General features: G+C 40.7%; 3 protein-coding genes and 1 long non-coding RNA gene across 11 annotated transcripts; 1 reads left to right on the top strand and 3 right to left on the bottom strand.

Annotated features, from left to right (window-relative positions):
- Nucleotides 1-26,722: 26,722 nt before the first annotated feature.
- Nucleotides 26,723-83,138, bottom strand: PARP15 (poly(ADP-ribose) polymerase family member 15). Of its 3 annotated transcripts, none has more exons than XM_078066662.1 (13): nucleotides 82,937-83,138; nucleotides 65,475-65,591; nucleotides 58,516-58,752; nucleotides 57,334-57,555; nucleotides 56,046-56,124; nucleotides 53,311-53,460; nucleotides 50,644-50,706; nucleotides 48,215-48,382; nucleotides 38,329-38,535; nucleotides 38,095-38,241; nucleotides 33,261-33,394; nucleotides 29,243-29,417; nucleotides 26,723-28,931 (listed from the first exon to the last, which is right to left on the bottom strand). In XM_078066662.1, exons 1-13 carry the CDS (start codon nucleotides 82,937-82,939, stop codon nucleotides 28,642-28,644), a joined length of 1,992 nt encoding a protein of 663 aa, XP_077922788.1. In that variant the 5' UTR covers nucleotides 82,940-83,138; the 3' UTR covers nucleotides 26,723-28,641. The 3 variants fall into 3 exon arrangements, with proteins under 3 accessions (XP_077922788.1, XP_077922795.1, XP_077922799.1); XM_078066669.1 differs by lacking the exon at nucleotides 82,937-83,138 and adding an exon at nucleotides 81,643-81,990; XM_078066673.1 differs by lacking the exons at nucleotides 57,334-57,555; nucleotides 58,516-58,752; nucleotides 65,475-65,591; nucleotides 82,937-83,138 and having other exon boundaries at nucleotides 56,046-56,214.
- On the bottom strand, nucleotides 65,602-78,585 carry LOC118536697 (uncharacterized). 2 transcript variants are annotated; one of them, XR_013445536.1, is made up of 4 exons: nucleotides 75,462-78,585; nucleotides 74,358-74,593; nucleotides 68,619-68,726; nucleotides 65,602-67,755 (listed from the first exon to the last, which is right to left on the bottom strand). It is a non-coding gene; the product is annotated as an uncharacterized LOC118536697 (long non-coding RNA). The 2 variants fall into 2 exon arrangements; XR_004917792.2 differs by lacking the exon at nucleotides 68,619-68,726 and having other exon boundaries at nucleotides 75,462-78,580.
- Nucleotides 83,139-89,456: 6,318 nt separating the features above from the next.
- On the bottom strand, nucleotides 89,457-98,673 carry DTX3L (deltex E3 ubiquitin ligase 3L). The gene is made up of 5 exons (XM_036093727.2): nucleotides 98,490-98,673; nucleotides 97,000-97,211; nucleotides 93,559-95,109; nucleotides 92,866-93,083; nucleotides 89,457-89,811 (listed from the first exon to the last, which is right to left on the bottom strand). Exons 1-5 carry the CDS (start codon nucleotides 98,671-98,673, stop codon nucleotides 89,742-89,744), a joined length of 2,235 nt encoding a protein of 744 aa, XP_035949620.1. The 3' UTR covers nucleotides 89,457-89,741.
- On the top strand, nucleotides 98,672-127,550 carry PARP9 (poly(ADP-ribose) polymerase family member 9). Of its 5 annotated transcripts, none has more exons than XM_036093716.2 (12): nucleotides 98,672-98,830; nucleotides 101,602-101,732; nucleotides 101,831-101,939; nucleotides 102,731-102,767; nucleotides 104,609-105,456; nucleotides 108,102-108,326; nucleotides 109,697-109,915; nucleotides 112,647-112,707; nucleotides 116,640-117,020; nucleotides 121,275-121,411; nucleotides 122,059-122,233; nucleotides 126,751-127,550. In XM_036093716.2, the coding sequence occupies exons 1-12, from the start codon at nucleotides 98,672-98,674 to the stop codon at nucleotides 127,116-127,118; spliced, it is 2,850 nt and encodes a 949-aa protein (XP_035949609.1). In that variant the 3' UTR covers nucleotides 127,119-127,550. The 5 variants fall into 5 exon arrangements, with proteins under 5 accessions (XP_035949609.1, XP_035949608.1, XP_035949617.1 ...); XM_036093715.2 differs by having other exon boundaries at nucleotides 101,828-101,939; XM_036093724.2 differs by having other exon boundaries at nucleotides 98,788-98,830; nucleotides 101,516-101,732; nucleotides 101,828-101,939.
- Nucleotides 127,551-135,320: the final 7,770 nt, after the last annotated feature.

Below are 135,320 nucleotides of genomic sequence, written 5' to 3'. Positions count from 1 at the left end.
GCAAAAGATCAACAAGGAAATAAAGACTTTAAATGACACACTGGACCAAATGGACTTCACAGACATATTCAGAACATTCCATCCCAAAGCAACGGAATACACATTCTTCTCTAGTGCCCATGGAACATTCTCCAGAATAGATCACATCCTAGGTCATAAATCAGGTCTCAACCGGTACCAAAAGATTGGGATCATTCCCTGCCTATTTTCAGACCACAATGCTTTGAAACTAGAACTCAATCACAAGAGGAAAGTCGGAAAGAACTCAAATACATGGAGGCTAAAGAGCATCCTACTGAAGAATGAATGGGTCAACCAGGAAATTAAAGAAGAATTAAAAAAAGTCATGGAAACTAATGAAAATGAAAACACAACTATTCAAAATCTTTGGGATACAGCAAAGGCAGTCCTAAGAGGAAAGTATATAGCAATACAAGCCTTTCTCAAGAAACAAGAAAGGTCTCAAGTACACAACCTAACCCTACACCTAAAGGAGCTGGAGAAAGAGCAGCAAATAAAGCCTAAACCCAGCAGGAGAAGAGAAATAATAAAGATCAGAGCAGAGATCAATGAAATAGAAACCAAAAGAACAGTAGAACAGATCAACGAAACTAGGAGCTGGTTCTTTGAAAGAATTAACAAAATTGATAAGCCCCTGGCCAGACTTATCAAAAAGAAAAGAGAAATGATCCAAATCAACAAAATCATGAATGAAAGAGGAGAAATCACAACCAACACCAAAGAAATACAAACAATTATAAGAACATATTATGAGCAACTCTATGCCAGCAAATTAGATAACCTGGAAGAAATGGATGCATTCCTAGAGATGTATCAACTACCAAAACTGAACCAGGAAGAAATAGAAAACCTGAACAGACCTATAACCACTAAGGAAATAGAAGCAGTCATCAAAAATCTCCCAAAACACAAAAGCCCAGGGCCAGATGGCTTCCCAGGGGAATTCTACCAAACATTTCAAGAAGAATTAATACCTATCCTTCTGAAACTGTTCCAAAAAATAGAAATGGAAGGAAAACTTCCAAACTCATTTTATGAGGCCAGCATTACCTTGATCCCAAAACCAGACAAAGACCCCATCAAAAAGGAGAATTACAGACCAATATCCCTGATGAACATGGATGCAAAAATTCTCACCAAAATACTAGCCAATAGGATCCAACAGTACATTAAAAGGATTATTCACCACGACCAAGTTGGATTTATCCCTGGGCTGCAAGGTTGGTTCAACATCCGCAAATCAATCAACGTGATACGATACATTAACAAAAGAAAGAACAAGAATCATACGATCCTCTCAATAGATGCAGAAAAAGCATTTGACAAAGTACAGCATCCTTTCTTGATCAAAACTCTTCAGAGTATAGGGATAGAGGGTACATACCTCAATATCATAAAAGCCATCTATGAAAAACCTACAGCAAATATCATTCTCAATGGGGAAAAACTGAGAGCTTTCCCCCTAAGGTCAGGAACACGGCAGGGATGTCCACTATCACCACTGCTATTCAACGTAGTATTGGAAGTCCTAGCCACAGCAATCAGACAACAAAAAGAAATCAAAGGCATCCAAATTGGCAAAGAAGTCGTCAAACTCTCACTCTTTGCAGATGATATGATACTTTATGTGGAAAATCCCAAAGACTCCACCCCAAAACTGCTAGAACTCATACAGGAATTCAGTAAAGTGGCAGGATATAAAATCAATGCACAGAAGTCAGTGGCATTCCTATACACCAGCAACAAGTCAGAAGAAAGAGAAATTAAGGAGTCGATCCCATTTACAATGGCACCCAAAACCATAAGATACCTAGGAATAAATCTAACCAAAGAGGCAAAGGATCTGTACTCAGAAAACTATAAAATACTCATGAAAGAAATTGAGGAAGACACAAAGAAATGGAAAAACGTTCCATGCTCATGGATTGGAAGAACAAATATTGTGAAGATGTCAATGCTACCTAGAGCAATCTACACATTCAATGCAATCCCCATCAAAATACCATCCACTTTTTTCAAAGAAATGGAACAAATAATCCTAAAATTTGTATGGAACCAGAAAAGACCCCGCATAGCCAGAGGAATGTTGAAAAAGAAAAGCAAAGCTGGCGGCATCACAATTCCAGACTTCCAGCTCTACTACAAAGCTGTCATCATCAAGACGGTATGGTACTGGCACAAAAACAGACACATAGATCAATGGAACAGAATAGAGAGCCCAGAAATGGACCCTCAACTATATGGTCAACTAATCTTTGACAAAGCAGGAAAGAATGTCCAATGGAAAAAAGACAGTCTCTTCAACAAATGGTGTTGGGAAAATTGGACAGCCACATGCAGAAGAATGAAACTGGACCATTTCCTTACACCACACACAAAAATAGACTCCAAATGCTTGAAAGACCTCAATGTGAGACAGGAGTCCATCAAAATCCTAAAGGAGAACACAGGCAGCAACCTCTTCGACCTCAGCCGCAGCAACTTCTTCCTAGAAACATCGCCAAAGGCAAGGGAAGCAAGGGCAAAAATGAACTATTGGGACTTCATCAAGATAAAAAGCTTTTGCAAAGCAAAGGAAACAGTCAACAAAACCAAAAGACAACCGACAGAATGGGAGAAGATATTTGCAAATGACATATCAGATAAAGGGCTAGTATCCAAAATCTATAAAGAACTCATCAAACTCAACACCAAAAGAACAAAGAATCCAATCAAGAAATGGGCAGAAGACATGAACAGACATTTTTCCAAAGAAGACATCCAAATGGCCAACAGACACATGAAAAAGTGTTCAATATCGCTCGGCATCAGGGAAATCCAAATCAAAACCTCAATGAGATACCACCTCACACCAGTCAGAATGGCTAAAATTTACAAGTCAGGAAAGGACAGATGTTGGCGGGGATGCGGAGAAAGGGGAACCCTCCTACACTGTTGGTGGGAATGCAAGCTGGTGCAGCCACTCTGGAAAACAGTATGGAGGTTCCTCAGAAAGTTGAAAATAGAGCTACCATACGATCCAGCAATTGCACTACTGGGTATTTACCCCAAAGATACAAAAGTAGGGACCCGAAAGGGTACGTGCACCCCGATGTTTATAGCAGCCATGTCCACAATAGCCAAACTGTGGAAAGAGCCAAGATGTCCATCGACAGATGAATGGATAAAGAAGATGTGGTATATATATACAATGAAATATTATGCAGCCATCAAAAGGAATGAGATCTTGCCATTTGCAATGACGTGGATGGAACTGGAGGGTATTATGCTGAGCGAAATAAGTCAAACAGAGAAAGACATGTATCATATGACCTCACTGATATGAGGAATTCTTAATCTCAGGAAACAAACTGAGGGTTGCTGGAGTGGGGGGTGGGGTGGGAGGGATGGGGTGACTGGGTGATGGACACTGGGGAGGGTATGTGCTCTGGTAAGCGCTGTGAATTGTGCAAGACTGTTGAATCTCAGATCTGTACCTCTGAAACAAATAATGCAATATATGTTAAGAAAGAAAAAAAGAAGAAGAATGTAGCAGGAGGGGAAGAATGAAGGGGGGGAAATCGGAGGGGGAGAAGAACCATGAGAGACGATGGACTCTGAAAAACAAACTGAGGGTTCTGGCGGGGGGGTGGGAGGATGGGTTAGCCTGGTGATGGGTATTGAGGAGGGCACATTCTGCATGGAGCACTGGGTGTTATGCACAAACAATGAATCATGGAACACTATATCTAAAACTAATGATGTAATGTATGGGGATTAACATAACAATAAAAAAAAAAACCAAAAAACAAAAAACCCCAGAGCTTCGTTCCCTAGGGAGACAATATTTGGGTTGCTACCCAAATCTGTGTACCTGGAATTTGAAATTCTAAGACCCCAAATAACTGCTTTTGTTTTCATTCTGTCCTGCCTCTTTTCTTGGTCAACACCCCCACACAACCACAGCTGATCTTGATGTAACAGCGCACAACCTCATTTTTGGACTGAACTTCCCTTTCTCTACTTCATCTAAATGTCTCCCTTCGGCTTCTCTACAAACTTCTATAACCCAGTATCAGGCTCCTTTCAACTTCTCTACAAACCAGCATTTCTCCCATTTGAAGTGTTTTTTTGGGAAAAGGGTAGCTTTCCCATCTGTCCTGAATCAGTGAGTTGTGAGGACCTCGTGCCCACCTCTCCACCACACTTTGCTCCGGAAGCTCCTGGCCCAGTCCCCTAAAATAGGATGTGACTTCAGAAGTGAGGCAAGCCACCCTCAGTGGTAACACTCTGCTACCACCCCAAGTTCAGTCCTCAGGGGGAGTCACCTGATGGACACACCCAGTTTCTGGCCTTCCTCCCTGTGTTCAGGTCCCTTTCAGGAGCTGCATGTTCTTCAAGCTTCCAAGGGGTAAGTCTCTAATACCTTCACTCCTCTGCCAGCATAGTAATCCTTCATGGCCCATTTTCCCAAACAGGAGTCATTTAGGCTCACTAATACTATCATTGGGTAGGAAGTGAAGGGAGGATTCTGCAGGGGTCCAGAGTAGTCTAGATCTTTCCAAGTTCGGGTGAGGTGAAGAGTAAAACAAAGCAACAATCCTTCCTGGCCTCTGAATCAGACACACATGCATATGTCTCAAGATAGGCATTAACTCTCAGAGAGAGTACAATCTAGATCATATTTACAAAGAAAAGCGTACAATATTTTACTCCCATATCATACCACACATGATCTCCACCAGTGATGTGCTGTTAAATATTGAGCAATCAGCTCTCTGGAGAAAAGAATTTGCATATATGTTTTTGTTTATTATACATTTTCAGGATACAGAGGTTGTATAGCACATAATTTGCAAATAATAAAATATACAATACTCCTTATTGTAAATTTCAAATAACCAATCGATCCTCACAGAATATTTCAATGATTTTTGTCCAACTCTTATATGTGTAGCCAAACTATGGTTGCAATCATCAATGAGCATAATTCTTACATAAATGTTGGTTGATACTTCAGTTTACATTAAGTAGGATGAAAATGAAACAATGAAGACATATGTCAGAACTCCTCTGATTGTCACTGACATGAGCTCCTTCTTTGCTGAATTGGAGAATAGTTTTCAAATGCTGGAAGAATATTTCTTCATTTGTGTTCTTTAAAATGTAATGGCTGCAGACATGACACACATTTAAATTTAATCTACCTTATTAACATATTCTCCACTGGTTTCTGAAGTCTAGACAATTAACAAAGCAATAAATCAAGTCCTGATTTGTAGTGTTTGCCAATTCCATGGTGTAAATATCCCCACTATGGCTGACTTGAGTTCCCGATGTGATATCTCTGAATGCGGAGTTGAGCAGAGATGAACAGTAGCACACCATTATATAATATTTTACCATAGGGATACAGTAGACAGAAAGAACTCGAGTATAGACAATAATAAAATGTAGTAAAATAATTAGGAAGTGATGACTTTTCAGTATTTATTATTTTAAAAAATATGATCTATTTTTAAAGTTGACTCTTGAACAACGCGGGTTTGAACTGTGTGGGTCTACTTATACACGGATGTTTTTGATACAATACAGTATTGTAAATGTACTTTCTCTTATGATTTTCTTAATAACATTTACTCCTCTCTAGCTTACTTTATTGTAAGAATATAGCATATAATACAGCTAATATACAAAATGTATGTTAATCAACAGTTTATGTTATCTGTAAGTGGGCTATTAGTTAAGTTCTTGGGAGTCATAAGTTATATGTGGATTTTTGACTAAAGATCCAAGAGTGGTTGCCGCCCCTAACCCCTGCATTGTTCAAGGGTCAACTGTAATTCTAAATAATGGTGGTTAATAACTGCTCACAAACTTCTGAAAATTTAGCCATCAATTCCGGCGAGCCAGTGTGAGCTGCTTCCAGCACAAGACTATACTCTCCTCCCAACAGAGGTAGTATTATAGAATAGAGCAGTCAGGATACTCTTCCACCTTCAGTACCCCCAACCCAGTCCCAAACACACACCTTAGTACAATTGTTATGCTGATAGTCCCCAAGTCAGATAGATTTTAAAGCTGATTGCTTCCCTTCATTCCTACAGCCAATTAGTCACCAACACAAAAATTCATTAATCTACTCACTACTTTTGAGAAATCGCCTCTGGAAGAAATAAAAGCAATAACTGAAATCACAAAACAATGACAAATGTAGTAAAAAAATAAAGTGTAATAATTAATACAACAAACTTTAAGAAAATTAATATCCACTCCATTTTACTATGAGGAAACCAAGGCATAGAAAGGTTAAATATTTGCCCCAAGTTCACAGCTAGGAAATGGTGGAGCTGGGCTACAAAGCCAGGCTAACGACATGATGCTATACCTGCATGGGGACGTTCTGCTGAGATCCCTTCTTCAGGGTCATAAACCCATTCTCCAGCTGCTGGCAGCCCACGGTGCTATCCCTCACTGGCCTTGCCTTCCTCATCTCTCCCACCTATAGCTTCCTCTTGGCAGAGAATATTTCTGTCTCCTACATCTGAGTCCCGTTCTACCCCCAGGCCGAGCTAAACATAGCATATTTTTGTGATCTCAGTAACAAAGCTGAGGTAGTGAGGGTCTCTCATATGTGGTGGATGATTTGTTCATTTCTCCTTGAATTTTGCCACTTTTTGCTTATCTTCTTTACTTTTGCTTAATTTAAGGCTGTTTAGGTTCAAGATTTTCACATCATCCAAGTGAATTGTTCCTTTTCTTCATTGTGTGCTTCTCTTTCTCCTTTATTGATTCTCATTGTCTTAAAGTCCATTTTGTCTTATATTGATATTCCTATGACTATGTTAATTTGGTTAGTCCTTGCTGAGTGTGACAGACACTTTGAGTGGGTTAGTTAGTTACTCAAAGGCAGTCACTCTTTCCTTGTTAGGAGAACTTCAGTTTTGTTCAGATACTCAGCAGCAAAGTGCTTAGGTAAAGTAGATACTCTTTCAGACCCATACTTGACTCATGGTTGGGGTAAGCCAGTTTTAGTCATCTCATTACCTTCTAGTGGGGTTGGTTTAAAGATGGCGATGTGACCCACTTCGGCAAAGAGATGTAAAGGGGAAGTATGCTGTCTGTCCAGGAAAGTGCTTCTTCCATAAAGAGACACTTAGGGGGAAATCCTTTTTCCCTCTTTTTTGGGATGTTATCAGGTGAGATGTGATCATGGGAGATGCTGCAGCCATTTTGTAACCATGAAGGCCAATATCTCAGAAACATTGAGAATGGCATATTGGAGAGATAGAACGAGCCTAAGCCCTTGATGGCATTATTTATCTACAGAACCAGCCTTAGAACTACCTACCTCCAGGTTTCTTACTGAGTCAGTAAACGTTCTTGTTGCTTAAGCCTCTTGTAGTTAGGTATTCAGTTGCCTACAGCTGAGAGTATTCTGATATCCCTGAATAACTTTTTCATTCCTTTTCTGTGAAAGGTTTACTTATATCTCTTGTTAGCAGAATATAGCTGCATTGTTTTTAATCCAATTTCTTCTAATTAGTAAATATAAATGTATAGGCATTATAAATGACTAATATAGTGGGTCTTATTCCTACCATTTTATTTTACGAGTTTTTAATTACCTTTGTTTTATTCCTTGCTTACTTTTCTTCTTTTCTTGTTTCATATTAGATTGATAGTTTTTCTTTATTCCTTCTTCCACTCTCCATTTGGTTTGAATTCACAAATTTTATACCTATTCTTTTGCAGGTCTTAGACTTAACAGTCTAAAGTTAATCAATACATCTTCTCAAACCTTAGAAAAACTTAACCCTATCTTGCTATCCTTTTGTTATTGTTAACTGTTTTTTTTTTAAAGTTTATTTATTTTTTAAAAGATTTTATTTATTTATTTGTCAGAGAGAGAGAGAGCACAAGCAGGGGGAGCAGCAGGCAGAGGGAGAAGCAGACTTCCCGCTGAGCAAGAAGCCCAATTCAGGACGCTATCCTAGTAGCCTGGGATCATGACCTGAGCTGAAGGCAGATGCTTAACTGACTGAGCCATCCAAGCATTCCTAAAAGCTTAAATTAATCTTTTTAAAAGATTTAAATATTTATTTAGATTTAAGAACATGTTTAATGATTTCATTTTCTTTGAAACCCTCTCCTTTCTTTTTCATTCAATTTTCTTCTTCCTAAAGTAGACACTTAGCCTTTGCAATACTCTTTTCAAGAGCTTATGGATGGTGAACTTACTCATTCTGTTTGCCTGAAAATGTCTTTCATCTTAAAGATGTTTTTTATTTTGAAATAATTTTTCCCTTACCGAAAAGTTGTTAGAGTAGTAAAAGGACATTTTTTTCTGAACAATTTGAAAGTAAGTACACATGATTATTTCCCATAATGTATAATGGTATTAATGTGCACAATGGTTATTTAATTTTATTTAGAGAAGCTAACCACGGAGCACCTGGGTGACTCAGTCAGTTAAGCGTCTGACTCTTGATTTTGGGTCAGGTCATGATGTCAGGGTCATGAGATCCAGCCCTGGGTAGGGCTCCTCACTCAGCACAGAGTCTGCTTGGGATGCTCTCTCTCCCTCTCCCTCTGCCCCTCCTCCTACAAACGCCCTCTATAAATAAATAAATAAATAAATAAATAAATAAATAAATAAATAAATAAAATAAAATCTTAAAAGAAAAGCTAATCACAATATGAGATTTAATTTAGTTCCCTGGAAGCAAACTCAGACAGAGGGTTGAGTACAAAGGTTTATTAAGGAGCATCCCAGGGAGATACATCTGCAAAGATTTGGGGAAGGCAGATCTGGGCACAGGGAGAAACTGACTTGCAATATAGTTGCAACTGAAGCCTCAACCAATCCTATGAAGAACGCTGGAACTAAGAGAGGTTTTGTAGTTTTCCCGGATTGGGGAAAGAAGTCATTCCTTTGAAGCTCTGCATCATCCAGTCGTGGGAGAGGCAATTCTCTACAGGCTCAGATCAATTTCCAGTGAGGGATGCAGCTGTGACCTGTCAACAGCAGATATTCCTAGCAGCTGGGAGCAAAGTTAGCTGCTCCTAAAATGGGGATCAGGATGGACACCTCTGTATCCTCTTCAGAGTATTAGGAGTTAGGATAATATGATGGTGAAGGTCTAGGTCAGACAACTTGGGTTCAAGACTAATTCTGGATTTTATCAGCTATGTGACCTTGGGCAAATTAACCAAAATCTATAAATCTTTGTTTTCTCATCTTTAAAAATATGTATAACATTACTTACCAAGATACGTTGTTTTCAGGATTATATAAGATAAAAAGATAAGTATATAAACAGCATTATATAGTGCCTGACTCATAAGTTTGAATTATACTGTTATTTATTTTTTTTAAAGATTTTATTTACTTATTTGAGAGAGAGAGAGAGTGCACGAGAGGGGGTAGGGTCAGAGGGAGAAGCAGACTCCCCACTGAGCGGGGAGCTGATGCGGACTCGATCCTGGGACTCTGGGATCATGACCTGAGCCGAAGGCAGTCACTTAACCAACTGAGCCACCCAGGTGCCCTACTGTTATTTTTTGTTAAGATTGTATTTATTTATTTATTTGAGAGACAGAGACAGAGTATGAGCAGGGGGGAGAAGGCAGAGGGAGAGGGAGAAGCAGACTCCCTGTTGAGCAGAGAGCCGGATGTGGGGCTCGATCCCAGGACCCCGAGATTATGACCCAAGTCGGGGGCAGATGCTTAACTGACTGAGCCACCCAGGCACCCTATGCTGTTATATTTAATTAGTCTGCTGAGAAGTCTGTTAGAAGTGTATCGATTTATTAATATTTTTTAAAAATTGCCTTCCAGATTTATTGATTTTTTTTCTCTACTCGTTTTCTGGTTTTGATTGCATTGATTTATGCTTTTCTCTTTATTATTTCCTTTCTTTGACTTGTTTTGAGTTTAATTTGCTCTTCTTTTTCTAGTTTCTTAAGACAGAAGTTTTTTTTTGTTTTTTTTTTTTGTTTTTTTTTAAAGATTTTATTTATTTATTTGAGAGAGAATGAGAGAGAGTGAGCACATGAGAGGGGGGAGGGTCAGAGGGAGAAGCAGACTCCCTGCCGAGCAGGGAGCCCGATGCGGGACTCGATCCAGGGACTCCAGGATCATGACCTGAGCCGAAGGCAGTCGCTTAACCAACTGAGCCACCCAGGCGCCCAAGACAGAAGTTTATACCACTGACTTGAAGTCTCTCTCTTTAGAAAAAAATATAAGCATCTAATGTTATAATGTTACATTGCTTGAGCTGCATCCCAACCTTTGTTTGGGGTGGAGGGCGGGGAAGGGTGATGAGGAGTGGTGAGGTGAAGGCTTCTTTCTGGGGCTCCTTAGAAAATATACTGGAATTCTTGGTTAGAGATTCTTGGTCCCAGTTTGTATCAGTTCTATGGAAATGGCTAATAGTAGATATAGTTATTTCCATAGTTAGCCCTTAAAATCTATCCTTTGTCTTCTGTATTAACCACAGAACCTTCATTCACCTAATTTTGTGAGTAAATATGTATATTTCTGGCTTTCATTAAGGAAAATGTATAATTGAGAACTATGATTTACATGTGTAAACTGTCAGACAGAAATATGATTTAAGTACATGTACGATAACATTGTGTTGGAGGTCCCCAAGACCACCCCATTGGTGCAGTAATTCTCTGGGAGGACTCACCAGATTCAGCATGCAGTCATACTCACAGCTGTGATTTATTACAGAGAAAGGATATGAAGCAGAATTGGCAGAGGGGAACGGTGTATGGGAAGAAGTTAGAGGAAATCAGCCTAGAGCTTCCAAGAGTCTTCTCCCAGGGGGGTCACACAGGATATGCTTAATTCCTCAGGCATTGAATTGTGAAAATGCCTATGAAATGTTGTCTACTAAGGAAGCTCATTGGAGACTCGGTGCCCAAGGTTTTTTGGGGAGGCTGGTCATGTAGTCAGCCTCTGCCAAGCCCGCACCACAATTCCAAATACCCTGAAGGAGAGCAGATGTGCAACACAAGCCATCCTGTTTGTACAAACAGTTTCGGCACTCTGTGAGCCAATTCTCTTATCAGTGAGGAATTGGGGGGAACACTCCCCAAATCTAAGTTCAGAGACCAGCCAGGGGCCACCCTTGCAATCAGGTCTTTCTACAGATAGCAGGATAGCTCTTTTCTACACGAGCATGTTCCTGTCAAGTCAATTGGACTAAACCATATTCTTCAGAGTAGTAACTTGAAATATAACGTGATCACCTGGGATTACAAGTTTTCTATAATTAAATCACAAGATACAGGAAAAGTGGCTTTTGACAATACAACATCCAAATCTTTTTTTTAAATTAAATCCTGTGTCCTTAATAATTTTACTTAAAAATTTTTTTCAAGTCCAGTGAGCAGTAAGAGATGTCAAATCCAAACTCAGCCAAATAAAAAGTCATAGATATGCAGTTCACAGTCAGACCCCAAAATACACTCATAGCCTTGAGTTGATACAAACTTTGCCCAGAATTTGGCCACATAGCCAAAAACTTTAGAATAATTCAGAGGTTCATAAAATCCTCCCTAAAACTCCATGAAAGACTTTGTCATCTTCTTGAGTCTCCTTTTCTCAAAGATCAGTCAGTTCCACTTGAACTCATTGCCCTGGTTGGAACCCTGGTGTTTGTAGTCCAAAGTCATACTTAGAACACAAAATGGATGATCCACACTAAGACTAAGTTTTCATCTGTTTTGAAGCACTAAGCAATTTGTGGTGGTCACAGTGATGCACCACAGAGAGGGCTCTATAAGGGAGGACTTGTAGACTCAGCTGCTGGAAGTGCCATGGGCCAGCAGCCTTCAGCTCTTAGCCATTAGGAACTGTATCGGCTGCAGAGCGACATTGCCCAAGGTCATGCCCTTCCTCAGGCAGTCCCCATCCAATGACTGAGTCCAGTAGGAGTACAGAGGCTCAGCCCTTCCAGCCCAACATGGGACAACTCTGATGGGCCCTTTTAGTGCTCAAGCACCCCTGAGAGTTGACTGAGGCTGATGTCAAGCCCACATGGCAGCTTGACCTCTTTTCCCAAACTTGCTTCCTCTTCTCCCTTCTACAGGTGCCGAGCCCAAGGGTACTCCTTAATAAACATCCTGCACATTACATTTCACGTCAGAGTCTGATCTCTAGAGAAGCCAGCCTGTAACATAATTGGGTATGAAATTTTAAAGCAGCTTTTCATTCTCTCGAATGAAGGCAGATCAGCAACTGGGAACAAGGGCCATCTGCTCTAGCCATGTGTCTTTCACAGCCCAACCAGAGAACCTTCTGAAGAATTCACCAGGGTCCTTCCTCCTTGTAGTCTCAAATTCAAGGAATCTGGATGTTATATCTATCATCAGTCTGAAAGTACCATCTTGTGAGTTATTCTACATACAATAAGGTGGATATCTCAAAGCCCTTACATTCTAGAAGTCATTGCTCTGTGAAAGAGGTTTGGTAAATTTTTTCTGTTTCCATAAGTTAGTCATATGCCTGAATTAAAATAAATGAAACCTCCATCTGACATATCAACTTCTTCCCTAAATTCCATCATCTGTCAGTGAAATAAAGACTTGAACATAAGGAAATCTCAATATAGGGGTGCCTGGGTGGCTCAGTTGGTTAAGTGTCTGACTCTTGATTTTGGCTCAGGTCCTAATCTCACAGTTGTGAGATCGATCCCTGCATCAGACTCCACCCTGAGTGGGGAGCCTGCTTAAGATTCTCTCCCTCTCCCTCTCCATCTGTCCCCCTCCATCACTTGTGCATGCACTCTCCCTCTTTTGAAAGAAAGAAAGAAAGAAAGAAGGAAAGAAAGAAGAAAGAAAGAAAGAAAGAAAGAAAGAAAGAAGAAAGAAAAAGAATAATAAAGGAAGGAAGAATAAGAAAGGAAGGAAGGAAGAAATAAATAAATCTGGGGGCGCCTGAGTGGCTCAGCCGGTTAAGCGCCTGCCTTTGGCTTAGGTCATGACCCCAGGGTCCTGGGGTGGAGCCTCCCATCGGGCTCCCTCTGAACAGAGAGCCTGCTTCTCCCTCTCCCTCTGCCTCTCACTCTCTCTCAAATAAATAAATAAAGTCTTAAAAAAAATTAAAAATTAAAAAAAGAAAGAAATCTCAATATAATATAAATTACTCTCCTTTTATATGAGGCAATCAACCTCACTTTTAAAAATTCTTGGTACAGCAGGAGATGAGTACATTATTCCAGTTATCTTTTGCTGCTTAACAACCCTCCCCAAAATTTAGCGGTATAAAACAACAACAACCACTTATTACTATTATCTCTCAACATTCTGGGCTCGGCCTGGCAGTCTCCCTCAAAGTCTCTCATGTGTTGGCAGTCAGACTGTGACTGAGGCTGGCGTCATCTCAAAGACTATTTTCCTCACACCTGTCTGGTTGCTAGATTGGGACAACTCAAAACAACCGGGGCTGGACCACGCTGGAGCTCCTCTGGCATCTTTCTCAGTATGTGGGCTCACCTCATGGACCCTCCAGCATGGCGGCTCCAGGGAAGCTCAGCAACTAAGGCATGTCGAGACAGGGTGGGGGCAGGCAAAGAGAGAGAAACAGAGAGAAACCAAAGCCGTATCATTCTTTATGACTTAGCCCTCAGAAGTGTCACTTCTCCAGCATTCTATTCCTTAGGAGCAAGTCACTAGTCCAGACCATCCTCAAGGAGAGGAGAATTAGACTCCACCTCTTCATGCAAGGCGTATTTCAGACCTTGCAGGCGTGTTTTGAAACTATCACATCACCCACACCTTTTCCTTTTGAGCTGAAAAGCAGCTGAGCTTCCTTTGTTTCTTTCTTTCTCGGCAGGTATTCCATCAGGGCCAAGTGGTATGTTTCCCTATGTATTCCAGAAAACGATAGCTAGTTACAAGAGCAACTTTACTGAGGGCTTACTATGTGCTAGTCATTACTCTCAGTTCTCAAGTTCTCTATTCTGTTTGAATTATTCTTCACTTATAACCAAATAAAATACCCCAAGTCCCCATCCAATGCACTGCAGGAAGGTCCAGAACCCTGTCCAATGTATTGCTTTCCAAAGGGCTACATTTTTCTAGAGAAAGTCCACCTTGAAATCTGCTTTTTGGTTCCTATATCCATACTGTAGAAACCATTCTTAGCTTGCAGGCAGCGGGCTGGATCTGGTTTGCAGGACAGAGCTTACCAACCCCTATGACAGGGGTAGGACTCCATATAAGGTGCTTTCCTACAAACAATGAATCATGGATTTTACCACTGCCTTGGAAGCCAGGAGCCAGCGGCAGTCAGTTTTTTGTTTTAGTTAGTATTTCTACCAGACCATACAAATTTAGTCCCTGTCTTGGTTTCTTAAGGCTGCTGTAACAAAGCACCACAAACTAAGCTTAAAACAACAGAAATTTATTCTCGCACAGTCCTAAAAGCCAGAAGTCTGAAATCAAGTTGTCGGCAGGGTTGGTTCCTACTGGAATCAACTCCCCAAGGAGGGAGAACCTTCCCATGCCTCTCTTCTAGCTTCTGGTGTTTGCCCCCAGGCCTTGGCATTCCTTGGCTTGCAGCTGCATCATTCCCATCTCTGCCTCCATGGTCAGTCATATCATGTTTGCCCGGTGTCTGCCTGTGTCCACAGTCTTTTCTTCTTTTTTTTAAGATTTATTTATTTGAGAGAGAGAGCAAGAGAGAGAAAGAGAGAGAGCTTGCACAGGAGGGGGGAGAGGTAGAGGGAGAGAATCTCAAGCGGACTCCCTGCTGAGTGCAGAGCCCGATACGGGCCTGGATGTAGGGCTCAATCCCACGACCCATGAGATCATGACCTGAGCCAAAACCAAGAGTCAGATGCTTAACACCCTGAGCCAACCCCCCGCCGCCCGCCATCTTCTAATTAAGACTCCAGTCATCAGGTTAGGGCTTACCGTAATCCAATATGAATTCATTTTAGCTTGATTACATCTGCAAAGACCCTGTGTCCAAATGACACATTCCCAGATATGCTGGTTAGGACTTCAACATATCTTTTTGGGGGACACAGTTCCATCCACTGCAGTTCCACTTCTGAGATTACCTTCTGGCAGTGGCTAGGACTTAGCAGTTCCTCCCTAACTAGAAACCGTTCTTTTTTGCTAACACTCTCAGTTGCAGCTGAAGGGTAGCAGAATATGCCACCCCAAAATATGACTGTAGGAATTCAGGACACGCCACTCCCAAGACATGCTGCTTTGGTATATTGATTATTTTGAACCTTTGTAAAACAGTAAATGCAGGGAGGCGCTTTCTCTGAACTCCCCTTATCTACCTAAAGGCAGATCCTCCAAGAGGGACTCAGTTGTCATAAATCCCTTTCCCAGGACTTTCATCAACCAGGGAAGATTGACTTCACAGGAGAGGAGACTAGAAATCAACACCATACCCAGGAAAACTTTGCCACAAACTGTCATACCTCCCATGGATTCTTCTAAGGGCCCATTCATCGTTCCTAAATAAGTCATTTACCCTCTCCTAAGAGACCTACATTCCCCCAACCCCTTTCCCTATTAATGATATTTAAATTTGAATTCTGAGCCACCTGGGGTACTTATTCATTCTTCCTCGGTATCTCCCACGTATACATGATGTATACATGTTAATAAAGTTCTGCTTGCTTTTCTCTTGCTAATCTTATATTACAGGGGTCTCAGCTGAGAACTCAGAAGGGTAGAGGGAAAATTATTTTTCCTCCACTATAGAACATTCCCCTGGAGTGGGGTGACCCACTCTGACCATCGTTTACCTCTGACCGTTTATCTGTGGAAACATAGCTTCAATAAGTTTCACGTAACTAAGTGGAACACCATCATCCTTCCATCTGTGTAGTTAAGCAGGCAGCAAATACCTGTATTTCTATAAGCCAGTGAAATGTCCTGCAAAGAAAATCTTTCTCTCATTATAACAATTGAAATTTTTAAAAAATCTAGTTTTAACGACCCTACAGAATAATTCACTATTAAGTCTTTTGATCTTAACTCAACTAGAAACATTCCCTATTCTTTTGCCTCCTTTACCTATACATATTCATGGTCATACGATAGTTATGATGGGTATGTGCACACAATTTGGTATTCATCCTTTCACGTAACATGATTTAACCAAATATTCTCTACTTCCTGTATCATCTTCATATTTTTAGTATGTTCCTAGCGTATATCATCTTGATATACCACAATTAACCTCTATATTTCTGTATTGTTGGGGCCTTCACTTTCTTCCAGTATTTTATTATCATAAAATAAACATTGTATATGTGTACTTTTGGTTTTTATTAAACATTATTTCCTCAGGATAAATTCTATCACTTGGTGAGGGGTTAGGCATATTTATGACTCTTTCAATAAAGTAGCATTTTGCCCCTCAGAAAAACTGGATCCATTTGCATTGCTATCATTAATGCAGGAGCATATCTGCTTTTCCTGAAGCCTTGCAGGCTTGGGGGTCTGTCACTTCTCAAAAGTGTTTCTTATTCTTTTTCAGGTACAAAATGCAACTTCACAGTAGGTTTAATTTGCAGTTATTTTACCAACAAGGTTGACTGAATATTTCAAAAATCATGGTTAAATTCATGTTTCTTCTTGTATGAACTGTCTTTTAATCATTTGTATAATGGGCAGCTGGTATTTTTACCCATTTATATGAACTCTTCATACTTTTTAGTTATTAAACTTCTGTGTTTATGTGCAAACATTGTCTCTGTTCTTCTGAATTTTTAAATCTCAGCTTTAATTGGTCTTCCTGCCATCAAAGCTAAAACTATCTAAGTAATGAACCTGTCCATCTTTTTTTCATTTCTATTCCATCAATAGTCAAAAAGTGATTTCCCCTAGTGCTAGTCTGTTCACATACGTGGTTTAGTGTATTTATTTTTACTTTTAAGTATTTAACTTTCAATCCACTTGGAATTTTTTGGAGAGTAAACATTTTTTGGAGAGAAAGTGTGGGTCTTTTTTTCCTTTTTTAAAGATTGATTGATAGAGAGAGAGCATGGGGCAGAGGGGCAGAGGGGCAGAGGGAGAGGGAGAGAGAGAGGGAGAGAGGGAGAGAGGGAGAGAGGGAGAGAGGGAGAGAATCCCGAGCCAACTCCCCGCTGAGCACAGAGCCCGACACGGGCAGATCTCATGACCCCAACATCACGACCTGAGCTGAAATCAAGAGTTAGATGCTCAGCCCACTGGGCCATGCAGGCACCCCAGTGTGGGTCTTCTGAATATTCTCATTATTGATATTCTTGTGTACTAAGGGTCTCAAATTGGTTACAAGTACATTTTAATGTCTGCTAGCACAAATTCTCTTAATGGTCCCTTTTGAATCTGGCATACTGTTTGACATTCTGGCCTATTTATTTTCCCATATAAAATAAAACTTTACATTAATTTTATGAAGCATCTTATTTCTAAATAGTGGCTGGTCATCTGAATCCAATAATGTACCGTGCTAATTTGAGGCTGAGTTGCAGCCCTGGTAAGTCTCCAGTTTACCTCAATTTTACTCCTGTCTCTTCAGGATATTCAGCAGAAATCCCTCCCCGCCACCCCCCCACCCCCCCCCACTCCCCCACCGGTAAATCCTGAATTCTAATCTTTGTTTCTCAAGATTTCTGAAGACTCTCTTCTGCATTCAGAGGATTTCTGCTTTTATTTTTAAATTTAACACCCCCAGAATTTAGCAGATGTTCTGAAAGGAACTCCCAAATCTCCACCAATAGCTCCACTGGTCTGTCTCTGGCAGTGGTCTTCTATGGGCCCATGCCCTGACTGAGTCAGCAATGACCTCTGCGTAAAGTGGTTGTGGGAGTCAGCTTCTCCCTCATCAAGTTCCTCCCTCTTTGGAGTCTGAGGTTTTCCTCTTTACAGTGACTCAGCAGCAATCCTCTGCCTTAAAATAAATGATTTCTCTATTCTGTTTGGACTTTCTGGTTGTTTGAGGTGTGAGCACTCGTCTGTCACTAGTTAATCCATCCTACTTAGAAACAGAGGCTCATTTCACCTGAAACACTCTCTTTTTATCTTCTTATATTTTATTTAAAAAATTTTTTAAAAATATTTTATTTTTTAATTTTTTTTTAAAGATTTTATTTATTCATTTGAGGGAGCGAGAGAGAGAAAAACAGAGAGAGTACAAGGATGGGGAGAGGCAGAGGGGGAAGCAGGCTTCCCGCTGAGCAGGGAGCCCAACTCTGGGTTTGATCCCAGGACTCTGGGATCACTACCTGAGCCAAAGGCAGATGCTTAACCATCTGAGCCACCCAGGTGCTCCTATTTTTTAATTTTTTATTTAAATTCAATTTAATTAACATATACTGTATTATTAGTTTCAGAGGTAGAATTCAGTGATTCATCAGTTGCATATAACACCCAGTGCTCATTACATCAAGTGTCCTCTTTAATGCCCATCACCCAGGTACCCCATCCCCCACCACCTCCCCTCCAGCAACCCTAAGTTTGTTTCCTGTAGTTATGAGTCTCTTATGGTTACCTCCCTCTCTATTTTCCTCTTATTTTATTTTTCCTTCCCTTCCCCTATGCTCATCTGTTTTTATTTTTAAGTAACCTCTATACCCAACATGGGACTCGAAGTTACAAACCCAAGATCAAGAGTTGAATTTTCTACTGACCGAACCATCCAGGTGCCTCCCCTTCTTGTATTTTAAAACCAAATCCTCTTTTTTTTATTATTATTGAGATGTAGTTGACATATAACATTATGTACATTTAAGGTGTATAAGGGGTTGATTTGATACATTTATATATGGCAGTGTGATTACTAAGGTAGTGTTAGTAACACCTTTAAAATTTTATTTCTCTTTGATATATTCCTGTAGGGGAGGAAAAGTCTCCTCCTCTATTCATCTTAGGTTTTCCACCTATGGCCCTGTTTACTGGACTGTAGAACAAACAAGTTTATTAGTCTGTGCATCATGAATGTCACATATGGATGTACCCAGAGATGAGTAACTCAAAGGTTTGGCTAGAACTTGAGTTTATACAGCATCTTAACAAAGGAACGATAAATTTTTAAGAAGTAATAAGATGAAGGAAAAGGACCTTGAGTCTCTATAAATAGCAAATCATGGGACAGCAAATATATGGGAAACTAATGGTAGATAAAGATTATTTAGTATAATTTGATGTTTTAGATTCCTCTAGTGCTACCTCCAGGCTGAGAAGGGTCTAACGTTGTCTCCAGTGACATGGTAGACCTAGTATTCCTGGTAGAGAGGGGAGGGGCACCTTTGTTAATTTATATCCTGTTTTTTGGCAAATAGGGAAAAAAGTAGAGAGTTTCTTGTACTTGCTGCTTCTCAATTGCCTTCAGCTCAAGATAATTCTCACGTCAAAGGGCATATTTTTGGGTGACGTTCTGGTTTCCTTCATTCCTCAGGAAAGCCTCCCCTGACTTCTCAGACTCAGTAAAATCTTCAGTTAAGTACATCTTATAGCACTCTTTATTTCTCCTTTAATACTTATTGCAATTTTGACTAATTAATTCTGTAGTTATTTCTTTAATGTCTCTCTCAACTGCTAGACTATGTGCTCCTTGGAGGCAGGAACTTTATCTACCTTGTTTATTGTTCGATCCCCAGTGCCTAATATAATGTCAGAGATACAGTCAATAATTGTTAAATGAATCAATGAATATCATTTGTTGAATGAATGAATGATATTCGGATAATTTAAAAATAGTTTTATTTCTTTCAATTTCTTCACACATTTTGGATTGTTTCTTCTATTTTATTGCCTTATGCTTTTGCTTGTTTTTTATAAATTTAAACTTTTTATTATCTCCTTTGCCATATATATTTAGTAATCATTAAAGATCTAGTTTACTGCTTTTTGACTTAAAAATATATTTGTATTTGATAGCTATATTTGATCAACTTTTAAATTTTGGCCTCTCTTCTCCCTCTCTCTTATTTATGTAAACCCTAAGCAGCAAATAAATTGGTTTTGTGTGTGACATGGCAGTCTTCCCCTCAACCAGTCAGAAATGGCAAATTCAGGGACTAGCTTTGATTGGTTATTGTGATGATTAATTTTATGTGTCAACTTGGCTGGGCCATGGTGCCCAGGTATTTGGTAAAACATTATTCAGATTATTCTGTGAGTTTGTTTTTTTTTTTTTTGGATGAGATTAACATTTATTTATTTATTTAGAGCACAAGTCGGGGGGAGGGGCAGAGGGAGAGAGAGAATCTTAAGCAGGCTCCATGCCCAGCACAGACCCCAATACAGGGCTTGATCTCACACCCTAAGATCATGACCTGAGCCAAAATCAGGAGTCAGACACTTAACTGACTGAGGGGTGAAATTAACATTTAAACACACGGACTTTAAGTAAAGCAGATTGCGCTCCATCATATGGGTGGGCCTCATCTAATCAGTTGAAGGCCATAATAGACCGAAGACTGACCTTCCCAAAGCAAGAAGAAAGTCTGCCATCAGACTGCTTTTGGACTCAAACAGCAATGTTTCCCTAAGTCTCCAGCCTTCCAGCCAACCCCATAAGATTTTGGACTCACCAAGCTTTCACAAGTGTGTGTCAATTCTTTAAAATAAATCTCTATATGTATACACATCCTGTTGGTTCTGTTTCTCCAGAGAACCCTGACTAATACAGTAAGTACCTTCCAGGCTTTTTAATAGTAAAGGGCTTTTCTAACCTTTGTAACTGAAAGGTAGAAATGACCTGGAAGCTCTTTTAGCAAAATATGGTCTAAAAGTTATGACAGATATGAGACTTATATATATGGAAAAATTAACTCATGCTTAGATTTAAATTTTTTTCTTTTTCTTTTCTTTTTGAAAAATACTTCAGGGTGATAGATAGATGAATGGGAAGGAGGGAAGGAAGGAAGGAAGGAAGGGTGGAAGGGTTTGGTGTTTTAAATAGATAATACTTTGTGAGATTCAAAATTTGTAAAGTATGGAGGTATGCAGTGAACAGTCTCCTCCTTATCCCATCTAGTTACCTTGCTTGCAGGAAGTCAATGCAAAAATGATATGATGCTACATTAAGTAACCTTGTACATATATCATTCTTTGCTTTTACCTGTATGACAAATTCCAAGCAGTCGGATGCTGGGTCAAGGATAATGCACTTGTGATTTTGATAGTCATTGCTTCTTGTGTAGGATATCCTTCCAGAGATATTCCATGCATATCCAAACACGTGTGGAAATTTGGAAGAATTTCTCTTATTTGCACAGGTTTATATTTTCCCTTGCATTGTCATCTACAATGACCAAAAGGCTCTTGCCCATATTGACCGCTAGAAATCTCTCTATTAGAATTTTGAAAGCATTTGCTTCACTATCTTTAAGGTTCCAGTGTTGGTGTTGAGAAATCTGAAACCATTCTGGTTCTTGATCCTTTCAATGTTTTATTTTCTTCCCGCCAGAAGTTTGTCTTTAGTGTTCCTGAAAATTTCCAACAGTATATCTTGGGATTGGTCCATTTTTTTCTATTGTACTGAGCACTAAGTACAGACTTTCAATCTGGAAACTCATGTCCCTTAGTTTGGGGATTTTTTTGAATAATTTCTTTCATTGATGATTTCTCCTTTGCTTTCTGATCTCTCTTCCTGGAATTACTATTAATCCAATGTTGGGCCCTTTGGAGTGGTCTCCTAATTGTATCCTTGTTTTCTTTCTTCTGTTTTGTATGCTTTTACTTTCTGAAAAATTTCAGAAATTATCAACTTCATCTTCTATATTTTTCATTTCTGCTATTACACTTTTTAATTTTAAGACCTCTTGTTTGTTTGTTTCTTTTTTTTTTTTAAGATTTTATTTATTTATTTGAGAGAGAGAGCACATGAGATGGGGGAGGGTCAGAGGGAGAAGCAGACTCCCTGCTGAGCAGGGAGCCTGATGCGGGACTCGATCCAGGGACTCCAGGATCATGACCTGAGCTGAAGGCAGTCGCTTAACCAACTGAGCCACCCAGGCGCCCCCTCTTGTTTGTTTCTTAAATGTTCCTAGGGGAGCCTGGGTGGCTCAGTCAGTTAAGCATCTACCTTCAGCTCAGGTCATGATTCCAGCGGGAAACCTGCTTCTCCCTCTGCCTGCTGCTTGTGCTCGTGCTCTCTGTCAAATAAATGAATAAAAATCTTTAAAATAAAAAAAAAAGTTCCTTGTGGGACGCCTGGGTGTCTCAGTTGGTTCAGTGTCCAACTCTTGATTTTGACTCAGGTCATGCTCTCAGGGTCATGAGACTGAGCCCCGCATCAGGCTCTACATTCAGTGAGGAGTCTGCTTGAGATTCTTTCCCTCTGCCTTCTTCCCACGCATGCTCATGCATATGCTCTCTCTTTCTCAAATAATAAATAAATAAATCTTTGTAAAAAATGTCCCTTGTAACAGAATTTTCTTTCCAATAATAGTTTTTTTTCTTTAAGTTTTATATTCTGAGTTAGAGGCTTTCCTTAAATGTCTGATAAACCTTGGTTGTCTATTCTCAGAAGTCTAAATAGCTATTGGAAGCTATGAGCTAGTGAATGGGGCTTATCAACTTTGGGTTTCACTGTATGTGTTTTGGTGGTCTGTACTGGGGAATCTCTGCTATCAGTATCTTTAGGGTAAAATTTCCTCTTGACATGGACAGGTGTAAAGTAGAAATGTCCAGTCTCTTGTCTGAAGAGTAAAAGTCTGGCCGCTGCTGTCTGGGGAGTCAAGTGGGGAAAGGTGGCTTTGGGAGAGATGTCCTCTTGGATTTAGTATTTGGTTTGCATCTGGCCACTGACTCCTCTCTTTTTTGCTATGGTACCTAAGACCTCATCTGTGCCTGGTGTCCTGCTTAAAGATTCTCTATTTTACCATCTGCAGAAAAGAGCCTCCAGATTTCCATTGGGGTAGATAAGAGGTATTCACCCTGGGCAAGGAGGGTGGGAAGAGTTATCTAGGGATTTAAGTGTTTCCTAAATGGCTTTCATCCTGTCCTTATGTTAGCACCTGCTCTTCTCAGCTTCACTCAGCTCCAGAGGCTCAGATGTTGTCAGTTCCTGAGACTTTCAAGGGTAAAGCAGATGGTTCTCAGCTTTCCTCCCACTTTCTAGCTTAAGGTTGAGCTGTCTATAGTCATTAGCACAGATCTATCTGCTTTCTAGCTTCTAAAATGCTTTTTGCTATCATCTTCTCTTCTATTCTCCCTATCGTTAAGGGCTTATGTGTCCTTTAAATCCCTTCATTGAGGCTTTCCTAGGGTTTGGGAAGGAAGCAAAATTAGGTGCATATATTCAGTCTTAACCTTAAACCCCAATTTTTATGTATTTATTTCTTAAAGGTTTTATTTTTGTTTAAAGTAATCTCTACACCCAATGTGGGGCTTGAACTCACAACCCTGAGATCAAGAGTCACACGCTCCTCTGACTGAGCCAGCCAGGAGCCCCAAACTCAAACCTCAACTTTTTAAATGTTAATGTAATCAAATATATTTACTTTGCCTCTATAGTTTGTACTATTTGTGTCTTGCCTTCCAATTTTTAGTTTAAAACTACAATATATATTTTTTTCAACATAATTTTGGTATTGTCTTATTTAACCCTGGAGAGTAGCAAGGCAGGCATTATTATCTTAATGTGTTCTAGATTCTAAAATTCCTTCTGGAAGGGGGTCTTTTTTCATTATACAGAAAATTTTTATTTTTTTTGTTGACCCCAGATTTGTTCAATTTATGTTGTTGATTTTGTGTTGGTGAGCACTTTCCTTATTTCAGTACTTTGATTGGTGTTTTAGCAGAGTTAATATGAAAGAAACACCATCTTGCACTATGAACTACAAAAGCCTACAGAGAAGCATTTTCATTCTTTTTTAAAATTTTTGCAGAAAGTTTATTCTGGTATTATGCAAATCCTTTCTAGTGTATTCTATCTGACTATGTGGGGTGTGAACAAGGTGTTGTGAGGTGAAGAGGATGCTGGGTTTGGGTGTGGAGAAACGGGAGCACGTTGGGCACATAAAAGGGAAGGTTTGAATTGAAGATGTGGGGGTGGATTTTGTGGAAGTCAAAATTACTTATTCAACAGGTCTTCGTTATAGAATTATAATTGTAGGTAACAAGGGGCTTTGGAGACATAAATTACTATGTTGAAAATATCCTTTTTAATAAGATAAGGAAAAGAAAGTTAGAGGTTATTTATATCCTGGTGACCACAAAGGTAAGATAAAGAGGGAGATGGAGCAAAAGATTTTTAAAATTAAGTTAGTCACTAAAAGGTCCAGCATAGGGAACATAGTCAATGATGTTGTAATAGTGTTGTATGGTGACAGATGGGAGCTACACTCGTGGTGAGCTTAGCATAACGTATAGATACGTACATACACGCCTAACGTAACATTCTGTGTCAACTATACTTCAATTAAAAAAATGTTATTCACTCTGTGAGTTTAGTTATAAGATTCCCTTCATATGTTTACTAAGAGTGACAGAAAAGTCCAAAGCTTGTGTGAGATAATAAAAAATATACATTGGTTTCTGCCCCTGGTTCCTGGCTCAGAGCTCCTAAAAGCCTCGTAATTTCCAAGTTGATGAGAGCAATAGAAGCAAGCATCTTTTGTTCTAAAATTTGGTCTTTGACCCTACTTCCTGACACAGAGTCCCTAAATGCCTTGGAATTTCTTGGGTGTGGCAGTATCTTTTGTTCTAATGAAGTGACTTTTGCGGGTCTCCTGGATGGGAACCAATCACCAAAAAGACCAAGCCACGATTAGAAGGTTGGAGCTTTGAGCTCCAGCCCCCATTCTCCAGCAAGGGGAGAGCAGCTAGAAATTGAGTTAATGATCATTCATTGCCTATGTGTTGAAGTCTCCACAAAAATCCCCAAGGTATGAGCTACAGGAGCTTCCAAGTTGAAAACAGGTGAAAGTGCTGGGAGAGTGACATGCTCTGAGAGAACGTGGAAGATCTGTGACCCTTCCTATGTGCCTTGCCCTGTGTAACTCTTCATCTGCATCCTTTATCATATCCTTTCAGAATAAACAAGTGAATGTAAATAAGTGTTTCCCTGAGTTTTGTGAGCCATTCTAGCAAATGGTCAAACCCAAGGAGGGGGTTGTGGGAACAAGGACTTATAGCCAGTCAGGCAGAAGTACAGGGAACAACCTGGGATCTGCTGTTGGCATCTGTAATACAGGAGGAGGTGAGACAGTCTGTGGGGCTGAGCCCTTACCCTGTGGGATCTGACGCTATTTCCAGGTAGATCGTGTCAGACTTGAGTGAAATTGTGGCACCCCCAGCTAATGTTGCAGAGGATTGCTGAGAGTGGGGGAAAAACACACACATCTGGTGTCAGAAGTGTTGTGAGTGTGGAAGTAGTGTGAGTAAAGGAGAGTTTTTCCTACACAGCTTGGAAATAGAATAATTTAATCAGTTAAGCTCAAAAAGCATGTTTACTATAAGAAACTGTATTTGTTCGCATAAACTATTGAGAAATCAAATTGATTCGTATTAGCTGTAAATGATCTTACCAGCATTGTGATAATTAACCCATTACCTGTAAATGAATTCACAAACCCTGTGTTCAATTAACACATCAGCATATATACTACATGGGTTTTCTTTCTCTACCATAGATGAAGAAAAGAAAAAAATTAAAATGTTTCCTCTGATTCAGAGTGTGTCCTCATTCTTCCACAAATGAGGGGAAGATTGGAGGGGAAAGAAAGGAATGAGGAGAAAAATGCTAAGTAAAGAGAGAAGAGGAGAGAAGATCTATGGGACAGTAAGCTGTCGGACTGCCGGTCAGAACTGTACCTCAGGGTCTCTGGTCTCGGATCAGTCAGGTACCATCAGCCAGAACTCTGGAAATCCATAGAAAAGAAACCTGTTTTGTCAGTGATTAGCAAAGTTAAAGACTTCTAATTTGGGTTAACCTGAAACAGTGGGCTATTAGGAAAGAAGTAGAGACCATTTTAATCATATGGATGGAGAATGCCAAGTCAACTGGAAAGGAGATGGACATAAAGGGTGGAAAGGCATTTAGCTTCAGACTGATGGAAGGTGGAGTTTATAATAACTATATAATTATCAACTAGCTGGGGCACCTGGGTGGCTCAGTCGGTTAAGTGTCTGCCTTCAGCTCAGGTCATGATCCCAGGGTCCTGGGATTGAACCCCACATTGGGCTCCCTGCTCAGAGAGTTCTCTCTCTCTTTGTCAAATAAATAAATAAATAAATAAATAAATAAATAAATAAATAAAATAATTCTCGATTGGCTTATATTTTGTTCCTCAAGAAACCATCACAGCTTTAATAACATGGATGTATTATACTCGAGACTTCTTTGTCTTCTAGTGAAGTAGGAGTACAGCAAAATAAATTGGGGGGGTGGTCTTTGAGTAACAGCATTGGAGGAGACAGAAGACAGCAGTTCACATTGCAAGTAAAAGCCTACCTAACCTAAGTAAAAACGGTCCTTCTATGTTCCAACCTGGCTCACTAGAATTCTACACTGGGGTTGGGAGCCAAGGCCCATGCACTAATAGAGCATTATTTAACCTTGCTTTGCTCTCTAGGACTCTGTTTCCCTCAAGAAGTTCAGGACGTGCTGTCTCACTGAAGGTAGATTATGCTCTTTGCATCTCATAATCCAACCATATATTTATTTAGAAATATAGGGCACCCTACTTTGACATGACATTTATGTGGAGACATACAACGAAATACTATGCAACCATCAAAATGATAGGTAAAATATTTAATGACATGGGGGAAATGATACAGATATATTGCAAAATGAAATTAGATTATTAAACTATAAGAAAAGATGATGACATTTTAAAAACTTTATAGTTAGTTATATATACATAAAAGGAAAATATATAGTGGAATAACTTGGCCATTATGATGATGTTTACAGAAAAAATTAATAACATGAGGGTAACACTTATAATGTTAAATGAAAAAAGGTAGATACAATATTGCATAATTAAGTAATAGAATAAAGTGTGACTTTGCCTTTGTTGAAGGTGGATGTAGAAGAAAGGAGAAGGGAGGACATAAAAATGTTGGCAGTGGTTTCCTGTGAATGTTGCAGTTATGAGTGATACACAGTTTGGTGAAGGGAGTTATTTTCTTTAAGCTTCCCTGTACTCCTTTTAATGTGCATGTGCTTATTTATGATTATGTAAACACTTCTTAAATGACTTCAACTCTTGATAAGTGATGCTTCAGGATAAGCTGCTAAGTATTTCAAGAATTTACCTAACTCTAGTATAATAGAGGGAAGAGACGAATCTGAAGGGCCACCACATCTGTGAAAGGAAGGAGATGCTCTATGTCCTCCAGAACATGGGACAGTGATCGGCAGGCAATAGACATAGAAGAACAGATTTCAACTCAGTGTAAGCAAGAGTTTTCCAATAGTTCAAGTTGTCTCCCGATGGAGTAAGTGATCCTTAAGATGTAGAGTGTTAGAAGTGGTCAAGCAGAGGCTTGAGGGCTTTAAGCCCTGGGAGTGGGGAGGGGGGAGAAAGATGAGGGGACAGTGGGCTCAGATGACCTCTAGAGTCCTTTTCACTGCTCACATTTTATTAATATATCAGTCATTCACTCATTTATACAGCCTCTAAGATGGTCCCCAACGATCACTGTCTACTGGTGTCCAGGCCCTTATGTAATTCCCATTTACACTGAATGAGCTGATCTGTGGAACCAACAGGATACTGTGGAAAAGATGGAGTATGATTTCAGAGGCTAGGTCATAAAAGACATCATGGCTTCTCCTCCTCTCTCCCGAATTGCTGACTGTGGAGTACCATGTCATGAGCAAGCAGCCTAGAGAGGACCATGGGGAGAGAAACTGAGGACTCCTGCCAGCCAGCAAAAACTTTCTAACTGAGTGATTTACCTTGGAAGCAGATCTTCCAGCCCCAGTCAAGCCTTCAGAAGACTGAATCCCCTGCCGACATCTTTACTCCAGATCAGGAGAGACCCTAAGTCAGAATGACCCAGCTAAGCCGTGCCTGAATTCCTTACCCACAAAGCCACTAAATTTTGTAGTAATTTGTTATGTAGAATTAGACAGTGGTACAACACATTTTTACCTGATTTATTCCATAACAGATTTGATTCAATCATTCTAGCTGAGCTCTGGCTACTAAGTATTCCTTCAGGAGGCAAAATTCTCAGCTGTTACAGATGCACATTAGCAGCCTATTCATTTAATAGTACAGTTGAGCCCAACACAGTTTGATGTCTTAACATGTTCTATAAGAACAATGACATCTTGGTTTTAAAGTGATTCATCTTATTTCTTCTGCTAGACAAAAGTAATGTGCTCTTTGTTCTCCTACACATTTGGTGTCTGTAAATAGTTGTAGCTATAATTATGTCATCCACATTTCTTAGCTCCCACTCATCAATATGCTCAGAAAAGAGGTATGCTACAAATTGCAATAGAGCATTTTTTTTTTTTTTTTGCAATAGAGCATTTTTAAAAGGCTGTTTTTGGCATTTTAGCACCTAACAGAGAGATTTTTATCTACATAAACAAGCCAAAGGCAAAGACAAAAACCCTATAAATTGTTCTTATAAATAGATGACTAAATCATCTCTTTGAGATGAAAAAAAAAAGAAAGAAAGAAAGAAACAACCTATTTTTTAGCACCTAAAAGTTATGAGATATTCTGGGTAAGCTTGATTATCAGAGAATACCACAAATAGCTTTGGATATTGTGTATCATCTGTGACAGAGTCAAACAGATCCGTGGGATTGTGAGGGTTCTTTGATGGAGGGGTAACTAATCCTGCATGTCCACGTGTGTAGACTCCTGTAAGTACTCGTACAACATAAATATGCTTTCTCCCATTGCCATCTGGTCTGGAATATGTATCATTAGCAGAATAGCTGGCATCAACAGCAAAATAGGTTCCTTTTCCATAGGCTGCACCTGTAAAGAGAAAGACAAAAGCCTTCCTAAAAAACATAAAATTATCCCAGTATGTAGAACCATGTCCAAACCTGACACAACATTTTTTAAGGCCATTCTTGCCCACCCAAGCCACTTTTCATCATTTCTAAAATTCACTCCATCTATCCTCAGAAGGTTGCCAGCCTCCTTTTGGGTGAAACACCAAGAGCTCTATCCTGATAATGACAAGATGGCTGCCATCTGTGGTCCTGCACTGCTTGGGTGTGAATAGTCAACACTAGAGTTATCATTCACCTCATTCTGGTCAGCCAGATTACCTGCTTCCTTACCATTCTTCCCAGCATAACTGCGATTAAAGCCATGCTGATTGACATATGGCACCGAGTCTGCATCTGTCCCATGGAACAGGACTCTCTCATTATCTGTATGGCCATTCTTCAAGTCCATGTGCTTTTTCTTTATCTGGTAGCTCTGCCAGAGGCATATATTCTGTATCTTCTCAATCTGCAAATGACAAAAAGCAAAACATTTTGAAAATGACTTTAGAGCTCAGTATACTCTGTTTGTTGTGGATTTTATTTTATTTTTATTTTATTTTTTTTTAAAGATTTTATTTATTTGACAGAGAGAGAACACAAGCAGGGGGAGTGGGAGAGGGAGAAGCAGGCTTCCCGCAGAACAGGGATCCCCATGCGGGGCTTGATCCCAGGACACTGGGATCATGACTTAAGCCAATGGCAGACGCTTAATGACTGAGCCACCCAGGCGCCCCTGTTGTGGATTTTAAAATAGCAGTTTGAAAGAGAAGGACGAGGACTGGAGGAGAGGAAGAAGGAAAAGGAAAAGAAAATGCAAATAAACAACAAATTCAGAGAGTAGGTAGCTTTCTGCCTTTAGAAAAATGCTAGGTTAAGAGTATCTATACTTTGTGATTGTGCTTATTATAACCTATTTTATATAACAGAACTTATAATTTATATAAAAATGTTTACCTATATATATTCCCTGGAATTCCTGGAGATTCACTCGCATTCAAATCTTACTCAAGGGGCACCTGCATGGCTCAGTGGGTTAAGCATCCAACTCTTGATTTTGGCCATGGTCATGATCTCAGGTTTGTGAGATCCAGCCCCATTTCGGGCTCCACATTGGGCGCGGAGCCTACTTAAGTTTCTTTCTCTCCCTCTCCCTCTGCTCCTAACCCCCTTCTCTCTCTCTTTCTGTTTCTCTCTCTCTCTCCCCCTCTCTAAAAAAAGTAAGTAAATAAGGAGTACCTGGGTGGTTCAGTCAGTTAAGCGCCGACTCTTTTTTTTTTAAGATTTATTTATTTATTTGAGAGAGAGAGAGAGACAGAGAGCATGAGCAGGAAGGGCAGAGGGAGAGGGAGAGAGAATCTCAAGCAGATTCCATGCTGAGCATGGAGCCAGAGGCAAGGCTCGATCTCACGACCATGAGACCACAACCTGAGCCAAAACCAAGAGTCAGATAGCCACCGAATCTTGATCTCCGCTCAGGTCTCAATCTCACAGTTTTAGTTCAAGCCCAGTGTTGGGCTCCATGCTGGGCATGGAGCCTACTTAAAATAATAATAATAATAATAATAATGATAATAATAATAATAAAATAAATAAAAATGAATTTAAAAAATAAAACAAATTCTTACTCAAAAATTTGTAATCATTCAGTAATTATTTCCTTAACTTCTTCTGATCTCTAAACCCATTCCATTGACTTCTTCTAATACAGTTCTTCTGCATTGCTCTAATTATGGTCATAAATCACCTCATAACTGCCTAATCTAATGACTATTTCTTTCTAGACCCTCAATAGCATTTCAAACCATGAATCATCCCCTCCTTGAAATTTTGTCCTCCTTTAACTTTGTTTCAAAATATCATTCTCTACTGGTTCTCCTTCCTTCTAGAAAATGAATTTAACATACATTCAGTAATCACCTACTGAACATCTACTATGAATCAAGCACTGTGTTGGATCTCTGCCCTCAAGAAACTTTCAGTCTAGTTAGGGAGGAAGACAAGTAAAAAAATCTCTCCCTCTCAGAGTGATAAGGGATGGATTAGGAGAGCACACATGGAGATTGACAGCATAAGAAAGGGATCCATATAATCTAGGTCTAGGAAGAGAGGAAGAAATCTGAAAGGCTGATGTCCTAGAAATAAAAGAAGAGAGTCCAAGAAGAATTGAGTGCACCCCCATATTCACTGCAGCGTTATTCACAATAGCCAAGACATGGAAGCAACCCAAGTGTCCATTGATAGATGAATGGATAATGAATATGTGGTATATATATATATATATACACATGCACATACACATAATAAAATACTAGCCAGCCATTAAAAAGCATAACATCTTGCCATGGACCTTGAGGGCATTATGCTAAGTGAAATAAGTCAGACAGAGAAAGACAAATACCATATGGTTTCACTTATATGTAGGATCAAAAACAAACAAACAAAACCCACAAAAAATAAACCTAGGCTCATGGATACAGAAAATAGATTGATGGTTGCCAGAGGCAGGGGTGGGGTGTAGACAACATGAGAGAGGGGGCCAAAAAGTACAAATTTCCAATTATAAAAGAAATAGGTCACGGGGATGTAATACACAGGATGGTGACTATGTTAATAATACCAAATTGCATATTTGAAAGTTGCTAAGAGAGTAGATCTGAAAAGTCCTCATCACAAGAAAAAAATTTTCTTGTAACTATGTATGTTGATGGATGTTAACTAGACTTATTGTGGTGATCAATTTGCAATATATACAAATATCAAATCATGTTACATACCTGAAACTAATATTTGTCAATTATACCTCAATTTCAGTAAATAATTAAAAATAAATACATAAATAAGAATGGAGTGGTTACCTGTAGCAGATGTTGAGGAGAAGCCAAGTAATAAAGGCAGGAGGGAAAGTTGTTTTGAGAGAGATGAAGACCTCAAGCAGAGTGTTGAAATTTTGCAATAGGGAATGCATGAGGGAGTTGACTGGAGGAAGCAATAAAGGATTCCAAGCACCTGGAGAGTCCAGCAGAGGTTGGGGACCATGAATTAAAAATGGTTTTATCTAGGCGCAGCAGGAGAGAAAATATATTATGGAATTAATCCAAAATTGAGGTGTTTCAAAATGGGTAAAATAAAAGGCCTTTAAGAGCCAAGAAAGCTGCAGATACTGGGTAAACAAAATTGAACCAGGTTCTTATCCTCTCAACAGCTTTTAACATCAATGAAGCATCTCCTCCTTTGAATTCTGTCCTTTCTACAGGAGTCTCTCTCTTTTGATTCTCTTTCTTTCTCAGGAAGTAAGTTCACTCAGTGGGTATTGTGTCCCATGATATGCTAGGCATCGGACTGGGTACTAGGAAAGCAACTCCTACTTTCAGAAGCCCACTGTCTAGTGGGCGAGTCAGGCATGTGAAAGCTCATGAAAACACAATTTCTTGAGTGCTATAATGTGATGAAGCACACAGTTTTATGGAAGTAGCAGCTAGATTTTTAAATGACTAGGATGTCACACCCTGCTCTGATATCCATGGTACGATAATGACCTTCTAATAAACTCCTGTACTTTGCTGGCTAGAATTTTTATGCAGCATGGTGGACATTGTGGGAATCCCTGAATATCCATTCCACTTCATCCACATTGTACAGCAACTGCTGGTCTGGGTGGAGTTGGACTCACTTAGAGTTCTCAGGTAGAGCCTAATTGGGTTTGACCAATCAGGGTAATCTCATGATAGGATCACACAATGATGGCATTTGATAGCCCAAGTCCAAGCCAATCAGCATACGTAGCACTCTCCTGACATAGATTGGTTGGAGTGGTCCGCTCAACACAAAGCCTGGGACTCTTATCCAATGGTTGTGTCCCTTCCATGGGATGTGAATGGAGGAAGCAGAGACCCCCTGATTGCCATCCACAGCTATCCTACAATTATGAAGGGAGTCCAGCCTTCAGATGAAGCTGACCCTGTGGATGGCAAAGCCAGAGAAACTGAACCTAACTGTTCCAAAGACCATCCTACTTCTGGACTTTCCATTAATTTCTGATACATTTCTTCTTGTTTAATCAGTTTGAATGGGTTTGTTTTTAAATTGTAAGTGAAAGTATCCAAACATATATATATGTCACTTTTGGGAATCTCCTTCATTACTGCTAATGAATGAACCATGATATTTGAAGTCTATGGAGCTTGAGTAAGTCTAATTAAATATAGTAAGGTATAAAGGAAGGAAGAGTGTTATGTTAGTTCCTTGTTAAACTTTCATGTTAGTTAGTTCTTTGATAGTTAAAAGAAGTGATTTTTTAACACAATATTACCTTCTCTATTTTGTAGGAAAGACAAGTCTCAGAGAACTTGTCCTTTATGGTGTCATATTCCGACTGTCCGGGGTATAGCTTGATCACACAGGACAGCTGCTTATTCATGTCAGTCCAGTGTTCAGGAAGATTACCTGGAAAGTCAGCATTTGGTGAAAACACAATATCCATTTCCAGGGATCTCTGAAAATCAGGGCACTTCCTATGCTTTTATTTCACATTCATCTAATCCTGGTCTTTGAAACAAACAAACAAACAAAAAACCCCCAAAAGCTACACATTTCACAGTTGCTTCTTTTATCATCTACAGATGAAATGAATGGTTCTGACATATATGACATATATTAATTAATGGCCTAGCTAAAATATTTAGGTATACTTGGTTCACTATAGCTTGAAATTGTAATTTCCCCAGAAAGCTCTATGGAATTAACTCCATAAGAAACTGATGTGTAGGGGCGCCTGGGTGGCTCAGTTGGTTGAGAATCCGACTCTTGATTTCAGTTCAGGTCTGTCTCCGGGTTGTGAGTTCAAGCCCCACATTGGGCTCCACACTGGGCGTGGAGCCTACTTTAAAAAAAAATTTAAAAAACCTAATGTGTAAAAGTGAAAGCTGATTTATTGATGTTTTCATGTTTATCAGTTTTATTTAGTGTGCATTATTTTCTTCTGAAACATGATTACCTTGCTAAAGATATTTAAAGCACATTTTTCTGTACCTTATCTTCTACTTTTTTTTTTTTTTTTTTTAGATTTTATTTATTTATTTGAGACAGAGAGAATGAGAGAGAGAGAGAGAGAGAGCACATGAGAGGGGGGAGGGTCAGAGGGAGAAGCAGGCTCCCTGCTCGGCAGGGAGCCCGATGTGGGACTCGATCCAGGGACTCCAGGATCATGACCTGAGCCGAAGGCAGTCGCTTAACCAACTGAGCCACCCAGGCGCCCTTATCTTCTACTTTTTAAGTAGAGAAAGCCCCATAATAAAGAAAACAGCAGAAATACTAAGTGAATACTTTCATATAAGGTGATGATGCTCAAAATTTTCCTTTGCTTTCCAGTGGCTTCCAGAACCTTCTAACACATTGAGGCTACACATCAAGTTGCTGAGACAGCATGACTAGTAGAAATAGGGACAGACTGTATTAGAGAAGGAAATGCCAGAAAATGGCAAAGCACCACAGGTAAAGGCCAAAGGATTTCTCCTTACAAAGCCAGAATTCACTCATTTTTAATGCAAGATATACAGGCCTAGGAGAGCGAGCAGGCATTCTTCCTGTTTAGGAAGTCCATCCAGGGAACGAAGTTCTGTTCACAAAGGGAAGCATCAAACCTTAATACGGAAGCTCTCTTCAAATTCCACTGTAAAAGAGTTTTTTCTGGAGAAGTTTCCCACAGCAGGACGTGTAGTTTGTGCAAATTAAATTCTTTCCTTTTTTCCACCGTCCACTCCCTCCAGAGCTTTTGGCCTAATCATGTTGAGTCCTAGGTCTTAGAGTCTTCTTGAACCTGCTACTTTCTTTTCTCTGAATACAGCAGGCAAGCCTGAGAAGTAAGTAAAGTTTTTCTTTGGGCTCTCTCTTCCTTTCATGTCATGAGGTTGCAGAGCAGAAAATACCAGTGCTTGGAATGAGAAGACCTGATCAGCCTCAACCTGTGACCAGCCAAAACGCATGGAATAAGTAATACCACTTCTGAGTGAATTTTCCTTTTCTCTTTTATAAAATGGAACTGATAAAATCTGCTCTATTTATCACCTCATGGGATTGTTTCAAGTTTAAAATATAATAAAGGGTGTAAAAGCACTTTTAGGGAATCCTTTATAAACATAGTTATTATTCCTAAAAAACAACTAAACTTGATCTTTTCTACATCCCAGAGGTATTCATATTTAAAGAGGGAGTAAGGGGCACCTGGGTAGCTCAGTCAGTTGGGCGTCTTGATTTCGGCTCAGGTCATGATTTCAGGGTCGTGGGATAGAGGCCCGTGGCAGGCTCTGTGTTCAGTGCAGAGTCTGCTTGAAATTCTCTCTCTCCCTCTCCTTCTGCCCCTCCCCACCGCTCATTCAAACTCTTTCTTTCTCTCCCTCTCTCCCTCTCTAAAATAAAGTGAATAAATCTTTAAAAAAAAATAAAGGGAGAGTAAAGTTTAGAGACAAGGGTATTTTCTTGAAAGGAATAACTTCAATCACACCCTTAAACCACCCCAAACTGTGCTACTTATTCTGCCTGTGACCAAAGGTGACCCTAGATGGACAATTTAGAGATGAGAAAACTGAGTCCCAGGAAGGCTGAGTATTCGCACATTCAACGTTATATGGAAGGCCACCATCCAAGGAAGGAAAAGAATTGTGTTCTAGTGACTCGCAGCCCAGTGCTTCATGGGAGGTAACAGGATGGCTACCTTTCTTCAAGTGTTTACCACATACCAGGCACCTTCCTGAGTGCTTTTCCTATAAATCTCTTTTAAAAGATAAAGGTCACTCTACTTTCCCATTCCTGATGGTTGGGATAAATACCCTCCTGCACCTCTCCTTGTGCATCCTGCCTCAGTTTCCTCTCCACAGGTAGAGGTGGGGTGACATACCAAGAATCCTGGCTCTGCCTTCAGCCTTCACTCTCTCTACCTTCATAGTCTCCACGGATAACTGGATCCACGCTCAATGGCTTCAACTCCCACCTACTTACACAACTCCCAGGTCTGTGTCTCTAGGGCCTGATATTCAATACGTGCTCAGTAAAAGCGCTCTGAATCAATGAATAGCTTTAACATGCTTTGGAAAAGCATTTGCTCAAATGAAACTCCAAGTTGTTCTCTGTAAGTTCTCTCTTAAAGAAGTCCACACGATAAATTCTTACTAAAATCCAAGTTTATCTCTGCCAACAAACTTCCTTTCGTCTGACATTTTATCTGCATTATTCCTCTCATCTAACAACAAAGATTATGTAAGGTAGTTTTGTTGTTGTTTGTTTTTGCCCCAAGTGCCATTGGGTCACTGGTCTGCTCTGTTTAGTTATCTTTTTTGCTTGTCTCTTTAACTTTCCTGTCTTTTTTTTTTTTTTTAAGAGAGAGAAATGGGGGAGGGGGGCAGAGAGAGAGAATCTTAAGCGGGTTCCACGCCCAGTGCTGAGCCCAACCTGAGGCTCCATCTCGACCCTGAGATCATGACCTGAGCCAAAATCAAGAGTCGGATGCTTAACTGACTGAGCCACCCAGGTGCCTCTGTCTATTTTTTAAATTTCATAAGTCATTTTGAATTCTTGGTGTAAGCAGGGAGTGGATGAACCAGTTTCAGTTAATTTTTCACTTATAAGGACTTACTCTTATATTTAAATATAAATTTTCCTCTGCAAAAACCAAAGGGGGAAAATATTAATTTATATATCCCTAGATACTCTACTAGGTATGTATTTTTATACATAGGTATGTGTTTTATATATCCCTAGATACTCTAGTAGGTATGTATTTTTTTTTAATTTTACTTATTGATTTGAGAGAGAGAAAGAGAGCAGGAGCAGGGGGAGGGGGCAAAAGGAGAGGGAGAAGCAGACTCCCTGCTGAGCAGGGAGCCCAATGGGGGGCACAATCCCAGGACCCCCATATCATGACCTGAGATGAAGGCAGACACTTAACTAACTGAACCACCCAGGTGCCCCTCTAGTAGGTATATATTATTTTTAACTGTCCAGCAGCCTTTTCCCCCTCTTCTGGTAAAAGCATCCTGAATTTCCTTTGGTGAACAACTCTTCCCCGTTGCTTCAGAGTGATCCCCTTCAGTTCAAGGATAGAGCATGTGACTCTGGATTGGCTGATTAGTATAATTCCAGTTCCCTAGCTGCAACGATGACCTAAGCCGATTGTGTCAGAAGGAATTTCAGCCCTATGTGAACACCTCTGTTCCCAGGCATCATGTTCTTGATGATGAGAATATATTACCCCTGGATATACCCTTTCCTATTGGATCTGACCATGTAGGGATATGGTCCTGAAACTGTTAGCAGTCATCTTTCACCATGTGAAACCTGAGGATAAAGAAAACACAGCTGAGAAGAGACTGAGAGTTGAAGAAAGTCAGGGTCTAGATTATATAATATGAGCACCTGGATCAAACTGGACTTGAAGCCAGCTATGCCTGGGCTTTATAGTCCAGTGAGTCAATTAATTTCATTTTTTCCATAAGCCAGCTTAAATTGGATTTTCTATTACTTGCTGTTGCAAGAGCATTAACAGATCCAACTATTATTTTCATTTTTATTTACTGTGTGTATATGTAGCCCTTAACATGTGCTGTGTGTGAAGGCACATTGAAAAGAATTGTTGTGAAGACGTAAGTGTAGAGAGAACTGCAATTCCTACCGGCAGCGTCAGGCAACCATTTCCAGTTCAGGGAGGCTGCTGATGACAGGTACACTTCATCACTAGTAAAACTCACAGTGCTCTATGAGTGAGTGCTTAAAATGGGCAAAAACCGTGATTGCGAGAGGAGGCTGCTTTTCTAACTATTTTCACAGCAGTACAGAAGCCTCAAAATGGGGGAAAGAGGAGCAGGTCAATACAGATACTTAAACATAATGCATAAACACATACCTTACAGAGAAGCAACTGGGAATCTGCCTGCTCATGAAGTAGTACAACCAAATGACCCTGACCACTCCCTTCTTCCATCTGCTTCTATTCCCAGGCTAACTTCTCTAGCAGTGGATAATCCATAAACCAGTATTGGTCAGCCAGTTCACAGCTACAAGGAGCACTGAGGGTCAGTACTAACCCATTAAGTCAATAATGAGATAACTGGCTAGGATGTTCAAAGCCTATCCCCCTCTTTCTGCTTCCTTACTTCTATTCTCTTTCTGTTCCTTTGCAATTCCTGTTTTCCAGGAGCTATTTTGCCCCACAGAAGAATAATCAGCAGTCAGGAGGCGGCGTTCCATAGTTCTTGTATTTTTCCCATATATTATAGGAGGCCGTCTGTAGAATCCTAAAACTGATGAAACAATAAGCATTAATATCGACACATCTGCTAAGTGATAGGAGAGATAACCACATGATTCTCTAAAGAAGATCATCTTACATGCAGTCTCAAAGCATGTGGACTGAAGGACAGGAGATGTGGAATTTTCTCTCTTTTTCATGTTGTCATAGAATACATTTAGCAATTCAGATAGAAAGATGACAACTTTCACTTTTTGTAACGATGGGGTGGGATGTTTCTGTGCAAAGTCTGTAATAGCACTGATCATGTCATCAGCGACTGTGGTTGGGTTTTTTCCAGCATTGCCTGAAAAAGAATAATTTTTTTAAGTGACCAGAAGAAGCTTGAGCTGGTGTTAGTCAAGTGATGAGATCTGGCAAATGCGGTTTTTGGTGCTGAGAAAGAAGCAAGCAGCCCGACAGCCAGAAACGGATCTGGTACTCAGAGCTGTGTCTTCATGTTCTCTGGCTGAACATAAACAATTTCATAGAACGTCATCCCATGGAACCACTCTGTGGCTGTGATGAATTTAGCCAAACACAACCACTGAATGAATAATCATGTCTGACCACAGGCAAGAATATGAACACTATCCAAACCACAAAAATGGCCAAACATTCCCCATCTTGACTAATAGGAGCAAGTGCTGTTTCATTAATAATTACAACTTCAGCCATAATCTTCTCTCCTTCCAGGTAAGATATCCAATCATAGAACTATGCCGTCTTCCTCAAAGTATCCAATCCAGAACAAAAACCCACGTAGTTGAGACTGCCACAAAGCTACCCAACACAAGCTCAAATCCATTAATAAGTCCTTAGTGACCTCTTGGTGAGATGCTGCATAGTTCCTCATAGTGTGTGTTCCCGCTGGTCTTTAACTGAAGGGCATTGGCAGCGCAGAGAACAGAGCAGGTGATCTGGGTGCAGAAGACCTGGGTTCATGTCCTGGTTCTCCACAGACTAGCTGTGTGATCTTGGCTAAGTCATTTGATCCCTCTTATATTAGTTTGCTAGGGATGCCATGACAAATTGCCATGACTTGGCTTAAGCAACAGAAATTTATTTTCTCACAATTCTGGAGGCTAGAAGTCTGTTATCAAGGTATTGGAAAGATTGGTTTCTTCCGAGGCTTCTCTATGAGACTTGTAGATGGCTGTCTTTACCCTGTGTCTTCACATGGTCTTCTCTCTCTACCTATGGATGTTCTAATCTCCTAACTAATAAGGACACTGGCCATGGGACCACGCTAATGACCTCATTTTAACTTAATTACCTCCTGAAAGACCCTCTCATCAAATACAGTCACATTCTGAGGTACTGGGAATTAGAGCTTCAACATATGAATTTGGCAGGGAGAATACAATTCAGCCCACACCACTTCCAAACTTCAATTTACTCAGCTATAAAACTGGGGTGATAATAGAAGGTAATAGCTAATAGATAGAGGGTAATGGGGAGATAAGAATGTGACAGCTAAGAATATAGTAATTAAGAGCGTAATGGTAACAAAAACCATGTAATGTAAAAAAAATGTAATGGTTGAAATATGCAGACCAGGCTGCCTGGGTTTGAACCTAGTTATGTTGCTTACTAACTATGTGACCTTGTACGTTAATACGTCGAATTCTCATCTGCAAAATGTGGAAATTAAGAGTCAGGAGTGGGCCTAGGTTTTGCAGGGTTTGAAACCTATACATCTCAGAAAAAGAATATAAAATAAAAATATAAAATTACATATAAAAGTGAATATAATTAAAAAAGAAATCACAATAAAGTATACATTTTGAAATTTTGGAAACCATATTCCCAACTCAACTCTTCTTAGCTATATTCCAAAAATGCTTGCAGCCTTTCCAATGCTCAGTGCCAGGAAAAGTCTGAGAAGTCAAAGTGGGAAGAAACAGTGATCCTAATCCACAGTGGTTAAAATAAGCTTTAGTAAATCATATAATCATGTGATGGCATTATTAGGGCCCTCCCAGGCCCTTTTAAAAAGCTTGTGCAGAGGAGGGCGGAGCAAGATGGCGGAGGAGTAGGAGACCTGGATTTCGTCTCCTCTCAGGAATTCAGCTGGATAGGGATCAAACCATTCTGAACACCTACAAACTCAACAGGAGATCGAAGAAAAGAATAGCAACAACTCTCTGAACAGAAAAGTGACCACTTTCTGGAAGGTAGGACGTGCGGAGAAGTGAATCCGAGGCGTTATTCGGAAGGATAGACGGCGGGGGAGGGGCCTCCATCGGCCGCTTCTGGCAAGTGATAGAGCCACGGAGCGCAAAATTGGAACTTTTAGAAGTCTGCTCCGCTGAGGGACGTCATTCTGGTGGCGAAGTGGGGGGTGGAACCCTCGCGGGACAGTGTGGTCTCAGGACCCTCGGGGTCACAGAAAGACCGGGGGTGCCTGAGTGCGGCAGAGCTCCCAGGTATCGGAGCAGGGAAGCCGGCTGCAGAGACGGAGCCGAGGCGCGGGCTCTCAGCTCGGGGTTGCTATAAACCGTGATCCGCGGCACAGTCGGGCCACTGCTCCTCCAGCAGGGACACAACAAGCGGCAGATCTGGGGAGACTCACCTTCTTCCCCCGGGAGGAGAGGTGCGGGAGCGCACCGCAGGGATCTGCTGGGTTTGGAGACTCCACACGGGGTCGGGTGCCAGATAGAAAGGCGCGGTCACAGGCCGGGTGAGCGCAGAGTGTGGCCGGAGACCGGGGAGACGGGAGTGACTGAGTGCTTTTCTCTGGGGGCTCGCTGAGGAGCGGGACCCCGAGTTCTCGGCTCCCCCGGGGCGGAGACTGGGAGGCCGCCATTTTCACTCTTCGCCTCCAAAGCTGTACGGAAAGCTTGCAGGGAACAAAAGCTCCGGAGAGCAAACCCGAGCAGATTACTTAGCCTGGACCGGGCAAGGGCGGGGCAATTCCGCCTCCGGCAAAGACATTTGGGAACCACGGCAACAGGCCCCTCCCCCAGAAGATCAGCGAGAACAGCCAGCCAAGACCAAGTTTACCGATCAATGAGAACGGCAGAACTCCAGCGCTAGGGGAATACTGCACATAGAATTCATGGCTTTTTTACCATGATTCTTTAGTCTTTCAAAGTTAATTATTTTTTTTAACTGTCTTTTTTTCTTTTTTCCTTTTTTCTTTTTTTTTGAATTTTTCTTTTTCCCTTTTTCAACCAACATCTTATCAATCCCTTTTTTAAAAAAAACATTTTTATTTTTCATTTTTAAAGTCATATTCTATCCCTTCATAGTAGTTACCCGTATTTTTGGCATATATATATAAGTTGTTCTCTCTTTAAAATCTTGAGATAGTTTCTTCTAACAGATCAAAATATACTCTAAATCTCTAGTGTATGGTTTTTTTCTACTCCCCTGCCTGATCACATTCTCTCCCTTTTTTCTTTCTTTCTTTTTTTTTTAATCCTCTTCTTTCTTTTTTCAAACAACTTATCAAATCCTTTTTTAAAATTTTTTATAATTTCCATCTTTACAGTCATATTCCATCCCTTCATCATATCAACCCTTATTTTTGTACATATATAAGTTTTTCTTTCTTTAAAATTTTGGGAGGGGCTTTCTTTTAACAGACCAAAATACACCCAAAATCTAGGGTGTGGCACTGATCTATGCACCAGCCTGATCATATTTGATCACATTCTGTTTTTGTTTTGTTTTGTTTTGTTCTGCTTTTGTTTGTTTTTATCTTTATCTTTTTCTTTTTTCTTTTTTTCTTTCCTTTTCTTTTTTCTCTCTTTCCCTTTCTTTTCCCACTGCTTCAGGTCTTTTCTGATTTGTTTAGAGTATATTTTCTGGGGACGTTGTTACCCTGCTAGCATTTTGTTCTCTCATTAATCTATTCTCCTCTGCACAAAATGACAAGACGGAAAAAATCACCTCAACAAAAAGAACAAGAGGTAGTACCGACTGCCAGGGACCTACTCAATACGGACATTAGTACGATGTCAGATCTAGAGTTCAGAATCATCACTTTAAAGATACTAGCTGGGCTTGAAAAAAACATGGAAGTTATTAGAGAAACCCTTTCTGGAGAAGTAAAAGAACTAAAATCTAACCAAGTAGAAATCAAAAAGGCTATCAATGAGGTGCAATCAAATATGGGGGCGCTAACTGCTAGGATAAATGAGGCAGAAGAAAGAATCAGTGAGATAGAAGACCAAATGATGGAAAATAAAGAAGCTGAGAAAAAGAGAGAGAAACAACTACTGGATCACGAGGGCAGAATTCGAGAGATAAACGATACCATAAGACGAAACAACATTAGAATAATTGGGATCCCAGAAGAAGAAGAAAGAGAGAGAGGGGCAGAAGGTATAATGGAGCAAACTATAGCAGAGAACTTCCCTAATTTGGGGAAGGAAACAGGCATCAAAATCCAGGAAGCACAGAGAACCCCTCTCAAAATCAATAAAAATAGGTCAACACCCCGACATCTAATAGTAAAACTTACAAGTCTCAGAGACAAAGAGAAAATCCTGAAAGCAGCTCAGGAGAAGAGATATGTAACCTACAATGGTAGAAACATTAGATTGGCAACAGACTTATCCACAGAGACCTGGCAGGCCAGAAAGGACTGGCAGGACATATTCAGAGCACTAAATGAGAAAAATATGCAGCCAAGAATACTATATCCAGCTAGGCTGTCATTGAAAATTGAAGGAGAGATAAAAAGCTTCCAGGACAAACAAAAACTAAAGGAGTTTGCAAACACGAAGCCAGCCCTACAAGAAATCTTGAAAGGGGTCCTCTAAGCAAAGAGAGAGCCTAAAAGCAACATAGACCAGAAAGGAACACAAACAATATACAGTAACAGTCACTTTACAGGCAATACAATGGCACTGAATTCCTATCTTTCAATAGTTACCCTGAATGTAAATGGGCTAAATGCCCCAATCAAAAGACACAGGCTATCAGATTGGATTAAAAAACAAGACCCATCGATATGCTGTCTGCAAGAGACTCATTTTAGACCCAAAGACACCCCCAGATTGAAAGTGAGGGGGTGGAAAACCATTTACCATGCTAATGGACACCAAAAGAAAGCTGGGGTGGCAATCCTTATATCAGACAAATTAGATTTTAAACCAAAAACTGTAATAAGAGATGAGGAAGGACACTATATCATACCTAAAGGGTCTATCCAACAAGAAGATCTAACAGTTGTAAATATCTATGCCCCTAACATGGGAGCAGCCAATTATATAAGGCAATTAATAACAAAAGCAAAGAAACACATCGACAACAATACAATAATAGTGGGGGACTTTAACACCCCCCTCACTGAAATGGACAGATCGTCTAAGCAAAAGATCAACAAGGAAATAAAGACTTTAAATGACACACTGGACCAAATGGACTTCACAGACATATTCAGAACATTCCATCCCAAAGCAACGGAATACACATTCTTCTCTAGTGCCCATGGAACATTCTCCAGAATAGATCACATCCTAGGTCATAAATCAGGTCTCAACCAGTACCAGAAGATTGGGATCATCCCCTGCCTATTTTCAGACCACAATGCTTTGAAACTAGAACTCAATCACAAGAGGAAAGTCGGAAAGAACTCAAATACATGGAGGCTAAAGAGCATCCTACTGAAGAATGAATGGGTCAACCAGGAAATTAAAGAAGAATTAAAAAAATTCATGGAAACCAATGAAAATGAAAACACAACTATTCAAAATCTTTGGGATACAGCAAAGGCAGTCCTAAGAGGAAAGTATATAGCAATACAAGCCTTTCTCAAGAAACAAGAAAGGTCTCAAGTACACAACCTAACCCTACACCTAACGGAGCTGGAGAAAGAACAGCAAATAAAGCCTAAACCCAGCAGGAGAAGAGAAATAATAAAGATCAGAGCAGAGATCAATGAAATAGAAACCAAAAGAACAGTAGAACAGATCAACGAAACTAGGAGCTGGTTCTTTGAAAGAATTAACAAGATTGATAAGCCCCTGGCCAGACTTATCAAAAAGAAAAGAGAAATGACCCAAATCAACAAAATCATGAATGAAAGAGGAGAAATCACAACCAACACCAAAGAAATACAAACAATTATAAGAACATATTATGAGCAACTCTATGCCAGCAAATTAGATAACCTGGAAGAAATGGATGCATTCCTAGAGATGTATCAACTACCAAAACTGAACCAGGAAGAAATAGAAAACCTGAACAGACCTATAACCACTAAGGAAATAGAAGCAGTCATCAAAAATCTCCGAAAACACAAAAGCCCAGGGCCGGATGGCTTCCCAGGGGAATTCTACCAAACATTTCAAGAAGAATTAACACCTATCCTTCTGAAACTGTTCCAAAAAATAGAAATGGAAGGAAAACTTCCAAACTCATTTTATGAGGCCAGCATTACCTTGATCCCAAAACCAGACAAAGACCCCATCAAAAAGGAGAATTACAGACCAATATCCCTGATGAACATGGATGCAAAAATTCTCACCAAAATACTAGCCAATAGGATCCAACAGTACATTAAAAGGATTATTCACCACGACCAAGTCGGATTTATCCCTGGGCTGCAAGGTTGGTTCAACATCCGCAAATCAATCAACGTGATACAATACATTAACAAAAGAAAGAACAAGAATCATATGATCCTCTCAATAGATGCAGAAAAAGCATTTGACAAAGTACAGCATCCTTTCTTGATCAAAACTCTTCAGAGTATAGGGATAGAGGGTACATACCTCAATATCATAAAAGCCATCTATGAAAAACCTACAGCAAATATCATTCTCAATGGGGAAAAACTGAGAGCTTTCCCCCTAAGGTCGGGAATGCGGCAGGGATGTCCACTATCACCACTGCTATTCAACGTAGTATTGGAAGTCCTAGCCACAGCAATCAGACAACAAAAAGAAATCAAAAGCATCCAAATTGGCAAAGAAGAAGTCAAACTCTCACTCTTTGCAGATGATATGATACTTTATGTGGAAAATCCCAAAGACTCCACCCCAAAACTGCTAGAACTCATACAGGAATTCAGTAAAGTGGCAGGATATAAAATCAATGCACAGAAGTCAGTGGCATTCCTATACACCAGCAACAAGTCAGAAGAAAGAGAAATTAAGGAATCGATCCCATTTACAATGGCACCCAAAACCATAAGATACCTAGGAATAAATCTAACCAAAGGGGCAAAGGATCTGTACTCAGAAAACTATAAAATACTCATGAAAGAAATTGAGGAAGACACAAAGAAATGGAAAAACGTTCCATGCTCATGGATTGGAAGAACCAATATTGTGAAGATGTCAATCCTACCTAGAGTAATCTACACATTCAATGCAATCCCCATCAAAATACCATCCACTTTCTTCAAAGAAATGGAACAAATAATCCTAAAATTTGTATGGAACCACAAAAGACCCCGCATAGCCAGAGGAATGTTGAAAAAGAAAAGCAAAGCTGGCGGCATCACAATTCCAGACTTCCAGCTCTACTACAAAGCTGTCATCATCAAGACGGTATGGTACTGGCACAAAAACAGACACATAGATCAATGGAACAGAATAGAGAGCCCAGAAATGGACCCTCAACTATATGGTCAACTAATCTTTGACAAAGCAGGAAAGAATGTCCAATGGAAAAAAGACAGTCTCTTCAACAAATGGTGTTGGGAAAATTGGACAGCCACATGCAGAAGAATGAAACTGGACCATTTCCTTACACCACACACAAAAATAGACTCCAAATGCTTGAAAGACCTCAATGTGAGACAGGAGTCCATCAAAATCCTAAAGGAGAACACAGGCAGCAACCTCTTCGACCTCAGCCGCAGCAACTTCTTCCTAGAAACATCGCCAAAGGCAAGGGAAGCAAGGGCAAAAATGAACTATTGGGACTTCATCAAGATAAAAAGCTTTTGCAAAGCAAAGGAAACAGTCAACAAAACCAAAGGACAACCGACAGAATGGGAGAAGATATTTGCAAATGACATATCAGATAAAGGGCTAGTATCCAAAATCTATAAAGAACTCATCAAACTCAACACCAAAAGAACAAAGAATCCAATCAAGAAATGGGCAGAAGACATGAACAGACATTTTTCCAAAGAAGACATCCAAATGGCCAACAGACACATGAAAAAGTGTTCAATATCGCTCGGCATCAGGGAAATCCAAATCAAAACCTCAATGAGATACCACCTCACACCAGTCAGAATGGCTAAAATTAACAAGTCAGGAAATGACAGATGTTGGCGGGGATGCGGAGAAAGGGGCACCCTCCTACACTGTTGGTGGGAATGCAAGCTGGTGCAGCCACTCTGGAAAACAGTATGGAGGTTCCTCAAAAAGTTGAAAATAGAGCTACTATATGATCCAGCAATTGCACTACTGGGTATTTACCCCAAAGATACAAAAGTAGGGACCCGAAAGGCTACGTGCACCCCGATGTTTATAGCAGCAATGTCCACAATAGCCAAACTGTGGAAAGAGCCAAGATGTCCATCAACAGATGAATGGATAAAGAAGATGTGGTATATATACACAATGGAATATTACGCAGCCATCAAAAGGAATAAGATCTTGCCATTTGCAGCGACGTGGATGGAACTGGAGGGTATTATGCTGAGCGAAATAAGTCAAACAGAGAAAGACATGTATCATATGACCTCACTGATATGAGGAATTCTTAATCTCAGGAAACAAACTGAGGGTTGCTGGAGTGGGGGGTGGGGTGGGAGGGATGGGGTGACTGGGTGATGGACACTGGGGAGGGTATGTGTTCTGGTAAGCGCTGTGAATTGTGCAAGACTGTTGAATCTCAGATCTGTACCTCTGAAACAAATAATGCAATATATGTTAAGAAAGAAAAAAAGAAGAAGAAGAATGTAGCAGGAGGGGAAGAATGAAGGGGGGGAAATCGGAGGGGGAGAAGAACCATGAGAGACAATGGACTCTGAAAAACAAACTGAGGGTTCTAGAGGGGAGGGGGTTGGGAGGATGGGTTAGCCTGGTGATGGGTATTGAGGAGGGCACGTTCTGCATGGAGCACTGGGTGTTATGCACAAACAATGAATCATGGAACACTATATCTAAAACTAATGATGTAATGTATGGGGATTAACATAACAATAAAAAAAATTTAAAAAGCTTGTGCAACTGAGTGTGAATGAATCAGGGAGCGGATCATTAGCAACACCTTCAACTAAGAGCAAATTATTGTGTTCTATGATAGAGATGAGGAGGAAAGCGTTCCTAGAACCTGGGAGCAGGATGGACCTGAGCTTGTTGCTTAAGGATAGCAACTGCATCCTCTTCATGATTTTATGCCTAGGAACTTGCAGTGGGCCTGGGACACAGCATTTCAATCTAATGAATGCGCAAATGAGCCAGTGGGAGATGCAGCAGTCAATCCAACGGGGGAGGTATTAAGGGTTTGGAAACCAGAAGGAAGGGTGAAACTGAACAACCCCTCGGAGAAGATTTAGTAGAATGTGCTGACTGCGGGGTCTGGGGGCACAAAGAAGCAAGGGCAGCACCACTGAAGGAGGAAACCAGAAAATGAGACAACTCAGGAAAGGTGGCTGTTTGCAAGGGATGATGAGGATGAGTTTGGATTCTGCTATAAAGTTTCTGGTAACAGAAATCTGCCAGAGGAGATCCGGGGGAAGAAGAAATGCTGATCTGAGAGTCAGTGCAGAAAGGGTAACCGATATAACAAGAGCAAATGAATCGTCCAAAGGAAAAAAATGAACAGTAAGAACACCATGATGTTAAGGGTCAAACATGGAAAGATACCTGGGGAACATACAATAAAGAATAAAGATGTATGAAAGAAGCATAGGTCCCAGAGATGGCCCTCAGGGTCTGCAAGGTTGCCCACTCTCTCATTTACATCACTATCACTGCCTGGACTCAGCACTGAGTTCACGAACAGTGAGACTAAGTCTAAAGGAACGTGGGTTATTCAGAATCGTTGAATGATGAGAGGCTACAAACCTGTTCCGATGGCTGGAAGGGAAACCGAAGTGTACTTCCTCTGCTCACACTCTTCTAGAACAGTGGAGACCGTTTTCCTGACATCATTTTCCCCAAGCACATGAATTATTATCTTGCACATTAAGTATCCACCTTGTGTAATTATGAAATCTCTGTGAGGCTGTGCAGCTGGAACAAGAGGAAGAAAAGGAAACACACAGCACGTTACTTACAGGAGGCAGCAAGATGATCACCGAGACCCGAAAACATCTGCCATCAGGAAAAGCTGTGATGATTCCTGACCAAGTCCAGCCTCCCTCCATCTAGCTGGTTTCACACACTGTGACTGTGACAGGCTCATTTTCTTTACAACCAGGCTTCTTTAACTCGACAACTACATTGTTGAATATTTGGGGTGCTATTCAAAAGCACTCTACCTGCCTTAATCTACTCAGTCCTCAAAACAAGGCTATCAGGTAGGGACTATTTCCTCCATTTCACAGATTAAACAGAAGCTCAGAGAGGTAAAGTCAGTCAAAGATAGCCTGGGATTTGAACCCAAACAGTCAGTGTCCAGCCCTCTTAACCCCCAAGCTGTTGTCCAGAAGAGCAATTTATATGCTCATTCAGCTAGATTAGTTTCTCAAGGAAAGAAAAGCAATGCATTCGGTGGTGTGGAGGTCCCTCTCCCAGGACCCCGAGAGCTCTCGAGCACATGGACATGATCAGGGCATGTTTTAAGGCACCGAGGAAGGACCTGAGGAAGGCAAGGCTAAGGCAAACGCAGGAGGAGAGTGAGCCCCTGCCCGCCCACCCTGCCCAGGCACTCCCTGCGGTCCCTCGGGCGTCCCACTGGCTGGCCCCTCCCAGGCAGCCTCAGTAGACTTTTCCAGCTTGTCCAACCCCACTTTATTCTTTGCTTCTGCCTTCCAAGGTACATCTAGCTCTTCCAGCCCACAAATTCCTGCTAACGTCCTCATGTTGGTGAGCAATATTACCTTCTGATCCCTCTCCAGGAATATATTCACTGGGGAGAAAATGTCTTAATCAGAGGAGAGCTATCAAGATAGGAGTTTCAGGCACAAAAGCAGGTCAGTTGGGGGACTGTTTGTCAAACACGGGACCCTGTGACTTCTTTAAATCACACTCATAGCTGACTTTCTACTCAGCAAGGCATGAGTCCTCGTTTTGGAGGATAAATAGTCTATGATCACTCTTACAGGTTCCCCACTGTGATATAATAAAAAATAAGTATTTGATCTTTGTCCCTGGTTCTGGGCTCAGAGTTCCAAGAACCCTGGAATCTCCTGAGTGACGAGAGTGTCTTTTATAAGCGAATGAGATGATTCTTGAGGGTTCTGGAGTTAGATAGTTTCGGAATGGAGGTTGGTCTCCAGAAAGACCAACCCATGATTAGGGGATTGGAACTTTCAGCCCCACCCCCTGGCCTCTGGGGACCTCAATCACAAAATCCAGTGATTTAATTAACTGTACCTACACAGTGAAACCTCCATAAAACCCCCTAAATAACAAGATTTGGGGATTTCCAGGTTTGTAAATACACCTAGGTGATGGGAGGGTGGTGCACCTGGGAGGGTGTGGAAGCTCCGAGCCCCCTCCCGTACACCTTCCCCTTTGCATCTCTTCCATGTGGCTGCTCCTGAGTTCTATCCTTTATAATAAACTGGAAAATGTAAGACAAGTGTTTTCCTGAGTTCTGTGAGTCATTCTAGGGTACTGTCAAACCTGAGAAAGGGTTTTTGTGAGTGCCTGAGTTTATAGGGGATGGGTCAGAAGTGCAGGTGCCCCCTGGGACCTGTGACTGGCGTTTGGAGTGGGAGGGGGTGTCTTGTGAGACTGAGCCCTTTAACTTGTGGGATCCAATGCTAATTTTACAGGGAGACAGTATTAGAATTGGAGAACTGGTTGGTGTCAGAAAACACCTCAGACCCACCCAAGTTCCACCTTGACTCATGTCAAGTAGAAGATGCCCTATAGCAAGTAGAACAAGGTTGGGGAAAGTGAAAGATGATTTATACAGCACTTCATGCAAGTTCTCACATTCATTGTCTTGATCCTCACAACCACCTGTGAGACAGCCATTACAATACTCCTGACTCGTTAGTAGAATCTAGAACCGTCTTACAGGTAAGAGAAACAAAGCTCTTACAGATTAGATGGCAGGCCCAGGATCCCTCAATAAGTGGTGGAGGCTGGACTATTAGGACCCAGGCCTGGGTTCTGTTTAATAGTCAGGAAGAGCCAGGTGGGATGGTGGGAGGAAGGACCACTTCCCACAGCCACAAAGTCACACCCCCTGGATCTGCTCTCCCAGGGAATCAACCTCTTTGCTAAGCTCTCACCACCTACTCCTCTCATAGGTCCTGTTATAGTATTCTCAGCCCTCTAATCTGCTATGGGTTGTAACCAAAAGTAACATGTAACCATACCTAGTACAGCACATTCATTTTCCACAGCTGGTCCAGCACCTTCTAAAACTGCTTTTGACACCCCTAAATAAGACATGTTAGTGGTAAAAAGCATTAGTTAAAATTCAATGCATGATTAGAGCTTTTGTACATTAGACTTTTGTTCAGCTCACCCCTTTGTGCATTTTGTGCATAATTCATTGATGCCCCCACAGAAAAACCCACCTTTTTTTTATTAGTTTCAGAGGTACAATTTAGTGAATCATCAGTTACATATAACACCCCAGTGCTCATCACAACAAGTGCCCTCCTTAATACCCGTCACCCAGTTACCCCATCTCCCCACCCCTCCCCCCTCCAGCAAACCTCAGTTTGTTTCCTAGAGTTAAGAGTCTCCTATGGTTTGTCTCCCTCTCAATTTTCTATAGCCGCCGTCATTCGGTAGCTGAATAATAAACACTCTGAGCTACGGCGTGACGGCACCGCCCGATGACCGACGGTCCCCCGTGTCTGCAGCTCGGGCTCTCTTTGTACGGGGATATTTGTGCAGTTACTCGAACTTTTTTCCATTCTACCCTTATTATTTTACAAAACTGAAAAATATAAAAATGAATTTTCTGATACTAATGAGAAGCATGGATCTCAAAACTGAAATAACATTGAGCATTCTACCTAAGTTCTGTGGTTCTAATGTTGTGTTGTTTTGTTTTTCACAGGTGGCCAGAGAGCTGGCTGCCCTCAGTGCAGTGAATCTTCCCATCGAGGCCGTAGCTTCACCACTCTGGTCACAGCTAATGACAGCTGGTTGAGTGGGCGAAAGCACAGACTATGCATTTGACAGCCTGGGTTAAGGTTGCCTCCACCACTTACAGGTTAACGTGTGATTAGTCAGTCCCTCAACTATCATATAGAGGTTAGCACAGTACTTCCCTCACAGGGTTATTTGAACATTAAAAGAGACAGTGAATAAAAGATGCTTAGTGCAGAATCTGGCCCATAGAAAGCACTGAATGATTATTAGTTATTTTATCATTATAAAGATCAATCAATCTATCTATCTGCCTGTGTCTCCTTGATTATGTATGTGTGTATTGTGAATTGTCTCTTTTTAAAAAAATTCCTTTTTGTGTGTTTGTTTTGGTCTCTGCAATAATGGAGGTTTTCCTCAATTATCAGATGATCTTCACCAGTCCATTCATATTTAGAGTGAGTTTGGGAGCACCATGTAAAGGAGGCTTGCTGACCAGTAGGTTTTAGTGTAAGGTAAGCAGGCAGTAAATACTAGATAGACTTGAAGGCAGTTGGTTTCTCTCCGGAAGGACCCTCCCATCTCCTGTCTCGGAGGGCATAAATCATCTGCTGTTCTGGGAGATGCACAGGGACGGGGCTTGGCACTCACTGTTCAGCACAGGAACTTTCACTTGAACACTGTCCAGCTCCCACCCTCATCTCACCCGTGCCTGCTCCTCTACATCTAGAATCTGTCTGGTTGGTTTCTCTACAGACTAAATAAACCTCCCATCTCTGGCCAGGGAAGAGCAAGGGAAGTTACTGGTGCATTGGATGGATGGAGGATAGAACAAAGGGGCGTAAGTGCTACTCATACAGAATTGCATCCGATTCTGTTTTCATCTCTTTACTTGTCCCCTGCCTTTCCAGGTACCTGCTGCCTCCAATTCTTGTGTCTCTAGGGGCTACCGTTTTCTCCTGCATATACTAAGTTTTCACCACTGGCTAGCTGCTTCTCATATTCTAAAAATACACTGCTGTCTCTTGTTCATTATTGGTTTCCCTCCAACTCTCTTTTTCCTTCTGGGTTTACACCCTTTTATTTCCTTTACTGTTGCTTTAATGGAATTTTAAAAGAAGGCAGGGACAAATGCCTATGTTCAATTTATCACATTTTACCTAATTGAGTGTTCTTTATGTCTGCATTTTGAATGACCGATACACTGGATGGATATTCTACATATGCACTTCCTACATAGAAAGTACCATAATATTTTGCAGTTTTGGAAAATATTTAAACTTCCATTTCTACTTATGTTTTATCTTACACTTTTAATTTAAAATTTAAGGCTTTGTTAAAAAAATATATTAACATAAGAGTACATGTGTGTAAGTTATACACAAATAGACATGTAGGGAGGGCTTGCTCAAAGTAGCTCCGTCAATGGATGTGCTCAGACATTCCAGGAAAAATGAAGAAAAAGGGGCTGAATTTCATTTCTGGGTCAGTGTAACACAGGAAAGAGTTACAAGAAGAGAGATACGAGTGCCAACTAAGTTACATAAAAAGGAAAATTAAAATAAAACTTAAACTTATTAAATTGTAAGTGTGGAATTTTGATAGTTCAGAGCTAGAAAGGGGATGAGAGCTAACACAGACTAAGTCCAGTGCATGGGTTACACCTCAGCTTTCCATTGCTGCACCCCGTCTAATCCTCCTCTGGGAAATCCACATTTGACAGGCAGAGAAACTGAGGCTCAGAGGGGATAAGTGATTGTTCCAAGGCCACACAACGGTAAGTGACATAGCTGGGATTCAAACCCAGGTCTTTCTGATTCCAGGGCCTACATATGTTCTGCAACACTCTCCATCTACTCAGGCAACATTAGCCACAATTTCCCTCCCACATGTGGGTCATGTTACTAGTTACGATCACGTACATTGCTTAAATAAAGTACCTGATTTCAGATTAAATGTCCTTGTTGTTGAGTTTACAATCACATCTGCCTTTTCTTTGGTAATATCTCCGGTAGCAATCTGGAAAGTAACTGCACCAATTTTCATTTCATATGTTGTGAACCCAGGGTTGGAGCCAGGCCTGAAGGTACCTGAAAAGAAAGGAAGCAAATGAAAGAGTAGCTGGAGAATGAACCAAAAGAATGGGGTCCTGTTCTCTTCCCAGTCCTCTTTCTTTCCACCCACATAAACGCAAACAGTACCATGCCTCCCAGCCTGTTAAGTGGCTGGGTTTTCCTTTTTAAGGAAATTAAAAAATAATGCCTTGTGGCAGCAGGAGGATCAATTTCTCAGTTAAATAGGATGAGACAGAAACACCAGACTGGACCGTCTGCTTATCTGCAAAAGTTGCCGTAGCGTCATTAGAAAGGCGTGAGGAAGGACAGAAGGCAAAGTGCTCCCTCAGGTCATGCTGACATCTCTGGGAGCCTTTTTGCAAGCTTTTTTGAAGTATGACAAATAAAAATTGTAAATATTTAAGGTCTACGATGTGACGTCTTGACATTCACATACACTGTGAAATGATTATCCAATTGAGCTAATAGCACACCCATCACCTCACATAAGTCACCATTTTGGGGGTGTGTGTGTGCATGTGGGAGTGGTGAGAACACTTGGGATCTACTCTCTTAGTAAGCTTCAAGAATACGAAACATTGGGGCGCCTGGGTGGCTCAGTCATAGTGTCTGCCTTCGGCTCAGGTCATGATCCCAGGGTCCTGGGATCAAGCCCCACGTCAGGCTGGCTCCCCACTCTGTGGGAAGCTTGCTTCTCCCTCTTCCACTCGCCCTGCTTGTGTTCCCTCTTTGGCTGTGTCTCTCTGTCAAAGAAATAAATAAAATCTTAAAAAAAAAAAAAAGAATACGAAACATTATTATTAACTATAGCCCCATGTAGGACATTCGGTCTCCAGAATTTATTCATCTTATGACGGAAAGTTTGTACCTCCAGGTGATTCTTTTATTTCCATTTTACAGAAAGGGAAATGGTCTCAGTGTCTAGGTCATTTGTCCAATTATTTTTTTGGAAGATTTATTTTATTTATTTATTTGAGAGAGAGAGAGCATTGGAACAGGGGGAGGGGCAGAGGGAGAGGATCTCAAGCAGACTCCGCACTGAGCATGGAGCCCAATGCAGGGCTCAACCTCACAACCCTGAGATCATGACCTGAGCCGAAATCAGGAGTCAGATGCTCAACCCGCTGAGCCACCCAGCCGCCCCTGTCCAATGTTAAATAACAGCTCACTAACTCCAAACATAAGCTTTTCCTGTTGCTTCACATCTCACTGGGATAGCAGGATCAGGGTTGCTCTGAGAAAATCAGCCTTATCGCGTCGGCATAATGTTACTGTCCACTCTACGCTCTGAAGCTTTACAACTTAGCTGTGCCATTTCTACTCATCCCTTAAGCTCTTTAGCTCTCTCTTTCCATATGATGCAGTGGCAACAGAACCACCTGCCCAGGAGGCCAATTATATAATTAATATAGATTAAATAATATATATATATTTTTTGTATTCATATTCATATTCATATATATATATGAAAGCAATCAGTGAAGTTTAGTGTGCCAACCACATTTTAGTTATCTGTGTGTGTGCATGTGGTTCTTCAAAGAGCGGGAGTTTCCTTCTTTACTGGATGGTTCCTTCAGAGCAGGAGGACACACATCCAGGAGGCTGGGGGGGCGGGCACTGCTCTCAGCTACCCACACCTCTGTAGAAGGAACTCTGGGCAAGACACTGACTGCCCATGGTCAGGCTCCAGCAGGTCTCATATCCATGTGAGCCACCAGCCTGTGGAGGCAATGCAGCCTGTCCAGGGAGGCCCCCTCCATGGGCTCAGCCCACAGTAGCCGCAGGTAGGCCTTCCGCTTATTGCCACAGGTGAAGCAGTGCATGGGGATGATCAGGAAGGTGCAGGGCGGTCGTGCGTCCCACTCCTGGCCACTGCCTCACTCCTCCATCCTCAGTTATCTTTCATTATCATATCTTAGAAACTCTGGCCTCGTTACCAGGTTTGGCTCACATCTGGTATGGTACACGCTGGACAGCTAGTTTGTACAAGCACACCCTGAATGCCCCTGTGAATCACTGTCTTGAAAATGTAGAGATTCTGTCCTCCCTCTATATTCCCATCAAGCAGAACGTGCAAAGAACATGCTGTTCAGTGTTCAAGGTCAGGGGCTGGGTTTGGGGGGGTGACCAACCCCATACGTCTCTCATATAGTGAAGACTGTCCAAGTGGCAGGCCTTGATCTCCTTGGAAACGCTGGCCATGCAAGGAGGGGAGGGGCCAATGATAGTTGCTATGATATAAAAACTTGCGGCATGTAGATCCCGGCAGCAGATGCTGTATCCAGTCGGCCACTTCTGGACTCCCTGTGCATAAGCTCCCCCAACAAACCTATGTCTCCATCGGTGTCTCTGGGTCTTTTCTTTGGCCTCGCCGTACCATGACCCACCCTAGGCTTAGAGTCTGCTGGGGTGGGGCAGCACAACCTCCATATAATTTATTCTCTGTGTGCTCAGACAATAGAACTTGCTCTAACACCTCCTTCATCACTGATTTGTGCCTCATGTGAATTAGCTTTGTCTCCTTCTACTGGACATCAGCTACCACTGAAGAGCCACTAAGCAGAGGGAAGTATTTTCTCAGCAGAACAATTTTGCCAGACCTTGGCTACCTCCAGCCATGAGAATCCTGTCCTTGTTGGGATTTCCACTTGCCCATTCAGTGAATTTATGTAAAAATGCCTGGAAATAGAAAGAAATATGGTTACTGACTACAACAATGTTCTGTGAACATATTAATCCAGTTCTTTGGAGCATCGATCACCAGAATCAATTAGGAACAACAGTCCTCCCTAGATTTCCTCTTACCCAGAGACTTTTTAATTACAGGATTGCCGTTCAACTTAGGAATTTTCTCAATAAATACCAGTGCTGATTTACTTTATTTCATGGAAAGACCACAATTCTATCCCAAAGGCCTGAGAGTAACCAAGACCTTAGAAAAGAACATTATATTTGATATCTTTTTAAAGTGCTAACGTTAGTAATTTATGCTACAAATTGTGCTATTGCTATGGCCCTTAAAGTCAGGTCACAAAAAGGTAGTAATAACTACTTCTGCAACCAGGTTTGAGGTGTGCTACGTGCTAGACACCATGAGAAACACTTCAAATACATCCTCTCTTATCCTCACATCGACTTCGAGAGGTGTTATTGCCACATTCACTTGACACATGATAAAACTGAAGTTCAGAGAGGTGGCCTCCCTCAGCGCCTAAATGGCAAAATCGAAATTCAAACCTAGCTGTACCTTTCTTCTTTGTACTTTTATATTGTTTGCATTTTTGCTATAACTGTGCACAATTTATATAAAATCAATATAACTTTTTCAAGAATGCGAACCAGATTTTGGTACCCAGACTGGGCCAACCAGCTAAGGAGTGCACCTGTAGGAATGCTACTTTACAAGGGTGGTGTAGCTGGCTCAGTTCTTAGTACATGTGCTTTGAGTGCCCTCTCTCCTACTGAATGCTGTAGTGCTATTTCTAGCTTTAGACCCTCATAAACTTGTGTAGACTGGCTGTCTTCTATCCAAAAAAAAAAACCCTAAATTCTTGAGGTTTCTCTTATTTGGTCTTTTCCCTATATACAGAGCCATGCCTTGGCTTTCATTCAGTCAGTGTTAAAATATCTGGGCCACTCTTAATGCCAATAACTTTCTGCTTCTTCCTAAGAATTTATTAAGTACAAATTATCTTGTCTCTTGCTAAACTGTCTAGGAAGGACTGTATGAGTTATCAGTGTTATCTCGTAAAGTCATGACAACCCCCCATCAGCACCCAACACTTATGGACAGGGAAGTGAAAACATTATTATTTACAGATCCATAAAGACATCTGGTTGCACTTAGGTTCACTTGTCAGAATGATTAGAAGAGATATGTAACCATACCTGCTGGATTTCATCATCACCTGGATATGCCAGAAAGTGAACTTTTTGTAAGGTTTTCTGCCAGGCACTGCTACTGAAGTTGAACACTTCTGAAAGGATTAGTTCAGCAAAAATAGCTTTGGGAAACCTCAAATTTCCTGTTCCGATCATGGGAAATGTGATTGATGAAAAAGATAACTCTTCTACAGCTGTCAAACATTTCTTGATTATATTCGCCATGATCTGAAATGTACAAAATACATTAATATAAGTTAGGGCTTAAGCTGCTGGGAAACAGAAAGAGCTATGGCTCCAGCAACTGTGACTAGGTCTCCTTGGCTATTCTTGGCTTTGTCTGGGTCCACGGAGTCAGAAAGGGAAAACAAGGGGGGAGAGGACGTTCCAGAGAGATTCCAACTCATGCAGGAAGGAGGCTCCAATAGTATAGGAATGGCTATATAAACAATGGTGTCTTATTGCAATCAAAAGCAATGTTTATGGACATTGGGTAAATCCTTATATCAATTTTAAAAAAAGCAGGATTAAAAAATGATTGAAAGGGAATCTTAACTAAGAAATAAGTATGCATAAAATCGACTTGAAGGGAATCAATAAAATGTTAACCAAATTTATCTCCAGGTGGCTGGATTATAATTTTTATTTTAGTGTTTCTACTTCCTGCATTTTCTTCAATATACATATATTACTTTCATATTCTGAAAAAAAGAAAGTTGGGAGAAGAGGTGAGAAGTCATCAAAAGAAGAGCAATGACCATTCTTCACCACAGCTCTGGCTGCATCTCTTTGTTATACTGAAGGATCATTACACTAATTTTCAGATACCATTCCTGGAGAACCCCAAGAATTGTTACTACTTTTGAGGATCAATTATTCTGAAATAACTGGTAGCTTTGATGGACTGTTCATGGAATGTAATAAAGAATTCAATAAATAGACAAAGTTCAATCAATACTAAGGTTTCTCAACCTCGGCCAGAAAAGTTTGTGTTGCGGAGGCTGATGTATGCTTTGTAGGATGCTTAGCAGCATCCCTGGCCTCCACTTCCTAGTTATCAGTAACTGTTGTAACAAGCCAAATTTCCCCTGGGGAATAAATTCACTTTGCTTGAGAACCACAGATCTCTACCATGCCAGAAGATTACCAAAGCTACCAATGAAGTAGAGAACTAAGGATTTTCCTTACCTGCTGAGAAGACCCTGCTCCATTATCCCATTCTGGTGCCACCACATGGAGGACAGCTTGGCAGCTCAGATTGCAGCCACTTGTCATGAATATGCTACCTACTTCCTCTTCTGTTCCCTGCCTGGTGGCATATAACTCTTCCTGGAGCTTTGGACCAGCTTTCTGCAAAAGAGCCTGAGATAGTGTTCCTCCTCCAAGTTGAAGATTCATGGGAACAGTGTTGACAATTACATTGGCCTTAAGGAAAACAGCAACATTTTGTTAGAGATTGAATCAATTAATAATTACTAAGCACCTATGACTTGCCAAGTATTGTGGGGTAATGCATAAGATATGTTTTGTCTATCATACTGACCTGTCATCCCTACCCTCAAGGGGTTTACAATCTGTTGTTAGTACTTAGATACTATAATGAGTTGAGCTCTAAAACTTAGAAATTAAGGAAATACATCACCCACTACTGTCAAGTCAACATGTGATGACTCAGGATAGGGCTATGAAAATGAGCAAACCAGAGACCACAGACAAAGAAGAGTCAGAATGAAAGGCAGAAGCAGAAAGAGAAAAATAGTGAGACAGATGGAGACAAAAACACAGACCTTTGAGAGAGACCTCTGAAAAGACAAAGAGTTGCTTTTAGGCTGGCAGGAACTGAGAGCAATTGTTCTGACTTTATTAACATACCTAAAGAAAGAATGGGTCTGTCTGAAGTGGGTGGGGTCTGGTCAGTCCTGAAGGTCTAGACAAAGGAAGGTCATTGAGGTGAAGGTAAGCAGTGTCCACTCAAGCCTGTCCAGGGGTATCAAGAATTCTCCAATGCCTGCTGAGGCCATCCCTTTGGTGAGATGGGGTCATGACCTGATGCCACTAGATATTAAATATTCAATTCATCCAATTCCATTTATTCTGATTTCATATTCAAATTTGGAGGGGAGAATGCTTTGATCATGTGGATTTTGAGTATTCTGGTTCTTTGGGGAGCACTTCCTCATCATAAGTTAAAAGATGCCTATGGCTTTGGACCACTTATATGGCCCAGTTTCATTTCTCACCTCAATCTTTTTTTTTAATTTAATTTAATTTTATTTTATTATGTTATGTTAGTCACCATACAATACAGCATTAGTTTTTGATGTAGTGATCCACGATTCATTGTTTTCGTATAACACCCAGTGCTCCATGCTGTACGTGCCCTCCTTAATACCCATCACCAGGCTAACCCATTCCCCCACCCCCTCCCCTCTAAAACCATCAGTTTGTTTCTCAGAGTCCATAGTCTCTCATGGTTCATCTCTCCCTCCGATTTCCCCCCCTTCACTTTTCCCTTCCTTCTCCTAATGTCCTCCATGCTATTCCTTATGTTCCACAAATAAGTGAAACCATATGATAATTGACTTTCTCTGCTTGACTTATTTCACTTAGCATAATCTCCTCCAGTCCCATCCATGTTGATGTAAAAGTTGGGTATTCATCCTTTATGATGGCTGACTAATATTCCATTGTATATATGGACCACATCTTCTTTATCCATTCATCTGTTGAAGGGCATCTGGGCTCTTCCCACACTTTGGCTATTGCGGACATTTCTGCTACGAACATTGGGGTGCATATGGTTCTTCTTTTCACTACATCTGTGTCTTTGGGGTAAATACCCAGGAGTACAATTGCTGGGTCATAGGGTAGTTTTATTTTTAATTTTTTGAGGCACCTCCACACTGTTTTCCAAAGTGGGTGTACCAACTTGCATTCCCACCAACAGTGTAAGAGGGTTCCCCTTTCTCCACAACCTCTCCAACATTTGTTGTTTCTTGCCTTGTCAATTTTTGCCATTCTAACTGGTGTAAGGTGGTTATCTCAATGTGGTTTTGATTTGAATTTCCCTGATGGCTAATGATGATGAACATTTTTTCATGCGTCTGTTAACCATTTGTATGTCTTCTTTGGAGGAGTGTCTGCTCATGTCTTCTGCCCATTTTTTGACTTGATTATTTGTTTTTTGGGTGTTGAGTTTGAGAAGTTCTTTATAGATCTTGGATAGCAGCCCCTTATCTGTAGTGTCATTTGCAAATATCTTCTCCCATTCTGTGGGTTGCGTCTTTGTTTTGTTGACTGTTTCCTTTGCTGTGCAGAAGCTTTTTATCTTGATGAAGTCCCAAAAGTTCATTTTTGCTTTTGTTTCACTAGCCTTTGGAGATGTATCTTGAAAGAAGTTGCTGTGGCCGATGTCAGAGGTTACTGCCTATGTTCTCCTCTAGGATTTTGATGGATTCCTGTCTCACATTGAGGTCTTTCATCCATTTTGAGTTTATCTTTGTGCATGGTGTTAGAGAATGGTCGAGTTTCATTCTTCTGTATATAGCTGTCCAATTTTCCCAGCACCATTTATTGAGGAGACTGTCTTTTTTCCATTGCATGTTTTTTCCTGCTTTGTCAAAGATTATTTGACCATAGAGTTGAGGGTCCATATCTGGCCTCTCTATTCTGTTCCATTGGTCTATATGTCTGTTTTTGTGCCAGTACCATGCTGTCTCGGTGATCACAGCTTTGTAATATAGCTTGAAATCAGGCAACGTGATGCCCCCAGCTTTGTTTTTCTTTTTCAACATTTCCTTGGTGATTCGGGGTCTTTTCTGATTCCATACAAATTTTAGGATAGTCTGTTCCAGCACTTCAAAAAATGTCATTGGAATTTTGATGGGGATGGCGTTGAAAGTATAGATTGCTCTGGGTAGCACAGACATTTTAACAATGTTTATTCTTCTGATCCATGAGCATGGAATGTTTTTCCATCTTTTTGTGTCTTCTTCAATTTCTTTTTTTTTTTTTAAGATTTTATTTATTTATTTGAGAGAGAGAGACACAGCTAGAGAGTGAACACAAGCAGGGGGAGTGGGAGAGGGAGAAGCAGGCTTCCCGCAGAGCAGGGAGCCCGATGCGGGGCTTGATCCCAGGACCCTGAGATCATGACCTGAGCCGAAGGCAGACGCTTAACGACCGAGCCACCCAGGCGCCCCAATGTGTCCTTCAATTTCTTTCATGAGTTCTGTAGTTCCTAGAGTATAGATCTTTACCTCTTTGGTTAGCTTTATTCCAAGATATCTTATGGTTTTTGGTGCTATTGTAAATGGAATCATTTCTCTTTCTACAGTTGCATTGTTAGTGTATAAGAAAGCAACTGATTTCTGTGCATTGATTTTGTATCCTGCCACATTACTGAATCGCTGTATGAGTTCTAGTAATTTGGGGGTGAAAACTTTTGGATTTTCCACATAAAGTATCATGTCATCTACGAAGAGAGAGGGTTTGACTTCTTCTTTGCCAATCTGAATACTTTTTATTTCTTTTTGTTGTCTGATTGCTGTTGCTAGGACTTCTAGTACTATGTTGAACAACAGTGGTAAGAGTGGGTATCCTTGTCATGTTCCTGATCTTAAGGGAAAGGCTCTCAGCTTTTCCCCATTGAGGATGATATTCACTGTGGGTTTTTCATAGATGGATTTTATGAACTTAAGAAATGTTCCCTCTATCCCTATGCTCTGAAGAGTTTTAATCAGGAAAGGATGCTGTATTTTGTCAAATGCTTTTTCTGCATCAATTGAGAGGACCATATGGTTCTTCTCTCTCCTCTTATTAATGTGTTCTATCACATTGATTGATTTGCGAATGTTGAACCACCTTGCATCCCTGGGATAAATCCCACTTGGTCATGGTGGATGATCCTTTTAATGTATTGTTGGATCCTATTAGCTAGGATTTTGTTGAGAATTTTGGAATCCATATTCATCAGGGATATCAGTCTGAATTTCTCATTTTTGATGGGTCTTTGCCTGGTTTGGGAATTAAGGTAATGCTGGTCTTATAGAATGAGTCTGGAAGCTTTCCTTCTGTTTCTATTTCTTGAAACAGCTTCAGGAGGATAGGTATTATTTCTTTGAATGTTTGGTAGAATTCCCCAGGGAATCCATCAGGCCCTGGACTCTTGTTTTTTGGGAGGTTTTGATCACTGCTTTAATCTCATTACCGGTTATTGGTCTATTCAGGTTGTCAGTTTCTTCCTGTTTCAGTCTTAGGAGTTTATAGGCTTCCAGGAAGGCATCCATTTCTTCCAGGTTGCTCAATTTATTGGCATATAGTTGTTGATAATAATTTCTAATAATTGTTTCTATTTCCATGGTGTTAGTCGTGATCGCTCCCCTTTCATTCATAATTTTATTAATTTGGGTCCTTTCTCTTTTCTTTTGGATAAGTCTGGCCAGTGGTTTATCGATCTTATTAATTCTTTCAAAGAACCAGCTTCTAGTTTTGTTGATCTGATCTACTGTGTTTCTGGTTTCTAATTCATTGATCTCTGCTCTAATCTTAATTATTTCTCTTCTAATGTGTGGCTTAGGCATCGTTTGTTGCTTTTTCTCTAGTTCTTTAAGGTGTAAAGTTAGTTGGTGAATTAGGGATTTTTCTGTTTTTTTGAGTGAAGCTTGGATGGCTATGTATTTCCCCTTTAGGACCACCTTTGCAGTATCCCATAGGTTTTGGACTGATGTGTTTTTGTTCTCATTGGTTTCCATGGGTCCTCCTCAATCTTATATGAGGTTAGTTAACATAAACTAATCTCAGGACCTGAGAAGCTCCCCACAGGGACAAAAGTCAGTGAGCTTGCCAAAAAACCAAGATCCAGCCCACCTTCACCACACTCCCTGCTTACTGATTCCTACACAGTTTGGGGAAGTAATATATTAATACGTAAAACAATAAAATATTCTTAATGTTTAAATCAGTTGAAGATAATCAAAAGAAACTGTGTTAAAAATACAATTAGTAATTGCTATAGAAATTCAAAAAAGGCAGGAATCCTTTAAACTGGACTGGTTAGTAAAGTCTATGCAAAAAGGATAAGGGATGAAGCTGGGACAGGGAGAAAGAAGGCAGTAAGCATTCTGGGTGGGTGGATATTTAAGAAAACACAAAGAATTGAGAAAGGTCAGAAAGTAGTCCAATTTAGCTAACGGAGAGTGCTAATGGTGAGAGACAGGGCTGGAAAGAGATTTGGGGCCAGACGATGGAAGACTCTGAAAGCTCATACTTTTTTGGACTTTCTGCTACAAGCAGCAGGGAGCTTCTGATGAACATGCATCAAACAGCTATGGAGAGAACAGACTGGAGGGTGAGAGAGGTGACTGGGGGTGCTGAAGGACGAGTTGACTGTGGGAATGAAAAGGAAAGGGCATATACAAGAGAGAGTGTGCAAGGAGGCTGGGAAACTAGGTGGGATAAAGAAAGGAACTCAGAAAAGAAAGAGTTAGAGGACTCCAAAGTTTAAACAGCATCATCCAATGGTGAGAATAGGTATCCTGACCGAGTCGTCAAGAATTTAATAATCAACTTAAGAGACTATGTGGTGAAAAGACCTGTTTCCTTGTCTATAAGATGAAGGTACAGAATATCTATCTCAACTAGATTGCAGCACTAATTGGGTCAGGTAAAACGTAGAGTAGTCTGTTGTAAGTGGCTAACAACGGTAGCTATCATTTTCTGAGTTTTTGCTATGTGCCAGGGAAGTGCTAAATGCTTTACGTGGATTATTTTATTTAAACCTCACAACACTAATATTGTCATCATCCATAATTATAGCTAAGGACACTGAGTCCAAGGGGGTTGTTGACTAAGATCAATGGCTGGCCAGTGGTAGAGTGGGATTTGAACCCTGCCAAAACTAGCTTTGTCATTGTTCTGCATAACCACTACACTATGTCTATTCCTAGACTGACAAAGAAACTTACTGTACTTCTATGTTACCTAGTTCTTTTCTGATCTGAGAATGCCCACCAAGCAATCTCATAATAGGCAGCTACAGAGCTTTTTTTTTTTTACCAGTAGCCATGGCAATTAGCTTCCTCATTGCAATTAAATAATTACAATTCTAGTTTTACAAATAAGTCTTTTGAGTTTGATTAGTGCCAGTTTAAGTCTGGGTAAAATTATAAGATTCACCTTTTCAACCTGAAGATCTGAGAACAAGGTCCTGAAACCATGTGACAAAGGAGTTTAAGGACTCTAGCTACTCTAGAGAACATGAGGAAAGTGGCTGCTGCCATCTCATTTGCTGCACAAAAGCAAAGAATATTTCCAGTGGCTCATAAGCCATGAGTCTCCAAATTTCTCAGAAGAATTCTCTTTCCATTAATCTTGAGTGTATGCCCTCTGAAGGTAAATAGCAAGTGTCAAAATGGTGGAAACTACAGAATTCTGAAGAAGAATCCAAATCAGTAATTTTCAGCCTTAGCAGCATATTAGAATCATCTGGAATTCTTTAAAAAAAAAAAAACTACTGACCCCCCTAGACCACATACCTGACCAATTAAAATCAGAATTTCTAGGGGTGGGGTCTGGGCAGCTCTATTTTTGAAAGTTTCCCAGATGGTTCTGACATGCAGCCGGGATTGAGTATCATGAATGTCAACTATAGATAGAATATAGGGCTTGCATCTCCTGCTAACTGGTGATTCCAAGGGGGAAAAGCAATAGGACAAGAGGCAAGCAAAAGCCAAGCTGAGATTTTAGTACCTGTCTTGGTAATCTTTCTCCTTTCCCATTCTGCCTTTGTCTCAGAAAGTGCTCAGACAGAAGTGACAGGGTACTTTTGTGAAGGGTGATATTATAAAATGATGTGTATATCTCCTCCCCATAAATGATGATTGGAATAGAACTGGGTTGAAAGTAGGTCAAGATAAGTTATAGAGAAATAAAAGAGGTAGATGTGCACACTGGTGTTTGTGGTCAACTTGGATCTCTTCACATGAGAACATGTGGAATACAGGGGATGGTTAAGTATAGCCCTGCTTAAACTTCAGGTGGGTTTAACTCCTCAAATTTATAAGATCTAAATCTTTGACCTTAAATTACAGAACTGGTGAATTAGACCCCATTGTTTCTTATCGGATTTACTAAATAGCACCACTTACTTGGAAATAGGTAACATCTCCACTTATCAACACGAGGTTTAGACCTTCTCTGGTTTGGGTTGAGGCTATCACACTACTGTTTGAAAGATAATTTTTCCAGCTGACTTGGTCTCTTGACTGTGGAGAAAACAGTAAAAATAATGACCCAATGCTATCTGGAGATTTTTCTCATATAACTATGAGAAATAACTATTAGATTCCACACCTCTCTAACTCAACTCATAATCCAACCCTAAGACTCAAAAACAAATAATTTACTATCACGATTTTTGAGCATCAACTATATTTAACTCCAAATGCCAGTGAGCTCTTTTACTTATTCCCCCAAGAATTGTAGCTTAGCAGACCCTGTTCATACCCTCTGGCTCTTACTATGTAAGGGCACTCTGGTCATATTTCCAGCTGTATTTCTTTTCTTTTCTTTTCTTTTTTTGGGGGGAGGGGCAGAGGGAGAAGGAGAGAGAGAATCTTAAGCAAGCTCCACACTTACACTGAGCCCTACCTGGGTCTCAATCCCAGGACCCTGAGATCATGACCTGAGCTGAAATCAAGAGTCTGATGCTCAACCAACTGAGCCACCCAGGCGGCCCTCCCACTGTATTTCTTGTCCCAGGACTTTCTGTAGTGCCAAAGCCTGCTTCCCTTCAGGTGTAGCAGAGAGGAATTGCAGGTAAATTAAGCAGCCCTCCTACCCCCCTCAAGCCCTCATCCAATGATTGACAGGAGTTCGTGTAAAACTCCCCAGCAACTTTGCCTCCCAGGTAGTACTCACTCTGAGTTTCCTTAGTGGGATTAAGCGGTAACGGATTTGATAACACACCCTATCAGTACCTTTTACTTCCCTATTTAGATCATTTGCACTTGAATCCTGTCTCAGGTTCTCTTCTGGGGGAACCCAAAGTAAGACATGGCCCTCAGTTCTCCATGATAATGCATTTGTAGTTTGACTATTACTCAGCCAAAGAATTTTAGAATTTAAAGGGTCATTAGAGATCATCTAGTACGGGAACTTCATTCTCCTGAAAAAAAAAAAAAAACTGTACAAAGAGATGAAACCACTCACTCAAAGTCAAAATATTAGCTAATGAAGGCACAATCTGTGAATCTGATCTTCACAGAATCTAGGAAGAGGAATTGATCTACCTGACTGTATTCTCACACTTACCAATGGTAATAACATGGCGCACATCACCTTCCCATCCCTATATATCTCGTCATCCACACCTGTGACAGACATTAATTGGTACCAACACTCTTTTTCAATCAATCCAGATAGACTTTCAGAAACTTGCTCAACACAAAGCTCCAGGCAACAACTATCGTTTGGTAAGTAACCCATGGGATTCTCTCTCTCCTTCTCCCTCTGCCCCTCCCCCCCAAAAAAGAAGTAACCCATGAAATGAAAGGTATTTTTCATGCCTGATCTAACTCAAAAAGGTTATGAATTTTCTTTCTTAAAACAATGTTAGAGAATTTTCCACACTCTACTTCCTATAACAAATAGAAAACTCCAGAAGGACTGGGAATGGGCTTCTTGAACAGTCCTTTTCCCTTGCTCAGGAATTTCATTCTTTATACTCTCCTGCATGTACTCTGGTATGTTTGGTGCAAGCATTATTAATGGCCTCCAACCCTGAGAATTCCTTGGGGTATAGACTTTTTCAAAGCATTGATGTGAAGAACAGAAAATCTAGAAGAACCAGCCACATTCTCTGTAAAATTTTTTTTTTCCTTTTCAATGTTATGGTTGGTGTCTTTAATTGTAGTAAGTTCTATTCATATCCTCCAAACAACCTGTTATTATGACTATCTTCTTGAATATATCAGACTCAATCAAAATCTTATCATCCTCTATGCTGTTTTTTATGTCTTCCCATGCTGTTGGCTTCACATTCAATTTGGTGACTTGATATTTAGAAATGATATGGCAGAAGTTTTTAGAAATGTCCTCATTCCAGGTTTTGATGACATTGATCTTTGTTCTTCCTTGAGTTCAGTGGCCATGGATTTGAATGTTACCTCTAGCCCCTTACAGCTGACTCGGGGCCATGTTACCTCACAGTGACATCTTCCCCTTTTATAATTTATCATTTCAATCAGGTGATGCTTCTTCTGCAAGATCTTCCATATGAGAGGATCCAGAGCCACCAGAAATGGTGCTGGCAACTTTCTCAGGGGCTTTTCCTTTCCATACAAGGCAATGCTGAAGTCACATAATATGGAAACACAGAGATGGGTCTTTCACTGAAGACAGGCTCTTGGGCCAAGTAGGCGTCCACCACTAAAAAATAAAAAGCAAAAGGTAGGTATTCAGACAAAATCTTTGGCATAAAAAGAAATCCTGAAACTAATGAGAGTCTGAAATATAGTATGTCTACCTAAAATAGTACCACTGTCAGGCAGCTCAATGAAAGATGTGAATGAATGCAACAGAGTTAATCCTCACCTAATGGAATAAAGTTTACTTTGCAGTGAAGGTTTGTACAATTAATCTGATTTTCCCATTGACATTCATTATGATATTGGAGAGGTAATTTTTTTCGAAAAAAAAAACCTGGCTCTTAAAGATTCAATAAATACACACAATAAAGCATAAGCAATTAAAAATGAACTGTTAGAAGTAAATACAATATTGGGGCGCCTGGTTGGCTCAGTTGGTTGAGCGTCTGACTCTTGATTTCAGCTTAGGTCATGATCTCAGGGTGGTGAGATCAAGCCCCGCGTCAGGCTCGGGGCTCAGCAAGGAGTCTTCTTGAGATTCTTTCCCTCTGTCCCTCCCCCTGAGCGCACTCTCTCCTCTCTCTCTCTCAAAATAAATAAATCTTTTAAAAAAAGAAATACAATATGATTTTTTAAAGGAATAGTTATAATAGTCAAAAACATTAAAAACAATTATGTGCTATAATCAAAAAGAGTAATAAAATTAGCTCTGATTCCCTAGAAGCAGAGCCTGAGATAGGATTCATGTGCAACTGAATTATTAAAGTTGTACCCTCAGGAAAAACGTGTAGGAAATGAGAAATAAAGACAGAGAATGTGGTTTAAGTAAAACCTGGTTTCTGCCTGATCCTGCAAGGACTTTGGAGTATATAAATTCATCATAGTATTGTCCCAAACTTGAAACAGGGAGCTGGGTTTTTGTACCTCCATACCAGTCCGTTATTTGTCTATGGGTCATCCTCGTTGGGTGAAGAATGTAAACTCCCAGGAATCTCCAGCCTCCAGACCTTTAGTCTCCCGAAGGCAATCCCTCTGGAGAAGGTTGTAAAAGTGTAAGTCCTTCAGAGCAATACACATAGCAGCTGGATTATGAGTGAACCTGATAAGTAAAAGAGACTCCAGGACATCTGGAGAAGCACCAAAGGAAAGGAAAAGCACTAAGGGAGGTCCAAAGAGTAACTGCACAAGTTTGGGAGAAGGATAATGTGGCTTAGCAGCTAAGTCATATAAAAATATCTAAGGGATTTTGACTGATGATAAACTCTGTATAAATCAACAGTGATGTAGCTGTATTTAAGAAGGGGAAAAAAAAAAAAGGTCACCAAACGCTGGGAAGAACATGGAGCAACGGGAACTCTCATTCATTTGCTGGTGGGAATGCAACATGGTACGCCCACTTTGGAAGGCAGTCTGGTAGCTTCTTACAAAACTAAACATACTCTTACCATATGATCCAGCATTTGTGCTTTGTGGTATTTACCTAAATGAGTTGAACACTTATGTCCACACAAAACTTGCACGAGTGTTTATAGCAGCAATATAGCTTTATTCATAATTACCAAAACTTGGAAGCAACCAAGATGTCCTTCAATAAGTGAATGGATAAATAATGGACAGGATGCCTCCATAAAATATTATTCAGAGATAAAAGAAATGAGCTATCAAGCTACCAAAAGACATGGAGGAAATATAATGCCTATGTTAAGCAAAGGAGCCCATCTGTAAGGGTACATATTATACAATTCCAACTACATGACATTTTGGAAAAGCCAAAACTGTGGGGATAGTAAAAACATCAGTGACTGCCTGCGGTTTGGAGGAAGGAGGGAGGGATGAGCAGGTGGAGCACGGGGGATTTTCAGGGCACTGAAATTATTCTGTATGAGACTGTCATTGAGGACACATGACATTGTGCATTTGTCAAAACCCAGAAAATCATCCAACACAGAGAGTGAACTCTAATATAATGGACTTTAGTTAATAATAATGTAGCAATACTTTTTCATCAATTGTAACAAAGGTACCACACTAATGCAAGATGTTAATATTAGGGAAAAAACTGTTTGGGGGTAGAAGGAATTCTCCTTACTTTCTGCTCAGTTGTTCTGTAAACCTAAAACTGCTCTAAAAATGAAGTCCATTCATTAAAAAAAAAAAAGGGTAATAATGAGATTTGGGGCTATAATAAGAAAAACTTAGTAATGAGAATATGTATGGTGAATAATAACCCTATTCTACTTTTCACTGGTGAAAACAGGCAATGCCTGGGGTATTGTACTTTGTTCAAGGTGCGAAACTTTGCACAGGGATTATGAAAACTGGCTATGGTGTTCAGAAGAGAGAAACTGATGCTGTAAAAGGACTCAAAACCATGAGGTTTTTTACATGAGGACATATAAAAGGAACTGAATATATTTAACTTGCAGAAGTACAGATAATAGGTAGGATGGAAGGCAGGGAGCCACACATCATAGTTGTCCTTAAACATTTGAAGGACCATCTTATAAAGGACTTATTTCTACAACTCTAAAAGGAAGAGCAAGGATAATAAGTAAAACATATTTGGGCTTCATACATTGCTAATTTTTTTTGTGTGTGTGTGATTAGAACTGTCCCAAAGTGGAATGGATCAACTTGGGGGACAGTGAGTTTGCAACCAAGCAGACTTAGTGGCCTGATCTTACATCTAAGCTAACTATTTTGCTTTTTTGTTGGGGGGCTGGGGGAGGGTTCTAAAGGAAATTCACAAGCCTGTTTTCAAATAAATGTTACCCAGTAGAAATAGTTTATTACAGTACTTTATGTCAGAAGTCATAACAAAATGAAGGACACTGACCTATCCAAACACCATTTAATAATAACACTTTACCCTGTAGCAGCTGAGACATATAGCTATCTAAAGCACAATTCATATCTAGTATTTCTCAACAAATTAGTAATGTGTTTTCCATTCTTTCCTACTTTGATAATTATAATAACTTTATTGACTGAATACCTGTTATGTGTCAGACAGTTCACAAATATTATCCTACTTTACCTTCACAGTGACTCTGTGAAGTTGATTTTATCTCCACTTTTTTAAATGAGGAAAGAGAATAAGGAAGTAATGTTACCATCGCTATCCAGCTAGTAAATTATAGAAGGATTTTAATATATACTTTTGGAGGTGCCTGGGTGGCTCAGTTGGTTAAGCATCTGACTCTTGATTTTGGCTCAGGTCATGATCTTGGGGTCATGAGATCGAGACCCACGCCAGGCTCCATGTTCAGCATGGAGTCTGCTTGAGAGTCTCTCCCTCTCTCTCTCTCTGCCCCTCTCCCCGCTCACTCAATCTCTCTCTCTCTCTCCCAAATAAATAAATAAATAAATAAAATCTTTTGAAATATATATATATACCTTCGGGATTTTTTTTTTTAAGATTTTGTTTATATTTATTTATTTATTTATTTAATTTGACAGAGAGAGAGGTAATGAGAGCAGGAACACAAGCAGGGGGAGTGGGAGAGGAAGAAGCAGACTCCCCACTGAGCAGGGAGCTTGATGTGGGGCTTGATCCCAGGACCCTGGGATCATGACCTGAGCTGAAGGCAGACGCTTACCGACTAAGCCACCCAGGCGCCCCTGGGATTCTTTTTTTTTTTTTTAGATTTTATTTATTTATTTGTCAGAGAGAGCAAGAGCACAAGCAGGGGGAGCAGCAGACAGAGGGAGAGGCAGGCTCCCCACTGAGCAGGGAGCCTGAGGCGGGTCTCGATCCCAGGACCCTGAGATCATGACCCAAGCTGAAGGCAGACACTTAACCATCTAAGACACCCAGGTGCCCTACCTTTGGGATTCTAAAGGCCAGTGGTGCTCTATTTCTATATAGAAGGCTTAGGTGTGACAACCCAGCTAGGAGTAGGGTAATAAATGGAATTTGTCTTGAAGCTGTACTTTCTTAGACTGTGTAAGTAAGATGGCACCCAATGATCCCTATGTCCTGGTAATCATGCCTTCGAATAGTTTCCTTCCATATTGTATCAGAGATGGTCTCTGTGACCAACAGAATATGGCACGAGTGATGCTATATCCCTTCGGAGGCTAGATTACAAAAGGCACTGCCGCCCTCCCCACGCCCTCATCTAACTCAGCGGGGGCAGCCGGCTGCCATGTCACGAACAGCCATATGGAGAGGCCCTCGTGGCAAGGAACGGAGGCCGCTGGCAGCACTTATGTGAGTGAACTTAGAAGAAACTCTCCAGTCCTCAGCAAGCCTTCCGATCCCTGCAGCCCCAACGAACAGGTTGATAGAAACCTCATCATAGATCCTCAGCCAGAATCACCCAATTAAGCTGCCCCCAAATCCCTGGCCTTCAGAAAGTATGAGATAATACATGCTTGCTATGTGAAGCCACTAAATTTGGTAGGCAGCAATAAAAAACTAACACAGACTGTATGCTTCTTCAGGATGGCTTGAAGGGGCAGGCTGGTGGAGATAGTGGGGATAACGTTAAAACCCCTCCCCCCCACCCTTTGTGTCAAAGTCATCGCTGAAAGCCAACCTCTAATGACGATATCAGCAATATGAATTTTTAAGGGTCTTAAAAAAATGAAAAACAAAAAATAAAAAAAAACAAAACCCCTCAAAACCCAACCAAACAAAACCAAAACAGAATAGAAAATGGAGTATATCAGTTCCTTAGCAGGAAATGCATGCTGTAGCAAAACTTTTTTTTCCAAATTGCAACAAATGTTTTTGTTTGCAAAGCAGATATGGGTTGGGATATAAAATATATAAATATTTTTAGGGTGCATTGTGGTTTACGAAAAGTTTGTAAACTGTTGCACTACGCTCCGTATCACTCTGCTTCCCCTGCTGGCTACTTCAGCTCACAATGGCTGGAATGCAGATCGAGGCTCTCAGCTAACCCAACCTGTACATGTTGTCTCCAGAGACGCTGAATATGCTTAGATATTAACCACTTACCAGAGTACACCCATAAAAAACTGTTAAAAAATAAAAAAAGCTCTTCAGATGTCAACACTAGTATTAAGGACTAGGTGACAAGTATGTGAATGAGATGGGACCTTCAGATTTTGCTAATTTGGGAGGTTGGTATGAGTCCTAAGGATACAGTTTTAAACGTAGAAGTCAGCTAAGTGATGGATACTGAATGTTTGTCTTCTCACAAAGTACCAATTAAAAATGTCCAGTGGTATCAATTCCTTGCTGTACGAAGAATCAGATATTATTTCAGTTTGGTCCTAAGACTATTAGCTTCTTAAACCACTACTGAAAGTTGAGCTCCTTTTCTCTCCAGAGAGCATCTCAATTTCTGGCTTTCCTGACTGACTGGTTTCCTTCGAAGCTATGTGAAGAAGACCCTAATTTCTGCTTCTCTTCTCTTGACCTCATTCATTCCCTAACCCCCCACCAGTCTTCTATCCCCACCTATAGTTTCAGGGATACTTTTTGGCTTCATCAACTCTTCTTAAGGATCATAGTTGGGAGAGGACGTGCAGGTGAAGTATGGCCATTAAAAATGATATTTATTTGGTATTTATTTATATTATCTAAAATATAAACTGTTTTTTGGCATAGGTTTTTTGGAGATTGTTACCACCCTTAAAGTGGTTCATTTAATTTTCTAAATTCTCATTGTACTCTTTGAGAAGTGATGATTCTGAATACATATTGAAGGTAGAGTGAACAGGGTTTCCTAAAGGATTGGGTATAGGATATGAGAGACTCCCAGGTTTTGGCCTCAGCAACTAGGAGGATGGAGTTCTCAGCAACTGAAATGGGAAAGCCTGTGGATAATGCAGGTTGGTGGCATAGGGTGAGGAGGATGGGGAGTTTTGTATTGGACATGTTGTATTTATGGCATATACTTTTAGACAATCAGGTGAAGAAATCTAGTAGGCAATGAGTATAGACCTTGGAGTTCATGAGAAAGTCTTGACTGCAAATATGAATTGGGAGTCACGGATACATAGACAGTATTTAAAGCCACTAGAGCACCAAGGAACTGAGTGAAGATAAAAAGGAGAAAAGAACTGAGCTCTACCCTAAAAGTTGAAGAAGAGAAGGTAAATGAGGAAAGAATGGGAATGAGCAGCTACTGAGGTAGAAAAAAAAACAAAGTGTGGCATCCTAGCAGCAAGTGAAGAAAGGCATTTGGAAGGAGACATTGATCATTGAATCAAATGCTACTAAGAGATCAAGTAAAATGAGGACTGCAAAGTGGCTAGTGAGTTTAGCAACACAAAGATCATTGGTGATCTTGACAAGAGCAATTTTGGTGGACTGATGGGGGTAAAAGCCTCTTCCAGAATGGATTTAAGAAAGAGTAAGAGGAGAGGAAATGGTATGTTTGAGACAAATTCAATTGAGAAATTTTCCTGCAAAGGGAAACAAAGAAATGAAGCAGTAACTATAGAGAAATTGAGGTCAAGAGAAGTTTTGCTGTCTGTTTTTTTGTTACTGCACAAAAAACAATTCTTCTGGCTACATCTTCACAGAGACCTGTTCAAAGCCTTGAGTTAATTCATGGCATATTCCAGTAAGAATGGGTGGCTTTGATGGATTTCCTAATCATTTGTGTGGCCTCTAAGTTGACTTCATTTGTGCATGAAATGGTTAATAATAACTGTAAAGATCAAGAAAGAAGAGAAATTGATTACCTTTGTAGTCAGAAAACTCAACCAGGGCTGAACTCTTCTCTGGGAAAAGCTGCACATTGGTTACTCCTTCTCTTCCATTTGTGGGGTTCTCAAAGAAAGTTGTTATGTAACTCTTATCAACACAAGGTGGCAAATTTTCAACCCTGATGGTTCTTGTCAGTTCCAGAAGTCTTGGGAAAATCTGAAATTGCTGAACTCTATTGTGTCCGACAAAAACATAACAGATGTCCTGACATCTACAAATAAAAATCAGTTTGTTGGTACTATAATTTCATTTCATAGCAAAAGAAAACAGATTTGAAAGAGTAATTTGATTTAGAGGCTGTAACTAAGAATTAAAATTTAGATACTATATTTCTACATAAATTTAAATTTCACAGTGTCAACTTCAACCTATCCCACATTGCTTACTGTGAGTGCATGAGTGCACAGCTATCATTAACAGTGGCCTCCACTTAAGACCATTTTGGGAACATAGATCAATAGCTACCTTTCTAGATGAAATCAAGTATGTGCAGTCACTTTGTAAGCTGATAATAATAATGATGATGATTATAATACAATATTGTTTCCTAAATCTAATTTCTCTCTCCCCCACCCCCGCTTTACTTGACCATATCTTGGTCTCTATTTGGACATATCATCGTCATAAAAATAAACTCCTATAACTATTAAGCTCATGGGATATTTGAGGGCACATTCACAATGGTTAAGAAAATACACTCAGAAGTCAGAATGTCTAATTTGGAATTCTGATTCAAATACTTACTAGCTGTGTGACTGTGACCAAGTCATTTAATATTCTTGAAACCTGGATTTCTTCATCTGTAAAATGGGGATAATAATGTACCTATCTCATAGTGCTACATGTTTTGAGATGAAGTAAGTAAAAACTCAGCACAGTGCTTAGCATAGAGCAAGGCGCTTGATAAATGCTAGGTATTAGTAGTACCAGAAGGAATAATACAGAATCCCTTGGCAATTATCTTACCGGGAGTTAGAGCACAACTTTTAAACAAAACCCACTGTGGGATGCCTGGAATCTCAAAGTAGTATACAACCACAATTTGCAAATGAAAGGTTAAAAGGTATTGTCTGTCTTACCAGTATTTTTGGAGAAAAGTCATGACAGCAACTTTAATATTGGGTATTACTTCCACCCTGAAGTCACCATTGGCTTCTGACAGGCCACTAATCAACTCCATAAGCAAGGAGAGCACATTCTCCGTCATGGTGTCTTGGATATTGTGAAATGCAACCAAAAGGGAGGCTTGTGAAGGGTCTTTTGAAAATTCACCTATTTCATCCACTTCCAATTCATCTGTTTTATCCACTCTTCTGAAAAGCATTACTTTTGTACTGAGGTCTTCCAACTTAGCAATTGTGAGAGAGACAGAAACACTTAAGATGTTAGTTTTTACATCTGATTTGAGATTTGAAAGGATTTGGCCTTTATATTACTTTCCGATGTTTTAAATGCTTTGGAAGAAAATAGATTTCACTCATTGCCTTATTAAAAAAAAAAGATAGTAATTCTGGCTAAATGATTGCATAAAGTTAACCCTTATTCTTTGTTAAGTCAGATTTACTCACCAAATCACAGGGAAAAAAATAACAAACATGACAATAAATAATGATGTTCTTCCACTGACATAAATTACTAGAGCTACAACTCATTACTGAAAAGAAAGAAGTTTTTATTACTGCAAAATGAAAGGGCAATCTATAGATAACCAAAATAAAAAATGCTGCATATTCACAAAGAAGACTGGGTATGGGGTAGCCATTTATGGGGAGAGCAGAGATTATTACTTTCATTTTTCATTGTTCTTAACACTTGAAAGAGAAATAAAGGAACTTTTAGCATGATAAAGAGGCTTACTCTGAACTCAGAAGAGTAGTGAAAAAACAAAATAAAACAAAAACTAAAAATGTGCTCTGTTGCCACTTCTATTTGATATATTTTTCAGATTCCTCCTGGCCATCAAGATAAGGTGGCAAAAAGAAATGACGATAAATATAGCAATGGAAAAGATACCAAAACCAATCATTTTTTACAAATACTACAGCCACATATTGTGAAAGATTTTAAAATCATCAACACCATCAACAAAGTGAAAAGACAACCCACAGAATGGGCGAAAGGATTTGCAAATCATAGTTGATAAAGGACTTGTATCTGGAATATATAAAGAACTCTTACAACTCAACAATAAAAAAAGCAAATAATCGAGTTTAAAAATAGGCAAAGGATTTGAATAGACACCTCTCCAAGGATGATATACACATGGCCAATAAGGACATAATAAAATGTTGAACATCATTAGTCATTAAGAGAATGAAAATCAAAACCACAGTGAGATATCACTTCACAACTGCTAGAATAACTAAAATTTTAAAAGATGGACAATAACAAGTGTTGACAAGGATGTGGAGAAATTGGAACCCTCATATCTTGCTGGTGGGACTGTAACATGGTACAACCACTTAGGAAAACAGTTTTGCAATTCCTCAAAAAGTTAGAGTTACCATATGACCCACATGTTTTTACACCCAGATAGGAATATACCCAAGTGCCATGAAACATGTCCACACAAAAACTTGTTCACAAATGCTATGGACAGAATGTTTGTGTGCCCCCAAAATTCAGATGTTAAAGTCCTAATCCTCAATGTGATTGATGGTATTTGGAGATGGGGTCAGATGGGAAGTAATTAGGTTTAGATGAGGTCATGAAAGTGAAACCACCATGAAAGAATTAGTGTCCTTATAAGATGAAAAGACCAGAGCTCTCTGCCAAGTGAGAAAATAGCAAGAGGGGTCATCTGCAAATCAGGAAGAGGGTCCTCACCAAGAACTCCTGACCTCAGACTTCCAGCCTCCAGACTATGAGAAATCAGTGTTGTTTAAGCCACCCAGTCTATGGTATTTTTTCTAGCAGCCCAAGTTGCCTGAGACAACAAATGTTCATAGCAGCATTATTCACAATAGTCAAAAAGTAAAAATAACCAAATGTCCGTCAGATGACGAATGGATAAATAAAAAGTTGTACATCCATACAATGGAATATTATCTGGCAATAAAAAGTAGCAAAGTTTTGATATATTCATCAACATTAAGGAAGCTTGAAAACATGCTAAGTGAAAGAAGTCAGTGGCAAAAGGCCACATACTATATGATCTTATTTATATGAAATGTCCAAAATACATAAATTCACAAAGACTGAAGTATATTAGTGGTTACCACGATCTATGGGGAGGAGGGAAATGGGAGTGACTGCAAATGCACTTCAGAGTTTCTCTGGGGTGATGAAAATTTCTAAAAATAGATAGTGGTGAACACTGTGAATATACTAAAAACCATTGAATTGTACACCTTTAAAGAGTGAATTTTATGGCATGTAAGTTATATCTCAAAACTGTTATTAAAAAACAAGAATCAATAAATCAATTCTTAGAGAAAATGTAGATAAGGATATATGAGATCACTTTAAGAGAATTACTAATGGTGAAAATAAAGTCTTGATAGATATTCTCTGCACTTGCATAAATACATTACAAGTGATAATACTCTCCAAGTTATAGATATAATATATAAAATCTCTTAATTCAAGTCCAATTAAGATACCAATATGGTAATTTATAAAATTTGACAAAATGAAAGTAAAATGTATTTTAAAAAATAAGACAATACCTGGGCACTTCTGCACAGACATTTTTCCAAAGAAGGCATTCAAATGGCGAACAGACACATGAAAAAGTGCTCAACATCACTCAGCATCAGGGAAATCCAAATCAAAACCTCAATGAGATACCACCTCACACCAGTCAGAATGGCTAAAATTAACAATTCAGGAAACGACAGATGTTGGCGAGGATGTGGAGAAAGGAGAACCCTCTTACACTGTTGGTGGGAATGCAAGCTGGTGCAGCCACTCTGGAGAACAGTATGGAGGTTCCTCAAAAAGTTGAAAATAGAGCTACCCTACGACCCAGCAAATGCACTACTGGGTATTTACCCCAAAGATACAAATGTAGCGATCCGAAGGGGTACGTGCACCCCAATGTTCATAGCAGCAATGTCCACAATAGCCAAACTTTGGAAAGAGCCAAGATGTCCATCAACAGATGAATGGATAAAGATGTGGTATATATACACAATGGAATATTATGCAGCCATCAAAAAACACGAAATCTTGCCATTTGCAATGACGTGGATAGAACTAGAGGATATTATGCTAAACGAAATAAGTCAATCAGAGAAAGACAAGTATCATATGATCTCACTGATATGAGGAATTCTTAATCTCAGGAAACAAACTGAGGGTTGCTGGAGTGGTGGGGGGTGGGAGGGATGGGTGGCTGGGTGATAGACATTGGGGAGGGTATGTGCTATGGTGAGCACTGTGAATTGTATAAGACTCATGAATCACAGACCTGTACCTCTGAAAAAAAGAATACATTACATGTTTTAAAAAAAAAAAAGGAAAGAAGATAGTAGGAAGGGAAAAATGAAGCAGGGGGGGAATCAGAGTGGGAGATGAACCATGAGAGACGATGGACTTTGAGACATAAACTGAGGGTTTTAGAGGGGAGGGAGGTGGGGGGATGGGTTAGCCCGGTGATGGGTATTAAGGAGGGCATGTACTGAATGGAGCACTGGGTGTTATTTGCAAACAATGAATCATGGAACACTACATCAAAAAGGAGTGATGTAATGTATGGTGACATAACATAATAAAATTAAAAAAAACAAAAACAAGACAATACCAAATGAAATGCACTTTTACACTTTAAAATGCATCTTTTCACAGACTGGAAGAAAATATTTGCAAAAGACATAACTGATAAAAAAAAAACTGTTATCCAAAAACATAAAGAACTCTTACAATTTAACAATAAGAAAGCAACCTGGGGCACCTGGGTGGCTTAGTCGGTGAAGCATCTGCCTTCGACCCAGGTCATGATCCCAGGGTCCTGGGATCAAGTCCATATTGCACTCCCTGCTTAGCAGGGAGTCTGCTTCACCCTCTCCCTCTGCTCCTCCCCCCTGCTCATGCTCTCTCTCTCTCTCTCTCACGCTCTCTCTCTCTCAAATAAATAAATAAAATCTAAAAAAAAAAGAAAACAGCCTGATTTTAAAATGGGCAAAAGACCTCAACAGACACCTCACCAAAGAATATATACAGATGACAAATGAATATATGAAAAGATGCTCAATATCTTATGTCATTGGGGAAATGTAAATTAGAATAACAATGAGATACCACTACACACCTAGTGGAATGGTGATAACATACCGAACGCAGGCAAGGGATGTGGAGCAACAGGAACTCTCATGTATAGCTGGTGGGAATGAAAATGGTGTTCACTTTGCAAGACAGTTTGATAGTTTCTTATAAAACTAACATATTTTTCCCATACAATCCAGCAATCATGCTGCTTAAAGAGTTAAAAATTTATGTCTATACAAAAACCTACACATGGATGATTATAGCAGCTTTATTCATAATTGCCAAAATTTGGAGGCAACTAAGATGTTCTACAATAGGTAAATGGATAAATATATGGTCCATTCAGACAATGGAATATTGTTCAGTGCTAAAAATAAATGAGCTCTCAAGCCTAAAAAAATGTGGAGGAAACTTAAATGCATATTACTAAGTGAAACAAGCCAATCTGAAAAGGCTAATAACATATGATTCCAACTATATAACATTTTGGAGGCAAAACTATGGAGACAGTAAAAAGATCAGTGGGTGCCAAGAATTAGAGGAGAGGGAAGGATGAACAGCAGAGCACAGAGGATTTCTAGGGCAGTGAACCTATTTTGTATGATACTATAATGGTGGATGTATGTTATTAAACATTTGTCAAAACTCAATAGAATGTACAACACCAGGATCAAGCTCTAATGTAAACTATGAACTTTGATAATAATGTGTCGATGTAGATTCACCAATTGTAACAAATGCACCACGCTGGTGTGAGATATTGATAATGGGGGAGTTAGGGGCAGAGCAGGTGGTATATGGGAACTTTCTGTATCCTCCACCCAATTTTTTTTAATGCATCATTAAGTAGTAATTATAAAGCTAAATAGTTCTAAATTAAGAATAGATGATATGACAGGAGGTACAATAGAAATTTCAGATATAAACCTTAATCTATCAAAAAGCTTAACATGAAGTATTAAGAGGAATAAGAAAGTAAAGAGATGAATCATAATTTAATAAATATTGTTGGGATATTAGTTTTCATTATGAAGAAAATTAGATATAAATTCATATGTCATAATCAACAACTAACTACAATAATATTAGCCCCCAATGGGTTAAAAGTGTTAACTTTAAACACTCCAAAAGTAGGGACACCTGGGTGGCTCAGCGGTTAAGCACCCAACTCTTGACTTTGGCTCAGGTCATGATTTCAGGGTTGTGAGATTAAGCCCCATGTGGGGCTCTGCTGAACTTAGAGCCTGCTTAAGATTCTCTCTTTCCCTCTCCCTCTCCCCTTCCCCAACTGCTCATGATCTCTTGCTCTCTTAAAAAAAAAAACACTCCAAAAGTAATAGATTAAAAGTTCTATATTTATATATTTCTATAAATCTATATAATATGTAATATTATAAATTTCAATATATCAATATAGATTCTATATTTATATATTTATACATGTTTATAAATATAAGAACTTTTATTCTACTTCTTCTGGAATGACAAACAGATCCATCGAGGGGAATTAACAATCCTAAATATATATACACCTAATAACAGACTTTCAAAACATACAAAGCCCAAATGGATAGAACTCCAAGGAGAAATAAGTCTACAATTATACTTCGGGATTTCAGCATCCTTTCTCAGTAATTGATAGTTCAACTAGTCATAACATCAGTAAGGATATGAGGACTTGAACAACACTTTCAATCAACTTAATCTAATGGATGCTGATAGAACACTTCACCCAACAACAACAGAACACACTTTGAACTGTCCATGGGAATGTATTTATCAAGATAGACCATATTCTGTCCAGAAAACAAATCTCAACTTATAAATTTAAAAGGATTCAAATAACACAAAGCATGTTCTCCAATCACTGTGGAATTAAATTAGAAAGCAACAGCAAATTAGCAATAGGTCTAACTACATGGATGAAACTCAACTGCATTATGCTAAGTGAAAGAAGCAAGGCTCAAAAGACCATGTGCTGCATGGTTCCACTTCTATGACATTCTGGAACTATAGGGACCAAAATTTGACCAGTATTTGCCAGGGACTCACCTTGAGTGAAGAGGTTGATTACAAAGGAACCAGTGGGAATTTGGGGGGGGGGGGTTGATGAAACTTTTTAATATCTTTATCTCTTTTATCTCTTGTGGTTGTTACAAGATTGTATCCATCTGTCAAAACTCACAGAACTGTACATTAAAAAGTATGAATTTGCTGTATGTAAATTATACCTTAATTTTTAAAATGAAAGGAAGTCAACAGCATTCATATACACAAATAGAAGATACAGTGAATGAAAAACCTCATGTACAGTAGAAAAAAAAAGATAAAATGTTTAGAAACAAACTTAACAAGAAAATATTCTATGTAAGAAAACTATAAACACTCTTTAAAGACACAAAAGTAAACCAGAACAAAGAAATGGCATCCTTTGTTCTTGGTTAGAACATCTCAACACCATCTCAAGATGTCAGCTGTCTGTAATTTATAAGTTTAATGCAAATCCAATACAAATCCCAATGGGAGCTTTTTTTGCCACTGATCATAAATCAGAAGTCAATCCTAAAGTTCCTAAGTAAAGATAAGCACAAAAGAATAGCTAGGAAAACAGCGGGAAGGAAGAGTTGTTAGGGGAACTAGCCCTGACATTAGAATATATAACAGAGCCTCTCTGCAACAGATGAATAAACATGTCAATGGAATAGAAGTTCTAGAAACAGTCAAAATACATATAAAAATCTAGTATATGATAAAGGTGGTATCTCAAGTTACTAAGGCAGTACTAATCTTTTTAATAAATGGTGTTGGGACAACTGGATACCCATGTGGAAAAAAGACAAAATTTGATCCATTCCTCAAACCATAAACAAGAATAAACTCCAAATGTATCAAAGATCTAAATGTAAAAAATAAAGCATTACAAATAAAATGGATGACTATAACCTCGGTGATGGCGAAAGCTTTTAAAATATGACCAAAATTCCAAATGCAAGAAAATAAAAAATTGGTAAATTTTACCATAAAAATAAAAACCGTTTGCATGGGGGAAAAGCCACCACCAGCAAGCTCAGAAGACAAATGACAAACTGAAAGGAAACAGCCATAACATATATCACAGATGAAAGATTACTATCCCTAATTTATAAGGCACTTGTAAAAACTGCGGGGAAAGGGACCAAAGATTCCATGGAAAACGATGCCCCGCACTCTACTCTCTTCCCGGACAAGTCAGGGTGGTAAGCTCCTCCCCAGGGAGAGGGGGTTCGAGGGCCGTGGGGTCTCCGCGCAGTCCCGTGCTGCAATGTCCCGCGCCGCCCTCCGCACTCCCGCCCCTGGCGCCCCTCACCATCCTCCCGGAGGAAGGGCGCCAGCCAGCGGGGCGGGCTGCCGGGCTGCGGCGGACCTCACGCTCTTGGCCTCCCGATCTCCTGCGCTCCGTGCACACAGGCGCAAGTTCGTGCCCAAGTTCTTCCGACGTCCGGGGGTCTGGGCCCGGGGGAGCAGGGTGCAGCCCTCCCCAGCTCCGCACCTCCGCTCACGCGGCCCCGGCCCCACCCAACGGGCTCGTGCCTTTTCTTTCACTTTCTTTTCTCTGAAAATTACTGCCTACGTTGTGGTTTTATGGTCTGAAACAGCGCCTCAAGATTATATCACCCATTTGGGACAGACGTTGCTGTCAGACAAGTTCTGGGTCCAAATTCTGGGCTCTGCGATTCATCAGGTGTGTAACCCCAGTAATTAAATCTGTGCAGTGGATTTAGCTACTTCCTATTATGATGGGGATTAAAGGAGGCAAAGTCTGAAATACTCTTCGGATTTCTGTCTGTCACAAAAGCAAAGTGGCAGTAAAGGCGAACTTTTGAAAAGGAGTTTGGGCAACCTGTATACTCAAAGTGGGTAATTGAAGAGAGTTTAATAAAGGAATTGCCTTTATAGGTGGAAGCAAAGGATTAAGGGAAACCACTGAGAAATGGCGCAGCAGCCTCCCCCTCCCCTTACCGCGTAGGCTGAAGGGGCAGGGGAGGACTTTGTACTGAGCCTGACACCTGAAGGCAAGTTCAGCAGCACTTTGCTCCAAAGGCCAATACTCCTGGTTGGAAAGGAATATGAGGTTTTTCAGGAAGGTCGGCCACCTGGGGAGAAGGCAGACTCTTGTCCAAAACCCAACTTAGAGGTTTCTTTTCTTTTTTTTAAGATTTTATTTATTTATTTGACAGAGAGAGACACAGCGAGAGAGGGAACACAAGCAGGGGGAGTGGGAGAGGGAGAAGCAGGCTTCCCGCGGAGCAGGGAGCCCCATGTGGGGCTCGATCCCAGGACTCTGGGACCATGACCTGAGCTGAAGGCAGCCGCTTAAGGACTGAGCCACCCAGGCGCCCCTAGAGGTTTCTTTTTAAAGAAAATTAAGGGGGCGCCTGGGTGGCTCAGATGGTTAACTCAGCAGGGAGCCTGCTTCCCCCTCTCCCTCTACTGCTCCCCCTGCTTGTGCTCTCTCGCTTTCTCTGTCATAAATAAATAAAATCTTTAAAAGAAAAAAAAATTAGGGCAATTAATCGGTAAAAAGGGGAGCACAGTGGCCTGTAACTCTTCTTGATTCCGTGCAGACTCAGTGGCACCAGCTACCAACGTGCTGCTATCACTGTGCTGGGTCGTTGTGTATTGGTGCGCGGTTGGGGGGGGGGTGGGCTGTGCAAGTGTGTTTGGTTCTAGGTCTTTCTAGAAAACAGTGCATGATAGATACACAAAAGAAGGTTTAGTTAATCAATCAAGTGGCCTAAAAGTGCTTGCTAAAACTTAAAGACTACTAAGTTGGCCAGAGGGGGGGAGGCAGCAGCTCCAAACCTGGTAAGAGCCTTTTACCTATAGAAGAGAGCCATTCCAGGGAAGCCATGGCTACTTTCTGGAGACAGCAAGGGAAGTAAGTTCCCCAAATAAGTTCCCACTAGCTCCCCCTACCTTCCTGGTACTTTGCGTTGCTGAACTCAACCAGCAATCAGGTCACAGGATGGAGCTGATGCAGTCCCAAGGCAGTGGATTTTGATATCACATTAATAAAGATATGTATAAAGTATTAGGAACACAAGAAAATAAGAGATTCAAAATTTGAAGACAAGATTGAAGGGAAGTTCCAACAGTAGTGGCATTCGGGTGAGACCTGGAATGAAGAGTAGGACATTTCTAAGTGGAAAATGAGGCAGAGGGGTATTCCCGAGAGGACAGGTAGAGCAAAGGCCAGAAGAAGCGAGGTATAGATGGTGGCTTGGAAAAGTTGATAGTCTGGTGTGAGTGGACCATGGCGGGGCTTGGTGGAGAGAACAGGACATGAGGCGAGCAAAATAGAATGAGAAATCCCTGAGGGCCGTGCTGTGACATTTGAACTTTATATTCTAAGCCAGTGATCCTCAAAGTGTGGTGCCCAGACCAGCAGCATCAACATCACCTAGAACTTACCAGAAATGCAAATTCTGGGGTGCAGTCTCACATCTACACGGTTAGAAACTTTGGTGGGGGTGGGTCTTAGCTATCTGTGTTTTATTGATCCCTCTAGTGATTCTGACCCAAGATCCAGTTTGCTGTAGGCATCAGGGAGTTACTGAAGGCATATTTCAGAAGAATGATGAGATCAGAGCTATTGTTTTTCTTTCTTTTTTTAAATATAAGTTTTAGATTTATTTATTTATTTTAGAGAGAGAAAGAGAGCACGAGCAGGAAGGGCAGAGGGAGAGAGAGAGAATCTGAAGCAGCACAGAGCCCGATGCAGGGCTCCATCTCACGACACTGAGACACGATCTGGGCTGAAACCAAGAGTCAGACGCTTAACCGACTGTGCCACCCAGGTGCCCGAGAGCTATTGTTTTTCAAAAGGCAGTTTGAAGTGACTTGAGGAAGGAGGGATGGGGACAGAGAGTCGTTAGACAGTATTTTATTCATTCTGGTGAGAGAACTATGAAGAAGCCAAGTGGGCAGTGAGATTTGAAGTGAAGGAGAGATAAGGCTAGTGATGATGGATATGCGGGGAGCAGGATAGGGAGAAGTCAAAGGTGCTACTAAGACGACATTTTAATGTGCTATAAATGTAATAGATTTTACATTGTCTGTTGTTTTCCCAGGAAATAAAACTGAGTGTCCTCCTCTATGAAATAAGACATTTAAAATGCTTTCTACAGTCTCTTTCAACACATATGCCAAGCGAATGAACCTACTGAGTGACGTGCTAGATCTTTTCAAGGCTCTCTCTGGCCAGGGTGGTAACCTGCATTGCATTGCATTGCTTCTTAGTTTGCCTGGCTTCCCTTTTTGTTTGTCCTTATCTTCCCTGACCTGGGCTTGCATCTCCGCCCCAAAATTGTTAACAATCGATCTTTGTCTTAAGGCTCTGTGCTTTGGAGGACTCAGGACCCCAATCAGTAGTAAAGGAAATGTGCCCAACTCCCATAGGGAAATCAAAGTAAAAACAGTACTAATCCATAAGATGAGTGTAAGGAAGCCCAACAAAGGTTTGGTTTTTCTCCTAAGGACTGCTTTAGTGCCCTCTGTATTGTGATTTATAATAAATATATATTTGGTCTTCGTCCCTGTTTCTGGCACAGAGCTCCTAAATGCCTTGCAATTTCCTAATGGCTGAGAGTGATAAAGATGTCTTTTGTTAGTGAGATGACCTAAGGATGGTTGCCAGAGGAATCAACTACATGATCGGAGGGTTGGAACTTTCAGTCCCAACCCCTGATCTCGGGGGAGGTGGGGAGGCTGGAGCTTGACTTCAATCACAAATGACTGGAGATTTGATCAATCGTACCTATGTTTTGAAGCCTCCGTAAAATCCCGAAAAAGGACGGGGTTTGAAGAGCTTCCAGGGGAGTGAACAGGTGGAGATTTGGGCATAGTGGTTTGATTGGAGGCCGTGGAAGCTCCATGCCCTTTACCCATATCTTGCCCTATGCATCTCTTCCATCTGGAAATTGATGCGTTATATGCTTTTGTAATAAACCAGTGATGTAATGAGTAAACTGGCTTCCCAAGTTCTGTGAGCCGCTCTAGCAAATTAAGCAAACCCAAGGAGGGGGTTACGGGGAACCAGAGATTTATAGCCATTCAGCCAGAAGCACAGGTAACATCCTACGCTTGCTTTTGGCATCCGAAGTGGAGGGAAATCTTGTGGGGATGCAGCCCCATTAGCGTGTGGAATCTGATGCTATCTCTGGGTAGAGTATGTCAGAATTGAGTTGAATTGTAGGACCCCCAACTGGTGTCAGAGAATTGCTTGGATATATGGAGGGAAAACCCACACATGGGAATTGGATGTAGAAGCTTTCTATCTTTAGAAAAACATCGGATATCTTAATACTGTTTTCAATTCTCTTTTTCCTTCGGAGAGAAGGTACCCTGATGTGCTGGTACCCAGTGAGCCATCTGGGTAATCCAGCACTGATGCTAGAAAGGTGAAAATAAAAACTCTAGGAGCAAGGAGGGGGCAAGTGCAGTTTGATAGGGTATGGCATCCACTTTCTCTAGAAGGAGAGAAGAGATGAAGCCTGTAGCCTACGTTTATCTTGTAGTAACCTATGTGTGAAGGAGAAAAAATACTAAGGAATGTGATTTTCACAGCTGAAATTGCCGGTAGTGAAGTCAATCCTATTACATTTTACTGCGATACTACTTAGCAAAGAGCTACACACAAAATCAACTACAGACATCTGCACACATGGTATATTGCTGTACACTGTTGGTGTTGCAGAGAACTCCCAGAATCTCATCCTAAGGGAAGAGAAAGAAGGAGTACGGGGACAACACAGACAATCTGTTCCTATATGGATGTAACTTTCTTTCTTTTTAAGATTTTATTTATTTCTTTCTTTAAATAATTTATTTGAGAGAGAGCGAGCCAGCAGGGGGTGGGGGGGGGAGCAGAGGGAGAGGGACAAGCAGACTCCTTGCTGAGCTTGGAACCCTACTCAGGGCTCCAACCCACGACAGAGAGATCATGACTGAGCCGAAATCAAGAGTCAGACACTTAACTGAAGGGCCCCCCCGGGCGCCCCCAGATATAACTTTATTTAAAGCAGATACAGATGATAATACTTCCCACAGAACGAGAGCAGTAATCCAAAGGCTCACCAACCACTCTCACCATGAAACTTGCCTTTGCACACACACTGCAATCAAGGATCCAGAACTTAGCAGGACCCAGACTGTTGCTTTTTTGAAGCAAATTCAGCTAAAAGATCAGTAGACTCAAAATCATAACAGTAAAGAATTTAATGAATCATCAAAAACTAAATGTATAAACTGATTTTTAAAAAAGACCTATCACTTAACTTAAGCTTCCTTAACTCTCTGGACAAAGGAGAAGATTCTGGTTTTTTAAGTTCTTCAAATAGGACCTCCTTGGAAGAAATCTACTTTGAGCACTGTACAGGAATCCATTTCTGAGAGAAACCCAGAATAATGGGAATTCCTCAGCCAGCTCCATGGAGAAATCCCCTGTAGGAAGCAGGGTAGCTCTGGGGTGTGGAAGCTTGGGGCCAGACTATCTTCTTCAAATCCCAGCACTTCTGCTTATAAACTATGTGACCTTTCTCAATGTACTTACCCTCTCTATGCATCAGTTTTCTCGGTTATAAAATGGGGATAGCATTAATAGTATTAATCACAGATATAAAGCTCTTGTCAAGAGGATAAAATAAATACATAATAAATATTAGCTATTACTATCTGATTAACAAATGTATATGTGTGTGTATGTGTATCCTTAGGAAAAGAAAAAGACTTCTTGTTCATCTTCTTTCGAGAGAGGCTGGGACATGGATAACCAGATAATTTACTAGTATAATTTTCTTCAGACTTAGAGAACCATTTAAAAGTACATTTTGACATGCCATATATTCCAAAGAGTAGGCTCAACTTGCCTTGTCTCTTGTCCACAGAGAGTATCATGGAGAGAGATTTTAAGGGAGAAAACAGGACTTGGTGGGACTTTAGTAAAAGAATGGAAAAACTACTATGGTGGGGGCTACACTACTGAGAAAGTGATGGTCTATGGAAACTAAAGTAAGCTTATCTGTTTAACTGGAAACAGGGTATACTTAAAAAGTACAGTAATATCCATAGGAAAAAATGTTCAGAAACATGTAGCATTAGTATGACAGGGAAAATGTACCCCATATGGCAGATTTTAAGAATCAGGAGGGAGCAAGGATCAAATTAGAGGCCTGGTCAAAGCTCAGAGTTCAGGGTTCAGAAGCTAAGTGTTCTGGAGTAAGAAACTCAGTTTTTCCAAATCAGTGGTGAGGTCTCCAGAAATGGCTTCCTAACTCTTGCCTCTGTCAAAGATTTAGGGAACATATATCCCTCTGCTGGGCTATTAGCAACCTGAGTCAGGCAGCAAAAAATTTTTATGAAGCACCAACTGTGTATCAGGCTCTGTATTGTGAAAAATAACAGTCTTACTCCATTTATTACCAAAGGTTGCCCAATCTCTGCTTCTGGCCATTTTTCTGGCCATGAGGGAGGGAGGGGAAATGTGTGTCTCTAATTTTCCATAACCAAAGCCCCCCCCCCCCCCCCCGCCGTCACACTAGGATTTTACTTTTAGGGTACTTAAGGAACAAACAAAAAAACAAAAGTCTACCTCAGAGATGGCAATAAAAAGGATCAATTGACAGCTACTATTTCAAATGAAGAACACAGAAGATGATTTCAGACCCACAGCACTCGACCCCTTCCCCCGCACCAAAGATGACCCAAGAAAGAGGCACAACACCCACAAAATCACACAAATCTTTGGAGCTTTTATCTTCCATAAAAAGTAATACTCCAGAAATGACAGACTAGCATATTCTTACTCTTACACAGACCACTTCTTGAGATGAAAAAAAATTTTTTAAGATTTATTTATTTATTTATTTGACACAGAGAGAGAGAAAGAGAGAGAGAGAGCACAAGCAGGGGGAGGGGCAGAGGGAGAAGCAAGCTCCCCGCTGAGCAGAGAGCTTGACTCAGTGCCAGGACCCTGGGATCATGACCTGAGCCAAAGGCAGATGCTTAACTGTCTGAGCCACCCACGTGCCTCATTGAGATGAAAAATTTTAAAAGGAGTCTCTTCAACTGTGTTTTTTGAAAGCCTGGCTCAAGACATCCCTCCAGCGGTCTTCTTACTCAATTCCTTTATTTTTCAGCTCCTGTTTGACACGTTTCAGATAACCAGGATCCGGGTAGCCATACCTGCAGAAGGAAAAAGCCCCTTAGCTTCTTCATAAATGCTCTTAAAGAATCTGTGCAGTAGATCCCTGGCATTAATATTCAGTGTTGCAAACATTCAAAAACAATCGTGAAGGCAGATGACTTACAATCACTTGTAAGTGTGCAGATGTGAGCCATTTAGCTGGTAAGTGAGCCTAGCTGTCTGCCCAGGATCTGCCTTCCAATAAGACTTTTTAAAAAATTTTCAGCTCATGGTAAGCAGTGACTCTCCTAAAGTCATACCACACTATATATTATGGAGGGTAATCATATTCTACAGGAGAATTTTCTAATTTGGGAAATTTTCAAAAGTCTCAGGATGCATTCCCTTTTGAATACTAAGGGTCTGAGGCATTCTATTTGAATTTCATAAAGAGCAAGTAAAAAACAATTGGATCACCTATAATACAACTTCCACTACCATTAACTGAGACTTTTCCTAGAGTACTATTGGCCAAGGGAATTTAGAATCTCTATGGACCACTGGGAGGGGAGGGTAAAAGAAAGGGTGATTTCAAAAGAAGGCAAAGTAAATAATATTTCTAGGATCTATCTTCCGAATAGACAGGAAACCCCAAATTAAATCACCTTAGATACCATTCATCCTAGATTCTGAAGTTCCCTCCCTTTAATGCAAAATTTAGTACCTGTGTGACATTTTGTGGTTTGGAAGGTAGAAGATGATAGAACCAATATTTCTGCCTTATGATATTATCATTCCAGACTAGCATCTCTCAAAATACCTTACCCTAATTAATAAATGAATTCAGTAAAGTTGCATGATAAAATTAGTATACACAAATCTGCTGTATTTCTATACACTAATAACAGAGCAGAAAGAGAAATTAAGACAACAATCCCATTTACAATTGCATCAAAAAGAATAAAAGACTTAGGAATAAATTTAACCAAGGAGGTGAAAGACCTGTACTCTAGAATTATAAGACACTGATGAAAGAAATTGAAGATGACACAAACAAATTAAAAAATACACCATGCTCATGGATTGGAAGAATTACTATTGTTAAAATTTCCATACTACCCAGAGCAATCTACAGATTCAATGCAATCCCTCTCAAATTACCAATAGTATTTTTCATAGAACTTCAACACTTAATCCTAAAATTTGTATGGAATCACAAAAGACCCCAAATAGCCAAAGCAATCTTAAGAAAGAACAAAGCTGGTGGTGTCACAATTCCAGATTTCAAGCTATACCACAAAGCTATAGTAATCAAAACTGCATGATACCAGCACAAAAACAAACACATAGATCAATGGAGCAGAATAGAGAGCTCAGAAATAAACCCATACTTATATGGTCAATTCATCTACCAAAAGGAGGCAAGAATATATAATGGGAAAGGCAATCTCTTCAATAAATGTGCTGGGGAAACTGGATAGCTACATGGAAAAGAATAAACTGGACCACTTTCTTAAGCCATACGCAAAAATAAATTCAAAATGGATTAAAGACCTAAATGTAAGGCTTGAAACCAGAAAACTCCTAAAAGAAAACAGGTAGTAATCTCTTGGACATTGGTCTTAGCAACTTTTTTCTGGATGTGCTCCTTGGGCAAGAGAAACAAAAGTAAAAATGAACTATTGGGACTACATCAAACTAAAGAGCTTTTGCAATAAAACAAAAAGGCAATCTACTGAATGGGAGAAGATACTCGCAAATGATAAATCTGATAAGAGGTTAATATCCAAACTATATAAAGAACTCATTATAGCTCAACACCAAAAAAACCCACAAATAACCTGATTTAAAAAAGAGCAGAGGATCTGAATAGACATTTTCCAAAGAAGACATAACAGATGGCCAACAGACACATGAAAAGGTGCCCAATATCACTAATCATCAGGGAAATGCAAATCAAAACCACAATGAGATATCACATCACACTTGTCAGAATGGCTAGTATCAAAAAAACAAGAAAAAGTGTTGGCAAGGATGTGCAAAAAAGGAAGCCCTCATGTATTGTTGGTGGGAATGTGACTGGTGCAGGCACTGTAGAGAACAGTATGGAGGTTCCTCATAAAGTCAAAAACAGAAATACTGTATGATCCAGTAATTCCACTGCTGGGTAATTTACCCAAAGAAAACAAAAACATAGTTCGAAAAGATATACACACCCTTATGTTTATTGCAGCAGTATTTACAAGAGTCAAGCTATGGAAGCAACCTGAGTGTCTACCTATAGATAAATGGGTTAAGAAGATTACATATCTATTACATATATATGTGTGTATATATATGTGTATTTGTGTATGTGTGTGTGTGTGTGTATATATATATATATATAAGGGAAAAATACTAAGCCATAAAAAAGGTTGAAAGCTTGCCATTCGCAACAACATAGATAGACCTAGAAGTTATTATGCTGGGTGAAATAAGTCAGAGAAAGAACTATATCATATGACTTCACTTACATGTGGAATCTAAAATACAAAACACACACACATAGAAACAGTCCCTAAATACAGAGAACAAACTGGTGGTTGCTAGGGGAAAGAGGGCTAGAGTTGGGGGGATAGGCAAAAGAGGTGAAGGGGACTAAAAGATACAAACTTCCAGTTGTAAAATCAATGACAGGTGGTAACTATACTTACTGTGGTAAGCACTGGGTAATGTATAAAATTGTCAAATCAACTGTTGTACACCTGAAACTAATATAACATTGTATGTCAACTTTACTTCATGAGTATTTTTTTTTTTTTTAAGATTTTATTTATTTATTTGAGAGAGAGAATGAGACAGAGAGAGAGCATGAGAGGGGGGCGGGTCAGAGGGAGAAGCAGACTTCCTGCTGAGCAAGGAGCCTGATGCGGGACTCGATCCCGGGCCTCCAGGATCATGACCTGAGCCGAAGACAGTCGCCCAACCAACTGAGCCACCCAGGTGCCCGTCAACTTTACTTCAAAAAAATACTTTACTGCTATAAAGTCTCCTTCTAGCCACCTCCTCAAACTGCCATATTTTACAACCTCTAAATCCTGTTTAGCAATCATTATGTTTCAGAAGGTTCTCACATTTGTGGTCCGCCAAAACGGGACGTTTTGTGGTGGATGTCATTCCACGTAATGACATTGGAGACTCCTAGTGCTCGAGAATCCCCCACTGTGAAAATCAGCTTTTGGTCAAAGGCCCTACGAAGCAGTCTCAAAACCTCATTTCCTTCCTCATTATCCGGCAAGTATGCTCTTCGTTGTACTCCAGAGTATTTCTTTCCTGGGTTTGGGTGCTCTTTCTGTACGAAGACAAGAAAGTATCACATGAAAACACTCCCAAGTCTAAATTTTACTACACAGATAGATGTGCTCATTTGCAGACAGAGCAAACCCCCCCCCAAAAAAAAAAAAAATATATATATGTATATATATGTATATATATATATATATTAAAGGTTTGCACATATTCCCAATAATTCATATTTCTCCCTTTCCCTAAATTCATGCTGGAAACACTATCCATCTTCTGATTTGCCCCATTCTAACACATAAGCACCACCACTCTTTCTCTGACTTAATAGACACAAAAGATACCTAAGTTATAAGCAAACATTGCTACCTTTATTACTGATATTATTATTATTCCTATTTAAAGCCCTTGCATATGGAAATATACGTGGAAATAATTCCCTGGGATATCCAGGAATCGGCACCATAACAGTCTCTTGCTCTGATAATTCTAGCATACTGGAAAGAATGCTCAGAAACACTTACTGTTTGTATGCCTCCTTTCATGTTATATTCAATCACAATGGAGCCACAGGATTCATAACCTGGAAGTGAGCTACTTAGGACAGTGACAGTCATGGTCCCCTCTGGCTGATTGCCTCTCTGGATACCATAGGAAGTCTGGCACACAGGACAGACCGGCTTATAGGACAAGGCTTGGCTGATACAAGGGGTGCAGAATGCGTGCTTGCACTTGGGTAGCACTTGTTTGTTACTAATGCCGTCCATACAGATACTACATACATCCTCTTCCTTGTCCACTCCCGATGCCCCAGAACTGGCAGAGTGCTGGAATGTTGGTGACGTTATTTTTGAATCATTACTATCAATGTCCATGGGTGTTTCTTGGTCCTCATTCCTTTTATCTCCAGCTAACGGGGACATTCCCACCTTTTTAAAGATACACTGCTTTGCCTTTGCAAGGTGATCTGGCAACCCAGTCAAAGTCACTGACTCTTCATTCAGTACCAAGTGCACATGCGGATGGTTTTCTCTAAAGTCATCAGCCAACTTGGGCTGACGTAAGTGCTTTCTCATTTTGCCCAGAGGTTTCAGTGAAAGAACTTCTCTCATCAGCTGACTTGACACATGTTGATAGGCATCGATGAAACTTGCATAAGCATGGGCAGACAGATCGAATTCTTTGTCCTTAGGTTCAAATAGAATGTGGATTTTCGTAGTGTCTCTCCAAACCTGACATTGAGTATTGTACTTTTTTTCTATCTCTGTCATCTCCTGGAGTAATTCAGCTTTTACAAGCAGATAGTGAGCAGTGTCAACTTCAATTTCATTCATCGTGCATTTGGGAGTCGATATTTTCACAGGTCCCATGACAAGACTTTCAGAGGCTTTTGGGGCAAAAAAATATCCGGCAGCTGAAATGTCATCTTGGGTCCCCAGGAGAGTTAATTCTCCTCCTTTCTCCTTTATAAGGAGCTTTGTAAACCGTTGATTCAATTCTCTTTTGATCTTATTTGCCTGCTCACTGTCTGCGAAAGCAACACATTTCTGCTCCAGAGATGCTACGGTTTTCTGAAATTCACTGACAAAAGCCTCGCTAGCGGCTTTGAGATCACCTGATTGATTGGAGGTGAAGTCTAAATAGACAGTATTCAGAGAACTCTCCTGAATTGTTATTTTTATTTTTACACCAAATCTTCTCTGTACTGAGTCTATTTTATCAGGATAGCTTTTCTGGAAGTATTCAAAGAAAGGCAAAGGAATTTCAAGACGGTTGCTTTTGTCTTCTCTCCTGGTTTTTGGTTCAAAGGGAGAAACACAGCTGTTCTGGTCCTGCTGACGGAGTGGCTCGCTCTCCATTGTCAAAGGGGAAGATTCATGTTTGCGCCCACTTTCCTGGAGTTGCTTATTCAAGAAATGATGTATTTTTTCAATATCTCCAAAGGTACCACACACCTTCTCAATTCCATCATCCCCTTCCATCTTTTTGACCTTGGGGCAGATAGTGGTTATGTGTTCCCTCTGCTCTTTAGAGAACAGGTTACAGTTCAGGTCCGCCGTGACACTAAGAAAGATCTGAAATTTTAAAAGGAACAAATACAAGCTCTCAGACGTCAGCCCTACAGTCTCCTATCAAGACAATGCCTAGAGACCAGAGAAACAACCAGAGGGTGACTTCTTTCAAATCCTTTTTGCAGAGGATGCAGCATGCTACAGCCTAGAGGTTCTCAGCTCTGTCTGCACATTAGAATCACCTGGGGAATTAAAACAAAACAAAAGAAAAACAAACAAGCAGAAAAGCCAAGGCCCAGGTACATCTCCAGAGATTCTGTTGTAAATGTCGAGCCTGGGCACGAGCATATTTAAAAAGTGATGTGGACAAAAAGTCTGGATTCTAGAGCCGTCCGCTCTCTCCACTATTGGGGAATGGGGTGGAGGGAAGGTACGTCTGCTTTCTGGGCAAGTTGCTGTGGTTCTCACAAGAGTCTGTGAGCTTCGAGGGGAGCCATAAATCTGAAGAGAATGTATTTTCCTATTGTTTTTTCTCGTCTTCAGTACCCCCCCCCCTCCTTTTTTAAACTAAATACCTAACTGCATGCAGTATTGCTAGGCCCTCTAAGTCCTGTCCTTTGGAAGCTCAAATATAGGACAAAATCACCAGATTAAGCTAAAAATGACAGATGCAAACTGAATGTAATATAAAAGCAAGATTTCTATGTTTTGTTCTCCTCAAGGTTTTCACACATGCTCTTTCCTCCGAATGTAACATCCTTCGTCCAGATCTTCCTTCAAATGTTTCCCCAATCCAGCCACCTCTCACACCTCCATCAGGACCACCCAGAGTCCAAGCCACCGTCATCTTGCTCCTGGCCTGCCACCACCCCTCCTAACTGGGCTCTCACCCTGTTTCCACTCTGGCCCCATTCTTACACTCAGTCCTCCACACAGCAGCCAAAGTGAACCTCTAGAAGTATAAACCAGATCACCCCAGTCCCCTGGCTCAAAACCATCGGATGAATCCCCTAAGATGAAGTTAAAATCCAAAGTCCCTACCTTCATCCCCCAAAGACCTGACTTCTGGCTCCCTCTCCCTGTTCCTCGCCTGTCATTCTCTCTCTTCCCTACTGCCTTCTAGCCACAGTGGTCTCCCTCCTTGAAGCCCCGAGGGTTTAGGACAGAAGCTCATGTCTCAGAGCCTTTGCACCTGTGCTTCCCTCTGCCTCAAACATTCTTACCTCACTTAGTAGCTCCCTTACTTCATTCATGTCTCTACTCAAACATTACCTCATTTGAGAGGTTTTCCTTGGTATTTTATTTAAAATAATGGTCTGAAAAAAAAGATGATATGTCACTGTCTATCCCCTCTCCTGTCTTATTCCTCTTCCTAGCACTTATCACCGGCACACATTTTTTACATATCTATTTTTTTTTTTACTATCATTATCTGTTTCGCTCACTAGAAGGTAAGGTCCCTGAGAGCAGGGTCTATGCTCCTGGCTGTATCCCCAGTTCCTGTGACTGTGCCTGGCACACAACAGGAAGTTGATATTGATTTGCCAAATTACTACATGGCTGGCTCCTTCTCATCACTCAAGTCTCAGGCCAAATGTTACCTCCTCAGAGAAGTTGTCTCTGACTTCTGGTCAGAAGCAGCATCACCTCCTTCCCCTTCCTCACTTTGGCCCTGTCACCCTCTAAAGCAAAACCCTATTCTATTTTCTTCTTAGCACATATCACTGCCTGAAATTGTTTCATTTATTTTGTTTACTTGCTTGTTGTCTTTCTATATACTTCCCCACCCAGTAGGGACCTTGTCTATTGCGTTCATTTCTGTGTCCCAATGCCCAAAAGAGGGCCTGCCTCCTAGCAAGTCATCAGCAAGTGGTGGTTGGATCAATAATGAAAGGTATGGTGACTGGAGTGGAAGGGGTAAGAATATACCCCCCCCCTTCTTTCAATCCTTACCTTTTGGAGACAGGAATCCATAACATCAGGAATATAGTCTTTGTTTTGATGCTTCTCACCAGACCTCACCCCTTCCTGTAACTGTGGCAACGAAGACGTTCTTGGTCTTGCATTCCTCTCCATTGGATTCTCAGTGGGCTCCAGAAAAATAGTCACAAGTTTGTTGTCAATCATAATCTGATGCTTTTCTTTCTTCAAGACTCCCTCTTTAGCTTCAGTGGAGATATTATAGACACACATACACATGGGAAAGACTTTAAATAAACCTCTTATTCATGCATCTGTACCCTGCCCCGGCAGCTTCCCAAGAAGGCTGCTCCCTGCATCCTGGAATGATGGGTTGATGACAGGGCACTGTGGAGGAACTATTCAAACTCTAACGTGGGCAGCTTATGTTTTTGTTTGTTTTTAAAGATTTTATTTATTTATTTGAGAGAGAGAGAGCGAGCGAGCATGAGCGGTGGGGAGGGGCAGAGGGAGAAGCAGACTCCCCACTGAGCAAGGAGCCCGATGCGGGGCTCGATCCCAGGACTCGGGGATCATGACCTGAGCCGAAGGCAGACACTTAGCCAATGGAGCCACCCAGGAGCCCCCAGCTTATGTGTTACTGTAGAAATGAAAAGCTCATGATAATGGAATACACTCTTTAAAAGTCACGTTTCTGAAACTGTCTCCGGTTTTCCCATTTCAATGATACGGAATAATACTCATCATATAAATTTAAGTGAAAACAGCAGACATCAAAGGTACAGTCAGAATTTTGTAAATATATGTTGACTGACTGACATTCATAGAAAAAGACTGCAAAGAAATGTGCCATATTGGGCACCTGGGTGGCTCAGTCGTTAAGCGTCTGCCTTCGGCTCAGGTCATGATCCCAGGGTCCTGGGATCGAGCCCGCATCGGGATCCCTGCTCTGCGGGAAGCCTGCTTCTCCCTCTCCCACTCCCCTTGCTTGTGTTCCCTCTCTCGCTGTGTCTCTCTCTCTCAAATAAATAAATAAAATCTTCAAAAAAAAAAAAAGGAAAAAAAAAAGAAATGTGCCATATTGTTTATCTCCAGGTGGTTTTCTTTATTCTTTTCCCACTTGGCTATAGTGAGCATATATCACTTTTGTAATTCTCAAAAACAAACCAGTGGAATAATTAAAACATAAAAACGGGGTAGTACCTAAATGACAAGAGTTTCCATACAGGTGTCTGGGGGGAGGGAAAGGTGTCCTTCCCAGAGCGGAGAAATTTGAGCTAGGGTGAGGATACTGGGAAGCATCAACTTTACAATGTGGTCAGACCAGATCACGCACTGGGCACTTCTGGGCTCTATCCTCCCCGTTGGGCTGTGTCTTTAGGCAGCAGCCCCCGGTTCCTGTCCCCATCAGACGGTGCCATTACTTTCTCCAGCCATCTCTCCTAGGTCAGCATGAGCAGGGTCTGCCTGGAATCCCGCGGGGCCAGGCTCCTTGGCACCCGCAGCCCCGGCCCGCTGCTCACCTGCCCTTTCCAGGAACTTCACCAGGAAGGTGACCTGGTCCCTGTGGTAGAGGGGCTGGACGGTGCACTCCCCGCCGCCGGACTTCTGGCTCTGGAAGTAGATTTCCAGCTTCCAGCGTGTGTGCGGGCTGGGCTCGGACACCCGCACGAGCAGCGGGGACGGCGGCCGGAGGGTCGAGGCCATGGCTCTGGGCGTCGGGCTCCGGGGGCGGTGGGGCCGAGCTGCGCCCCGCAGTCCTGGGCCGCAAAGTTTCAGTTTCGCTTTCTCCGAAATCCCTCCCCGTGCCAGGCATAGCCGCTCCCCCCTCCTCTCGGGCGCCCTTCCTGCCGCGGCCGGTCCGGTGAGTAGGTTCAGGCCCCGGACCCCCGAGGCGCGCCCGGGGCGGCGGTGGGAGCTGTCGCTGCCGCTTCTCTCCTGCGGGGTCAGGCGGGGTGGGGGGTGGGGGGCGGGCGAGAAGCGGGTTCCCAGGGCCAGGTGTCCCCTGTGAGGGTGGGGACGGCTCAGAGGTTTAAGTCAAATTAAGTTTCTCCTGTGTTTATGATTCCTTTACATTCTCTTCTTGTTACTATTATTTGCAGCGAAAATGTAATTCACATTCTGAATGCAGGTGAAACGTACTCATATTTCTCTTAAAATTTGAATTGGTTCGCCTGCATTATGATAGGGCCACCAGTGACCTCCCTCCAACTCTATCCTTTGGTTAGACTGGCTCTTGGGACTTTCCTTGGTTTGGCTAACGGCACTGACCTGGGTAATGCCCCTGTGTCCTAGGGAAGGAAGATGAGAGGCCCTGCCCTCAGAGGCTGGTAAGGGAAGGTGGACTTGTGAATAAGGAAGCAAAATCTCTTAAGGCCTCCAAGAGTAAGTTTGAAGCAGAATCTTAAAAAGAGTGAGAGGTGGGGAGCGTCTGAGGTGCTAGAAGCCCTGTGGTCTGAAGCAGAGAGGGAGCACTTGGCCTTGAAGGAGATGAGAGGGGACAGAGGAAGGGTCTAGATCAGTGCTGATCAATAGAAATAGAATGGTAGGGGCATATGTCATTTCAAGTGTTTTAGTAGCCATATTTTTAAAAGTTTATGCCCATTGATCAGTTAACATCTGTGTGAAGTGACCTATGTACAAAGATGTTCTTTACAGCCTTTATTACAGTAGCAGAAGATTGGAAACTCCTTAAATGTCCATAAATAGGGGGTCCTACAAGTTTAACAGCTTATGGTGCATCTATACAATGGAATGCAAAGAGCAGTGAAAAGAATGAAGAAGCTCTTTACGTGCTAACATGGAAAGATCTCTAGGATACATGACACGAGAAAGGCAAGATGCCCAAGAGTGTGTGAAAGATGCTACCTTGTGTGTAAAAATGCCTCTGGAAGGATACAGGAGAAGCACACGACACTGACTGCATCTGGGAAGGAAAGGTAGTGGGGGAGGGGGGCGTAGGAGGGAGCCTTTCAAGCTTTTCTAAATTTGAACCAGTAAACATTATACCTATTCAAACAATAGGATGTAAAATTGGGTACATCTCAATCCTTAAGAAGAATGTATGGCAAGAGGCTCTGAGGCCCAGAAATGAAATGGTGTCAGTGGGAAAGGAGGATAGGGGCATATTTGAAAGCGATTTAGGGGACTCCTGGGCGGCTCAATCAGTTAAGCTCTCGACACTTGATCTCAGCTCAGGGAGAGTTGAAAATTGAGGATCAGGAGAAGCATAGCCTAGAGATATGTATGGGAGTCATATTTGCAGCTGGTGAGTTGGAGCTTTGACCTGGGTGGGGCTCCAAGCTGAGCGTGGCCACTGCTTAGGAGTCTCTCTCTCCTCTCTCCCTCTTCCTCCCCCCCCCCCCCCCCCCCCCCCCCGCCGTGTGCTTGCTCTTTCTCTCTCAAAAAAAAAAAAAAAGTGGAAGAGACTGAATGGGGCACTATGCTCCTTCTTTTTATTTTGGGGGGGTTAAATGAATGCTGCCCCCATGGCCAAGTCTCTCCCTAGGGCTTCAAGGAACATCCCCAGGTCTGAAGGGAAAAACAAGTGCAACAGCATCTAAAACAAAAGCCCACGGGGCGCCGCAGCCAAGCAGACACGGAAGTTGTCCTTCTTTTTTGAAAGCAGCAGTGCCCTCTGGAGGCGAGAATGTATCTCGTCCTCGCATTTTAGGATTCTAACGGACTTCCTGCTTTTCCTGACCTGTAAGAATAATAGTGCTTTGCTGCTGTAGAGAGTGGAGCAAAAGTTTTCCGCAAAAAAGGGATTAGAAATCATTTCCAAGGCCTCAAGGCAGCTATGTGGGTGACAAGGGCGGGCAACTGTATCTTTAAGCATTTTCATCGGCATTCTCCTAAAAATTCAGTCTTTAGTTCCTCCGTGGTAGATGGAGAATCTTAGGATATGTTTTCGCAGAGTTTCTCATTTTTCTCCAGATATTCTCTTTCTAATTTGATCAAGGATGTTTATCACAAAGTCAGTGACACACGCCCTCCAGTGGTATGAGCACGGCCTCCTCTTTCTTCAAATACCCTCCAGGGTCTTCACTCACTCCTAAGGCTGGTTTTTCCTCATTTTTAAAAAGATTTTGTTTATTTATTTGAGAGAGAGACAGAGATAGCAGAGATAGCGAGAGAGCCCGAGCGGGGAGGAGAGGGAGAAACAGGCTCCCCACTGAGCAAGGGGCCCGATGCGGGGCTCCATCCCAGGACACTGGGATCATGACCTGAGCCGAAGGCAGATGCTTAACCAACTGAGCCACCCAGGCGCCCCGCCCTCCTTTTTTTTCTTAATTTTTTAAATTTTTATTTATTTGACAGAGAGAGAGAGATAGCAAGAGCAGGAACACAAGCAAGGGGAGTGGGAGAGGGAGAAGCAGGTTTCCCGCTGAGCAAGGAGCCCGATGCAGGGCTTGATCCCAGGACCCTGGGATTATGACCTGAGCTGAAGGCAGACGCTCAACGACTGAGCTGAGCCACCCAGGCGCCCCCCCGCCCTCCTTTTTTAATGCTGTGCTCAGTACCTCTTGGTATCCTCCTCCTCTCCTAGATATATAAAAGCTTGCTCCACGTCCTTCAAGGCCTGGCTCTGCCCTCACCTCCTCCATAAAGCTTTCCCTGCTGTTGTCTATATAGCTCTTTTCCTTCTCTGAACCGCCCTTACGGTTTCAACCGGAACCTCTCTGTAAAGGATGGAAGGTCAACAGCAACAACAGCAGCAAAAACAATGTGTGCATCTTCACCAGTGAAATTGAAAACTACTCAAGGTCAGGAATCATGTTTACTCTTCCTACCGTGTATTCTTACCAAATTCCCTAAGACACTAGTCCGTGTTTATTGCATCCTTTCTATTCATTCCTAGAAGCAGGCAACCATATTTGGGAATAACAGTTTACATTGGGAAACGCAAAACAGAGTTTAAACGTTTAAAGACCCCAGGGACCTGGAGGATGGACTTTTCCGAGCTAAAAAACGTAAGTGTATATAAACAATGAACCTTGGTCCTCACACCAAGAGTTCTTCCTGTAACAGCTACAAACCTCGGGTCTTTAGTTTTACTTGGCATTCTTCTTTGGTTTAATAGCCCAATGGAAGTTTTTACCTTGCACCATGTGAGAGATGGGAAATCAAGAATATGCTAATGTAAGCAACAGAGTCAACATGAGGATGGGTGATTTTTTTAAAATGTCACCTGGGTATCTACTTATTCAACAATTCTGCCTTTGCAGGATGAGGGGAGGAGGTGGGAGGAGGAATGAAAACAAGGAAATAGAGAAAAGGCACCCCATTTGTTTAAATGGAAAATTCCATGTTCAGGCTTGTATCATGAAATAAGCAATTGAAAGTAGGTCCTTACTGGTAGATGGGGAGGTGTAGCTGATGAGGTTCATGTTCCCATGTCTCCTGTTCTGTCTAGAGAAACCCCACAAGGCTTTGGAGATTGGAGGCCTCTCTGGGAGTTTGGGATCATTTTGGTCTGTGACCTTTGGGCCTTTTCAAGTGTTAATCTCCTACTCTTCGTCTCATCCTGAATTAGAAGTGCATTGACCTCCAGGGAAGTAGGGCAGGGTCATTGTTTGCTGGGACATTTAGTATTTCAAGTTTGTCAGGTACACAGATTAAACAAACACGCGTCCCCCTGCCCCCTCAAACCTAGTGTTTTTTGCAGGGTTGTTGTTGCTTTGTGTTTATTAGGCTGTATTTGTTATCAGTACCCTGTGGTCACTCAGTCACAAATTTTTTTAAACCACTTTTTTTATTGCAGGGTTCCTCCAGAGCAGCTGCTTACAATGAGAAATCAGGTAGGATCACCTCACTCCTGTTTCCGAAGATCTCTGCTCAGATCTTTCCTCCGTGGAGAAAGGGGAATATAGAAGCAAAATGTCTCCCCCCTCCCCAGGTGCTCAGGTGTGTGACTGCATGGCACTGGGGACCCAGTGCATGCATCACAAAGGAGACTGCTTCAGGGGCAGTGGGACGCCAGCAACCCCACTGATCCTTGCCTTTGCCCACACGATGTGAGAATCTTCCGACCACAGCGCTAGAGCTGATATTGGCCAGAAGAGGTGACCCACTGATTGTCCCTTTGCTTAGCAAGTGTTGTATGAGCCGAATGGAACCTACCTGATCATAGGAGTGGCCGACTTGAGATTTTCAGCCAAAGCGCAGGCCAGCTGGATTTGTCTATCCATGTGCTGCTTCTTTTAGGTCATTAAGACCTCCAGAGATCTTTCTACGTGGCTCAGATTAAAAATGGATGTTGAAGTAAAATGTCATTAATTACTCCATTTTATCGATTTTAGGACTCACAGTTTTTTCACATCTCTGAAATGGGGCTACTCCTTATCAGTCCGTAGAGTGCCATGGTTTAATTGGCATCATTTTTCCTTTCCCAGTGGCATATAATAACGGTGCCCTAAGCTCTGTGAAAACAGTGTTACAGGTTGGGCTCCCCAGGAAGCAGAAAGTGACCTGGAGTTAGGGGTGCACCAGGTTTATTGTGAAAGGACAAGAGAAGAAACCAGATTGGGTAGGTGGAGCCCTCAGACTATAATGAAAACCTGACAAAGCTCTGCCAGCCTGAGAGTGCTCATTTTGGGAGCCCCACGTTGAACATGAATGGCCTTGCTCAGCCACTGATGGGGGCCACCCCTGAAAATAGCGTGACCTTGGCTGGAAAACTGAAATGGACCCTGAGTGGCTAACCACTAGACACTGTTGCCTAGCCATATTTCCCCTTCATAACTGCCTTGAAAGGGGGGTGTCTGAGCAGCACATCTTGTCCGCCACATACAATAAAAATAACGTTTAGTCAGTTTTAATTCCACCAGATTTGTGCCATGGAACTAGAATATGATGAATTATTTACTGCAGCACCATCAGTGCTTCCCACACTTGCTGGACCATGCCCGCACAGGAGCATCCTCAACCAGTGACTGATGGCAGTTGGATAAATAGGCCCCAGTTTTTTTTACCCCACTGGGGGTATAGCTATGAGACACATGATCTGCACTGCCCCCTAGTGGAGCTAAGCTTCAATTGCTTTGTAACACACCTTTTATTCATTTCCTTCCTCGTCCTGTCTCACTGTCCCACTCTGCCCTCCTCCTCCTCCTCACCCACCCCTGGTGTTTTCTAGGATCGCCTCCCAAATAAACTGACACTCAAATCCTCGTCTCAGAGTCTGCTTCTAAAAGAACCCCAAACTGAGACACTGGCAAAAGCAAACAAGTCAGGAATTAAAGCCTCCATATATATTTGACTCATAATTACGTCCTTTCCAGCACATGGGCTTTAAACATGGATGTTCCCAGAGTCACCATTTTTACATAGATTTTAAAAATCTGTGAGTCCCCACAAATAGAGTTTTCTCGCCACCATCACTGTGGTGTAGTAGCTACCATTTAGTAGGTACTGTGTGCCAGGCATAAAACTAAGCACTTTACAGGTGACCTACCATGAAAAACTCTTGTATATCCTTGGCCTAATTACATGTCTGGTTGAAAAGGCGGATAAGGAAGGGGGCGAGAGGAAGTTCATCTCACTTTTGCACATGGGAAACTCAGTCTCCTAGTGTGAGGTCGAATTACATCCTTTTCAAAGGAACCCATGCTCATTTCTTTAATCTTCTCTACTTTTCCAGAGACTGCCACTCCTGAAGAAGACCACAGTTGGCAAATTCCCATTAATCACAATGACTTCACAATTTTAAAAACTAATGAGAGTCAGCTGTGTGAAGTCCTTCAGAATAAATTTGACTGTATCTGTACCCTGGTCTCTCCATCCCTGGAGGGTAATGGTGAGTCTCAGCAAGTCTTCAGAGACGTGCTAATTCCTGGGCTCGAGTTATCTGTTTGGAAGGACGACCTCACCAGACATGCTGTTGATGCTGTGGTGAATGCAGCCAATGAAGACCTTATTCATGCGGGAGGCCTGGCCAAGGCCCTGGTGAATGCTGGCGGCTTTGAAATCCAAGAGGAGAGCAGAAGATTAGTTTCCAGAAGGGGTAAAATACCAACTGGTAACATAGCTACCACAAAAGCAGGGAGACTTCCCTGCAAATTAATTATCCATGCTGTTGGGCCTAGGTGGACAGCAAAATATTATCAGACATGTACCCATCAGCTGCAAGAGGTCATTATAAATATTCTGAGTTATGTTACCTTTATCAATCCAGACATTGAGACAGTAGCAATTCCAGCCCTGAGCTCTGGGATTTTCCAGTTCCCTCTGGACTTGTGTACACAGATCATTGTGGAAACTATCAGCTTCTATTACCGAGAGAAGCAACCGGCCACTAATTTGAAAGAAATTCACCTGGTAAGCAATGAGCATCCTACTGTTGCTGCCTTTAAAAATGCTTCAGAAGTAATCCTAAGGATGAACAAGCTGGGATCCCGCATGAGTCAAGAAGCCACCCCTCCTTTCAAGACAATTATCGTGAACAATGTGACTCTCCAGATTGTCCAGGGCTACATTCAACTGCAGGAGGTAAGTCTTTGTTTCTCTCCTCTTGCACTGCCAAAGGAGATCCCTGAGCTGTTTATTACCTATCAAGTAGTTTTAAAAATATATATGCTATTTCAGATGCTATTTAGAAAGCATCTTGTTAAGGCTAAGAGTATGGACTTCAGAGACAGACCATCTGGATTTGAACACTAACTTTGCCATTTGCTAACTGGGTGATCTCAATCGAGTTATTTTATCTTTTGGACCTTGGTCTCCTGATCTGTAAAATGAGAATAATAATAGCACTTATATCAAAGAGCTGGAATCAATACACATAAAATGTTTAGAATAGAGCTTGGCACATGATAACTATTTATGATTATTATTGCCATTATTCTTAGGCACCAGGAGGAAATAGAACGAGCTTTGATTCCAAGGAACTTAAAATTGATTAGACCTCTTTTATGCAAGAAAAAATTCTCAATTTGAAAAATCCCACTGGGGAAACAAACCATCTGAACATTTCTGAAGCAACCTATCAAGAGTAAACAAAAAAGTCTTAATACAAAATGAATTCATAATATTTAAGAGTATGTAAATTTATGACAAGAGTGTAGGGCAGTGGACCAAGAAAGATTAATTCAGAAGACAGGAGGAGTTTTGAATCTGATCTCAAGTTATGATTGGTATGAACTGGGTGGTTAGTATGACTTGATCAGAGAGACATAGAAGTGGTGAGAGCCTGAAAATCACGGACTGGACCAGTCAGGAGATCTAAGCGGAGCTGTAAGTTGTATACTTAGTATACTGCTCTCTGTCAGCGGTTGGAGAGAATACAAAGAGTAACTTAGCATTTAGCCAGCGCTTGTGGGGTGCCAAAGCCAGGGCCCTGGCAAGGAGGGGAGGGAATCAGGGTAACAGTGAACTTGGGTATTTCTGGGTTGGTGCAGTTCCCCTGCTAGGCAGAGCACCTTAAGGCTGGGGATCATGGCTTATTCATTTTGTATATTATTCACTTTGTAGCCCCAGGGCTCAGTCTGGGCATGCATCTGGGTTTTCAGCAAATTATTGATGCCAAAGTGAAGGGGGCAGCAGGGAAGAGGAAGAATATAAGGCTATATTCTTTTTATTTCTGGATCAGGGATGTCACACTTAAGTTTCTTCTATGGCCACAATCAAATAGACTTAATCATAAGTGAAAAAATATCATTTATTTTCTTTTTTTGTTTGTTTTTAACATTTTATTTATTTATTTGAGAGAGAGCGGGCGTGTGTGGGCACACGCAAGCAGGGGGAGGGAGAAGCAGACTCCTCACTGAACAGGGAGCCCGACCTGGGGCTCAATCCCAGGACCCTGGGATCATGACCTGAGCCGAAGACAGACGCTTAACCATCTGAGCCACCCAGGCGCCCCAAAATACCACTTATTTTCTACAAGACAATTAGAAAAGAAGACTAGGGGACCCCACATGATGAAACATTTATTCAATAAGTCATTAATATGCCACTTTAAAATTAAAGTGGAAACATCCTAGTTGAATAACTTACCCTTTAAACTTTTGTTATATTTCTTTATTGCCAGCAACATTAAGAACCTTAAAATTTTTCAAGGGTGCCAATGCTCCCAAATTGGAAATTCTGATTGCGCTTTCAAAGTGAAGCATTCATTAACGTCCATTAGAAGTACCTGGGTTGCCCGCAAAAGGAACCAAAGCCATCAGGATGATTTAGGGGTGTTTGAGCACTGGGCGGGAGCAGAAGGATACCGTCCCCTGTAGCCCAGGTCTGAGGGCTAAGGGTGATACTACTGAAAACACAGCCCATGTGTATGCAGTCCATTTCCGAAGAGACAGATGAAGAACTGGTAAAAGTGGTTGCCTGCAGGACAGGTGGGTGCATGGGGCATCCAAGGAACCCAGCAAGAGGGAGGCCTGTTTCCACTGAAGGCTTTTTTGTCTCGTTTGTATTTTCTTTAACCATGTACTGCTTTCTTTAAGAAGAAAAGCATTAGGAGGTAGAAATTTCCCAAGAAATTTTATTTCCACTCTCTTTAAAACAAAACAGAAAATTCACACAGAAATAGCAAAAAGTGATGGCAGTGGGGCAGGGGATGAAACCATGTATTGATAAAGGTTAAAACAAATCACAGGGAGGGCGCCTGGGTGGCTCAGTCGTTAAGCGTCTGCCTTCGGCTCAGGTCATGATCCCAGGGCCCTGGGATCGAGTCCCACATCGGGCTCCCTGCTCGGCGGGAAGCCTGCTTCTCCCTCTCCCACTCCCCCTGCTTGTGTTCCTGCTCTCGCTATCTCTCTCTCTGTCAAATAAATAAATAAAATCTTAAAAAAAACAAAAAACCAAAAAAACAAACAAATCACAGGGAATGCTCCAAATCTTGGAATAAGGCAACAAGGGGCTGACAGACGTTTGCAGTCAGAATTGTATCATCCACACACTTTACCTAATTTCTGAATAGGACAAATGATTCATGGCAATCAAATGGAATTATGAGTTTCTATCCACCGTTAATTGATATCTTATGCAGAACAAACACACAAACAAAAGATGTCTTGTGAATTTAAGATCTTCAAAAGCATTTTTTCAAAGCTCCTCAGCAAACTAAACATCTAAGAAAAAGTAATTTAACAATGAATCCTGTCTGTCTTTTTTTTTTTTTTTTTCCTTTTCAGACAGATGTAATTGTTAATTCTGTAAATCCACTCTATGGTCTTAGATATGGACCTATGTCAATATCAATCCTACAACAAGCAGGAGATGAAATAGAATTGGAATTTAATAAAAAAGTTACTGAGATACAAGATTCTCGGTTCGTACTGGTCACAAAAGGATTTAAATTGCCCTGTCAATACGTATACCATGTGTTGTGGCATTCAAGGTGTTGCAAACTGACTGAGGTAAGTTCACAATAAGTTTATCTTTATGTAGTTCCATAGTCTACATAGTCTTTGTTGAATTTCCATGATGTCATTACATTTATGAAATATTGGTAAGTGGGATAGTCCTCATTTTCTACCACTCTGAAATATAGAAAAAGTGTTGTTGTCACAAGTTATCTTAAGAAATTTAATTTTAGGGGCACCTGGGTGGCTCAGTCGTTAAGCGTCTGCCTTCGGCTCAGGTCATGGTCCCAGGGTCCTGGGATCGAGCCCCGCGTCGGGCTCCCTGCTCCGCGGGAAGCCTGCTTCTCCCTCTCCCACTCCCCCTGCTTGTGTTCCCTCTCTCTCTGGGTCTCTGTCAAATAAATAAAATCTTTAAAAAAAAAAAAAGAAATTTAATTTTAAATATTACCTAACCCATGTCTAAATTGTAAGCTGGCATACTGCAAACAGACCTGGAAAGAGTGGGCTCCCTCAGTCTGCACACCTGTTTACCTCACCCCTCTGTGACCCTGTTGGCCTTTCCCTAAACGGGCCTGGAATTCAGCCTCTCTGTATTTCCCTCCATCAGTTAAATGCCAGGAGGACCTGGGATTTCCCTTCCAGTATTATTCCAGGTAAATCTATTACCTGTGGTGTCTTCCCACCAATGCCTGAGGTAGAGATTGGCAGATTGGCTTCCTGGCCAACTCTTCACCTGAGACACATAAAACATACACATTAAAGAGTGGGGGGACCCACTCAAATGTGGAGAGAGGGAAACAGTCCCCTTCTCTGTCTTTGTTTATCTTTATTTTGTCACCATTTCTGGTCCTTCTTTGACTAAGAGCCCTCTAATCCCAAACCCATCCTCCAGTCACCACCTACCCCCCAGTTTTCCAAGGCCCTTCCACAGACAACCTTCCTGTACTTCAGTTTGGATGTTGAAATGTTGATGGAAAGTTTAAATCTGCCAAATATATTAGCACTTCTCGAGAAAAAATTACATAGAACGTTAGGACATATCTTAAAGATGTTGGATAAAGCTGCTTATGGATTTTTCCCTCTGTCTCCTTTATTAAACTTCCAAGAGCTCTTTGTTTCAACCTGGAAGTGGCAGGTGAATGGGATAAACTGATGGTTGGCTCTCTGACCTGGGGAGATGGACAAGGCTATATAAACTGGGAGAAATCATGGCGCCCAAACAGACCCCTCAATGACTTCTGTTTCTCATCATCTAACCTTAAGGCTGTCATGGGTTCTCCACGGAGTGGAGCCTTTCCTGCTCTCTAAGGAGGCATGGCCATGACCCCGAGGGAGAGTAGAGGTTGGCATTGTAAGATGTGGGCAGGATCGAAGGGTGAGTGAAGTTTTATTTTGACTCAAAGGCTGATCTGTTTTTCCTACAGGTACTGAGAATTGCAGTGAGGGAATGTTTGGAGAAATGCCTTGAACTAAATAAAACTTCTATTTCCTTTCCTGCCCTTGGGACTGGAAACATTGGTATACAGAGCAATAAAGCAGCCGAGATTATGTTTGATGAAGTTTTAACTTTTGCCAAATGCCATTTGAAAAAACAATTAACTGTAAAGTTTGTGATCTTTCCAGAAGAACTGGAGACATATATGGTAAGTAATATTTTAGAAATGTCCTATAGTTCGTTCATTCATTCATTCATTCAATAACATCACGTAAGACATGAGCTAAGCCCTGTACAGCACAGTGATGTTCTAACTTGGTGAATTTAATTTTTTTTTAATTGCCCACCTCTGACCTAGTAAAGACTGTCATTAAAGCAGCAATGTTACCCTGCTACCTAACTTCCCGCTTTTCCTTTGTTGGCCTTTATTCTCCCCCTGCTCCTCAAAGGTAAGCAACCTTTTAGTTTCAGTCTGGGGTCCTCTGCCCCTCACTCTTCTCTCCTGCTCTGAGAACACAAGTATTCTTTTTTTTCTTTTTAAGATTTTATTTATTTTTTGACAGAGAGAGAGACAGCGAGAGAGGGAACACAAGCAGGGGGAGTGGGAGAGGGAGAAGCAGACTTCCTGCGGGGCAGGGAGCCCAATGCGGGGCTCGATCCCAGGACCCTGGGATCATGACCTGAGCCGAAGGCAGACGCTTAACGACTGAGCCACCCAGGCGCCCCAAACACAAGTATTCTTACAGTTTCTGCAAAGTCCTGTCTTCTGAGCCACCTTCAGGCCCATACACCTAACCCTCTCTCATTTCCACTTGGTTATCCGATTGTCATCTTAAATCCAGCATATTTAAAACAAATTTTTTATCTTCTCCTCTCCAATTGGTCAACTTCTTGGGGCAAGTTAATATACTTTTCTGTGCTTCAGTTTCCTCATCTTTAAAGTGGGATAATAGGGGAGCCTGACTGGCTCAGTCAGTAGAGCATGCAACGCTTGATCTCGGGGTCGTGAGTTCGAGCCCCACTTTGGGCGTAGAGCTTATTTGAAAAAAAAAAAAAGTAAAATAAAGGGAGGATAATAACTACCATCCTTTGGAGCTGTTGTGAGCATTAAATGAGTTAATACACATAAAACACTTAGAACGGTACCGGGCACCCAGGGAAGCCCTCCATGAAGGCTAGCTGTTGTATCAGCTGTCATGAACTGTAATTCACAGAGTGCTGACCTGAAGACGAAACCAAGTGACTCGTTTGTTATCTTTTCTTCCCAATTAGATTATTAATTCTTTCACACAGAGGTATCTTTGACTACTTATGCCATGTCCCCAGTACTGTCCCCAAATTCAATCAATTGTTTAACTTCTCTGTAGGTGACCCCGAGGGAAGTCAGTTGTGGTCTGATACAAAAGGGAGGGACGAGTGTGTAGGGGAGTGTGTCCGTGTGTCTGAGTGCAGAGATCTGTGTGTCCAGCTTCTTTAGTTTTCACTTCACCTCAGCTTTTTGTTTTAGAGTGGGCAGATTAAGCTGAGTTTCTAACATGTGAGACGGTCCCTGATATATTCAGCATAATTAGTATATAGTGCTGTGCTGTTCCGCCTTTAAAGTACCATCTCTGGGCTGTATTCTCGCTTAGCTGGCACTTCGAGAAGGGGCTGTCATGATGTTAAGGAAGAATAAAAAAGGAAAGGAAATAAGATACAGCAACTTAAAATGGATTTTCAAGACAGGTTTCTGATTCTGCCAATGGCAACATCCGAGTGCTAGCGCAAGCTCCCAGGCGTGGGTCTGGGTTTTGGGTAGAAAGGGCCTTGCTCGGTGCCTGGCAGACAGAGTGGCTCTGAACACTAGTCCTCTGACTGCTCACTCTTCCACCTCACAGCCTGTCTCCAGGTGGGTGGTTGCCATTTTCTCTCTCCCTACAAGAAAACAAACTCATACTTGTTCTAGCTTCCACTTTCCTGCAACAAGTGTTAAGGTTCTTATTCCTTTTGCTGCTTGACTAGGCACAGGGAGGTTTGTAGCATTTGTTGATATTCATTGCTGACATCTCTGAAGGTGCAGTTAGGAAGAGATGCCCACGGTGAGCTCTCATTAGCCAATGTCAGCCAGCTCCAGGACACCAGTGTGTCTCTTCCACAGCTGACCTGCCAGCCAGTTACCCAGTGAAGGAGCTCACCTTCCAGACACAGTGAATCATCCTGTCTTGCAAATGAAGTTCCCCCTAAAGCAGAGCTCGATCGATGGGCCCAGATAGATGGCCTGAGCGCATCCCTGAGCGGCTCAGGAAGTACCATCTTCCTACAAGGGGGATGAACTGCATCAGAAAAGAAGGTTCTTTCTCTTCAATACACAAACAAAAATGTATGTGGCAGTTCAAAAAAAAAAAAAAATAGAAAGATCAACCACAATCTGAGGGCTCCCCTAGGCGATAATAATAAAGATAGCTGCCGTATATTGCATCAACCAGGCACTGTGCTAAGGAGAAACTGTAGAACAATCTTTTCAAGTGCATTTCTGTTTTATTAATTACAAGAGCATCTGCCTATTTTTGTCTTCTCCGGTGACATGGCCGCAGCCTTGGTTCAGTGCCTAATATGCAATAACCAGAGCATTAATATTTGTGGAATGAACGAATGGTTACATTTTGCCTTGGGATATACATATACATTCTTTTTTTTTTTTATACCAGGTTTTGGTTTTCCTTCCGGTTTTTCTATACTTGTTTCCCCTAGGTGTTCTAATAGATCATGGTACGACACAATTTGGTGCTGTGATTGCTGTTTCCTAGGACTTTCCAAAAGGCTGCTGTAGATCTGTGGCAGCGGGGATGGGGATTGACAGAGTGGATGAGGCCAAGTGTGGTTTATGCAGGTAGGAAGGGGGATTTTGATGACAATGGCTAAAAGCCCCACTTACGACTGCTCTGTTTTGCTTCTTATAGGCTTTCAGCGCTGAAGTGGCAGAGAGAAAAACCAAGCTACGTGATTTCAATAATTACAGTGGTGAGTAAGAAATTCACCGGCCTAGAAGTAGGGTCCACCCGCCAGGGGCTCATCCTGTTCTTCATCATTTTAACTAATAGAAGGGACAACAAGAAGAAATAAGCCAAATATATTTTCTCCTGTTCGGATACTAACTTCCTCGGTATCTGAACATGATTCTATTTTTGCCCAGTCCAGTTTCGTGATAGGAATAGAGAGAGGCTAAGCCACAGTGGGTAATCCACAGTGTGGGTAGTTCCTTCATAGATAGCTCTCTATAATTTTTCTCTAAGAAAAATTCTGCCCTTCAATAAGCTGACTAAGCCAGTTACTCTTTCTGCTCTGAATGGGGTCACATCTAAATGGGGTTACTCATTAGCCATTATAGAAAACACATCTCAGTCATACCAGATAATAATAAATGGATTTACCTGATGCTACCCAGACCTGAGAATCACTAGGATCATGACAGAAACTTTAAACAAATAAACAAACAAAAGTATGTATGGCCCCCAATTCTACATATTCTGACTCAGGAGCTCTGGATCAGGGCCAAGCATGCATATTTTTCAGGAGCTCCTAGTCAGTTTTGCTACTGAACCAGAATTGTGGATCACTGGACTTAACTAACCCTGGTTGATGTTGAAGAAAGATTGACTGTGTTGTATAACTCCTTTCCTTTAGTGGAGTTTGAGTTGATGGAGTTGAAATGGCCTCATGACAACTGGGACGTATATATTTCTGAAATAGTCTTTTGATCTACAGTAGTCTATAAATGTTAAAAACACTAGACATTCAATGAGCAATAGAAGCTGTTAGGGTATTTCCCATGAGGGTCACAACGATTTGCTTATACGCTTTAACAGAAGAGCTCATGTATGGACGTGCTGTGGTCCAGTGGTGTTGGAAATGAAGGAGGGGGTACTTGAAGAGCTGTGGTTTGTGACTCTGCCTCTTATGAACCTGTTTATTTATCTGTAAAAGGAGGATAATGACAGACTTTTGTCAGGATAATTGGAGATTATGTACGTCAAAATGTTCTGTAAATTGCAAAGCATTAAACAAAGGCCAAAGAATAATGAATGAGAGGCTGGACGAACTACCTAGAGGGCCCAGAGGAGGGCGAGAGTCCTTCTGACCTGAAGGGGTTGAGAATGGCTTCCTGGACGAGTGGTTCTAAGTTGGCCTTTGAGGATGGCAAGTTTTCAATGGCTAGAGCTGGTGGGGTGGGGCACCCAAGGCAAAGAAAATGCAGAGAAGCAAACAAATGCAGTGCATATGTGGGGAACAAGACTGAATCTAAGGAAGGTAGATAGGAGGCTTAGGTGAGGACAGTATGGAAAAGGAACATACAAATGTCTCTATGTTGTTAGTCTGAATAATAGGGCCAGGAGTTAACATTTACTTCAGTCATTTTTAAGGACATCTGTAAAGGAATTATAATTATAGCGCAAGACAGTAATTGACATTAATAATGGCTAATGGTGATGATCTCAGGTTATCAAGGAAAAGTTAAACTATTTAGGAAGGCAGGGAAATGTGTTTTCATTAGAAATATTTAACTAATAAATATTTACCTAATAAACTAAGTAATTTAACTCATAAATATTTAACTAATGTATTTGGTGCTAGAAGTGTATCCTTTAGTGATCTGAACAATTAGTTACCCAGAAGAACAATTTTCCCCCCCCCCAGTAATGATGGATAAATGAAGTATCACCATGTATTGCCTCTATTTTCTCCTAAAAAGTAATATAAACTCCCAGGCAGAACAAGGGTTAAAAAACAAACAAACAAAATCCCTATGCCTCCAATTTAAGAACACGTGTCACTTCTATTGTCCAAAACATTGGCTTTTTTTTTTTTTTTTTAAACTCAGACCCTCTCTTACTTCTGGGTCTCTCCTGGTACTGTTTCATATTTCCTGGTACCACCCAACTATTCCATCAGGGGGAAAGATGCTAATTACCACTGCTAACCTCAGATCACTTACAGGGAGGCAGAATTATGTGAGTACTAGAGTCAGACTGCCCACACCTACTAGCCCTATAACCATGGGCAAGTTACTTAATAACTCTGAAGAAGTTTCCTCATTTGTAAGATGGGGCTGTTGATAGCACTTAGAAGGTTGCGAGGAGTGAACAGAATAATTTATGTGAAGCACTTAGAACAATGCCTAGAACATAGTAGTTGCTCAATTTACTTTTCCCCTTCAAAATATGTTTCTGAGATTCATCCAATAGCTAAAGTTCACTCCTTTTCATTGCTATAATAATACTCCATTGCTGAAGGACATGTGGGTCATTTCTAGGTTTTTGCTGTTACAAAGGAGGTGAGCTTTCTTATACATATCTCCTGATACACACATACAAAAGTTTCTTTACAAAATATAATTATGGGAGTAGTTTTTCCAGTTTTACATCCATCATAAATATATACAGAAGTTCTAGTTGCTGTATATCCTTCCCAACCCTTAATATCGTCAGACTTATTGTTTGCCAATCTGGTGGATAATTTTTCATATCCCTGGTTGCCAGCGAAGATGAGCATCTTTTCACACATATCTGGGCCATTTGTGTTTCCTTTTCTGTGCAGTGTTTTGCCCAGCTGAGTACTAGGTTCTTCCTTTTCCTTGATAACTTGAGAGAATTCTTTATATATTCTAGATAGTGCCTCGCCTATGAATTTCCTCTCATCTAGTCCATTGCCCGCCAACTTTTTTTTTTTTGCAATTTGGGTTCAAAGTTATCCTAATCCATCAGAAAGTCTACTTTTTTATATATATCTTTGCTCCTTATGGAGGGGGATTGTAGAGAAGGGTACACGTGGGTGGGTTGGAATCAAGTTCCCTGACCTTTTCTGCTGGGAGATACCATGTCAAGCAGTAGAAGCTGCTAAGCTCCAAATTCCATGGAGGCGTAAAATGTCCTGTTACATACAGATAAGATATGAAAAGGAATTCCAGTTAGTAGAGTTATGGGTATATCTTCCTTTCATTAAACTTGGATAATTTTCTAATTTATCAAAAATAAATGTATTATTTTTATAATCAGAAATACATATTTTTCAAAATGAATTTTCACTCTTTAAGCTGTATGGCTTTCAGAGATGTTTGATTTCAAACTCAGTAGTAGCAAGAGGTTAAGGAAAATCTCAGTCAGTGGGACATAAAGGCATACCTCATTTTATTGTACTTTGTTTTATCGTGCTTCACAGATACTGCCTTTTTTTCTTTTTTTTTTACAAATTGAAGGTTTGTGGCAACCTGACATCAAGCAAGTCAATTGGTGCCATTTTTCCAACAGCCATTTGCTCACTTCATGTCTCTATGCCACATTTTGGTGATTCTCACAATATTTCAAACTTTTTCATTATTATTGTGTTTGTTATGGTGATCTGTGATCAGTGATTATAACTCGCAGAAAGCTCAGATGATAGCATTTTTTAGCAACAAAGTATTTTTAAATTAAAGTCGGTACATTGTTTTTTAGATGTAATGTTATTGCCTGCTTCCCAGACTAGAGTATAGTGTGGACACAACTTTCATATGCACTAGGGAACGAAAAAATTCATTTGACTTGTTTTATTGCAATATTCACTTTATACAGTGGTCTGGAACCCGACCTGCATCTCTGAGGTATAATAGTGGGTTAACATCCAGGGTGATATCACAAGATTAACTCATCTGTGAACTGACAAATGCAACACAGCAGGGGCAAGGCATGATAAAACCAACCCCTTTCAGGCTAAACTCTGCTCTCAAGGAGACCGGAAACCATACATTTAGATTTCCTTCATATCTAGCACAGCAATCAGAGATAGGCACTTAATTGAAGCTGCTGCTGCTGGCAATGGTCATAATGTCCTCGGGGCAAATATTGGCCTTGGTGTTTTGTTCTGCTCTGGTTTAAAACCCACCTGCCTTCTGTGGATGTTTATGACAGTCTTTTCAGTCCCCCAGTTGACCAGAGAGGAGAAAAGAGAAAATGGGCTCAAAGCTAAATCTCCTGCCATCAGTCTGATGGGATCCAACCTGGAAAAGATGAAGGAGGCCCAAGCGTGGATCCAAAGGATACTGACCCCCCAGGACCACCATATCATTGAGAACAATCATATCCTCTACCTTGGGAAAAAGGAACATGACATTTTGACTCAGCTTCAGAATACCTTAAGGGTCTCTATCTCAGAGATTATCAGTCTGGAAAAGGCAATTTTAGAGATTAAAGGAGCCCAAGCTGATGTCATTGAGGTTGTTATGAACATCGAACTTATGCTGTGTGAAGTTCAAGAGGAGATGGCAAGAAAAAAGGAGCTAGCCCTTTGGAGCTTGTCAGGTGAGTAACTTCAAGTTGGAAAGTCAGCTCTTGCAACTATTCCTTATGGGTGTGAGTGCGTCTGTATGTATGTGGGTCAGAGACAGCATGGAAGAGAGAGCAAATCATGCTGGTTCTGTGTTAAGCCATAACCTTTTATAACCGTTTTTTGGCTGTCTTTCTACCAGCAGGGTTAATTAGTAAATGAACACACACACACAACGCACACATGCCAGGTGCACATACATGACTGGATTTACTTATGATGAAATGGATTGCCTAAGAGGCAATTAAATGGAAAGCCTCCAGCAACGCAAGCCCAGGTTCTGGGGGAAAAAGTACATCCCTAATTCTACAAATGGAGCATTCAAATACAGACACATTCTACCTGATTAATTCATTTATTTGAGTTTTCTTGCATTTATGTATTTGTTGCTGGCAGCATTAGGAACCTTAAAATTACTTTGAGCTCTCTCACCAAAGTAAACTATTCATTCATGCTGTGAAGTACCCTCAAGTATCTCCCATTCAATGGGGCAAAAATTCATCATGATGACTGGGAATTTGGGTCTGGAGAGGACCTTTTAACATGGTCCTAGAGCTAACTAGGAAAATTATACTGTTGTAAATGCCACCTTGGGAGACAGAAGCTTATTTCATTTATTTACTGGACTGATGTATATTGTATCCCTGATATGTGCCAAGCATGTGGTGGGTGCTGGGGATACAATAATAAGATGGACATTGTTTCCACTCAAAATCTAATTGAGGATACTGAGAAGCAAGCAAGTTAATTATGAAAGAGGAGGGTGAAAATGCTCTGTGGGAGCACCTCGGACAGGCACTGTGATGTTGCAATTTAGAATATATATATTTCATCATTCAGATGATCAAAACATTTGTGACATATATTTGGCCTCTGTCCACATTTCTGGCTTACAGCTCTCAAAGCCCTTGGATTTCCTGAGTGTTGAGAGTGATAAAGATGTCTTTTGTTACATTAAGGAGGTGACTTTGGAAAGCGCCTAAGGATGGGGACTGGTTGCCAGGAGACCCAACTTGTGATTGGAGGATTGGAACTTTCGGTATCCCCCAGCCCAACCTCTGGGGAGGGTGCTGGAGGTTGAATCAGTTGCCAATGGTCAATGATTTAGTCAGCTGTGAGTAGCTAACGGACCTCCATAAAAACCCAGAAGGACAGGTTCAGAGAACTTCCAGGTTGGTGAGCACGTGGAGAGCTAGGGAGTGTGGCTTGCTGGGAGAGAGCATGGAATCTCTGCACTCTTTCCCCCTTCCTTCCTTGCCTTATGCATCTTTTCAGTCTGGCTGTTCCTGAGTAATATACCTGTATAATAAACCAGTAATCTAGTAAGTAAAATGTTCCTCTGAGTTCTGTGAGCTGCTCTAGCAAATTAATTGAACCCGAGGAGGAGATCATGGGAACCTCTGACTTATAGTTAGCCAGTCAAAAGTACAGGTAACAACCTGAACTGGAAACCGGTGTTTGAAATCCAAGGAGCAGGTCATTGGAACCTTCAGTTTATAGCTAGTCAGCCAGAAGCATGGGTAACAGTCTGGCTTTCGACTGGTATCTGAAGGGTGTGTGTGTGTGTGTGTGTGTGTGTGTGTGTGTGTGTGTGTGCGCGTGCGTTGGGGAGCAGTCTTGTAGGACTGAACTCTTAACCTATGGAATCTGATGCTATCCTTGGGTAGATAGTAGCAGAATTGCTTGGTTGTATATATGGGAAACCTCCTACACACACAGACATTGGAATCGGGTCTCAGAATACCAATTTAGACACCTAACCCAGACCTGGGAGGTCAAGGGGAGCCTTCTCAGAGGAGGTGTCATGAATGGAGAATGAAGAATAGGTAGAAATTAGTAAGGTAAAGAAACTTTCAAGCAATCAGACCATGGCAGGGTCTAGATGATGAAAGACTTTATAAATCACATGAGAGTTCAGAGTTTTTCTTGAAACAAGGGAGAGTCTTGAAGGATTTTAATAAAGATAAGGTGAGTTTCACTGTAATGTTGATGGGTTTGGTACAAAAATTCAGATGCAAATTTTCAAAGGACACCTCCTTTTCACCTTGTGTTTGTAAAAATAATTCAGGTAGACATGGTCAAAGTGAGTGGGAGTTCACAGTAAGTGTTGTATCCACATTCCTCAGAAAACCCAGTGTCAAAAAACATGGACAAAAATAATACACAAGAGGGGCGCCTGGGTGGCTCAGTGGGTTAAGCATCTACCTTCGGCTTAGGTCATGATCCCTGGGTCCTGGGATCGAGTCCCACATCGGGCTCCCTGCTCAACGGGGAACTTGCTTCTCCTTCTGCCCCTCCCCCCACTCATGCTTTCTCTTCCTCTCTCACACACATTCTCTCTCTCAAATAAGTAAATAAAAAAATCTTTAAAAAATTAAAAACATAGAGCATAAAGAAATAGCATTCAAAAATAATGCACGAGAATGAGACCAAAGATTATGATTTCTACTTAGCTTTTGAAAGGTAATGACTGTGGGTATTTAAACTAACACCAGTATACTTCCCGAGAGAATAAGAGACAAACACCGGTCTATAAAGCTTGTGGCATTACTTTAAACTCACTGCACTCATAGGGTTGACCCATTCTCCCGACTATTGGCAATTAGCCCTGTGAGTCCCTTGTTCTGCTGCAAGGTGGCACTTTTGATAGTTGATGACTAAGCATATCATTCCACAGCTGTGTTTCCGAGGCTCCTACACACTGACCCTCTCTCAACTAGATTAGGACCTTAGTTAACAAAATGGATAAATTTTCAATGAGTTATTACTACAAGGAACATCAACTAACTATCCATTAGAGCGATACAATTTAAATAATGGAAGTTAGGTGTTTCCTCTTTTATGCTGCCATTGTAATCCTTCCTGGGGAGTGCTTCTGACAGTAGGAGTTTGTGGATCTTTGAGTCGCTGGTGTCCAACCCAGCACTGGACAGGTAATAGGAGCTCAGTAAATGTTTGCTGAACTCAGGTGAACTGAACTCTGTTACTATACTTTATAAAGGTCAGCTGTTGCTCTCGAGATTTAATTTATAGTGTCTTCCTTTGAAATTTCCTGGCTTTGGAGTTTCTCTGATATGGAATTTTGTCCCCCCTGTTTCCCAGATTTACAACTTGGCCCCTATAGTGAATTTCTTTGGATTTATCATCTGCTTTCTGTGGTTAAATAATGTGCTGGGAATTATGTCATTTTTGTTTACTTGGGTTTAAGTCAAACTGAAAATAAACTGAGGGGTGCCTGGGTGGCTCAGTTGGTTATTGAGCCCTGTATCAGGCTCCCTGCTTAGCAGGGAGTCTGCTTCTCTCTCTCTCGCTCTCTCTCCCTCTGCCCCTCCCCACTGCTCATGCTCTCTCTCTCAAATGAATAAAATCTTTTAAAAAGAAAATAAGTCTTTTTGGGGTTTACTGTTTGTTCGCCTATATGTATATTTATTCCAACAAGGATTTGCTAGGCAATAACAGGGTTGTCCCTTGAATTTAAAAAGGAAGGTAGGAAAGTTAAGGGAGAAGGAACAAAGGAAGGAAAAAAGGAAGGAAGGGAGGGAAGACAGGACACCATAAACTCTTAATCTCCAAAGTTTGCTCTTTGTGGTTGGGTGCATATGAGTGACATGTGTACCAAATATTTTGCCTTGCCGATTGCAGAAAGCACCGGTGAAAGCCAGGTTTGTTTTAGCTGTGTGATATTGGGCAAGTCACTTAACTTCGAGTTTCAATTTCCTTATTTGTAAAAGTGTGTTAATTGTTTCAGTGGTGGTGTTGTAATGCTCAAATGAAGTTCAGATATGAAATCTTTTTGAAAATCTTGAAAAAGTTCTATATAAATGTCATACTATTTTTCATCATTCCTTAATGTGTTGTTATGCCTGTATCTTTTTGTTGATGAGCATCCTGGCCAGAAATATAAACATTTCCTATTAGCAACACAATTATATATCATCATTACAACATTGATGGGGGAAGTATATACTAATGCTCTTTTTTCTCTCACTCCCTCAGCCTCTTAATCCAAATCATGTGAGGACAAATTTATTAATCCCCTCTTTTATCCTATGCCTTCTCATTATATTGTACTCTCCTTGCATGTCCTAAACATATAAGATATAAGCCATACAGTTTAAACTGGCTAATCCATTCCTTTAAATTTCTATAACTTGTTTTATTAAATTTCTTTACAAACGTTTTTCCTCTCACAGAGCATTGAGACAAAGTTTTGTGTTACTCATTTTTAGGACAATGGACTGATTGGCAACCCCAAAACCAGGATGAAATGAAAAGGAATAAATTTCTGAGATGCCTAAAGCTTTCAGCGGAGGAAATTCAGGATCAGAAGAAACAGTTTGAAAACTGTGGTTTGCAGGTTATAAAGGTATACTTAATTAAGGGAAGGATTTGACTTGTCTTGCTCTCACTTGGTTCTGTAACCAAAAGAAAAACTCACCTGCTGATGACTCTAAGCCAGCTGCTCGTTGACCTGGACCCCTAGGATTAAGACTGAAAGGCGGGCAGGGGTGGGCAGGCACAAAGGGTGTAGTTGGAATCAGGAGGTAGGAATGATGTCAGGACATCACCGGAAGCACCGATCAAGTGTCAGGGCAAACTTCTCTGCCTATCTTGAAGCAACATGAAAAGAAATGGAATAGCATGTATCACACTGTATTATAATTGTTTACCTATTTTTACCTCTCGCTAAACTGTGAGCTTTTAAGAAGGCAAAGACTGTCTACACTGTTGACCATTTCATTACCAGTGCCTGGCACGTAGGGTTTGCTCAGTGAATTTTTATTACATGGATTTATCAAAGAAGGGACAGGGAATTTTGAAGAGACAGAAGTCAAAGTAGGAGAGGGGTGGGGTCAGGAGAGACTCTTAAAACACTTTATATGAAAAGCAAGTTGCATGCCAAGTAATATGCACATAAGATCCTTTCTCTTTGAAGTAGAGTATCTAGCAATGTAAATAGTGGTTCTCACTTTTTTCCAGTTTTTTTCAGTTTTTCATATCCTTGGGTCATAGGTGGAGAAAATAGACAACGTGGTTCTCATGGCTGTCTTCCAAAAAAAGAAGAAAATGATGGAAGGGAGAACACATGGGAAGCCTGTGAGCCACAGGCTGTTTCAGCAAATTCCCTACCAGTTCTGTGAAGCAGTATGCAGAGTTGGCTTTCAAAGAATGTACTCGGCGCCCCGCGGTAGGTGTCAGCCCCTCATCTTCAGGGCCTCTGTATGTGGGGATTGGTGAGCAGACCTCAGCAGATGACTCATCACTCATAGTATTTGTTGCTGTGGTGAGGGAGACCCTTGCAACTGGGATATAGTGATCAAGTAATTTGGAAAGGGTCATATTTTTTGTTTTGTCCTTCATGTGTTTTGTTGCTGATGCGTTTAATGTTGATGAAAGCTTTAGCGGTAAGATCTACAGTTCACTGTTTTTCTCTTTTCTGTGGTTGTGTGTTTTATCTGCAGAGAGCACCCAGAAGCTTTTTTTTGGCTTAGCTCCACAAAATTATTATCAACACTACCAAACCTCATCCCTTAATTAAAAGGGCATTTTCCTGAACTTAATAAGTTGCTCTTTTCTCTTCCATCTTCTTCATTTCCTGTAGCTTGCTAGTGAATGAATTAGAGAGCATCTGGAGGTGAAGTAAACAATATCTTAAGATCCTTTTCAGCTATGGGAGTTCTACTATGTGTAGCTTCCATGTCTCTTTTCAGTTGTACAACAATATTGCATACTTAATTGCTGTTTTGTCCCCTTTAGATCTCTCCAAGGGAGGCAAAGATGTTTAGTAATAATCATGGAGGATACCTCGCCATGTGGCTTGATTTTGCCTGATCCATTGACTATGTTCTTGATCTTTACCTTTCAAAATATATAGCATGATCCTTGCTGAATGCTCTCAGGCTACTGACAGCCAGGCTTACAGTTTCTTCAGCAATACGGTTCCTTTAAAACCTCAGCAGGCATGAAGCCTGTTTACTTCTGGTCAATTTGTATCTTTAAAACCCAGCCAAAGGTCTTGTCTCCATCTAGTCTTTAAGCCTCAAGATTCTGGTCTTTTACCTACTGGCCTCTGTGCTCTGTCCATGTCCCTAGCTCTTAGCTTAAAGCCACTGCCTGAGGCGATTCAGATAATAAACTCATTGGGGAGATACTGTCCATAATGTGACTTGAGCCAACATGTCTGGTGAGCGTGCTTAACCAAAGGTGCTTGAGAACCAGGAGACATTTTATCACCACTGAAGTTGTTTTGCAACTCTTCTTTTTTAACCTAGTTTTCATATGGAGTACAAAGGTTCTTGGCTTTTTTTTTTTTTACCCCTGCAAATTTCCAAATTATGGGACTCTTGGTCAATTTAGATGGCCAACTATAGGCAAAGGGGGCTTCTATTAATGAAGCTTTATATATTTATATTTTCTATCTTGGCTTGCATTCCAGCCAGTTCTGTATTCATCTTTTGCTTGTAGGACGTGGCTGAATAGAGCAAGAAGGAGCCTCCATGCTTGCAGTTTTTCTTACTGGGTTCATTCATTCATTGCACAAGTGTTTCTTGAGCACATTCTGTAAGTCAGCCCCTGTGCTAGGTGGGAGGAATACAACAGTAAAACACAAAGAGTTCCTGCCCTTGTAATTTATAATCTAGTGAGTCCACCTGTTGGGTGTTTTCTGGCGTTCTAAAGGAAGCTTTTTTTTTTTTTTTAACTCTCCTATGTCTGCCTATACCTATAGCTTCAACTCCTACCTCTGTGATGGCTTACAGATTTGTAACTCTAACCCCCTTCCTCTCTCCTGACCTGCAGGTCCATATTTCCGACTGTCTTTTGAATATTTCTGCCTAGATGTTCCATAGCCACCTCAGACTGACTTTTTTCCTTGGCCATACTTTTCCCTAAGAGACAGGTGCTTCCTCCCACCCCCACCCCTGATACTCCCTAACCTGACTAATACCATCACCATCTATATACCAAGTCCCCAACTGGAAAGTTTATCATCTTCCATTCCTTCCTTCCTCTTACTCTAGGTTCAGGCAGTCACACAGCCCTATTAGTTCCCTCTTGACGACATTCTCAGCCCAGCCTCACCTCTCTATTCCTATTGCCTTTGTTCTTCTTCCCCTGGGCCTAGATGATGACCAGGTCCTTTCCTTCCCTCAAAACCACAGCCCTATCCAACCTATCCTTTTCTCTGCTTCCAGAATTGTCATGCTAAAAACATACATGCTTGTTTAATAATATCTGCCTTCCTAGTTGCCTACAAGGTAAAACTCCCACCTCATTGGCAGAGCATGTAAGGACCTAGCCGCCACCCCCCCCCACCCCTGTTATTTCCTCAGCCTCATCACTCACTGTGTTCATCCACACTTCAGCCAGGAACTGCTCAGAGTTTCCTAATGTGCTGGATATTTCATGCCTCTATGCCTTTGCCTGTGGAATGCCTTCCCTCCTCACCCCTTTTTAGCCCTGCAAAGTCCTACTCCTTCTTCCAGACGTAGCTCAAGTGGTGTCTCCGGGTGGACACCTTCCCTCACTCCTGCAGGCCCAGGGAGTCGCTTCCTGCTCTTGCTTCCGGACTTCCTACATTCCTTTGTTACCGCATCTGTAACTCCAGCAGGTACAAAAATCTACAGTTCCACAAAACTCAGGTGTGGGGCTTGTCTTCTTTATAGCTCTAAGATGGAACTTTACCTACCTTTCATGCTCCCATGTCTACAGAGGTGGAAAACTCCCATCTTGACAGCTCAAGATGAACTCAGTCATTTTCAGAGTTTTCTTAGTCCCTTTGGGGTTTAAACTCAGTTCCTGCAAGTTTTTTTCTCCTTCTTCTCTTCTGAGAGTGCTTTAGATGATGGGACAGGCACTGTGGGGAGAGTGGTCTGGTTCTGCATCTGTCTGTTCTCTGTCTCCAGATGTCTTCTGCTGGAAAAACCACCCTGGGCTTTGGTCATTAGCACCCTCCTGTGCTTAAATTTATGGTGCTCTTTGTTCTTAGTGTCTACACAGGGCACTCTGTTTTTCATGCCGAGGGAATTCCTTTCTAGGCCATTGTCTGTGCCCCTCCTGCAGCGCAGGAAATTTTTGCGTGTGCACATCCTCCAGGCTGAAATGCAAGGTCTTGTGTGGCATTCTTCACCTGTTCTGGACATCTTCCCCAGCCATTACTGCTTTCCACTTACGGCCATGCTGGATGAGGGGGCTGCACCCAGTAGAGTCACACGATGGTTCCTTTTACTCTGGAAGTCCCCTACTCCCTGTTTTTCTGAGGTTCTTGTTGTTCTGCCCTATCTTGACTCCCAGGGCTCTCTTGAGGGAGTGGGGCAGTGAACTGAGTCCCTTCTCAGAGTCCCCAAGAGTTCTAGTCATGTCCTCTCTGTTTCTTCTCTTTCCACCAGGTGGAAGGAAGAACTTTTATTTATTTTGAAGTGACATAACTATTCTAAGAATATCTTTTATCCTTCTCTCCTCTGTTACATATGGCATAAACTCCATGCTCTGAATCCTTTAGGTTTTTAGACTTCTGGTTCAAAAAACCCTTTTCCTCTCTCAGAAAACCTTTCAAGACCATAATCTATGCTTTGATTAAAAATAATTATATATGCTATATGGGGTGCCTGGGTGGCTCAGTCGGTTGGGCCTCTGACTCTTGGTTTTGGCTCATGTCACAAGCTCAGGATCCTGGGATCAAGCCCCCGCATTATCTCGGGCTCCATGCTCAGCAGGGATTCTCCTTCTCTGCCCTCTCTCCCTCCTCCTCTGCTCCTCCCCCTTCTCACATTCTCTAAAATAAATTTTTTTAAAAATTATATATGATATATATACATATATATATATCCAATTTATATATATTCAATTGACTTTGTTCTGAGCTTTATCTTTTTTACCCCTGACATAATAAGTAGCAAGAACTCAATGGGTGGAAGAACCAAGAGCAAGAAGAAACTTCCAGGAAAGAAATCTTTGATTTTTATCTCAAAATATTTTTTTTTTCTCCACATAAAATTGTGCTGTACTTTAACTGTTTACAAGTGGGGAGTTCCATTTATAAAATTTTGAGAACAGAGGTCATGTCTTAGTCATTTTTTGAAGCCCTAGAGCTGTATTGTCCAGTTGGTAGCCACTAGCCACGTGTGGCTACTGAGCACTTAAAATGTGGTTAATCTGAATTGAGATGTGCTGTAAGTGTAAAATATACACTGATTTTAAAGATCACTACCCAAGGAAAGAATGTAAAATATCTCCTTAATAATTTTTATATTGATTACAAGTTGAAATGATAACATATTGGATATCATAGATTAAATAAAAATTAGTAAATTAATTTTACCTGTTCCTTTTTACCTTTTTATCTGGCTACCAGAAAATTTAAAATTACATATATGGCTTACATTGAACTTCTGTTGTTCAGTGCTGCTCTCGAGTCTGCAACAATATTCCATTAAATCCGAAGTAAATGTAAAGAAAAAAATAGGGAGGGAGGAAGGAAAATTAAAAGGAAGGTAGATATATAAATGTAAGCTATTATTAGGCTGATGATACCAATGATAATTTGTTTCAAGAGAACAACTTTAGGTGTCTTTGCTACAGACAGGGACTTGGGACCAGGAAGTGGTGATTATTTGGAGGACTAGAGAGAGACTGCATAGTAGTACCCACATAGGCAATATGATTCATCAGATCCTAATAATCTTTTAACTTTTTTTCTTTTATCAGACCCAAAATACGGAGTTGGTATATACTTCACCAAGAACCTGAAAAACCTAGCATACCAGGTCAAGAAAACATCAGCCGTAGACGAACTGATATATGTGTTTGACGCTGAAGTACTCACCGGCTCCTTCTGTCAGGGTCATCAGTTACATATCGTTGCCCCACCATTGAGTCCTGGAGACACAGATTGCCATGACAGTGTGGTTGACAATGTCTCCAGCCCTGAAACCTTTGTTATTTTTAGTAACACTCAGGCAATGCCCCAGTATTTGTGGACTTGCACCCAGAATCATGTACAGCCACGGAATTACTCATCAGGACCAAGGATGAATCCTGGAGCAAGATTCTCAGGGGGTAGCGCTGTTGATTGACCTCCACATCATTTTAACAACCAGCATGTGCTTGCTTTGGAGGAAGTCTCCAAATAATGACCATCAGTGAGTCAAAGAGTGGTTTGAATATGTCAGATGGGTTGTCCACATGAACCGATTGGGTTATTGAGGGGACCCACCACAAACTAGCATCTTAGTTCTTTCATCTTTGTCTTCACTTCTTGGGATTGGGGTGGGTAGATCCCAACCCAAACTCAGGACCGTTCCCTCTCCTTCAAGTTGTCCTTTTGTCTGTTTTACTATAGGTAACAGCAGAAATGTTTTATATGTGATGAAGGAGTGTTTCTAGTATATAATCCAAGCCTTTTTATTTTTCTAAAATGATAGTGTAACAGCAGGATGATTTTATATTTTCCAGAGAATCCTGTATAGTGTTTTAGATATCAAAATAAACCACCTTTGTCTGAGTAACTGGTTTTGAAAAGTTGTATGTAAAATGACATTATTCCAAGTGGAAGAACATCAAAAGGCTGATATTCTACTGATATCCTATTTGGATTCAACCATATCAAGCAATGCCACTCAAGCATCATGAGGCCAAATTATTTATTTTTTAAGATATATTTATTGTAGGGAGAGAGAGAAAGAGGGAGTGTGCATGATTTGGGGGGCGTGAGGGGATGGGGAAAGGGAAACAATCTCAAGCAGACTCCTTGCTGAGTACGGAGCCTGACTTGGGGCTCAGTCCCAGGACCTGGAGATCAAGACCTAAGCTGAAATCAAGTCGGATGCTCAGCTGACTGAGCCACCCAGGTGCCCCAAGGCCAAATTATTAATTTGCCAAATATTTCTTGATCACCAGATGTGTTGCAGTCATTTTCTGGGTGCTGGGGATATGATGCAGGACAAAACAAAAGTCTTCAGAAAGCTTCCAGCCTGAATAATCAGAAAGTCAGCTATGTGATTGACTATAACAAAAGAGGAATTATAGATTCTTTGGAAAAATTTAAGAGGGAGGGTGATAAATTAATAAGGGGATGGAAGGAAGGCCTTCTAGAGAAAGTGAAACTCAAGCTGAGACCTGAAGTATGTATGAGTTAGATGAATGAGGGATGCAGCAAATCAGGAGTAGAGTTGGAAGAGTATTTTATGCAGAGAAAATAGTTCTTATAAAGGCTGAATCCACTGTGACTTTGCCCAAATTTTACTTCAGAGTTCTACAATATAGAGGCCAGCTAGTCTCACCATGTATCTCTTGCCTGTTCTGAAATCCATATTTCTCTGTACTCCCCAAATTTCCTGACCCTCATATCTCTGCACAGAATACTTCTTCTGCCTCATCTTACTGTAACCAGCATTCTTCCTTTTTTTTTTTTTTAATTCCCTTCACCTATTTCACCACCGCCCCCCCCAACCTCCCCTCTGGTAACCATGTTTATTCTCTATAGTTAAGAGTCTGTTTCTTGGTTTCTCTCTGTTTTTTTTTTTTTTCTGTTTTGTTTCCTAAATTCCACATATGAGTGAAATGATATGGTATTTGTCTTTCTCTGACTGACTTTGCTTAGCATTATACTCTCTAGCTCCATTCATGTTGTTGCAAATGGCAAGATTTCCTTATTTTGGGGGGGGCTGAATAATATTCCATTATATATATATATATATATATATATATATATATATATATATATCTCACATCTTCTTCATCCATTCATCTGTCAATGGACATTTGGGCTGCTTCCATAATTTGACTCTTGTAAATAATGCTGCAATGAACATAGGGGTGCATATATCTTTTCAAATTAGTGTTTTTGTATTCCTTGGCAATAGTGGAATTACTGGATCATTTGACAATTCTATTTTTAGAAAAAAAATCTTTTTTTCTTTTTTTCTCCATACTGTTATCCACAGTGACTGTACCAATTTGCATTACATGAGGGTACCTTTTCTCCACATCCTTGCCAACACTTGCTGTTTCTTGTGTTTAAAAAATTTTTTTTAAGTTTTTATTTAAATTCAGGTATACAAATTGTTTCTTGTGTTTTTGATTTTAGCCATTCTGACAGGTGCGAGTGATAATCTCATTGTGGTCTTGATTTGCATTTCCCTGATGAATGATGTTGAGCATCTTTTCATGTATCTGTTGGTCATCTGTATGTCTTATTTGGAGAAATGTCTGTTCATGACTTCTGCCCATTTATAAACTGGATTATTTGCTTTTTGGGTATTGAGTTGTATATATATACAACTTTATATATTTTGGATATTGAGTCATTATCAGATATGTCATTTGCAAATATCTTCTCCCATTCTGTAGGTTTTCTTTTAATTTTGTCGATGGTTACCTTTGCTGTGCAGAAGCTTTTTATTTTGTTTCTCTCCCAAACCACGTCTCTGCACTTCCTATTTTCCTTGATGTGGCCTCTTCTCTCCCTCCAGTTGTGCAGTTTGTTCTGTCAGTACTCAGGTCGTTTTTATGGGTATTCAGAATGATTTGATAGTTATCTGGTTGTGCTCTAGGAATGAGAGGAGCATAGGGTCCTCCTACTATGCCACCATCTTAGCTCCTCAGAAGCTTCTTATTTTGATGTAGACCCAATAGGTTGTTTTTGCCTTCATTTCCCTTGCCTGAGGAAACATATCTAGAAAAATGTCAGAGAAATTACTGCCTGTGCTCTCTTCTAGGATTTTTATGGTTTCAGGTCTCACATTTAGGCCCTTAATCCATTTTGAGTTTATTTTTGTGTATGCTATAAGAAAGTGATCCAGTTTTATTCATTTGCCTGTTGCTGTCCAGTATTTTCCATTACCATTTGTTGAAAAGACTTTTTCCAATTGTATATTCTTGTCTCCTTTGTTGAAGATTAATTGACCATATAATTGTGGGTTTATTTCTGGGCTCTCCATTCTGTTCCATTGATCTATGTGTTTATTCTTGTGCCAGTACCATACTGTTTTGATTACTACAGCTTGTAGTATATCTTGAAATCTAGGATTGTGATACCTCCAGTTTTGTTCTTTTTTTTCAAGATTGCTTTGGCTTCTCAGGGTTTTTTGTTGTTCCATACATATTTTAGGAGTATTTGTTCTGGTTCTGTGAAAAATGCTGTTAGTACTTTGATAGGAATTGCATTAAATGTGTAGGTTGCTTTGGATAGTATGGACATTTTAACAATACTTGTTCTTCCAATCCATGAGCATGGAATATCTTTCCATTTGTTTGTGTCATCTTCAGTTTCTTTCTTCAGGGTTTTATAGTTTTCAGAGTACAGGTCTTTCACCTCCTAAGTTTATTCCTAGGTATTTTACTCTTTTGGATGCAAGTGTAAATGGGATTGTTTTCTTGATTTCTCTTTCTGTTACTTCATTATTAGTGTATAGAAATGCAGTGAATTTCTGTATATTGAGTTTGTATCCTGCAACTTTACTGGATTCATTTATCAGTTCTAATAGTTTTTTAGTGGAGTCTTTAGTGTTTTCTATGTATAGTATCATATCATCTGCAAATAGTTAAAATTTTACTTCTTCCTTACCAATTTGGATGCCTTTTATTTCTTTTTCTTGTCTGATTGCTGTGGCAGCATTCTTCCTCTTGAAAGAAGCATGCTTCCTGTCTCATATGGTACTGTCTTTGGATGTGGGCAAGAGAGGCCCTGACCTGAACCTCTAATTTGAGAGGGCCCCACTCTGGCCTTCCTCTAGGTTTTCTCATCTTTACAAGGTGAGTAGTCTATAAGGTCAAGAAAATGTATCCATTTGAAGCCTGCATATTTCACTTCTAAACCACCTACTAGGTACCTGGAACCCCCAATTTCCTGCCTAAACAGCTCCAAGTCTATTTCCAGGGCCTAAATTGAACCTCTTTCTTGGGGCTGTCCTCCTGAGGGTGGATTATGCCACAGTGTGCATCAAGAATGGCCAAAGGGTGACTATTTGCAGGAATGGGACTTGGACATTAGGGCTGAGTTGGTCACATGCCTGTGTGTGAGTTTGTGACATAAAGCTAAAATAGTGCTTAAATTATTTACAACCTTAAAGCTTATATTAAGAAAAAATAAAGGCAGAAATTATCAGCTAAGCATCCAACTTAAGAAAATCAGAGTAAACTTGAAAGGATAAAAACAGAAAATAATGAAATAGACACAAAAACATACAACAGAGAGAAATAATAAAGTTAATAGCTGTTTCTTTGTAAAGATTTAAAAAATAGACAAATCTTTAGTAAGATTGATAAAGAAAAAACAAAAGGTACAAATAAAGAATTTGAGGAATAAAAAGAGGATGTAACTAAAATACATTAGAGATCTGAAGGTAATAATACTAAAAACAATTTTGTGCTAATAAGTTGAAAATTTAGAAAAAATATAGATTTTGTTACAAAAATATAACCTATCACAATTGACTGAAGAACTAGAAATCCTGAATCTTCTAATATCTATTAAATAAGTTGAATCAGCAATTAAAGTTTTACCTACTAAGTAAACAAATACAACAGGCTAAGATGATTTTACTAGTGAGTTCTACCAAATCTTTAAAGAACAGATAATTCCAATTTTATGTAAAATCTTCTAGAGAACTTCTTAGATAAATAAGAGGGAACATTCCCCAACAAATTTTTCAAGGCTAGTTTAACCTTGATACCAAAAATAGACAACCAGTATAGATAGGAAAAATAAAGACTGATTCATTTATGTAAATAGATGCACAAAGCACAAATCTTAATCAAACTATTAATGAATATAATTCAGCTCTGTATAAATAAATAAATCATGGTCAAGTTGGGTTTATTTCAGAAATGCAATGATAATTTAAGTACATCTATTAGTGTAACTCACCATATAAGTATATTAAAGAGTATGCTCATTTCAATATATGGAGAAAAGTCACTTAATAAGCAATTCATAAAAGGATATCAAAATCTTAGAGCAAGCATCATATTTCATGGTAAAACATTAGAACGATTCCCTACAAAATCAGGAATGAGACAATGGATACTTTCTATCACCACTTACCTTCTGCAATGAGTTAGAACTCCTGTCCAACACAGTAAAGAAGAACAAATGAAAAACATGACTAGTGGTGGTGAAATAAAAATGTCATTAATCACAGGAAATATGATTGTCTATAGAAAATCCAAGGAAATCTGGAGACAAATTGTTAGAATGAATAGAAGCATTCTGCAAGGTTGTAAATAGAAGTTATACATAAGTCAATTTCATTCTTAAGCATGAGAATGAATATAATGACTTTTTTGCCATTACAATAGCAACATCAAAAAAATAAAGTGACTAGAAATAAGTTTAACAAAAGATGTATAAAAATTTCATGAAAAAAATCACAAAATGTTATTCAAAGGCTTTAAGAAGACCTAAATAAATGGAGAGATATACTATGTTGTCATCAAAAAGAAGACTCAATATAATAAAGATCTCTATTCTCCAAAAATAAATCTTATCAATACAATTTCAATCAAAACCACAACAGATTTTCTTCATAGAAATTGATGGAGTAATTATAAAATTTATATTAAATAAAAAGGCCCAAGAAGAGCCAAGGTAATTTTAAAGAAGAAAAACAAAGTAGAGGTGACTTGACTATAACATATCATGACTTATTATACAACTACAGTAATTATGATGTGTTACTGGTGCAGGAATAGGCAAACAGACCAACTGAATAGAACAGAAAGTTCCAAAACAGACCTATGCCAATGTAGAAACTTGACAATATATATACATACATATATATCTCAAATATATATCTCTATATATGAGTTTAATACAAATAAAATACATATAAATTTATAAATATGTATATTTGAGAAATATATCTTTCAGGTTTATATATTATAAAAATTATATACTATAAATATATACTATTATATACTGTAAAAATCATATATCCTGCAATATTTATGATGTACCTTTTCACATTGCACGTTTAATGGTGTCAATATTTTTTTTTCCTTTTTAAAGATTTATTTGAGAGAGAGAGAGCAGGAGCAAAGGTGCAGAGGGAGAGGGAGAAGCAGGCCTCCCACCGAGCAGGGAGCCCGACGCAGGGCTCGATCCCAGGACCCCAGGACCATGACCCGAGCCGAAAGCAGATGCCCAACCGACCGAGCCACCCAGGCGGCCCAATGGTGTCAATATTTTTATGGCACATTTGTAAAATTTTGCAGCAGATATTTGCAATTAGAAGCTTTGTACCATTTAAAAGTCAGAACTCAGCCTGGGTGACTCAGTCAGTTAAGCGTCTGCCTTCGGCTCAGGTCATGATCCCAGGGTCCTGGCATCGAGTCCCTCATCAGGCTCTTGCTCAGTGGGGAGTCTGCTTTTCCCTCTACCGGCCGCTCCCCCTGATTGTGTGCTCTCTCTCTCTCTCTCTCTGACAAATAAATAAATAAAATCCTTAAAAGTCAGAATTCACATGATACAGAATACAGTTGATTTCTTATTCAAGTTTCCATATCAAGTCAAAACTGGTTATTTGATGCTTGCATTTTTGCTCACTAGATCTTCTTACTTTCTGAGTATCATGTGACTATCTACATACATACTTTTCTCAGTATAGAGCTCTGAGTGTATGTATATATATGTATGACAGAGGTAAAACTGTGGCTCACTGGGAAAACAATGGACCAATCTCAGTGAACGGTCTTAGACAACTGGTTAAGGACATGGAAAACAATAAATTTGGATGTTGTTCTAGGTCTAGACAGGGCCTAAGATGGGGATTCTTGTTCAAGTGACTTATTGGGGGACTGCTTTCGGGAATATGGGAATAAAGGCAGCATAGGGCAGGGAGAAAGCTAGCAGGAGTACGGTCTCAGCGGAAGATTAGCTTCAATATAACTCCAAGAGAAAGCTCTAGGGCACAAATTGTACCATTAGACTAAGTTGAACACTGTAACAGCAGTTGGCCTTTTGAAGTGATGTCAGTTATTGCCTCCCTCTTCCTTGAGAGTAGGAGTAGGAGGCTTCTAGCAAGCTGGCTCCTGTTAGGCCTATACTTCCTCAGAGAAGGGGGCAGTTGAAAGTTATCTGCCAGCACTCACATCAGGCTGGGGAATGGGTATACTGGCTAGATGAAGTGGATCCTTTTTATTTCCCCTGCCAGTACAGGTAGGGAAGAGTGCCAACTGTCCTGATTTGCCTGACCTTCCAGGTTTTGGTGCCAAAATTCCCACATCCTGGGGAACCCTTGCAGGACACACAAAAAATCCTGGTCTGCGATGGGTGTGGAAGATTGGGGGGAACGTATAAAACCCATCCATATGACAGCCAAAAAAATGGGGGCTGAAAGCAACCACACTGCTTTTACTGTCAGATAGAGCATAGATTCTTTGACGTCTATAGTTACTATCAGTGGTTTTTCCCCTGGCCATTGATACCGGTACCCATGATTCGCAGTTCACAATAATCATCCACTGTTGCATCATTCTGAGGGATATGACTTAAGTGTGCAGTTTAAGTGCGTTGTAATCAGAAGCATTAGCAGTCCATCTTTGGCTTTGCCTGTGGGTTAACTGCTGTGTCTTGTACAAGTTGAATTTTTTTTAACATTGTGAATGTAGTGACCATATTTTATAAGAGTGGCAATAATGAAGATGAGAATGGTTATAACACCACCAACAGCATGACCCAGATATCACTGCAAAAGAAAGCTAAAAGACTAATGCAATGTTGATGACCAATGGAAGACAATATAACTGGATTAGGAAGGTAAATAACAAAAACAGAGCATACTGCACCACATGCAGAGAAGAATTTGGGATTGGCTATGGTGGAGAAGAGGATGTGAAAGTGCATATGGAGACTGAATCTTACAAGTCTGGGATAAGAGAGACAAGTACTTCAGGATCAATCAAAAGTTTTTTAGTTTCTCAAAGACACCAATACTCCTGAAAATAGCAGCTGCTGAATTATCTTGGGCTATCACATGAACCAGTGCGCATTACTGTATGGTACCTTTGACTGCTCTATGGAACCGAATAAGGTTACATTTCCTGATTCAAAACAAAACAAAACAAAACAAAACAAAACAAAACTCCCCTCTAGCTCTTAAGGCAATTTGACCTGAAAAATGGGAGTTTCAAATTGGATTCTTAATGTTTATTAAGATTTTTAAGATTTTATTTTATTTATTTGACAGAGAGAGAGACAGCGAGAGAGGGAACACAAGCAGGGGGAGTGGGAGAGGGAGAAGCAGGCTTCCCGCTGAGCAGGGAGCCCGATGCGGGGC

This window comes from Halichoerus grypus, chromosome 1 (genome assembly GCF_964656455.1).
Source record: "Halichoerus grypus chromosome 1, mHalGry1.hap1.1, whole genome shotgun sequence".
Lineage (NCBI taxonomy): Eukaryota > Metazoa > Chordata > Mammalia > Carnivora > Phocidae > Halichoerus > Halichoerus grypus.
This window is presented reverse-complemented; position numbering and strand designations above follow the sequence as displayed.

Bases quoted from the DNA above. Each gene is read 5' to 3' on its own strand.
- DTX3L (XM_036093727.2), bottom strand. From the start codon at position 98,673: ATGGCCTCGACCCTCCGGCCGCCGTCCCCGCTGCTCGTGCGGGTGTCC. The intron at 95,110-96,999 runs GTAAGGATTGAA...TTAAAATTTCAG, and splicing joins TGGATTCCTGTCTCCAAAAG to ATCTTTCTTAGTGTCACGGC. The intron at 89,812-92,865 runs GTGAGAACCTTC...TTCCTTCTGCAG, and splicing joins CGTTTTGGCGGACCACAAAT to GTATGGCTACCCGGATCCTG.
- PARP15 (XM_078066662.1), bottom strand. The intron at 56,125-57,333 runs GTATGGTTACAT...TTCTATTTCCAG, and splicing joins GTGATGATGAAATCCAGCAG to GCATTTTTACATAAATTCAC. The intron at 50,707-53,310 runs GTACTTTATTTA...TGTCTTATTTAG, and splicing joins GACATTTAATCTGAAATCAG to GGGTGTCAAAAGCAGTTTTA.
- PARP9 (XM_036093715.2), top strand. From the start codon at position 98,672: ATGGCTCTGGGCGTCGGGCTCCGGGGGCGGTGGGGCCGAGCTGCGCCC. The intron at 101,733-101,827 runs GTCAGGAATCAT...ATTCATTCCTAG, and splicing joins GAAATTGAAAACTACTCAAG to AAGCAGGCAACCATATTTGG. The intron at 117,021-121,274 runs GTGAGTAACTTC...ACTCATTTTTAG, and splicing joins AGCCCTTTGGAGCTTGTCAG to GACAATGGACTGATTGGCAA.